This window comes from Peromyscus californicus, unplaced genomic scaffold, assembly GCF_007827085.1.
Source record: "Peromyscus californicus insignis strain IS unplaced genomic scaffold, ASM782708v3 Scaffold_3__1_contigs__length_106647218, whole genome shotgun sequence".
NCBI classification, from domain to species: domain Eukaryota; kingdom Metazoa; phylum Chordata; class Mammalia; order Rodentia; family Cricetidae; genus Peromyscus; species Peromyscus californicus.
In genome coordinates, this window is record NW_026294551.1 from 6,843,694 (window position 1) to 6,960,200 (window position 116,507).

Consider the following 116,507-nt stretch of genomic DNA (forward strand, 5'->3'; position numbering starts at 1 on the left):
TTGTATAACAAACAAACACAAAAACCCAGCCTGACCCAGGCTTGGTGACTCATGGCTGTAATCCTAGCTCTCCAGAAGCTGAGATAGAAGACTGATATTTGAGGCCAGCCCATGCTAAGTGTGATACCCTGTTTCATTAAACCAAATTTAACAGCCAGACATGTTGGCACACTCGTCTAATCTTAACGCTTGGGAGGCTAGAGAGAGGATCCACAGCTTGAGGTCAGCTTGGGCTTCCTAGCCAGAAGCTGCCTTTATGCTGTTCAAGGGGTGGTGGGGCTCTGGGCAACCTTCTTTCTTGAGACTTCCCTGCAAGTTTGGGTGGCAGAGCGGGAATCCTCTCTCTTTCTAGAATTTCCCTGGCTTGGTGTGCTTATGTTTTCAATCCAAACTTTTGTCTTGTTCCAGGAAAAAAAAAAAAAAAAGCCTCTCAGTGCTGTTGTTTGGATCTTGTGAAATTTATAAACTACCTCTAGAAGTGTGGGCAACTTCCTGAAGCTGGGTGTCCCCATCAGGGAAGCTCGGCACAGCCCCAGGGTCATGGCCTTAGGGACCATCTCAAAGTCACTCTAAAGGAGTGTTTCTTATGCTCGCAGATGCCTAATTGCTTTGTTGGACTTTTTTTTTTTTCCTATCTTTTGGGACAGGAAGCATGTAGCCCAGGCTAGCTTTGAACTCCTGATCCTCCTGCCTCAGCTCCCGATGCTGGGATTGCAGGTACATGCTGTCACACCCAGCTTTGGTATCTCCCTCTTCCCTGTGCAGCAGGTTACTGCCGTCAAATACCTTCACTGCCGCCTCATTCTTCCCTTCACTGAAACTGTGGACAGAAGTGTGCTAAGTGAGCTCCATGGTCCTGAGGAAACTGTTTAAATTGCATCAAATTCTCTGACAAAATGCAACACATTTTTTTCTCGAGAAGAGATATGAATCCTTTTTTTTTTTTTTTTTTTTTTTGTTTTTTGTTTTTTTCAAGACAAGGTTTCTCTCTATAGCTTTGCGCCTTTCCTGGAACTCACTCTGTAGACCAGGCTAGCCTCGAACTCACGGAGATCCGCCTGCCTCTGCCTCCCAAGTGCTGGGATTAAAGGCATGCACCACCACCGCCCGGCGAACTTAACCATTTTTGGCTGAGGACTCAGAACTCAGTCTGAGGATTCATGAAGACAGGATCTCACCTTCCTTTCAGCCTGAGGATTTGGTAGTGGTGAGAAGTGGCTGTGACTTATTCCTTTGTCTCTCTGATCTTTCAGCATTTACCCCAATATCTGGCTCCAGGTTTTTATTATAAGACCAGTTAGGATTCGTGCAACACATACACATAAATAAAAATTAAATAAGGGAGGATGGAGAGCTGGCTCAACTGTTAAGAGCCCCACGCTGCTCCTGCAGAGAATCTGAATTTGGTTCCCAGCATCCACATACTATTTAACACTACTGCTGGTAACTCCAGCTTCAGGGTACTTACCACACTGCATTCACATGCATAGACCCCCACCACCACCACCACTGTGCACACACATAATTAAAAAAATACCATCTGGGGGCTGGAGACATGGATCAGCAACTAAGAGCACTGACTGCTCTTGCAAAGGACCCAGGTTCAGTTCCCAGTAACCCCATGGCGGCTCACAACCACCTGTAACTCCAGCCCAAAGATTTACTTATTTTGATTTCACTTGTGTAAAATAAATCTTTAAGAAGATAGCTGACGGACTGGGGTGACAGTGCAAAGCTTACGAGCCCTGGCTGCATTTCTGGAGGATGAGGAGGAGTCAATTCCCAGGACCCACACAGAGGCTAACAACCACGTATAACTCCAGTTCCAGGGGATCTGACACCTTCTTCTGGCTCCACAGGGACCAGGCACACATGTGATACACAGACATACATGCAGGATGACAAAATAAATAAAAATATCTGGGCGTGGGCCGGGTGTAGTGGTGCACACCTTTAGTCCCAGCAAGACAGAGGCAAGTGACTCTCTGTGTGTTCGAGGACAGCTCGGTCTACATGATGAGTTCCAGGACAGCCAGAGCTACACAATAGAGAGACCCTGTCTCAAAAACAAAGAGGAAATCTGGACATGGTGGTACACACTTATAGTCCAGCCCTTGAGAAATGGAGGCAGATGAATCAAGAGTTCAAGGTCACCCTCAGCTCCACAGTGAGCTGAAGGCCCCTCTAGGTTCTATTACGTCAGACCCTGCTCAACATACACATAACATATAAAACACTTCACATTTCAACTGTTTATTCAGATTTTTTTTTTTTTTGGTTTTTCGAGACAGGGTTTCTCTGTGTAGCTTTGCGCCTTTCCTGGATCTCGCTCTGTAGACCAGGCTGGCCTCGAACTCACAGAGATCCGCCTGCCTCTGCCTCCCGAGTGCGTTTATTCAGATTTTTGTTTGACATAATACCTCACTATGTGACCAGGCTAGCCTTGAACTTGGGATCCTCCTGCCTCAGCCTCTTGAATGTAGACATACAGGACAGGCATCTTTACCCATTGAGCCATCTTATTACCTTCCAAAGATGAGAATTCAATCCCTGGAACCCATATAGTAGAAAGAGAGAAAGGATTTTGGCAGATTGTCCCCTGACTTCCACACTAGAAATAAGTTGGGTGTGGTGGTATGTGGCCCTTGAGAGGTAGAGGCAAGGGGATTAACAAAAGTTAGGAGTCAGGGCTACAGAGTGAGGCAGTGTCTCAAATAATAAATAGACAAAGTTTTTTTTATTTGCTTTGTTTGTTTGTTTTGCTTTTTTTGAGACAGGGTTTCCCTGTGTACCGTGGCTGTCCTGGAACTCACTCTGCAGACCAGGCTGGCCTCAGAAGTCACCGAGATCCACCTGCCTCTGCCTCCCGAGTGCTGGGATTAAAGGTGTGTGCCACCACTAACAGGCATAGATAAAGGGTTTTTTTCAAATCCAAGTAGATTGAGCCTGACCCTCCCCACCTCCCTACCTCCCCCCCCCCCACTCCCCCAGCTGAGTGAAGAAAGGGCACTGCCAATCAACCAGCCCTTCTGGAGCTTCCTTGCTAGACCCTGCAAGAAAGCACAGTGTGTTGCTTGGAAACGGTAACCAGGGGTGCTCTCCAGATGTGTGTACACAGCTAGAAAGCCAAGAAAAGTCCAGATGACCCAGCAGAGGTACACGGGGGAGGAGCTGACATGAGAGACTGATGGAGGGGCCAGGGAGAGAAGGTAGTTGTCTCCAGGAGAAAAATCCCTTGTTTCAGGAAGAATATGATTTCCTGATCTACTAAGCTTTCAGGAACTTCCAGGCCATGCCCTTCCCTCCTGTGTGTGTGTGCGTGTGTGTGTGTGTGCGTGTGTGTGTGTGTGTGTGTGTGTGTGTGTGTGTGTGTGTGTGTGTGTGTGATGTATGGATGCACACACACCATGGACAATGTGTGGAGGTCAGTGAGTCCTCTCAGGCGTGGACAGCAAGCACCTTTAGCAGCTGAGCCACCTCACCCTTTGAACATCTGCCCTTTCCCCGGCTAGACTTGAATGTGTTATTTGCTATGTAGCCAAAGATGACCCTGAACTTCTGATCTTCCTGTCTCTACCACCTCCCAAGTGCTAGGATTGCAAGCCTGTGCCATCAGCCCTGGTTTATGAGACCTTGGGCTCAAACCCAGGGCCTTCTGCATGCTAAGCAAGCCCTCTACCAACTAAGCTACATGCCCACCCTCTTTTCCAGGGCTCTTTTCTCCATCTCTCTATGTTCTCGAGGAGCACACCCCAAAGCAGGTCTTGAGATATGGGGGAGAAGTTGTGGAGGAAGAGGACAATGCCCCCCCTTTTCTAATGGGCAGGGCTGCACTTCCCTTCTCTCTCTGTGCGCGCAGAGTGGAGACTTGCTTCTCAAAGGCAGCAAAAACACTCCAGGGACTCAGAAATGGTGATGGGCGAGGTGCTGTTGTTACCCACAAAGGCTGATCTAGCTGAGAACCAGAAGCCAAAAAGCAGAACTCTGGGAGCTGGGACACCCTCCAGCAAGTTGGGAACCCTTCCCCACTGACCCCTTACCACTGACCCCTCTCCCACACACACCTCCTGACTTCCCTGCGGAGGTCACTGCAGGAGACCTGCTCTTGAATGTTACTAGACAGTGAATCCCCTTTATTGTTTTGTAAGTTTTCTGGGTTTTGAGCTGTGTGCTGAGTGAATCTGAAAATAACAAAAAAGGAACTGTCAGAAGCACCTCTGGTGTTGCCCTGGTGCCCCTGAGAACTTCCTCTAGAACATTCTGACAGTGTTGGTTTTTTCATGGGTTTCTCAGTAAAAAATGTCAAAGTCTGAAACAAAACAAAACGAGGGTACATAGCCATGCAAGCGCTTGTGAGTGAAGGTTTATTTATTTATTTATTTATTTTTCGAGATAGTTTCTCTGTGCAACAGCTCTGGCTGTCCTGGAACTCACTCTGTAGACCAGGCTGGCCTCGAACTCACAGACATCTGCCTGCCTCTGTCTCCCAAGGGCTGGGATTAAAGGCACCAGGCCAAGTGAAAGTTTTTCAAGACAGGGTTTCTCCTTGTAGCTTTGGAGCCTGTCCTGAACTCACTTTGTAGACCAGGCTGGCCTCGAACTCAGAGATTTGCCTGGCTCTGCCTTCCAAGTGCTGGGATTAAAGGTGTGTGCCACGACCACCCGACAACAATTAAACATTTTATATTTACATGTGTCTGTGTGCTGTAGTGCACATGTCATGTCAGAGGTCGGCTTGCAGAAGCCATTCTCTCCCTCCACTCCGTGGGTCCCTGGAATCCAACTCAGGTCATCGGGCTTGATAGCAAATAACTTTACCCTCTGAACCATCTCTTCAGCCCAGAAATTTCATTCATAAATACTGAAACCTAGAAACAACCAAGATATCCTAACATTCAACAGGTGACCGGCTACACAAACTGGGCGGGCATCCACACAAGACTTTGTTTGCCTTGGTTGGAATCCAACCTGGGATGTTGCTTGCTCAGCTCCTGAGCGATGCTCCAGCCACACAGGTGGACACTGTTCACTCCCCACAAGAAGCTGTGGTACTTAGAAGTACCTCGCTAAGTGACAGAAAGCTCCAACAGGGAGGGACCTGCTATGCCCCAGGGTCTGAAACAGTAGTGACTGTGGATCAAAACAGACCCTCAAGCAGTTATTTGGTGAACTTAAGAATGAGAGCAAGGAGCATGAAAAACAAGGCTCTCATCTCTGACTCCTAAAGAAAACAGCTAAGTGTGGTGGCTGGAGCCTGCAATCCCTGAACTCAGAAAGCAATGGCAGAAGAATTACCATAAGCCAGAGTTTAACCTGGTCTACTCAGCAAGCTCTGACTAGCCAGGACTACACAGTGAGAACCTGTCCCAAAACAAAAACAAATACAAAGTCAGAGGCCGGAGAGATAGCTCAGTGGTTAAGCCCACTGGCTGCTCTTCCACAGGTCCTGGGTTCAATTCCCAGCAACCACGTGGCAGTTCACAACAGTCTGTAACTCCAGTTCCAGAGGACCTGACACCCTCACACAGACATGCATGCAGGCAAAACATAAAATAAGAATAGTAAAATCATTAAAAAAAAAGAAAAAAGCAGCTTGCATTTCTCTTGCAGAAGACCTACATTGAGTTCTTGTAGCCTACTCTGGCAAATCACAATTTCCAGCTCCAAGACATCCAATGCCCTCTTCTGGACACTATGGGAACTGCATTCATACATGCACATACCCTCCCTGCTCCCCTAATACACCTAATTACAAATAAAACAATTCTTAAAAAAAAAAAAGTTTCCAAGTGATTCTGTATCAGCTTAGACCGACATTCATGTTTTTGGTTTTGTTTGGTTTGGTTTTCTGGGTGTTTTTGTTTTGTTTTGATTCATGGATCTACAGCTTGGATACCCTGAAGTCTACCTTCTTCATCTGGATGGATGGAGAGGCTGAAGCCAAAGATATACAGCATCCCCCTTCCACCAAGCTCTTACTGACAGCAGATTTCTGGGGCCCAGTTCCCCCGCCAAAGCAGCCCAGCTGTGAGACACCAGCCCTAATCGAGACATTTATTCCCTCTGAAGAGGCGGGGGAAGTCCAGAACTCTTAATGGGCGTGATGAGGTCACTCAGGGCTTCACTTCCCCAAGCTGACGGGAACTGTTATTTTTCTGGTTTATCTTTTCACATGACTGGATTTACTAAATATATTGAACTTAAATAACCAGATTGCAAATATGCAAAAATTAGGACTGGGTTACAGGCCCAAGAAAACTGGCACCTGTTCAGGTGTGTGCGTGTGAAGAGAGCAGAGTCAAACTGTACATACATGCAAACGACTATTTCAACAGAGGTGGAAAAGGAGGTACAGGGAGAAAAATGGACTCTTCAACAATAGCAATATTCCACATGCTGAAACAATTAACATCTAAATTCAGGGGTTGGGGCTGAACTTCAATCCATGTACATGCATTAGAAAACAGCAGGGCTGAAAGGTTTTGCCACATGGTTAGTTATATGGGCCAAATTGGAAATGGCCCTGACCTTAAGGTTCTTCTGTTTCTGAGTGCTGGGATCATAGAAAGATGGCAGCATGCCTGCTTTGGGAAAATCTTTATGAATCTTTGGCTAGGCATGATCCACTCCTCCCACCCAAGGAACGCAACTAGACTTTAATAAAATTAAAAATTTCTAGGCCAGGTATGGTGGATCAGACCGGAGGTGGAGAAAGGAAGATCAGGAGTTATGGGTCATCCATGAAAACCTATCAAAAAAAAAAAAAAATTAGGGAGGCGGTGGTGGCACATGTCGTTATTCCTAGCACTCAGGAGAAAGAGGCAAGTGGATCTGAGTTCGAGGCCAGCCTGATCTGCTGAGTAAGTTCCAGGACAACATGGACTACCCAGAGAAACCATGTCTCTTAAAACCAAGAAGGAGGAGGAGGAGGAGGAGAAGGAGGAGAAGGAGAAGGAGGAGGAGGAGGAGGAGGAGGAGGAGGAGGAGGAGGAGGAGGAGGAGGAGGAGGAGGAGGAGGAGGAGAAGAAGAAGAAGAAGAAGAAGAAGAAGAAGAAGAAGAAGAAGAAGAAGAAGAAGAAGAAGAAGAAGAAGAAGAAGAAGAAGAAAAATCATGTAAGGAAGGATACATTAACTAGTCACAACAAATGACTTAGGTCTCATTTGGGATACAATTTTTGTTTGTTTTGGGGGACAAGGTCTCACGTGGGCTGGCTTTGAACTCTGTGGCAGAGGATAACGTTGAACTCTCCATCTTCCTTCCGGTGCCCAAGCCACCTCGCCTGGCTGTGTGATAAAGGTCAGGGATACAGCCCCCACTAAAGGTTCTCATCCCAAGAACCCATCTAGAACCTCGACCCAACCCGGTTCCTCCAGGCTAATAATGCCAGGCTTCCCTCCATCTTTTCCAAATTTAGATTATATGGATTCTGAGACTACACTAATTTGAAGAAAGGTGGGTCAAGTTCAGCGAGCCCTAATTCCACATCCTCCGAGGACTCCAGAGGATCGTGTCCCTGAAAGAGACCGCCCAGAAAGTCGTAAAAGCCTGCTTTTCCATCCTCTACCTTCCGAAGTTGAGACTACGCACGCGCAGCAGGACTACATCTCCCAGGAGGCTCTTCGCTGCTTCTCTGGGGGAGGGGCTTGATAGCGGAAGACTACATTACCCAGAGATCTCTCGACGGTGACATTAGATGGTCCCTCTGACATACATCGATTGGGCCATAGGCGGCCAGAAGCTGCGCGGTGATTGGCCCAGCAGCCCATCAGTTACTGGCAAGTGCAGTTAAGTTTTGCTGTTGGGCTACACTGAGAGGAGGGAGAACTGAGCTTGTAGAGCCCTGCGGAACCTGCCGCCTCAGGTGAGTGTCCTCTGGCTTTGCTCTCCTCCTGGTACTCTGGGGAGCTGGTACCCCCGCTTCCTGAGTCGGAACACAGGGAATACGGAAGGACAGGTGTCCACGCGGGGCGGGGACGAATGCTCACGTGGTACACCTGACCCCAGGAGCATCTTCAGGGACATGGAAGGCGAATTTCCCCTCTCCGCTACACACACACACACACCACCACCACCACCACCACCACCTCAGGCAACATGGGGTTGTCCACTGCTCAGGACTCACGGAGAAGCCCTCCCCGCGGTACGCCTGGACAGTGTACCGACACGGGGCCATCTGCAGAGCTCCTCACCTGAACACGTGGGCTCTTGGTTACTCACCGAAGGATACCTGTCCACCCGACAGTGGAGTCTGACACAGTAAAGGTGCAGGGTGAAGAAATTCGCCTGCACTCCATGCACTGCCACTCAGGTCAGCAGCCGACCTGTCTCAGTCCTGGATTATTTATATTACACAATCGTTTTTTAAAATCTGTTGAGATATCACGGTTATTGGTGCTATAAGAAGGTTTTGAATAGGCAGGAGATTAATCTTTCCCTTTGTTTATTTTTGTTGTTGGTTTGGGACAGGGTAACCCAGGCTAAGCTTGAACTTGCTATGTTCTCAAGGATGACCTTGAACTCTTGCGTCTCCTGCCTCCAATTCCCAAGTGTTACAGGCTCCACCATGCTGGTTTGTGCTTCCTGTGGGGACTTTACCAACTGTAATACTTTTCAGTCCTGATTCTTGACATGTTTGCATCTTTGTGGTTTTCTTTTCTAGAAAACAAACATTTCAAAAGCTTTTCAGGTGTGTATGACTTACTTGTTTTCAAAATCTGTCACTTAATCTGATCAGCAATCTGGGCCAGGCAGGTCAAACATTATCTCCCACTTTCCACAGGTGAAAACAGTTGGTATTTTATTTAATTTCATTTTTGTGTGGATGAGCATTTGCTGCCTGTATTTCACTGCATGCATGCCTGGTGCAGGAGGAGGCCAGAAGAGTGTTTCAGATCCTCAGAGCCTGGAATTACAGACAGCTATGAGCCTTCATGTGGATACTGGGAATCAAACCTAAGTCCTCAGTAAGAGCAACAGTCAGTGCTCTTAACCACTGAGCCATGACTTCAGTTGGAATTTGAAAAGCTGCCACTGGTCTATGGGAGAGACAGAACTTGAACACAGGTTTTCTTTTATTTATATTTATTTATTTATTGTGTGTGTGTGTGTGTGTGTGTGTGTGTGTGTGTGTGTGTGTACACTCACACACATACCACAAAGAGCGTGTGGAGGTCAGAGACAATTTTCTGGGGTCGGTTCTCTCCTTCCATCATGTGGGTCCCAGGGATGGAGCTCAGGGCTTCAGGCTGGGCAACAGGTGCCCTCACCCACGAAGCCATCTCTATGGCTCCAGGCTTTTGTTTTTGGTGGTCATGAGATTTTCAACTCAGGGCTTTGTGCATACAAGGCAGGCACTCTCCCCCTGAGCCATAGAGCAAACACACCCCCTCACCCTCGTAGTGCTGGGGAATGAAGCCCAGGGTCTTGCACATGCTCAGCTAGCACTTTGTTCTTTGTCTGGGTTTCTTGGGCTGAGATCTTATGTAGCCCAGGCTGGCTCCTAATCCTCTTGCCTTTGCCTCCCACATGCTGGGATTGTAAGTGTGAACCCCAACTTTCCTTTTTTTTTTTTTTTTTTTTTTTTTGAGACAGGGTTTCTCTGTGTAGCCCTAGCTGTCCTGGAGCTAGTACTGTACTGTAGACCAGGCTGGCCTCAAACTCAGAGATCAGCCTGCCTCTGCCTCCAGAGTGCTGGGATTAAAGGTGTATGTCACCTGGCTTCCTTTTACTTTTTATGTTAAGACAGGGTCACATTATGCAGTCCAGGCAGGGCCTCACACTGTGGTCCTTCTGTGTCAGTCTCTCTAGTAGCTAGAACCCAGGTTTCTGGAGTTGTATCTAGCAATGTAGAACTGCTTATTTTTTGAAATCCAGACACAATAGCCTCTCCCACCTTCTGCTTGGTTTGAATCGTGCAGTTACAGACTGGGCTTCCAGATAGACTGGCTGTCTCCTCAGCTTCTGTGGACACCGAGCCAGGACACCTGCCACTTGGCTTTCTCCTCTTTCCCTCCTAGACTGCAAGAAACTTGAAACTGTTGAGGACTGAGAAGGCCCCATCATCCCTGACAGGGTCAGTGGCTTCGTCCTCTGCCCTTGTTTAACCCGATTCTCCCAGCCTGCTGGGAGAGGTGCCAGGGTGGAGTAGAGAGGGAAAATATTGTCAGAATGGAGGAGTGGAAGTTGTCATTGGGTGGCCAGTGGCCTCCTAGTTACTCTGCATGTTCAAGCTGTGGGGTAATTCCAGTGGCCTTTCTGAAATCATTTTATATTTAGGTGTTTTGTTTGTTTTAGGGATGTCTTAGTTAAAGTTCTTTTGCTGTGAAGAAACATCATGACCATAGCAACTCTTTGTTGTTGTTGTTTTTCAAGACAAGGTTTCTCTGTGTGGCCCTGGCTGTTCTGGAACTCACTGTGTAGACCAGGCTGGTCTTGTACTCAGAGATCCACCTACCTCTGCCTCCTGAGTGCTGGCATTAAAGGCTTGTGCCACCATCCGGCCTCACAACTGTTTTTTTGTTTGTTTGTTTGTTTGTTTGTTTGTTTGTTTTTTTTGAGACAGGTCTCTGTGTAATTTTGGTACCTCTCCTGGATCTCGCTCTGTAGACCAGGCTGGCCTCGAACTCACAGAGATCTGTATAGCTCTGCCTCCCAAGTGCTGTGCCCAGCCACAGCAATTCTTATAAAGGAAAACATTTAATTGGGGCTGGCGTATAGGTTCAGAGATGTCATCCATGGCAGCACGCAGGCAGACATGGTGCTGGAGAAGGAGCCAAGAATTCTCTATCTTTTTTTTTTCTGGTTTTTCGAGACAGGGTTTCTCTCTGTAGTTTTGGTGCCTTTCCTGGCTCTCTGTAGACCAGGATGGCCTTGAACTCACAGAGATCCGACTGGCTCTGCCTCCCGAGTGCTGGGATTAAAGGTGTGCACCACAGCTGCCTGGCAAGAATTCTGTATCTTGATTGGCAGGCAGCAGTAAGAGAGACTGACACTGGGCCTGGCTTGTGGTTCTGAAACCTCAAAGCCCAACCCCAGTGACACACTTTTTCCAAGAGACCTCACTTACTCCAACAAGGCCACACCTCCCAATAATGCCGCTCCCTAGGGACCTATAGGGGCCATTTTCATTCAGACCACCACAGGAAGGTTTGGTTTTGTGGTTTTGCTGGCCTGGAATTTGCTCTGTAGACCTGGCTGGCCTTGAATTTGCAGTGATCCTCCTGCCTCTGTCTCTGAAGTGGAAGAAAAGGCAAAGAGGGCACTGGGTAGGAATTTTGGACAGTGGTAGCTTGTTGGAGACTAGTAATATGTTTATAATTTAATTAAAATTTTTAGATGTACTTATCTCATGTGTTTAAATGTTTTGCTCACATGCATGTTTATATGCATCACCAGCATGCCTGGTGCCTATGGAGGTACAGAAGGTGTAGGATGACCCAGAATTGGAGTTACAGATAGTTGTGAGCTGCAGTGTTGGTGCTGGGAATTGAACCCAGGTCCTCTGCAAGAGTAACAAGTGTTCTTAATCTCTAGGCCATCTCTCCAGCCCTAATTTTATTTTTAATTATGAGGTTTTTTTAAATTATGAGTGTGTGTGTGTGTGTGTGTGTGTGTGTGTGTGTGTGTGTGCGCGCGCGCGCGGGGGGGGGGGGGTGTAGATGTGTGTACATGAGTGCAGGAACCCTCAGAGGACCAAAGAGGGCATTAGATCTCTTGGAACTGGAATTACAGGTATTTATGAACCATCTAATGTGTGCACTGAGATCTGGATTCCAGTGTCCATGATTAAGCAGAAAGTGCTTTTAACTCCTGAGCCATCGTCCTTGGTTTAAATTGATCTTTTTCTGTCACTGGATGTGGAAGGTATAAAGTTGAGACCAAGGCTATGTTTCCACTGGCTTGCATTCTTTTTGTTTGTTTGTTTGTTTTGTTTTTGTTTTCGAGACAGGGTTTCTGTGTGTAGTCCTGGCTGTCCTGGAACTTGATTTATAGACCAGGCTAGCCTGGAACTGAGAGATCCACCTGCCTCTGCCTCCCAAATGCTGGGACTAAAGCACCACCACGCCCGGCTCTGTGAGCCTACATTCTAATCAGCAGGACAAGAAACCATATCCTGTAGTAATAAGGCTACAAAGGCCAGTGCCTTATGCGGGCAGAGAGGGCTGCTGCAAGAAGGTGGTGTCTGAGCAGAACCCGAAGGAACTTGTCTTTACCCTGTGACTATTACACTCAGCTCGATACTCATGGACGTTGGATGGACTAGCAGCAGGGATGGTCGGCTATGATGCCAAAGCAGATGGCAGGAATAACTCCAAGTTGGAGGTGGCGGTGGCAGGATCGGTGTCTGGATTTGTCACTCGTGCCCTGATCAGCCCTTTGGACGTCATCAAGATCCGTTTCCAGGTACCTTTCCCCTCTTCTCCATGTAACGGGCCAGGGAACAAGCAGGCTTAGTCCTTGCAAAGGCGGGTCCTAAAACTTGGAATTTTGTCGAGGTGAAGGGTTCCTTTCCTTCAGTTTCCCTTTGCCACTCCCCCTCCCCCACCGTCCTGACCTTTTACACTTTAATCCCCAGCTTCAGATTGAACGCCTGTGTCCAAGTGACCCCAACGCCAAATACCACGGAATCTTCCAGGCGATCAAGCAGATTCTGCAGGAGGAGGGCCCAACGGCGTTCTGGAAAGGACACGTTCCAGCCCAGATTCTGTCCATAGGCTATGGAGCAGTCCAAGTAGGTAGCAGGGAACCCAGTCAGGTCCCTGTGGTCACACTGCTCCATGGAGCAGAGAAAGGGTGACAAGTAAGGACGTTGCCCTTGGTGGCAGTCCCCACCCTGCCCCGTTGCCTTCACGGGGAAACCTGATCTGACTGCATGAAGACATCATCAGTTAGCCACACCTCAGGCCTTCCCTCCCCACATCCTGTTCTCCTCCCCCTCTCCTGACCCCATCCCAGCTAATACTGAGGAATACCTCCATTTTTCTGTTTTAAATTTCAAATTACGTTTTGTTTATTTCTTCAGAAATAAACAAAGGGGAGATGTGCTTGCTACACAATTTCTGCCAAGGTGTCCAGGTCAGAGGTCAATTGGCAGGAGTCAGTTCTCTCCTCTGCCATGTGGGTCCTGGGGTTCACTGGGGTTTGTTTGTTTGTTTGTTTGTTTGTTTTGTTTGGAGGCAGATTCTCTCTGTGTGGCCCTGTCTGTTCTGAAACTCTCAATGTAGAACAGGTTCACCTAGAACTCACAGAGATCCACTGCTTCTGCCTCCCAAGTTCTGAGATTAAAGGCATGCGCCACTATGCTTGATTAGGGCCCAGGGATTCAAACTAGGGTCCTGAGGCTTGGCTGCAGGCACCTTTACCCACTGGCTCACCCGTTTTTGGAAACAGCACCTTCACCACAGTGCTCAGTTGGGTCTCACTGGTGCACAAGAGGAATGAGAGCAGGTGCCACCAGCGTTACAGGACAGCTGCCAGGACCTCGGGGCTGTCCACGATGGGGTGCAGACGGACACACAGGCTTCTCCCTTCTCAGCACTTCCTGCTTTAGCCCAGCACCAGTGTTTTCATGGTGTACTTGGTAAGGTTTGGCCGGAGTGACAATGTCTCAAACTGTGGGCCCGGCCCCCCACAGTCGTCCTGTGAGGTAGATCCTGTTGTCTTTCTGACTCTACAGAAGAGAAAGCTATGGCTGAGAACGCTTATGTGGTTAGTCAGCTAAGGTCATTCGTGGGAAAGTGGCAGAGGGGCAGCCAGTGTGGTGGCAGAGCGCTGGCAGAGGGGTGGCCAGTGTGGTGGCAGAGCGCTGGCAGAGGGGTGGCCAGTGTGGTGGCAGAGCGCTGGCAGAGGGGCGGCCAGTGTGCTGGCAGAGCGCTGGTAGAGGGGCGGCCAGTGTGCTGGCAGAGCGCTGGTAGAGGGGCGGCCAGTGTGCTGGCAGAGCACGGAGCACCACCTTAGCAAGCTTGTGCACGCGAAGTTCTGGCTTTGGTCCTTGTAGAGCACAAATGAGTAAATGCAAGAGAGAGCGGCAGAGCAGGATCCTCCTCATGTAGCCAGTGTCAGAGTGGTCCCTGCCTGCTCTTCCAACCCTCTCACACTCTGTGCAAGTCCAGCCCTACCAGCTTGGCATGTCTGTGTTGACCCGTGTCCTTCTCTGATACACCACTAGACATTGCACCATGTGGAGGAAATGCAGCAACGTGGGAGTCTCAGGAAATCTCAGGTAGTCTCAGGCTGGCTGGAGGTGATGAGGGAGGCTATGGGTATGAGGGAATGTGCTGTCAACAGACGTGAGTGATTCAACTGTGGTGTGGGGTCCCCTGCCACAAGTCAGATAATGGCTAGCTTTTCTTAGGTTGCAGAAAAGTAGTTAAATGAAGGGAGTTTCTGCATCTTTCAAGCCTGGCATGACACATACCTGTTTTTGTTTGTTTGTTTTTCGAGACAGGGTTTCTCTGTAGCTTTGCGCCTTTCCTGGATCTCGCTCTGTAGACCAGTCTGGCCTCGAACTCACAAAGATCTACCTGCCTTTGCCTCCCAAGTGCTGGGATTAAAGGCGTGTGCCACCACCGCCCAGCTATGACACATACCTAGCATTCAGGGACTGAAGCAGAAGGAGCATCATAAATTCAAGGCCGTCGTAGTCTATATAGCAAGTTCCAGGCTAGCCAGGCCTTCATAGTGAGGCACCAACTCAGAAAGTAATAATAAAACAAAACAGATCTCTCTGTATATGTTTATCTATCTATCTATCTATCTATCTATCTATCTATCTATCTATCTCTGTGTTTGTATGTGCATGTGTCCATCTGTGTTCATGTCTGTATGCATGTGTATATATGTAGGCCAGAGATGTGTCTTCCTTAGTCACTCCGCTGTTTTTTTTTTGAGACAGTCTCTCCCTAAACCTGGAGCTCACTAACTTGGTTAGACTGGCAGATCAGCAAGCCGTCCTTGCAAACCCCTAGCTTGGGGATTACAGGCATGCACTGTTGCACCCTGGTTTTTATGTGGGTGCTGGAGCTCAAACTCAGGTCCTGTGCTTGCACAGAAACACTTTACCAGCTAAGGTATTTCCTAGCACCTTTCTTTTTTTTCTTTTCTTAGATGATGTAGGAGATGGAACCCAGGGCCTTGTGCTAGGCTAGTGATCTCCGACTGGATCAACATCTCCAAGCCTGCTCCATATCTTTCTTTTTTTTAAAGATTTTTTTTTTTTAAAGATATTATGTATACAGTGTTCTGTCTGCATGTATGCCTGCAGGCCAGAAGAGGGCACCAGATCTCATTACAGATAGTTGTGAACCACCATGTGGTTGCTGGGATTTGAACTCAGGACCTCTGGAAGAGCAGCCAATGCTCTTAACCTCTGAGCCATCTCTCCAGCCCCCTTTTTAAAAGATTTTTAAGTTATGTGTATTTGCACATGAGTGCTGGTGCCTACAGAGGCATCAGATCCCCTGGAGCTGGAGGTACAGGCAGTGTTGAGGAGCTGCCAAATGTAGCAACTTTGAATTGAATTCTGCAAGAGCAGTTCACGCCTTCTCTTAATTACTGAGCCATCTTTCCAGCCCCTTTCTTAACTCTTTGGATACTTGGCTTGACTCAAGTGGATAGGAAATGGCATCTGGGTTATTCTTTCTTTCTACTCTGTCGGTTCCGGTAAGGCAACTGCGTACACAGAGTGACATGCTTCTTCTTCTAGGGGACCATTTCTGCAGCTTGTCCTCAGTGTCTTTCCACTTGCTTTTGCAGTTTTTGTCATTTGAAGAGCTGACTGAACTGCTCCACAGAGCCAATTTGTATGAAACTCACCAATTCTCGGCATACTTTATATGTGGTGGCCTGTCTGCTGGCACAGCTACCCTTGCTGTGCATCCTGTGGATGTCCTGCGCACTCGCCTCGCAGCTCAGGGGGAGCCCAAGGTGAGCAATCAGGGCCAGATGGGGAGCCTGGAGGAGGTGGGAGCACAGGAGTTGGGGCTCTTGTCCTGTCAGGACGCAAAGCTGGGGCGCCTTTCATTATCAGCACAATAGCCAGTTTGTAAGGCTTGGTCAGTAACCTGCACTCCTTCTGCAGTTTGGTGGTTTGTGTCCATTTCTCCCGGAGCTCGTAGACTTCCTGGGGAGACTGAGCCCAGGGGGCAAAACAGAACAAATAAGTATCCGGCAGCGGGCTGAATGAGGCAGGCATCTGGGGGAATTGGGACACAGGAACTTTTGGCCATCATATCCTGAGGGTTTCCTCCAGGAATGTGTTGAAGGAGATGGCATAGGTGAATCAGTCTCAGGAAGGACTTACAGTGGACCAAGCCTTATGGCTGAGTGACTTTTCTCCTTGCAGTGATGGGACACTTTGACAAAAGCAACTTAAGGGAGAAAGGGCCTATTTTGGCTCACAGTTGCAGCTGTAGTCAGGAAGCAGAGTGATTGCTTGTGCTCAGCTGGCTTCCTCCTTTTTGTCCAGTCCAGACACAAGCCCATGGATGGTGCCGGCTGCTTAACTAACCTGGTGATCGTGCCTCGAGGGCACACCCAGGCATGTGTCTAGGTGATTCTAGATCCATCAGATTGGTGACAAGTTTGACCTCCTGGTCCAGTCTGCTTCCTGGATGCATTTAAGGGTAGCATCATTAGAGGCTGGAGAGACGACTCAGGGGTTAAGAGCTCTTGCAGAGGACCCAGGTTTGGTTCCCAGCACCCACATCTTTATCTCTACCACTAGCTTTAACTCCAGTTCTAGAGAATCTGACACCCTCTTCTGGCCTCTGTAGGCACCAGGCAGGCATGCAGTCCACATACATACATGCAGAACAGACCCTCATACACACATAAAATAAAACTTTTTTTTAAAGCAAGAGAAAAAATATCCTGCTTTAAAAAAAAAAAAAAAACAGGCAGGCTCGAGGCCCAAGTCTATAGTCTTGGTTTCGGGGAGGTGGAGACAGGAGGATCCATGGGAGTTCAAGGCCAGCCTGGACTACAGAGTGAGATCCTGTCTCAAAAAACAAAAACCACATACCCCCAAACACATACACACTAGCAAACCCAAAACACGGCCACAAAAGGAAAAAGACAGCGGCAGCCACACACGTTGCTACAGTCCTAGTAAATGGAGGCTAAAATGGGAAGGTTGACTGAGGTCAGGGGTTCGAGGCCACCTCAGCAATGTCGTGAGAGTCTCAAAAATAAACAGAGCTGACAGGATGGCTTGGTGGGTAAAGACACTTGATGCCACCCTAATGGCCTGAGTTTCATCTCTGGAACCCACTTTTTTTTTTTTTTTTTTTTTTTTTGGTTTTTCGAGACAGAGTTTCTCTGTGTAGCTTTGCGCCTGTCCTGGAACTCACTCTGTAGCCCAGGCTGGCCTCGAACTCACAGAGATCCACCTGGCTCTGCCTCCCGAGTGCTGGATTAAAGGCGTGTGCCACCACCACCCGGCTGGAACCCACATATTAAGAGAGAACCAACTCCGGAATTTTGTCCTCTACCACATGTGCACAAAGCATGCACAGGCCCCCACACAAGAAATAAACATAAGTGATTGGAGAGATGGCTCAATGGTTAAGAGCACGGGCTGCTTTTCCAGCTGGCCTAGGTTCAATTCCCAGCACCCTCAAGGGATCTCACAACCATCTGTAACTCTAGTCTCTGGGGTTTCTGTCCTCTGCTGGTACTACATGTGAGACGTGTAAACATGCCTACAGGCAAAACACTTGTCTTCGTCAGGGGTGATGTTGCTCTGATGAAACACCGTGACCAAAAAGCAAGTTGGGGAGGAAAGGGTTCACTTGACTTACTGTTCATCATCGAAGGAAGTCAGGACAGAAACTCAAGCAGGGCAGGAGCTGATGCAGAAGCCATGGATGGGTTCTCCTTACTGGTTTGCTTCCCCTGACCTGCTCACCAGAACTCACTTGGTAGCCCAGGCTGGCCTCGAACTCACAGAGATCCTCTTGGCTCTGCCTCCCGAGTGCTGGGACTAAAGGCATGCGCCACCACCGCCCGGCTCGCCAACTTTCTTATAGAACCCAGGACCACCAGCCCAGGCATGGCACCACCCACAATGGGCTGGGCTCTCCATCAATCACTAATTAAGAAAATGCCTAACAGCTGGATCTCATGGCAGCATTTTCTCAATTGAGTTTCCCTCCTTTCAGATCTAGTTTGTGTGTCGAATAGACATAAGACTAGTCAGCACAGTATCCATACACATAAAATTAAAGATGTGAAAATTCAGCTGGGCGGTGGTGGCACATGCCTTTATCCCAGCATTTGGGAGGCAGAGCCAGGCAGATCTCTGTGAGTTCGATGCCAGCCTGGTCTACAGAACAAGTTCCAGGAAAGGCTCCAAAGCTACACAGAGAAACCCTGTCTCGAAAAAACTAAAAAAAAAAAAGTAAAAATTCTTTTAGAAACACCAGTCAGTATGTGTGTGTCTCTATCCATCCTTATGGACACATTGGTTGGGACTGGACATTTTGTTTAGGTTTTGGTTTTGCCTGGCCTTTGTGTTCCTCAGGGTGGGGAACCTGGTTGGAAAACATTCTGATGCTATTTTGGTTGCAAAGAGCAAAGTCCCGTAGGAATAGTCTGGAAGAGAAGAATGGGGCAGAAGGGTCCAGTGTGTGTGATAATTCACTGGAGAATCGGAGGCTGGGGCGACCGGCCTGGTGGAGAAGTGGGGGGTGAGGTCTCAGCAGTGTGGTGGCTCCTGGGCTAGAGGGAAGGTGGCTGGTGACAGCCCAACTTTGCCCCTGCCCTTCTGTTACCTGCCAGCCTCTGGTGAGAGAAGGAAGAAGTGGCAGCGGTGTTAAGGAAGGAGATGAGCTTTACCTCTGCCGACTGGTGCAGGAGGGCATTGTTCTGGGCTAACCTGCTCTGGCCCCGCAGAACTGAGAAACAGAGTCACTCACACAGAAGGCCCCACCTCCCAAAAGAGCGGGGACTGCAGAATTCTCCATCAGGCCTTTTTCCTTGCCCTACAGTGGACCCGCTCACAGACCTGCTGCTAGCCTCTGGGGCATTTTCTGCTCTTCACCCTCTCCCCGACTTCCTGGGAAGGAACTTTGAAATGAACCATCTACTCTGTGTTGTTGTGATTTCCTTGGGAGACCTGGGCAGAGTCTTTGTTGTTGCAAGTGGCTTTCTCTTGAGGGGGGTCCAGTGGCCTCCCAAGTAAGTTCAGGTGGCTCTTTTGCAGTCCACAGGATGTTCAGGATGTTGCTGGGAATCTTTTGGACATTTACTTTTTTTTTTTTTTTTTTGGTTTTTCGAGACAGGGTTTCTCTGTGTAGTTTTGGTGCCTGTCCTGGATCTCGCTCTGTAGGCCAGGCTGGCCTAGAACTCACAGAGATCCACCTGGCTCTGCCTCTCCCAGGTGCTGGGATTAAAGGCGTGAGCCACCACCACCCGGCCTGGACATTTACTTTAAAGATTTATTTTATGTGTATGGGTGTCTTGCCTGCATGTATATGTAAGATGAATTGCTAAACGGTCTTATTAATATAAAACCCTGTGCCAGATATTGGGGTGAATTCTGAGAGATCAGAGAGACAGAACCAGCCAACCTCACCTCGACAACTCCTTATCCAGTCGTGTTTCCACGAATTCTCAGACTGAAAGCTTCAGAGTCCTTACCTGAATGGATCTCAGCAGAACTGCTGTTAAAAGCTGAAAGTTTAAAAGCCTAAAAGCCTCTAGTTCCTGGTCCTCACGCCTTATATACCTTTCTGCTTCCTGCCATCACTTCCTGGGATTAAAGGCATGTGTCTTTCCCAAGCAAGACATATGAGGTCTCAAATTCTGGGATTAAAGAAACTGGCTCTGTTTCCAGTGTGTCTGAATTCACAGAGAACCAGAATGCTAGGATTAAGGGTGTGTGCCACCACTGTCTGGCCTCTATGTCTAATCTAGTGGGGGACACAATACATCACCACATGTATGTCTGTGTACTGTATGTATGCAGTGCCCACATACCCGGAAGAGGGCATGGGATCCTCTGGAACTGCCACTATATGGGTGCTGGGAACTGAATCTGGGTCCTTTGCAAGAACAGAACATACTCCTATTTGCTGACACAGGTCTCTAGTCCTGGGGCACAACTGTTTATATACTCAAGGAGAAATAACAATCATGGAAATTTCTAGGAAGTAAGTTGTCACAAACCACACCCTTTTGTTTGTTTTGGAGACAGGGTCTCCCTATGTTGCTCAAGCTGACCTCAAGGTTTTTTTTTTTGGAGACAAGGTCTTGTTATGTAGCTCTGGCTGTCCTGGAACTTGATATGTAGCCCAGGCTGGCCTTGAACTTGGAGAGATCTGCCTGCCTCTGTCCAGCTATGCCCAACTGGCCTCAAACTTTTTTTAAGATTTATTTGTTTTTATGTGTACAGGTGTTTTGCCTACATTTATGCCCATGCACTGTGTACATGCAGTGTTCTCGGGGGCCAGAAGAGGGTGTTGGATACCCTGGAACTGGAGTTACAGACAGTTGTTAGCTACTATGGGGATGCTGGGAACCAAACCTGGATCCTCTGGCAGAGCATTCAGTGTCTTAACCTCTGAGCCATCTCTCCAGTCCGTCCTTAAATCTTGATCCTCCTGCTAAGTGCTTGGACGATGGTGTGTGCCACCGCACCCCACTGCCCTGTTGAATTTTTATTTTGTTTAGAGATAGGGTCTCATTCACCCCAGGCTGGCCTTGAAAAGGATATGTAGTCCAGGCTGACTTTGAACTCCTGATCTTCCTGCCTCCACCTATCAAGTGCTAGGATTACATGTGTGCTACCACACCCAGCCCCCACTTACCTTTATCCTTAGTTTTCCTAGACTGAAGTGGAAAAGTTACACTCCTGGCAGCTGGGTTTTAGATGAGAAGAAAAGGATGTGTTTGGGCTGAAACCCCTCACGCAGCTCACTGATACTGTGCATGTACGTGTGCAGATCTATAACAACCTGAGAGAGGCTGTGTCAACCATGTACAGGACCGAGGGCCCCTTGGTCTTCTACAAAGGCTTGCTTCCCACCGTGATCGCCATCTTCCCCTACGCGGGCCTGCAGTTCTCTTGCTACCGGTCCTTGAAGCGTGCCTACGACTGGGTCCTCCCGCCAGATAGAAAGCAAACAGGTGAGATGCCCCCAGCCTAGCCTGGGCCACGGCTTCTGTGAGCCTTGAAGGCACTGGTTTTCCTGTCCGGAGCATCTGGCTCTGTGGTCTAGCTAGCAGAACATTCGAGTCTTGTACTTTAGAGGACACTTCCTTCGGGCTCTTACACACTCAGCCCTACACTTCTGGAAGCAAGCGTCTTTCCAGGGAATACTTCTTCCTGGTTTTCATTTTTTTGTCAGAAGCCCAACTTACAAATTGTATTTATTCATCTATCTATCTATCTATCTATCTATCTATCTATCTATCTATCTATCTATCTATCTGTTGCTTTTGTGGTTCCATTGTTTGGTGGGGAGGGGGATGCACTGTTTCCATCTAGGGACTCACAGGCTCTGTGTCTCCAGGTGAGACCAGCTGGCTAATGTGTCTGTTGTCACTCTTGCTTCAGTGGCTGTGTCTGCCTCTGGCAGTGGTCATGTTCCCTTTTGAGAAGCAAGAATTGCTCGTGGGGTTCAGGTTTGTGGTGGAGTATCGAGTCTGATGACCTTTTTTTTTTTTGGTTTTGAGACAGGTTTTCTCTGTGTAACAAACAGCCCTGGCCATCCTAGAACTTGCTCTATAGACCAGGCTGGCCTTGAACTCCCAGAGATCCACCTGCTTCTGCCTCTCGAGTGCTGGGATTAAAGGCGTGCCCAATTCTGATATTTTTATTTCATATTTTTTTAAGATTTATTTTTAAATTCTTAATTATTTTATGTATGTCTGTGTACCATGTGTATGCCTGACACCCTTGGAGATAAGAGGAGCTCATTGGATCCCCTGGAACTGGAGTTACCGGCAGTTGTGAGCCTCCATGAGGTGCTGGGAATGAAATCCAGGTCCTCTGGAAAAGCAGCGAGTACTCTTAACTGCTGAGCCATCTCTCCAGCTCTGGTTTATTATTTATGTGTCTGCATGTGTGTATGCCATGCATGTGTGTGTGTGTGTGTGTGTATGCTGTGCATGTGTGTGTGTGTGTATTTAGGGTTCTCAAGGCAGCCGAACTATTCCCTGGAGTTGTAGATCCAAGTAGTTGTGAGTGGCCTGATGTGGGTGCTGGGAACAGAACTTGGTTTTTCTGGAAGAGCAGCCAGTGCTTTAAGACACCGAACAGAACACTCTCCTGTCCTTGTCATGCCATGGACCTTCAGCTGCATTTCTCTTTCTGTGGCTCAGGGAACCTGAAAAACCTGCTTTGTGGCTGTGGGTCTGGAGTCATTAGCAAGACCCTCACATATCCGCTGGACCTCTTCAAGAAGCGCCTGCAGGTGGGAGGGTTCGAGCATGCCCGGTCTGCCTTTGGTCAGGTAAGCCATCCTGTGCAGAGCGCTCCGATCAGTGCTGTCATTGGATGTGAGCAGCCAGCAGCGGTGACCCTCCCCCTTTGTCTTCTGTAGTTTTCTTGTTTTGTTTTGTTTTGTTTGGGTTTTTTTGTTTTGTTTTTGGAGACAGGGTTTCTGTGTGGCTCTAGATATCCTGGAACTAGCTCTGTAGACCAGGCTGGCCTCGAACTCACAAAGATCCACAGAGTGCTGGGATTAAAGGCTGTGCCACCACTGTCTGCCTTCCCCCCCTCCTTTTTTTTTTTTTTTTTTTTTTTTCTCGAGACAGGGTTTCTCTGTGTAGCTTTGCGCCTCTCCTGGAACTCACTTGGTAGCCCAGGCTGGCCTCGAACTCACAGAGATCCGCCTGGCTCTGCCTCCCGAGTGCTGGGATTAAAGGCGTGCGCCACCACCGCCCGGCTCCCCCCCCTTTTTTTTTTTAAATCAGAATTAATTCACTTTTATTTTCTTGTATAAAAACCTTATGTAGGGCTGGAGAGATAGCTCAGTGGTTAAGAGCACTGGCTGTTCTTCCAGAGGTTCTGAGTTCAATTCCCAGCAACCACATGGTGGCTCACAACCACCTATAATGGGATCTGATGCCCTCTTCTGGCCTGCAGGCATACACGTGGGCAGGATACTGTATGCATAATAAATAAATAAATCTTAAAAAAAAAAAAGAAAAACACCTTATGTGGTGGCCACAGCTTAAGCCTGGGTCCCGTGAACAGAGGCTCTGCTGTGGGTTTTCACAAGATGGTCAGTGAATTCCTGATAAGGAGAGTTGGTGAACACAGTCTCTTTCCAGAGGTTGGCGGTTAGGTAGCTGTAGGTCTTGGAGATGGCATCAAAGGTGGCCTTGGCAAAGTTGCCCCGGGTGGCAGTGCAGCCCCTGGCTGATGTGTAGCAAGCAACAGTACTGGCCATTCACAGCAGCTTCCTGGGCACAGGAGCAAAGTCAGTGCCAGTGCCTCTGGGGGCAGGGATGAGACTTACCAACACAGAGCCACAGCGGCCTGTCACCCTGCACAGAACAGTATGGGGCTTGCCAGTCCTCTCCCCCAGTAGCCTCTACACAGGGACAGTGGAAAGCTTGGCCACCTCCGTGGAGCACTTAACACCAAGACCATCATGATCATGGTAATTCCCAATAGCGACAAAGCTTTGAACCTGGTCTGCTGGCCAGCCGGAGTCTGCTTCTGCACTGATCTTTAGAATCTCATCCCTTAGGGATGTGCCCAGGAAAAAAAATGAATAATCTGATTCCTTAATGGGAAGGGAGAACAGGTAGGTCTCCTCAGGGGCTTGATCTTCCTGTCTGTGACTAGGCAGTCCAGCTTGGTGACGGGTTTCAGCTCCTTGTCTTCAGCTTTGCCCCTGACAGCCCCGTGGCCTTGACCACAGCCACAGCCTCGACCCCCAGGACCACTGCGGAATCCTCCACAGAAGCAGCCCTGGCCTCCTAATCCTGGGCCCCCAGGTCCTCCAGGCCCTCCTGCCACAACAGCGTTACCCGCCATTTGGTTTTTCCCAAAGAAGAAGTGGTTTTATTTCTTTGCATTAACACAGGTGCATGTTTTAACAAAAATAAGGTTACCCAATTGTAACTGGAGTTTTCCTGCCTGGCCCACAGTCAGGGCAAATCTCTCTCACCCGCCAGTCCCAAGCCGCTCAAACCCGATCAAGTAAACACAGAGACTTATTTTGGTTACAAACTGTATGGCCGTGGCAGGCTTCTTGCTAACTGTTCTTACAGCTTAAATTAATCCATTTCTATTAATCTATACCTTGCCACGTGGCTTGTGGCTTACGGGTACTTTACATCTTCCTTGTCCTGATGGCGGCTGGCAGTGTCTCCTCTGACTCAGCCTTCCACTTCCCAGCTCTATTCTCCTCCTTGTCCTGCCTATACTTCCTGCCCGGCCACGGACCAATCAGTGATTTATTTACTGACCAATCAACAACACATTTGACATACAGACCATCCCACAGCACCCAATGCAAGGTTTTGTAACCTTTTTCCATTTGCCAACCTGTCCTGAAGAGAATGTTTGAATTTAGATGGGAGGGATGGCAAGGGCCCAGGACAGAGGCTCTCTTCCTCATGGAAACTAGTGTGCTTCTGGCTGGCTGAGGAAGGAGCTTTTGCAGAGGACCAGTTGAGCCAGATGCTGGAATCCTTGACTCCCAGACCTGGGACTTGGATAGATGCTGTCCCGTGTTGTTCTCGTCATCAGATGTTCTCGGCGCTTTGGCAGGGGAGCAGAGCAGTCAGGGCTGTGTCTTGGGAACATAGGACAAACTGACAGCGGTTTGTGGTGTCACCTGAAGGCAGGGAGGCCAGGCTGGAGGCGGACACTGGTTGGGGAGCACCAGGTGATGGCCAGATTCAGACCTGCTGCCCAAGGGGAACCCGGTGTAATGAGGTGAAGACCCCGAGATGGCCGAGGGCTGTCACTGTATCCACCAGAACCACAGGCAGGTCCCCCTCTCCAGCTCAGTTAAGCCCGACCTGTCCCATGTGCCCAAGGATGAAGAATTTCACCCCCTCGTTCATCCAGGGAGCAGTTACTGGAAGCTATGTTGAGCCAGGTGAGTCCGTTTTAATGACCATTTCCCTCAACCTACACCTTCCTCTTCCCAGGTGCGGAGCTACAGGGGCCTCGTGGACCTCGCCAAGCAGGTGCTCCACGATGAAGGCACCAAGGGCTTCTTCAAGGGCCTGTCCCCCAGCCTGCTGAAGGCTGCCCTCTCCACGGGCTTCATGTTCTTCTGGTACGAGCTCTTCTGTAACCTATTCCACTGTATGAGGATCGAAGACAGATAGCTGTGAGGTCAGGAGGGGCCTAAGGTCTGTACCGGAGGCGCCTCTCCCAACAAGACTTGTTCTGAGCTCATACTGAACAATGGCTGCTGCCTGGCTGGCCTTCTAGGCCAGCTGTCCTGAGCATGAAGGGTCATCCACAGCCGATGGCAGAAGGGCCAGGGCCTTTTCTGAAAAGAACACGGAGAAGGGAGTGCTTGGGCTACAGAGACAAGGCCACCGAGAAGGAGTCTGGCGTTGTTTCTCCTCTGTCCAGCCAGCCTCTGCTTTGTAGTCCTGTTTCTGGGGAGAACCCCCCAGTCCTAGTAAGAGCATGGCTTGAGCACAGAGGAGTAGGACTGGGCTCTTTGCAGATTTCTGACCCCCACAACTTGGTTTTGCTTCTCCTGCCAACTTATTTAATAGACATTAAAGCGGAAGGCACATTCCTCATCTCACTCTCGCAGCTCGTCTCATGAACCACGCCTAGTTGAGGGAGGGTGATGGGGGGGGCCCTTTCTGGTGTCCCTGCAGTTGCAGCCCAGGCAGCCATGCTCTTCAACTTAAGGGGGGACCCCTACCACGTGGGTAGCTTCTGAACTCCCAGGCCCAGACCTCTGTGGCTGTGAGGCTCCAGGACTGAACAGGAAGGGTACTGGGACAGAACCAGTTTCTAGGTGAAAGGCCGGAAGTGAAGGGGATGTGCTGAGCCACAGGAGTGGGCAGGTGCTGGCCCTAACCCTCAGGCTTGTCTACGGCTCCACTTCACCGGGTGCTGGGTTAGCTCTGCTGGAGTGCAGAGTTCTCAGGCCAGGTGACACCATTAGCTCAGGGTTTTGCTCTTCAGCTCAGCATGGATGCTGTGTGTGTCCTCTAATCCCAGAAGGGCCTCAGCCACAGAACAGTCCAGTGATGGGGGTGACCAGCAGGCTGGGGGGACATGGTCGGCACCTGTTAGCAGAACCAAGAATCCAGACAGATGTATCTAGACGAAGAGGAGAAACTTGTCAGGGGCACAAGAGGATAAATACAGGATGGCCATCTTTTCCATGCTCCTGCCTGGCAGTGAATCTGGCAGAGGGAAGGGAGGAAAGATCCCTTGACTCTGTGAGATTCCTGCCCCTGTGATAACCTGGATTGTAACGCCTGCTGGGAATGGCCCTGTTCGTGGAAGCTGGAACTTCTACCCCGAGTCAGCGGCCTCTCCTCCTCTTGGCCCCATTGTATCTCTCCCCTAGCTGCTGTATATTCTGTGATCCTGGCTCCAGATTCTGAAGGTCCGGGCTGCTCTTGGGAGGGCTTCTGAGGCAGGTGGGCCCTTGCCTTTCTGGGCATGGGGTTGCAGAAGTGTCATGAGATCCTAGAGACACATGAACAAATGCCTATTCCAGAGAAGGAGGATGACAGACAATGGAAAGACGCCACCTGTCTATGGGTTTTCGTTGCTGACATGAAACACCATGACCAGAAACTGCTTGGGGAGGAAAGTGTTGATTGTTTTTACTCTTTTGGAGGGCCCGCCACCCAGCTCCCAAATAAGTCACACATGGAGGCTCATTCTTAATTATAAATGCCCAGCCTTAGCTTGGCTTGTTTCTGGCTCCTTCACTTAAATTATACCATCTACCTTTTGCCTCTGGGCTTTTTCCTTTACTTACTTCTGTATATCTTGCTTTCACTCTTACTCCGAGGCTGGCTGTGTGGCTGGGTGGCTGGCCCCTAGCATCCTCTCTCCTTGTTCTCTTGCTCCTTCTTGATCTCTCTTCTAGATTTCTCCTTCTATTTATTCTCTCTGCCTGCCCACCCTGCCTATCCTTTCTTGCTGTTGGCCATTCATTTCTTTATTGGACCATCAGGTGTTTTAGACAGGCAAAGTAACACAGCTTCACAGAGTTAAACAAATACAACATAAAAGAACATAATACATCTTTTCATCATTAAACAAATGTTCCACGGCATGAACAAATGCAACACATCTTAAAATAATATTCTACAGTATTTTCCCCTTTTTGTCTAAATTAAAAGGTTTTAAATTTAACATAGTAAAACTATACACAACAAAAAGTTACAAATAAGAATTACATTTACAATATTCAGTCCATTTGTATTTAGCTTACTCAGAGAAAATACTCCATTATCTATCCTATCTTAGTGAATCCAAAGTTTTACACCTAATATATTTACTATCAAAATTAAAGAAAACTGGGCTGGAGAGATGGCTCAGCGGTTAAGAGCACTGATTGTTCTTCCAGAGGACCCGGGTTCAATTCCCAGCACCCACATGGCAGCTTACAACTGTCTGTAACTCCAGTGCAGGCAAAACACCAATGCACATGAAATACAATAAATAAATTTAAAAATAAAATAAAGAAAACTATTAACTAATTATTTAGCCTTTAACTCCATCAAATATGTAATATTAACAACAGAGACATTTGGCTGCCTGGACAGTAACCCAAAGTTCCTCTGCAATGTTGGGGCATCCATCTTCAGCCTACAGGTCCAGAATATCTGGCAAACTTTTCAGTGAAGCAGGAATTTGAAGAACTGTCCTGCCTTGTTGTGGCACAGTTCAACAGTCTTTCCTGTGGGCTCTGCATGTCCAGTCTGCACAGCACATTGTCAGCAGTCAAAGGCAAGAGCAGTTTCTTTGCCCAGTGGCTAACCTTGCCACAATGAAAACAAACTCCTATGAAGTTTCTTTTTTGTTGTTGTTGTTTTTTGTTTTTTCGAGACAGGGTTTCTCTGTGTAGCTTTGCACCTTTCCTGGAACTCACTTGGTAGCTCAGGCTGGCCTCGAACTCACAGAGATCCACCTGGCTCTGCCTCCCGAGTGCTGGGACTAAAGGCATGCGCCACCACCGCCTGGCATGTGATAAGGTTTCTTTTTTTTTTTTAATTTATTTATTTATATGTATGCAGTGTTCTTCATGCATGTATACCTGTAGGCCAGAAGAGGGCAACAGACCTCATTACAGATGGTTGTGAGCCACCATGTGGTTGCTGGGAATTGAACTCAGGACCTCTATAAGAGCAGCCAGTGCTCTTAACAGCTGAGCCATCTCTCCAGCCCCCTATGAAGTTTCTTAAGTTTCCCAGGAGCAGATGTGTCTCATTGTCATGAAAAGCCCTAAGTTAACAAAACATTTTAAATGCCATATTCTAAAGGTCTTTGAAGTATTTGAAGACCAGTGTCTAAACTATATCTCTATATAATCTTGAAAGCATACTTAACATATCTACAAATATGATGGTTAAAAATGACTACTAACCTGTTTCTTGGTTATCCTATATAGTTTGTAATAACAGCTTTCAAAAACTAGAACTCTACCTATATTTTAAATGAACTACATAGGTGCAGTACCTTAAACAAGAGTAGAAGCATATATACAATATGTTGTAAGAGAAATAACCTTAAATTTGTATCAATATACAAGAATCCTTTAAACAAGAGTAGAAACATATATACAGTACTTTATAACAAAAATGACCTTAAATTTGTATCAATATACAAAAGTCTATATAAATACAAAATATTTGTTTTTTAGTTTAAAGTAGATTTAATAATCTATCCTATTATCATTCCTATATTCCCCTAAATATAACAAACATCCATGACTCACCAGTTAACCAAAAGCCAACCACACCCCTCTTGGGAATGTGGGCAATGTGTTCTCCAAACTGCTTCTTGCTGTCTGTGGGTGAAGGCCTCTTTAGGGTCCCTGAGAACATTTTGAGATAATAGCCAAATCCTGGGAAGACCAGCAGTAACTGTTGTTGATAGATATCATATGTCAAGATTCAGGAGGTCTCCCTTGATCAAACCTGATCCATATTATTCCTGAAGGAGTCCACAACCTCTCAACGTCTGTGGGAACAAAACTTAAAAGCATTTTTTACTTCCATTTGACAAGTTTTTTACTTCTTTTTTAAAGTTAAGGCATTAAAGTATCCTGATTGGTTCAATTTGGCAGTCCAGTTCACAATCCCATGCCTCTTAACTATTTTTGCTTATCAGCATTCAAAAAATTCAAAAACAACAATACTATATAGGACCCAGACTCCCTGTGTCTTTCCCATCTTATGTGGCTTTTTTCTTTTATATTACTTTTACTGTCTCTTTAAAGACTTTACTCTTTCTAAACTATTTGTTTCTTTCTATAACTGTCCATACCCTTTTTCTTTCTTAAGCCTATGCACATTGTAAAACACACTGGAATCTGTTTTAGAGATCTTTTCTGTCTAGACCTCTTTTACTGCATATCTTTTAGCCTTTTTTGACTGCATGAGCAAACTTTAGACTGCTAAGCTATACCTAGATCCTCCACACGGCCCTCTTGGCTGGCTCTGCCTGCTTCTCGGGTCCTGAAAGACAAGCCTAAAGCTCGAAGCCCTGTCAGAGGTATTTGATCAAAAACTGCATTCCACCCTCCTAACTGTAGGAAGCTGGTATCTGCTTGCCTTTTTTTGTTTGTTTTTTAAGCACTGCCGACTGAACAGCAGTGCCTCTTAAAGGAGTAGTGTCGTTTTTCTTTTATTTCCTTTTCTCTTTTTTTCTCAGCTTTCTCAGCACCTACATGGAAATTTGGCCCACATTGGTATGCCAATATGTTGTTGGTTATTTTTTATTCTTTTTATTCTTTGGAGGGTCTACCCACCAACCCCAAATAAATCACACATGGAGGCTTATTCTTAATTATAAACGCCTGGCCTTAGGTTGGCTTGTTGATAGCCAGCTTTTTTAAAATTATCCCATCTACCGTTTGCTTCTGGGCTTTTTCCTTTTCTTCTGTATATCTTACTTTCACTCTTTCTCCCTGGCTGGGTGGTTAGGTGGCTGGTCCCTAGCATCCTCCTCTCCTTGTTCTCTTGGTCCTTTTTTTTCCTCTCAGATTTCTCCTCTTATTTATGCTCTCTGCCTGCCAGCCCCACCTATCCTTTCTCCTGCCTTGCTATTGGCCGTTCAGCTCTTTATTGGACCATCAGGTGTTTTGGACAGGCACAGTAACACAGCTTCACAGAGTTAAACAAATGTAACATAAAAAAATGCAACACATTGCTGGGCTGTGGTGGTGCACACCTTTTATCCCGCGCTCAGGAGGCAGAGGTAGGCAGATATCTGTGAGTTTGAGGCCAGCCTGGTCTACAGAGTGAGTTCCAGGACAGCCAGGGCTGTTACACAGAGAAACCCTATCTCGAAAAACAAAACAAAAAAATACAACACATTTTTGCATCATTAAACAAATGTTCCACAGCATAAACAAATGTAACACATCTTAAAATAATATTCTACAACATGAAAGGGTTTATTTGGCTTACACTTCCATCTAGCTGTTCATCATTGAAGGAAGTCAAGATAAAAACTCAAGCAGGGCAGGAACCTGGAGGCAGGAGCTGATGCAGAGGCCATGGAGGGTGCCGCTTACTGGCCTGCTCCTCATGGCTTGCTCAGCCTGCCTTCTTATAGAACCCAGGACCATCAGCCTGGGTTCACACACAATGGGCTAGGCTCTCCCCCATCAATCATTAAGAAAATGCTCTCCAGGCTTGCCCACAGCCTGATTGTATGGAGGCATTTTCTTAACTGAGGTTCCCACTTCTCACATGACTTTAGTTTGGGTCAAGTTGATATAAAATTATCTAGCACACGGGCCTGGACAGATGGCTCAACAGTTAAGGGCACTGGCTGCTCTTTCAGACGACCCAGGTTCAAATCCCAGTACCCACATGGCAACTCACAACTGTCTGTGATCCAGCTCAAAGTGATTTGACACCTTTATATAGATGTAAATGTGGACAAAACATCAATGCATACGAAATATGAATAAATCATTTAAAAAATGTCCAGCACACTACCAAAGTCCAACTTGGTGAATGAGGTTGACAGCGCAAGAAAGTTGGAAACATGGAGCACAGGAACAGCCTTCAGAGCCCGACAGACTGAAGAGCCTGCCAGGCAGCTCAGTTGGTCGAGTCTCTTCAAGTCCACTTGACCGATCTTGAGAGTATTCTGGGCAGTCCAGCTCGTCGCTGCTGCTTCCACACAGCTGTGCCGACCCAAGCCTTTTTCAGGCAGCTTGGCATGGGTGCGTCTCAGCAGTCCTCACTGCTTCTATAGCCTTAGTAGGGAGGGGCTTCCAGGAGCCTTGGAGTTGTCCTCCCTAGAACATCCGGTATCCCCTCTCCCCCAGCCCCCGCCCCGGGTGTTTCGAGCCAGGCAGGGTTTATTTCTCCTCCTCTCAGACGTCCCATCTTAACGTGGAGGCTTTAGAATAGGCTGTCTGGGTGTTTTAGTTTGCTTTTTTATGAAGTAAATTCCATGAGAACATTGCCCTGCCCTCCGGAGTATCTTTGCTGCCACAGAGGAGAGTTCTCTTTTGTACCTATTACCATGAGTGTTGTGACAACTCTTAAAACAGGCGCGAGCTTTGGCTCCTGGTCTCCTGAGGGGTAGGGAAGCCACAGTGTTGCTCCCCAATGCCCCCCAGGAAAGACCCAGGGCCCTTTCTCTCGGACTGCCCCTTTGATTTAAAACTTATTTTGCCCCAGTGGCAGAGGAGGGAGTTGCCAGGATGTGCCCCAGCCCTTACACACCCTCTGCTGTAACCAACCGAACCCCAGATGACGGTGCCCAGCCATCTGCGATTGACCCGCCCCTCCTCCCGGGCAGGCCACGCCTTCCCGAGGCTCCTCCCACCCCGCACGGCCCGAGTCTCCGACCCAGTTCACCTGAACCCCACAAGGGACATGGTGACCCTGGCGGGGGGTACGACCTGGGAAGACCAAGGGCTTCATGCTGAACCGAGAGCAAGTCCGGCCGAGCACTCGAGGGCCTCTGCGGTCAGAAACAAGGCGGAGGTACGCCCGGTGAGCAGGGGACAGGGGCTGGTGAGCGCTCGGCGCGGCGGTGTCGGTGTCGCAGATGTCGGGTGCGAATTTGTCTCCGCGCCAAGCCGGGGAGCCGCCCGGGGCGGAGGCGAAGGCAAAGGCGAGCCGTGGCCGGCAGGCGGCGCCAGCGAGCAGCTCCGGCGCCTCCCTGGCAGATGAGCTCAGCTTCCGCGCGGTACCACGGCGGGCGCGCGCTGCGCAGCCCCGGAGGAGCGAGCGCCCTCCCACGCAGGCTAGTCCGAGCCCAACGGCTGCAGGGGTGGGTTTTGTAGGCTGGAAAGGACTGGCAAAGGTTGGGGAGAAGGGCTCGAAACTCTGCTGGTGTCGGGATCTGCGGCTTGGACAACACCGGCAAAGGAACTGAGCCAGAATTCTCCATGCTGGATAATTTGGGCGAGTCTGACATTTACCTCTCCGCTACCCAGTTCAGTATATGCTCCCTTAAATTTACCCTGACACTGACTGATAACCCAGATCCTGCTGCGACCGTAGCTGAATTCCCGCTTCATTCCTCATATTTAGTAGCAGGAGGCTGGGTTTCCTTAAGCTGAGCTGCAGGTGCCTACCTGATGCTCAAGTGTCAGAAGCCAAGTTTGGTAGACGGTAACCAACCACTGCAGGCGACAGAAAGTCCTGTTACACCTGTCCCAAGCCCTGGCCTGCCCCACCCATTACCTACAGGACTAGAATCCGGAGCTCTGCAATTCTCACTTGAAGCTTCTTCTATCTCTGCTTCTCAGGTGCTGGCATTAGTTTCAGGCCAGTGAAAAGCTGCTGGGGCTAGACCGTCATGGGAGAGGCCAGTAGAGATGAGTATAAGATCCAGTCTTTTGATGCAGAAACACAGCAGCTGCTGAAGACCGCACTCAAAGGTGAGCCGACCAGCCCTTCTACTTGGGCAAGAGCTGCAGAGGGCCTGAGTCCCAGAGCCAGGCAATGCCCAGCCTTCCCGTGGCTCCTGAGAATAAGTCACAAACTAACTCTTCAACTGGAAGACAAGCTACTTCTAGGCCATTATTTTTTAGATGAATCACAGAGTCCTGTCTAAGATCATAAAGCCTTTAAGTACCCTTGAGAGAGAACACAGTCTTCCCTTTAAAGCCTTTGCATTCATTCGGTGCAGTCAGCTCCCTTGGACGTTCAGAGCTGCCTGCCTGGGGACAGAGGTGGGAGAATCAGCTTGCTAGAAGAGATATGTAATTGCCTGGCCCCATGCCCTTGCATTGTAACACTCAGGACAGAAGTCTGACTTAACAATTAGCATTGGCCGTCATGTGCCAAGCTAAACCCGTTGGGGAAGCATCTGCACAGAGCTCATGTCTGGGGCCTCTGTGTTTTGAGAACACTTGGAGCCACATGATGGTACACAACTGTAATCCAAGCAGATTACAGAGGCAAGAGGATTAGCACATATTTAAGGCCAACCTGCTCTATAGAGAGAGTGCCTGGGGGAGGAGAAATGGCCCAGCAGTTTAGAGCACTGGATGTGAGGCAGGCATGGTGGCGCACTCCTTTAATCCCAGCACTGGGGAGGCAGAGGCGGGAGGATCTCTGAGTTCCAGGCTGGTGTGGTCACTTACACAGTGAATTTCAAGATAGTCAGGGCTACATAGTGACCCAGTCACACACCAAAAACAAAACCCAAAACCTAAAGAGCACTTGCAGAGGACCCAGAGTGACTCACAATCATTGGTAACTGAGCTCCCGGGATCCGATGCCTTCTAAACTCCTCCGGTTCCAGGCAAACACGTGGTGTGCATACATATGCAGACAAAATATTCATACACATAAAATGAGTGAACCTAAAAAAATTGCATGATGAGCTGTATAGGCCAGACAGGGCTATTAAACAGCGAAATTAGACTGTCTCAAAAGACCAAAAAAAAAAAGTTGTAGAAGTCTTGGCATTCAGTATACATTCTTCAACCTACTGCCAAGAAAATAAAACATGTATCCCAAGAAACTATATTTGTACTTTGATCTTTTTTTTTTTTTTTTTTTTTTTGGTTTTTTCGAGACAGGGTTTCTCTGTGTAGCTTTGCGCCTTTCCTGGAACTCGCTTTGGAGACCAGGCTGGCCTCGAACTCACAGAGATCCGCCTGGCTCTGCCTCCTGAGTGCTGGGATTAAAGGCGTGTGCCACCAGCGCCCGGCGTACTTTGGTCTCTTAATCATTTATTTATTTTTATTTAATTCTATTATTTGGCACAGAAGCTCTCAGTGTAGCCCTGGCTAGCCTACAGCTCACTATGTAGGCCAAGGTGGCCTCAAACTCAGGTCAGCATGCCTCCTGAGTGCTAGGATTAAAGGTGAGTGCCACACCTGGCAGTATACAATTAAATTTTTTTAAGATTTAGTTTATTTATATGTATAACTACTTGTACCAACATATGCAGTGCTTGTGAAGGCAAAAGAGGGTGTCTGGTCCTCCGGAGCCGGAGTTACAGGCAGCTGTGAACAACCCAGTGTGGGAGCTGGGAATCGAACCTGGGTCCTCTGCAAAAGCAAGTTCTCTTAACTACTGAGACATGGCTTCAACTCCCCTGTTTCCTGATTGGGTAACGAGGGTCCTACGTGCGAGCTGCCCTGCGCAGGGTTACAAGCAACTTCTTGGAGACTGTTTTCATTGGTGTGGTTGCTTTGTGTCCAGCCTTTGGCTTTACACACAGTGGACAGGCAGAGTGCTCATCCCTAAATTACACCCTTTACACCTCCAACTTTGATTTTTTTTTTCTAGACGGGATCTCACTATGTAGCTCTGGCTGACCTGGAACTTGCTCTGTAGACCAGGTTGGCCTGTCTTGCCTCTCAAGCCCTAGAATTATAGGTGTTCACCACTCAACCCAGCTTTCTTTTTTTGAGAGAGGGTCTCATGTAGTTCAGGCTTTCCTGGAACTCTGCATGTAGCCAAGGGTAACCCTTACCTCTAGATCCTTCTTGTTTCTACCTCCTGAGTGCCGTCTGGCTGGTTTTCCCTTCCTCTTTTAAGCATGTGATGGGGGTGCTCTGTTGCAAACATCTCAGGTCTTTGGGTGTTGTGGTACAAGACTTTAATCCAGTACTCAGGAAGCAGAGGCAGGCAAATCTCTGTGGGTCTGAGGCCTGGTCTACATCGAGTGTTCCAGGCCAGCCAAAGCTACATGGTGAGACCCTCTCTCAAAGAAAAACAGAAGCCACCTTCAATCCTCAGCAGATGGAGGCAAGTGTGATCACGCAGGCAGCTCTAGACTCCCCTCCTGTCTCTACCCCAGATCCAGGTGCTGTGGACTTGGAGAAAGTGGCCAATGTGATTGTGGACCATTCTCTGCAGGACTGTGTGTTCAGCAAGGAAGCAGGACGGATGTGCTACGCCATCATCCAGGTTGGGGGTGCTGGCAGAGAGGGAGCTGCCTTGAGGATGGCACCTCAGGATCAGGCACAAGCTGGCCAGCAGAAGACACAGGAGTTTATAGACAAAGGCTAGGGCGGGTGGAGTGGCCAGTGCCCTGCTTACCACCTTCTCCTGGCTCACAGGCAGAGAGTAAGCAAGCAGGCCAGAGTGTCTTCCGTCGTGGGCTCCTTGACAGGCTCCAGCGGGAGTATCAGGCCCGGGAGCAGCTTCGAGCCCGCTCCCTGCAGAGCTGGGTCTGCTATGTCACCTTCATCTGCAACATCTTTGACTACTTGAGGGTGAGGCAAGGGCAGTCACCCTGTGCTGCCGTGATGGCCTGTGTCCCAAGGCCAAGGCTGGATTGCTCCCCCTGGTCACTAATGCTACCTCCCTGCACCTGTTGCTCTCCCCACAGGTGAACAACATGCCCATGATGGCCCTGGTCAACCCTGTCTATGACTGTCTCTTCCAGCTGGCCCAGCCTGAGAGTCTAAGTAGGGAAGAGGAGGTGAGTGGCCATTCAGCCACAGGCTGTGGAGGGCATGTTGGTGTGGAGTCCCGGTCCCGTCCATGGAGGCTCCTCGGGTGCCTAGTAGGGGCATTTAAGGCCTGTAGCAAGTACAAGACAAACTAGTGTCTGGAATTTATCCAGAACACACAGTAGCAAGGCTGCCCAGGAGGAACCAACCTATGCTAGGAGTGGCAAGAGCTGTGGCCAGCTGTGGGCAGCTGGCCCAGAAACCAGCTCTTGAGTCAGGCAGTGAGTAGGGTTAAGCAACATTTGGAGTCAGGCCCGAGTTCGGCCTGGTCAGGTGTTCTGGGAAAGTCTCTGTGGTAAGATGTGGGCAATACCCCATTGTCAGAATGAAGCAAGGAGCCACCACACAGGGCAAGCATGGGACTCAGCAGGTGCTGGTCCTCCTTGTGGCTGACCAGGCTTCCCACTGCCCCTGCAGGTTGACTGTCTGGTACTGCAACTGCACCGGGTTGGGGAGCAGCTGGAGAAGATGAATGGGCAGCGCATGGATGAGCTCTTTGTCCTGATCCGGGATGGCTTCCTGCTCCCAATAGGCCTCAGCTCCCTGGCCCGGCTGCTGCTGCTGGAGATCATTGAGTTCCGGGCAGCTGGCTGGAAAACCACTCCTGCTGCCCATAAGTATTATTACAGTGAGGTTTCTGACTGAGCTAGGCTCCACATGTCGATGGCTATGCACACCTTCCTGTGACCTTCCTTTCCAGTTGGCCTCGTAGACCTTTCCAGACTCACCTTCCCTCGCTCTGGAGTTGTGGAGAAATCGAACAGACCTGGTCTTCCTCCAAGTCCTTTCAGCTTCTTTCTCCCACTTCTTCCTGGGCCAGGCAGGGAAGGCAACTCCTAACAACCACTGAGCTGTGAACCACTGCTGCAATAATACCTTGGTGCCTCAGTTTCCCCATCTGTAAAATGGGCAATCACAGCCATTGGTGGGATGCTTTGGGATGTTAAGGGCAGAAAGAGTACAAATTACAAGAGAAGTAGAGTGTTTTATACATTTTGTACAAAGACTACTGTGGAGATAAGCCTGTGTACTCCAGTCAGTTTTCATGAGTGACAGTGTCTCACCAGGTTGGAGGGGTTTCTAATAAATCTTTTCTGAAACCAAACTGCTTCATTTCGTAACAGCCAAAGGTGTACCCCAAGCTAATTGGACCTGAGTTTCTTGGAGGAAATCTCTAAGGAGACATGTTCTGCCTTAATGAGGTAGTAGGGTAGGGCAACCAGTTTGATTACGGGGCAACACATGCTCCTTCTGAGACCCTGAGTCTTACTCTGTGAGGGGAGCTGCACCCTCAATTTGTACCCACCCAACTTCTAGCCACATGCAAGAATCAAGAAGGGCTTCATAGGATCTAATATTGCATTACAAAAGGCCCTCTCCATCCTTAAATCCCTTCCAGAACTTTCCAGTAACTCGAAGTCATTTATTACTTTATTAGTAGTAGTAGTATATGTACAGACATTTTCCCTGCATGTATGTCTGAGTACTATGTACATTCCTGGTGCCCACAGTGGTCAGAAAAGATGCCAAGTTCTCTGGAACCAGAGTTACAGAAGGTTAGTGAGCCACCAAGTGGGTACTGGGAATCGAACTCTGGACCTCTGGAAGAGCAGCCATCTGTCCAGCCCCTCAGGTGTCTCCCACCCCTCCGTGCCCACTACCACCAGCGGTAGTGGGCCAGGGCACGGTTGGCCTCCGCCATCTTGTGCATGTTGTGCTTCCTCTTGATCACGGGACCCCTGTTATGAAAAGCCTCCAGCAGCTCGTCTGACAGCTTCTCCGGCAGCAGCGTCCGCCGTGGCTTATTCTCTCGGCACTCTGTGATCATCCACTTCATGGCCAGGAAGCGGCGCCGGCGGTCAGTTAGAGGTACGGGGACCTGGGTGAGGAGACGGGCTCCAGCTGGGACGGGGCTGGCTGTGAGGGCCGCCACCTCCTAGAAGCTACCACGTACTGTCTTAGAGTAGTCCTGGGATGGGGCCCAAGACAGAAACCCGTCTCTTCTCGGCTTTCTCGAGTGACATCAGTGAAGAAGAAACAGTCACTTGGTGAATTCAGTCAGCACTTTCCTTCCTAAGGAAAAGTTCTGCCAAGTCGACACAAGACCAGTTGGGACAGTCCTGCTACCTGAGGCAGGCTGGCTACTTCAGACCAAGGGTGCCTAAAAACACGACCTTCTGTACAAGAACCATTTTCCTGGCTCCCAGTGCAGACCAGGTACTATGCCACACTAAAGATACAGACAGGGGGAAAAAAATCCCCGAGTCTTGGGCGTTGCTACTAAAGGAGAAAACAACCTAACGCAATAATATAAAGTAAATATGCTTTGATAGGGATGGCTAGTTCAGTTCAATAATGATGGTCAGGGGTCAAGTTCTATTCTAGATACCGGCACATAAACACTCCTTTCCCAAGTGTAGCGTAGGCTACACACAGAACACTGGATAATGGGGAGGAAGTGGGCTCCCAAAGACGTTACTGAGTTACTCTGTTCTCTGTCCTTCCACCTTCTGCCTGTGGTTTTTACACTCTGGGCCTCAGATGAGTAGATCCTGACAGTGCCCAGTCTCTAGGGGTTATTATACATGGCCCAACTCTGGGCCCTCATTCCCCGATCAGTTTCACATGTGGGCTGCCCTGCTTTTTACTGCCCACTCACCTGGTAGAAATGGCCTCCTTTGAGGATAGACATCAGCCCAATCACAGGTTCACAGTTTTTCAGTGCCTGGTGGAAGATCCTGTAGGGGTTACGTTCAATGGTGGCCTGTTCCTCTGCAGAGGCAGCACGGTACTTCTCAAACTGTTTCCTCTTCACAGCTTCCAGAGTCTGCAAAGAGAGGGAAGAGGCTGCTCAGGCCCCTAAGAATTTGGCCAGTTCAGCTGGGAGTGGTGTTGCATGCCAGCGACTGAACTTGGGAGGTGGAGGCCGGAAGACCAAGAATTCAAAGTTATCCTCAGGTATATAGCACGGTCCAGGCTAGACTGCTCCATGAGACTGTCTTTCAAAGAAACTAAAAAGAGTTTAAGCACCTGCTGCTTTGCTAGACTGACACAAAGAACAGGTGAGAACTACCCCACCCACCCCACCCCACCCCACCCCCCAGCCAGGGTTTCTCTGTGTAGTCCTGGAATTAGCTCTGTAGACCAGGCTGGCCTTGAATTCACAGAGATCTGTCTGCCTTGCCTTGTCTCTCTGCCTTTTCAGTGCTGGAATCCAAGACCTCTCCAGTAATGGGATTTAAGGTGGGCGCCTCCATTCCCAGCTCTCAGAAATAAATTTTAGTGATAAAGAAACCCATTCTCTAGTTTTGAAGCTAAGGTGAAGAAACCAGACACAGTACAAAGGCAGCCCAGGGGAAAGAGAGAAAAGCAAAGAGGATTCTAGACACTGCCTTACCTGGGCCATGAGGGATCTGGCCAGTACTTTGTTGCCGTCTTTCATTATCATGTTGGTGAATTTGCTTCAAGGAGAAAAACATATTTAGCTTTCCAAGGCTGCGTTACAGAACCTTGCACAGAAACCTTCCCTGGGGTAATCCCAGCCCATGAAGCGCGTTTCCACCTCACCTGATGACAGGGTCTGCAAACACCGAGCTGGTCGAGGTTGCGGCGGCGGCTTTGATGAGCTGGGTTCTCTTGAGCTCCTGGTCATATTTCTCCTCTTCGGTGAGTTCCACCACAGGTTTGCGGTAATATTCCTTGTCAATCAAGGGATCCCTGAATTCAGGGGCATAGCGGCTGCACCTCACCTGAATTATCCTGGGAGTGGGAAGAGGAGGAAGCAGATGAGAACTCCACAAATGAATCTGTGACTCGACAAATGAACAAGCTTGACTTAACAATGAGCCCGTCTGCCATCACGCTGACGAGGGGCAGTACCACTGGGACCGCAGGCTAAACCTCCCAGCAGCAGTTCTGACTCCCGTCCCAAGAGGTAGGAAGCCCTCTCCGGAATCGGCCATTTAAACTTCCTCCTCTGCAAACACGACTAAGCTCTCCCTCAACCGCCGAGGAAATCCCAGTTCTAAGGTCTCTAGCAGGGCCGCATTTCGGCTCGGCTTAGGATCAACCCAACCTGTCAGGCAAGGGGCAAGCCGCTGACCCCACACTGGCCCGTTGAACGCTTGACTCAACCATCTCGGGCCGCCGAGCAGTGCGCTCTCGCCCCAGGACTCAGCGCGGCTTGTCTCTGGCTCCTTTCCTTTCCCCAGGTCCTCCCGTAAAGGCCTGCGCGGCGGTGCCAGCTACCCGTTGCCGTCTCACCCTGGAAGGTTCCACACAGCAAGCCTCACGCCCAAGGCCAGCCCGGACCACCGGCGCGCTGCCTGCAGTGCGGGGGCAGCCATCTTGGCCCGCTAAAGGACCCCAGAGGACGGTCCACAGCGCGCCTGAGTGAGTGACAGAACACGGATGAGAAATTGCACAGTTTATTCAAGAGTGGGTTTTACGTCAGAGTTTCCCTCCGAGGAAGAAGCAAGAAAATACGCCCGTCCGCCCGATATTCGACACAGTCCGGCGCGCCTGTCGGCGGCAGCTCTCAACTCTCTCAGGCCCCCATGCAGGCCCCGCCCCGGACCGGCTCGCGCAGAATCTCGCGAGGTTTGAGTCCGCAGGACCGGACTGGGCGGCTGCAATATGGCGGAGGCGGAAGGGGAGAGCCTGGAGTCCTGGCTGAGTGAGTATCCGGGGCCGCTTTGCCTGACCTCCAACCGCGGGCCGCCCTCCTCCCTCACCCCGACATCCCTTCTGCGGCGGCGGCGGCGGCTTGTGGCAGTCCGCAGCCGGCCTCGCCTCGCCGCGAGCATCCCGCGTTCTCACCCCTGGGCGAGCAGGGGCCCTTCCCTGCGGCGCGTCCTCCGGCTCCCGCGCGCGACACCTGCAGCTCGAGGTCTAGCAGGCCCGGGAAAAGCGACAGCCGGGTGCTTGGGGCTGACAGGCACAGGCGCGTCGCGGAGGTGGAGGGACCTTGTACCCCAAAGCCCCAAGGATGTAAAAGCTCCGGATTGGGCCGGTCCCTCTGGGAGTGGGGAGTGGTGCCACCCGTGCATAGCTGAGAGCTCCAGCATTGTGACCATGGACTCTGTCTGCCCGTTTTCCTCAGGCACGATGCTTGAAGTGAGAATTCTTTTCCAAAGAGTGACTGCAGGGAATGGAGTACTACAAATGCATTGAAGGGACGCGCTCGCGCTCGCTCTCTCTCGCGCTCGCGCTCTCTCTCTCTCTCTCTCTCTCTCTCTCTCTCTCTCTCTCTCTCTCTCTCTCTCCCCTCTCTCTCCCACACACTCACACTTAACGAGATAACCCCCTCTGGAGCAGTGTGAAGCTGTTGTATCATTGTGTTGCTGTCATTACTAATTTACATTGCTATGAAGGAATGAGGTTTAACATTAGCAGGCAGATCATGTGTTTAGTAAGGGTTAACAAGGCTGGTTAATCACAAGGGTTAATAAGTTAACTAAGGGCTAGCCCCCGGGGAGCCTCTTAAATGGAGACGGAAATTGGGATGCCTACATAGAGCTTTGTGCCAAGGTATTTTACTGAGTACAGTCTCCAGCCTTTTGGGTGTGAAGACTTGCCTCCCAGTTGCCTGGTTGTCCTTAAGAAATACCCTTCAGGAGATTGAAATTAGGCTTGAAGGGGCGCACATCCCCAAAGGGAAGAAAAGGACGATTACATTTGCAAAGTCTGATGTTGCAGGCAGGCCACTGAACAGTTCTCCCTATATGGAACAGTTCTCCAAGGAGTGCGCAGTGCTGGATTGCAGACACTGGTTAAAATCACTTAGCCAGGGAGCTCAGTGTACAGCCAGCCTGTAGTTCCAGCTGTTCTGGGTGATGAGGAAGGGCCTGCCTGGCTGACAAGTGAGTAAAACACTAAATAAGGCAAACAGTGACACCCCGTGTCCAAAACTGAAAACACTGAGGTTAGAGTTCATTGTAGAGTATTCAGCTGTCCTAGAAGCCTCTGTGTAGACCAGGCTGGCCTCAAACTCACAGAGATCTGCCTGCCTTTGTCTCCCCAGTGCTGGAATTAAAAGTGTATGTCATGTCACCGTACCTGGCTTCCAATCCCATTCTGGTTTGTTGTTTTTTTTTTTTTTTTTTGCTTGTTTTTGTTTTTCTATATAACAGCTCTGGTTGTTCAGGAACTTGCTCCGTAGACCAGGCTGGCCTCGAACTCACAGACATCCACCTGCCTCTGCCTCCTGAGTGCTGGGATTACAGCCCCAATCACATTCTTGAAAGATGAAAATAAATAAAATGTTGACCAAGTACCCAGCTAACAAAACCAGTTCTGTAGCCACAGTTCAAACAGGACACTCTGACGGCACTCAGACTTTTCCTAAAACCTTGCAGCTGGGAGTAACCAGAGTGGAATTGGTTCAGTGCGCAGATGGTAATGAGAAAAATTGGAATAATTTAAGAGACTTAAGCTGAGCTCAGCAGGGTTGATTTACTTGTTTTCTTTTTATGAGACAGGGTTTCAGGAAGCCTGGGCTGGCCTCAAACATGCTATGAAGCTGAGATTTCAGAAGGGCACCTTCCACATTTCTCATGACTGAATGGTGTGACTTGCACCAATGCCGTGAACCAGTCCCTGCCATCTTAGTGAAGGTCCTGTCACCCATGGTTTGCCTGCCTTACTACAGCAGCCTCTCCTGGGTCCACTCTACATACTGCTTCCAGGAGAGCGGTTACCATTGGTCACCCTCCCCCTGCTTCCAAACCTGCCCCCATCCTTCCAGTCCATCTCTGGTCATTCCCTGCCTTTTCTCAGTGGCCTTCTGGTGCTTTTCCCACCAGCACACAGTGTTCTTATTAACCCCAAAGCCCTGCTCCCCTTTGCTCAATTAAATGCTTCAAACCCATCTCAGAGTCGTCTTCTCACAAACCATCTCGTGATGACTTCAACCCTGTCTCAGGCCCTGCGTGGCGCATTCACTGGTGGTTAGCAAGCCGCTGCCATGGGGAGTGTTAGGATAAGGTTGTTTTCGCCAGGCATAGTGGAACACACCTTTAGTCCTAGCACCTGTAAGGCAGAGATAGATCTGTGTGAATTTGAGGCCAGCCTGGTCTACAGAGTGAGATCCAGGACAGCCAGGGCTGTTACACAGAGAAACCCTGTCTCTGAAAACAAAACAAAAGAAAGACAACGGGAGGCAGCCCCAGAATGCTGAGTGGTGACGTATAAAGCACAGAGCAGCAGGGGTTGGCGTTGGGCGGTTAGACAGATATAGGAGTAGAGAGGAAGTTAGGCTGGGAAGTCAGGGTCAAATCCAAGGACACTGGGAATTTCTGCCTGAGGGTTGAGTGTTGACAGCTAGCAGGCTCCCATTCCTCTTAGACCTGATTGAGCTATCCTGTTAGGAGGATTGATGGCAGGCTTCACCTAGAATGATGAGAACAAGCTAGGTGTGCTGGCTTTCATCTGTTCTCCAGCACTTGGAGGCTGAGGCAGGAGGCTCTCCCCAAGTTTGAGACCAGTACCATTAAGGGTTACCGAGTGAAACCTTGTTTCCAAAACAACCCCAAAAACCAGCATTGGCAAGATGGTTCAGCGAATAAAGAGGCTTGCTGTGCAAGCCTGGCTACGCTTGGGTGCAGCCATTGGGACCATGTAAATGTGAAGGAGAGCCAACTCTGTAAAGTTGTCCTCTGGCCTCCCCATGTGTGCTGTGGTAACCATGTGCCCCAGCTCAGACGTTGTGTACGACACAGAATGTGAGAGAAGAAGGGGAGGTTCTGGAAGGAGCAAGAAGTTGGGGTAGGGAGGAGAAAGATTGTACAAAGACGTGGATTAGGAAAGCGACTCCAAGAGCCAGGAAATGGCTCCACAGGTAAGAGCACTGGCCACCAAGCTTAAACCTGAGTTTGATCCCAGGGAGCCACATAGTGGAAAGAGAGAAGCAACTCCCACCAGTTGTCATTTAACCTCACACTTGTGACATACCACACATCTCCCCTCCTACCCCCTTCCCACATACACAATAAATAAATATGTAATAAAAATTTAAAAAAGGGGGAAAAAAGCAAGATTGCCAGGATATGGGGAAGGAATGAGAAGGGATCAGCAGTAGGGTTCAGACCTGGGTGCTTTTGAATAGCAGTACTGTATATAGAAATAGGGGAAGTCAGTAAGGAGAAGTGATAGGTCCTCAGACTTATTTGTGTATCAAAGTAACGTAATTATAGACTTGTTTATGTGCCAATTTCTTCCTCATGCTCACATAGAAGCACAGCTTCCTCAAGGGCCTGCCTGTGTTTTGTACTTTACCCATAGCTCCTCCAGTGTCTTACTTTTGAGATGTGTGAAAGCTTGAATCATCTCAGACAACTTCGAGGGTTATAGCAGTTTGTTTTCCATGAGTACCTGAGAGACAAGGCAACTGGGCCTTTCTCCTTTGGTTCAGGATGCAGCGGTACAGGTTGACCTTGACCCCTTCCTTTGCTGTGCTCTTGGGTCTGCTTATTTTTGGGTCATTGCTGTGTGCAGCTTGGTTTCCTTGGAGAGGCCAAGCCATGTGGAGTTCCAAGTAGTCAAAGCTGCTTGTTTTCATCCCTATCCTCTGACGTCCTGTAGGAGTCGAGGTTAGCAGTGCTTAAGCTAAGTAGTACTTAAGGAGAGTAGGACATCTGGAGGGATGGAAGCAGCGGAGGATGAGCCTTTCACCAGAGACCCAAAAGACAAACTGTCAGCAGAGGAGGACCCATAGGGGTGGTTCAAGGCCTAGTTTGGGGAGTGGGGGGGCACGACACTCCATTGTTGGCTCTGCTAGATGAGGAGAATGTGGGGTAGGCGAAGTGAGGAGCGCTTGGAGAGCTGGAGTCATCTAGTACCACCCGCAGTAGTTTTTCTAGTTGCTGTGGGTGACAGGTTATGCCTTCTGAGCTGCAGACACTGGGAAACGGTACTGTGTTCCCTGTCCTCTGTGAGAAGAAGGTGGAGCGTTCTGGGGGGCAGCAGTGCTTGGGAAGAGAGTTTTCTTTGCGGACTTTGCAGTTTTCTTTGCCTGTTGCTTTGTAGGAGTCGTTACGTTACTCTGTTTGGAAGGTGGTTTTCCCATTGTCCACTGTGCAAGTCTTGTGTCTCTCATAGAAGCATTAGGCATGGGTCTGGCTCTCGGTGTCTTATTTTGAGTCCTGTAGCTTCTTGGTTTCATGTGAAAACTTGAAGCATCCCAAAAGATAGCGATTAGCATAGCAAAGCCACACTGACACCTGAGACACCTGGGCCAGGAGACCTTGGTGATGACTAGTATTGTCTGGTGATTGGTGTAGGCTCGACAACATTTCTTATCAAATGGACACTGCTGATTAAAATAATCCCTCTTTGTGCTTGCCATTTGGAAGGTGTTACTAATTATCTTTCAAGATTGAGAACAGCCACCTTGGCATATATCTGTAATCCCAGCACTAGGAAGCAAAGGCAGGAGCATCAGGAGTCAAGGTCATCCTTGACTACATAGTGAGTTGGAGCCTAGCCTGGGCTACATGAGACCCTGTCTCAAAATAAATAAAAAGCCCTAGCCATGTGTTTTTTCCTCTAAATATAAACTTACAAACTTGTGTATGTTACTGGGAATTGAAGCTGGGGCCTCCCATATGCTCAGCAGGATCTCTACCACCTAGTTGTTCTCAACTCTAGTTACTTCTTACTTTGAGGTAAGTGTACTTGGAATTCTTCTTCACCCTACCAAGTCCAACGTTGAGATTGCAGACTATTTTAGTGACTTTTCTATCGCCCTGGCTAAGACACCATGACCAAGGCAACTTGTAGAAGACAATGTTTAACTTGAAGCTTGCACTTTCAGAGGGTGAGTCTGTGACCATCATGGTGGGAGCATGGTGGCAAGCAGGCAGGCATGGCTCTGAAGCAGTGGCTGAGAGTTTACGTCTTGAGATACAACCATGAGGCAGAGAGAGCTAAGGAATGGTGTGGGCTTTTCAAACCTCAAAGCCTGCCCCCAGTGACACACCTCCTCGAACCAGGGTCCTACAAGGCCTATGCCATGAGGCCTCATTCTCTTTCTTTGTTTTTGGTTTTTTGAGACACGGTTTCTCTGTGTAGTTTTGGTGCCTATCCTGAATCTTGCTCTGTAGACCAGGTTGGCCTCGAACTCAGATCACCTGGCTCTGCCTCTCAAGTGCTGGGATTAAAGGCGTGCGCCACCACTGCCAGTCGAGGCCTCACTTTCTAAATTCAAACTTTGGTCACTAGCGTCTTCGTGCTGAAGCCAGACCAGAAGCCCTGTCAGGCAGAACCAGCCCCAGTCTAAGACGACCTCTGCTCAGATGCCCTGTTCTTGGTGGAAGGGTGGGTTTTTAGGTTTCAATCCTTCACCTTACTGGTGATTTGTGGGTGGGGAATACAGAATTTCTTTGTAACCCAAGCCGCCAGAAATGCCTGACCTTCCTGCTTCTGTTTTATGAGAGTTGAGATTGTAGACATCCATTGGATGCCAAGCTTACCTGGTGCTTTATGTTTGTTTATTGGTATTGGTCATTAAACCAAGAGCCTTGTACATGCTTGGAAAGTCCTCTACAACTGAGCTATATCCCCAGCCTTTTTCTGTTTTTCTATTTGCTTTTTTTGGTTTTTTTTGGTTTTTGTTTTTTTGAGACAGGGTTTCTCTGTGTAGCCCTGACTGTCCTGGATCTTGCTCTGTAGATCAGGCTGGCCTCCAACTCACAGAGATCCACCTGCCTCTGCCTCTTGAGTGCTGGGATTAAAGGCATGTACCCCTAGGCATTTTTTTCCCCTTTTTTAAAAAATTGTGAAACAAGCCAGGCAATGGTGGCACACAGCTTTGATCCCAGGGAGGCAGAGGCAGGCAGATCTCTGTTTGTTTGAGGCTAGCCTGGTCTGCAAAGCAAGTTCCAGGACAGCCAGAGCTACACAGAGAAACCTTGTCTCAAAAAAAATTGTGAGACAAGGTCCTGTTAAGTTGTCCAGGTTAACCTTAAACTTATTTTGTAGCCCAGGCTAGCCTTGAACTTTCAGGCCTCTTGCTTCAACTTCTCACGCCGTGCTCTCAGGCCTAGACCCAGTGGTGATTTTTTTTTTTTTTTTAAAGATTTATTTATTTATTATGTATACAGTGTTCTGTCTGCACATATCCCTGCAAACCAGAAGAGGGCACCAGATCTCATTACAGATGGTTGTGAGCCACCATGTGGTTGCTGGGAACTGAACTCAGGACCTTTGGAAGAGCAAGCAGTATTCTTAACCTCTGAGCCATCTCTCCAGCCCCAAGTGGTGATTTTTAAAGTTAAGAAAACACAGCTTGGTGTGGTGATGCATGCCTACAATTTTAGTACTTGAGATGCCAAGGTAGGAGGATCATTGTGAGTTCAAGACCTGCCTGGGCTGAAGTATAAGAATCTTAAAAGAGCCGGGCGGTGGTGGCGCACGCCTTTAATCCCAGCACTTGGGAGGCAGAGCCAGGCGGATCTCTGTGAGTTCGAGGCCAGCCTGGGCTACCAAGTGAGTTCCAGGAGAGGCGCAAAGCTACACAGAGAAACCCTGTCTCGAAAAACCAAAAAAAAAAAAAAAAGAATCTTAAAAGAGGGTGGTGATGGGCCGGGCGGCGGTGGTGCACGCCTTTAGTCCCAGCACTCAGGAGGCAGAGGCAGGTGGATCTTGGTGAGTTTGAGGCCAGCCTGGTCTACAGAGCGAGATCCAGGAATGGTGCAAAGCTACACAGAGAAACCCTGTCTCTAAAAACCAAAAAAAAAAAGAGGGTGGTGATGGTGGTGAGCTGGCTCAGTCAGTAAAGGTGCTTGCCACCACGTCTGAGTTTTGATTCTCACATGATAAAGGAAAACTCACATCTGGCGTTGGTGGCGCACACCTTTGATCCCAGCACTCAGGAGACAGAGGCAGGTGGATCTCTGTGAGTTTGAGGCCAACCTGTCTACTGAGCGCGTTCCAGGACAGCCTACAAAGCTACACAGAGAAACCCTGTCTTAGGGGACAAAAAAAAAACTCACATGACAGAAAGAGAGAACCAGTTCCTATAATTGTCCACCGACTTCCACATTCACAGTACTTGAGCCCCACCCATGCCTCCACCCCCCCAAGTAAATAAGTGTAAAGAAGACGAAAGCAGCCACATTTAGAACCAAAATCTAGAAACTTAGGAGGTTAGCTTGTGTAATGTTGGACGGTCTGTCACTGCAGAAGACCAAGGCTCTTGGAGAAAATGTGCGGCTCAGGCTTTCTCTTTTCTCTGGGCCTGAGGCTCTGAACACAGAGAGCAGAATTCAGATCTGCATCAGAGCCTTTCACCACCCGCAGCTGAGCCATCTTCTTTTAGCACATATGCCAAAGTAGCAGGAAGGAGGCCAAAGCAAGTGTTCTGGGCTTTACATCTAGCGCTGGAATTCTAGAATTTCTGTAGCCCTCAGAATGCTCACAGGATTTGTCTGTACTTGATCATTGAAGGCAATTTAAACAGGGTGCTGAATCTGTTTATGCAGGGAAAGACTGCACAAGATTGGTAGGTGTTTAATTAGAGCCAAATACATTTGTAGAGGGTCCTCTGCAACTTCAGAAATCTTTAAAGCATTAAGAAAGGTTAGGAGCCGGGTGGTGGTGGCGCACGCCTTTAATCCCAGCACTCGGGAGGCAGAGCCAGGCGGATCTCTGTGAGTTCGAGGCCAGCCTGGTCTCCAAAGCGAGTTCCAGGAAAGGCGCAAAGCTACACAGAGAAACCCTGTCTCAAAAAACCAAAAAAAAAAAGAAAGGTTAGGTCGGGCTGGAGAGATGACTCAGCCATTAAGAGCACTTACTGCTCTTCCAGAGGACCTGAGTTCAGTTCCCAGCACCCACATGGCAGCTCACAACTATCTGTAACTCCAGTTCCAGAGAATCTGACACCTTCACACCAGTGCACATAAAATAAATTTAAATAAAAAATATACCATTAAAAAAAAGAAAGGTTACGTCTAGAAAATGTTTGTGAAGGATCTGTAGGTTTTTCGAGACAGGGTTTCTCTGTGTATTTTTGGTGTCTGTCTTGGATCTTGCTCTGTAGACCAGGCTGTTCTCAAACTCACAGAGATCTGCCTGCCTCTGCCTTCTAAGTGCTGGGATTATAGGTGAGTGCCACCATCACCTGGCTGCTTTCTTATTTTTTTTATTGCAACTTCCAAAAATATTAGGCAGAAAGCAGGATTTATATTTGTTGTCTGGCTGAACTGTGGAAACATCCTTATGAAACAAATTTGGAAGCAAACTTACTGTGTTTAAAAATTGTGAAGACATGCCAGGTGGTGGTGGCGCACGCCTTTAATCCCAGCACTGGAAGGCAGAGGCAGGTGGATCTTTGTGAGTTCGAGGCCAGCCTGGTCTACAGAGCGAGATCCAGGAAAAGGCGCAAAGCTACACAGAGAAACCCTGTCTCAAAAAAACCCCAAAAAAAAAAAAAAAAAAAAAAAACCCAAAAAAAAATTGTGAAGACAACCTTGTGTTGTGAATTGCTCTTCTAACAGTTTTCCTCTGTTTTGTGCCCCAAGATAAAGCTACCAATCCTTCTAACCGCCAGGAAGACTGGGAATATATCATTGGCTTCTGTGATCAGATCAACAAAGAGCTTGAAGGGTGAGTGCCAGTGAGAGAGAAGGCTAAAACCTGACCAAGGAGGGCTGGCCCGATGGCCCTCCATCTGCAGACTGACTCTAGTGTGCTTGTCTACCAGGCCCCAGATCGCTGTCCGACTCCTGGCTCACAAGATCCAGTCTCCACAGGAATGGGAGGCAGTGCAGGCCCTCACGGTAGGTCTTTGCTGCCAGAGATGAAAGCAGTGGATATTCACTTGCTCAGGTCTTTCCTCACACACGCATTAGGCCATCGGTGGTAATCAGGCATGCCCAAAGTCCAGTGATACAGGTTGAGCATATCTAGAACATGTCAATCAGCTGGTCTGCAAGTACTCATGCCTCTAGACCTAGCACGGAGGCTGCACAGGTAACTGAGAGATCCCAGAGGCGGGACCTTCAGTCCAGTACAGGGCTCAGAGAGGACTTAAGTAGTCTTGACACTTAAGAGTCAATGGCTCATGGACAGAGTCAGGCAGATCTCTGTGAGATCAAGACCAGCCTGGTCTACAAAACAAGTTCAGGACACCCAGCACTGCATAGAGAAACCCTGTCTCAAAAAAGAACAAAAAAGTCAGCCAGCCGGGCTGGAGAGATGGCTCAGAGGTTAAGAGCACTGGCTGCTCTTCCAGAGGTCCTGAGTTCAATTCCCAGCAACCACATGGTGGCTCACAGCCATCTGTAATGAGATCTGGCGCCCTCTTCTGGCCTGCAGGGATACATGCAGACAGAACACTGTACACATAATAAATAAATAAATCTTTAAAAAAAAAAAAAGTCAGCCAGTCAAAGAAAAGCCTGGGAGATCCAGTTGGTGGCATACCTGAAGATGCTGTCTGTACTAGTGAAGATGTCATGCTGATAGTCAGGGCCACAAGGGCAGAGGTCAGTATTTGGTCAGGCAGTGAGGGGAACATTCAGGTGCTTCCCTGCTCCCCAGACAACAGCCAGATTTAGAGACTCTGGGTCCTTTCTGACCTTGACTTCATTTGGTTCCTGGAGACAGAAGAACAACGGTGTGTAGAGGCCCAGGTGCAGTGCTCTTTCCCTGTGGAGCCAAGACCTTTACAACAGTGATTTTCAAGGGCAGTCAACCTCCTGGTTTGGTTGATTGATTGATTTTAAGATGTCTCAATCCTTCTGTCTCCATCTCTAAAGTGTTAATACTACAGGCATGTGTCACCATGCCTGGTTTGCAAGGAGGCAGTTTTGGTCTCCTGAGGACATTTGATAGTGTGGGGTACTTTTATTGTAGAGGGTAGTGCAATAGTGCTGCTGGCTTCTAGAGTGGGGTAACCAGGGGTGCAGCTAACTATCCTGAAATGCATGGGACAGCTCCAGAGCAAAGAGGGGCTAGTCTGAAATGTCAGCCAGGCTGCAGTGGAGAAACCTTGCTTTAAAGAAACAAACCACTGGGAGCTGGGGAAGCTGGCTCAGTGGTTAGGACTACTGGCTGATCGTCAGAGGACCTGGGTTTAATTCCCAGCACCCACATGGAAACTTATAACCATCTGTAACTCGAGTTTTAGGGCATCCCATGCTCTCTTCTGGCCTCCTCTAGCACTGTACACATGTGGTGCACAGACATACAGGCAGACAAATACCTGTATACATAAAACAAAATCCTTCCCTATGTATGTGTGTTTATTTTAAAAAGAAACTACTGGACATGTTATCACATGCTTTTTGATTTATCGAGACAGGGTCTCTCTGTGTAGCTTTTAGAGCCTGTCCTGGAACTCACTTTGTAGACCAGGCTGGCCTCGAACTCACAGAGATTCACCTGCCTCTGCCTCCCCAGTGCTGGGATCAAAGGCTTGTGCCACCACCACCCCACCTATCATATGCTTTTAATCCCAGCATTTGTTATCAGACACTTAATTCCAGCACTTAGTAGACAGAGGCTGGCAGATCTCATTGAGTTCCAGACTAACCTGCCTCAAAACAGAAAAGCAGAGACAAAACCAAGGGACTAAGGGGGATGGCTCAGTTGGTAGAGTGCTTGCAAGCATGAGGACCTGAGTTCAGTCCCTGGGACCTACAGCGAACACCAGATGTAATTCTTGGTAACAAAGACAGGTGGACATTGGCCAGCCAGCCTAGACTAATTGGTAGTCCTAGGCCAGTGAGAGTTCCTGTCTCAAAACAAGGTGGACTTCATTTAAGGAAGGGTGCCTGAGGTTAACCTGGCTTATACACACATATGTTCAGACCTGAACACTGACATGTACAAGCTGCCTGAATGATGGGGCCCCAAGCAGAATAGGAACGTGCAAAAAATGGAGGCAAGGGAAATGCCCCATCATCTAAATGAAAGATGATAGATTTAAATATCTACCTCCATAAAAGGTTGGTTTTCAGAAAGGACCCTGGACCCTGAGTCAGAGGACCTTTCTCCTTAGAACTTGGTTTTCCTCCTAAGGTTCCAAGTCAGTATCTTTGTGGAAGGCCCTTGCAGGTCTGGCAGCAAACTGTCTTGGTGTCTGGGTCTCAACATTTCCTGCTCTAGCCCTTGTGTAGCATTCTCTGCAGAGCATGCCATTAGAAGGGAGGATTTGTGTTGAGTGGTTCTGTGACTTAGCCTCCATTCCCAGGGGAGAGTGCACCATTTCTCATAGTGAATCCCTTCACCTAGGTCAGGTTCCTTAATGCTGCATGGGGCAGTACTGAGCTCCTCCCCTTGCCTCATACAGTATTAAGGATCCTGCCTCAACTTCATGTGCCATGCTTTGTTCAAGGCCATGGGAGACCTGCCCCTTTCTGAATGGAGATGGAGGAGGAGTGGAAGGGGAGAAGGGGTCTAGGTGGGAATATCCTGAAGTGCATAGGACAGCTCCAGATTGGGGGAAAATGTTATTTAAATAAAATAAAATATATATTAAAAAATACTGTATGTCTCAGGTGCCATACCTCCTGTCACAGACTGCCTCTCTCTGTGTGGCTGCAGGTGCTAGAGGCATGTATGAAGAACTGTGGGAGGAGATTTCATAACGAAGTGGGGAAGTTCCGGTTTTTGAATGAATTAATCAAAGTCGTCTCTCCAAAGGTCAGTTGATAGCAGTGTCCTGTGTTCTGGGAGCTGCTTTTATGTCCCTTCCTTTTTTACTGGCTTTTCTGGTCATTTAACATCTTCACAGAGATGATGCTCTGTGTCCTGTACTTGCAAACCTAGAAATTTCTAGGGTTCCTAGAAATACCAATGACTGATCAATCTGAGGTCTGAGTAGCCTCCTGATGGACTCCCAGCATAAACATGGCTGTATGTGTCCAGGAAAAGTGTAGAAAGCTAATACTCTGGGTCTGGAGAGATGGCTCAGAGGTTAAGAGAACTGGCTGCTTTTCCAGAGGTCCTGAGTTCAATTCCCAGCAACCACATGGTGGCTCACAACCATCTGTAATGAGATCTGGTGCCCTCTTCTGGCCTGTAGGCATACACGCAGGCAGAACAGTATATACATAATAAGTAAATAAAAAAAAAAGAAAGGAAGAAAAGAAAGCTAGTACTCTGTACTCCTAGCCTACATTGGGTACAAAGTTTTGCTTATTTGCTCCAGTGGCCGGGGTCTGTTGGGTAGCTCTAGACAGAGGGAACCATATCTCACGTTGGTGGCATTCTCAGACAGTCCTTCAAGCAGATGTAGTTGTAGGGCTCTGGAGAAATGGCTCAGAGGTTAAGAGCACTAACTGCTCTTCCAGAGGTCCTGAGTTCAATTCCCAGCAACCACATGGTGGTTCACAACCATCTATACTCAGATCTGATGTTCTTTTCTGGTGTGCAGGCATACATGCAAATAGAGCACATAAAATACATAAATAAATCTTTAAAAAAAAAAAAAAGGCTGGATGGTGGTGCCAGGCACACTTTTAATCCCAGTACTTGGGAGGCAGAGGCAGGTGGACCTCTGTGAGTTCAAGGTCAACCTGGACTACAGAGTGAGTCCAGGACAGCTAGGGCTGTTACACAGAAAAACCCTGGCTCAAAAAACCAAAAAAAGAAAGAAAGAAAATGTGGTTATCAGGCTGGAGACGTGGCTCAGTGATTAAGAGCACTTGCTACTGTCCCAGAGGACTCATATTCAAATCTCAGCACCCACATTGGATGGCTCATGAATGCCTGTAATTATAGCGTCATTGGCATCTGACACCAACTTCTGACCTTTACAGGCACCAACATACTCATGGGGGAACACTCAACATACATAAAAATAAAAATAAATCTTTACTGGACTGGAAAGATGGCTCAGAGGTTAAGAGTATTGACTGTTGCTGGGGTGTGGTGGCGCATGCCTTTAATCCCAGCACTCAGGAGACAGAGCCAGGTGGATCTTTGTGAGTTCAAGGCCAGCCTGGTCTACAGAGCGAGTTCCAGGAAAGGCGCAAAGCTACACAGAGAAACCCTGTCTCGAAAAACCAAAAAAAAAAAACCAAAAAAAAAAAGAGTATTGACTGTTCTTCTAGAGGTCCTGAGTTCAATTCCCGACAACCACATGGTGGCTCACAACCATCTCTGAGATCTGGTGCCCTCTTCTGGTCTTCAGGATACATGCTGTATACATAATAAATAAATAAATCTTTTTAAAAAAAATCCTCACAAGTGTGTTCAGTTTACCTTAAAAAAAATACATAAAATAAATAAATAAATAAATCTTTACTACATTGCCCGCCTATTTCAGTGTCTCAGGCAGCTTCTGCATGGAAGCCCAGGGAGAGGGTCTTGGCCCTCTTCTGGCTACAGACTCTGTCGCTTCCATCCCTACTGTGTCACACTCTATAGAGTGCTGGGTTTGTTCAAGTAGACTTGTGAACTGGAATGGGGAACACTCTGTCAGGAAAGCAATTCTCCTCACTTCCTTTTGCCTCTAGTACTTGGGAGACAGGGTGTCTGAGAAGGTGAAGACCAAGGTCATCGAGCTGCTCTTTAGCTGGACGCTGGCCTTGCCGGAGGAAGCCAAGATCAGAGATGCCTACCATATGTTGAAGAGACAAGGTGTGTGTTTACCTCTCCATTAACCTCAGGGTGGCCCTCCCTGAGTGCTGGTCACAGCAAAGAAGACAGAGGAATGCTGGGGTTCCCAGGGTTCTGCCCTGTCTCTCCTGTAGAGAGTTGTGTGAGGGCTGAGATGAGAGCAGCCTGCTCTTTTTCTTGCTCCTCCTCATAGGGATTTGGCCCTCAATGTGTGAAGGACAAGGTGACCATTGCCTAAGTACGTACTCTGTCATTTGTGTCTCCTCAGGCATAGTGCAGTCGGACCCCCCCATCCCCATGGACAGAACGCTCATCCCCTCTCCCCCACCACGTCCCAGAAACCCTGTTTTTGATGATGAGGAGAAGTCCAAGGTAAAGTACATCTTGGACCTAGAGTCTTTAGATGACTCGTGGCAGTAGCAGGGTGAATGTGTCAGGGTGGCTTTTTATTTTTTATTTTTAGTTATTTATTTATTGTTTTTCAAGACAGGGTTTCTCTGTGTAACAGCCAAGGCTGTCCTGAACTCACTCTATAGACCAGGCTAACCTCGAACTCACAGAGATCTGCCTGCCTCTGCCTCCCAAGTGCTGGGATTAAAGGCATATGCCACCACCACCCGACCACTTTTGATTTTTTGAGACAGTATTCCACTATAGCCTAAACCAACCTTGAACTTGATATCTTTCTGCCTCAATCTCCTGAGTGGTGGCATTGTAGGCTTGAGCCATCCTACCAAACGTGAAATGGGGTCTTGCTTGGTATTGCAGGGAGCTATAGTTTCTTCTGGTCTGCCCAGTGGGGCTGGGCACACGCTCCCCTTCCTTCACTTTAGACACCTTCTCTTCCAGCTTTTAGCCAAGCTGCTGAAAAGCAAGAACCCAGATGATCTGCAGGAAGCTAACAAACTCATCAAGTCCATGGTGAAGGAAGTGAGTGGGTCCTGGTCCTCTGGGCGTGGGGCACAGAAGCATGTCACCACAGAGCAGAAATCCTTCCCCAGAGATCTTAGGCCTGTCTTGTTCACTCTGCACCAGCCCTGACCTGGAGTGAGTTTAGGAGGAGCCTTGTATTTTCTATGGGAGAAAGCAGTAGAGGAGTGGTGGAGGGGGAGGTGTCACTGTAAAAGAACGGCTCGGGGTAAGTCAGTCTGAGGGAGGCCTATAGTCTTAGGAAACAGGCTAAGCAGAGCTCTGAGACTTGGCCTCTGCCCTTGTACTGTTGGGTAACGAATGAGCCCTGCCTGGTGGTGGAAAGGCAAGCTAGGTGAACTTGTTTTTTCCTGCACCCTCTTGGCTGAGGCAGGATGAGGCTCGAATCCAGAAGGTGACCAAGCGCCTGCACACGTTGGAGGAAGTTAACAACAATGTCAAGCTGCTCCATGAGATGCTCCTTCACTACAGCCAAGAGTACTCGTCGGAGGCTGACAAAGAGCTCATGAAGGTAAGCTGCTGTGAGCTGAGAGCTTGATGCCCACATTGCTCTGCCCCAAGTGGGATCCTGGTCTGGTGAGGACATGCTTGCTTTTGGGGCTTGTTCATGGCAGCAGAGGGCAGTGTCCCTGTTTTATACAACTAACACTCCAGGTGCAAGTGCTCCAGCAGGGGAATGAAGGACAGTGCTTTTCTTTCACAGAGCTAACACTCCTGGTGCAAGTGCTTGCCCGAGACTCCAGAGTCAGTGTCTAGGTGCTCACTCCTACTCTCTGCCTTTAAGCCTTGGGCACACGTGGGTGGGAGACTTCCCTGAGACCCTGATGGTGACGTTGTAGCTTAGCTGTGTTTTCTGAGGCGCACATCTCGTCTACCATCTGAGTGACTTTGAGTTGATACAAAGACTTGGGCAACTTTGTTGAGTGAATCCTGACAGCACAAAGATGCATGCTCTGGTCCCAGTTCTGCCAGGAACTGTCTGTGGCTGAGGGGCATCCCACATTGAATCAGATAACTGCTGAGAGCTTCTGTAGTTGATTTTTATGTCCGGGTCTCTCTCAGGAGCTGTTTGATCGTTGTGAGAACAAGAGACGGACGTTATTTAAATTAGCCAGTGAGACAGAAGACAATGACAACAGTTTGGGTGAGCATAAAGAGTACTTGGCAAGGATCTGTGTGAGAGTCGTCACAGCCCTCACAGTGAGGAGTCTCTTTTGCTCTAGGGGACATCCTGCAGGCCAGTGACAACCTCTCCAGGGTCATCAGCTCTTACAAAACCATTATTGAAGGGCAGATCATCAATGGTGAGGTGACCACCTCAACCATGCCTGACTCTGAAGGTACATCCTATGATTCCCCATTCTGGGACCCTCCAGACCAGCCCCAAGTCCTGACCACTGAGCCACAAGTGGCAAGTCTTAGGGCCTGAGGGAATTCCCAACCATTTCAAGTGGTCTTTCGCTTCCCAGAGGCTAGAGGTATGCATGGAGATTGTTCTGCTTGCCTTCTCAAGCCTGGTTTTCAATTTCCCTAGAGAAATGCTACTGATTTGGGACAGAAGCTAAAAGCCTTAGCGCCTGTGTCCGGCCAGGGTCCTGCCTTCTACTACACAGGCACTACATTGACTCTGAATGTTTTTGTTCCTCTTGTGTTGACCCATCCAGGAAATGACCACTGCAGTAACCAAGGCACCCTCATCGACCTTGCTGAGTTGGACACCCCCTGCAGCTCATCCCCAGTGTTGGCCCCAGCGCCTGCCCCAGCCACTTCAGGCATCCCTATCCTCCCTCCACCCCCCCAGACCTCTGGGCCTCCACGAAGCCGGTCATCCAGCCAGGCCGAGGCTCCCCCAGGGCCTGAGAGCACGAGCAATGCCCTCTCCTTGCTAGATGAGGAGCTGCTCTGCTTGGGTACGTGCAAGGGTGGCATTAGAGGAAGGGGTCTCTAGTACGCTTTGTCAGTCAAGTTCCGGAGGCCACTGTGGATGCCAGGGTGAACATGGCTCTGGTGCAACTCAGCTCCTCTCTTCCTGGGAGGCCCTTCAGTCTCGTGTAAAGGGTGGAAGTGGATTTTCTTCCAAGTCTAGCTGTAAGGGAATACTTTCTCTGTACCCATTCATCAAGTAATGTCACTTGTCTTATCAAATGACCATTCTTCAGGGAGTTGGGGAGGTTGCTGCCTCAGCCCAGGGTCTCATCTCATTGAGTTTTCTTTTGTGTTCTTAGGCCTTACTGACCCAGCCCCCACTGCTTCCAGAGAGTCAGCTGGAAATAGTCAGTGGCACCTGTTTCAGGTAGCGGCACAGCATTGGCTACCTCACTAAAGTACACAAGGACCAGAACTCACCGGTTCCTTAGTCTGTGCCTGGCTGCACTTTGCTAGAGCCAGAGCGTCTGTATTCTCTAGAGCTCTGTCCAGTGTAGCTGGGACACGCTGCCTCCAAGGGTCGTTCCCCGACATTTAGTTCTGTGGGTCATGATGGGATGCCTCAGAAGGACCGACCTGGTGGGTTATGAACTGTGGTGTTGCTGCAGCTCCTCCTAAGCCTTTACTCACCTGCTGTTTCTGTTGTACAGAATGAACCATCATCAGACCTGGACTTCTTCAACCCCAGGCCAGTGTCTGCGGCCTGCTGCCCCTCAGATGGATCTCTGCTCCCTCCCCCAGTGTCTACCTCAAGTACGTCCCAAGCTCCACTGCCTGCTCCCTTCCCAGCTCCTGTGGTCCCAGCCAGTGCACCAGCCCCCAGCACTGGTTCCTTCATGTTCTCTTCTGGACCTGCCCCAGCCTCGGTTCCAAAGGCTGATCCCACAGCCCCAGAGTGCCACAGCTCAGCACTGGGTGACAGCAGCTCGCACCGCCTAGATGCCCTTGATCAGCTTCTGGAAGAGGCCAAAGTGTAATGGATGGGAGAAGAGAGGGTGGCTGAGGGTGGAGTGTCATGTGCAGTCAAAGGGAGGCTCCAGAGGACGGGGTATGGGGATCCCTTTTGATCCTGTTAATTGGGCTGGAAGCTGGTGGCCCTGGGTAGCTAGGGATTGGCCTTGGTTAAGGGGTTGCCCAGCAGTTCTAGCCTGCCCTCTGACTTGTCCTCTGTCCTCCTTCCTTCCCCCCAGGACCTCAGGCTTGGTGAAATCTGTTTCTTGTTTCTCCCCTGGGGCCACCTCTACCTCCCCACTGCTTCCCACCTCTACCCCAGCCAGGCCTCTCCTGCCCTTCTCAACGGGGCCTGGAAGCCCTCTCCTCCAATCACCAGCCTTCCAGTCCCAAGGCAGTCCTCTGAGGGGCCCAGAGCTCTCCCTGGCCAATGTCCATGTGCCCTTGGAATCAATCAAGCCTAGTAAGTGTTGGAGACAGGCAGCAGGCCTCACGGCCAGTGTTTACAGGTGTGTGGTCAGTGGGTTCTGACTCTGCAGGGCTCACTTCTGGTTAAGGGCCTACTTGCCTGCTGTCTTAAAATTTTTTTATTTTTTATTTATATATATTATATAATATATATATATATAATATATATATATTATATAATATATATATGTTTTGTTTTGTTTTGTTTTTCGAGACAGGGTTTCTCTGTGTAGCTTTGCGCCTTTCCTGGAACTCACTTGGTAGCCCAGGCTGGCCTCGAACTCACAGAGATCCGCCTGGCTCTGCCTCCCAAGTGCTGGGATTAAAGGTGTGTCACTGCCCGGCATTTTTTGTTTGTTTGTTTTTTGGTTTTTCTAGACAGGCTTTCTCTTTGTAACGGTCCTGGCTGTCCTGGAACCCACTTTGTAGACCTGGCTGGCCTTGAATTCACTCAGATCTGCCTGCCTCTGCCTCCTGAGTGCTGGGATTAAAGGCGTGTGCCACCACCTCCTGGCTGTCTTAAAAATTTTTTAAAGATTGTATTTTTATTATGTATGTTTGTGTGCCTCAGTCCATGCATGTGCTAGACATGTGTACAAGTTCCCACAGGGGTCAGAGAGTGTGTCAGAACTCCTGAAACTGGAGTTACAGGCAGTTGTGAGCTGCCCAGTGTGGGTGCTGGGAAGCTAGATCCTCTTCAAGAATAGCAAGTGCTCTTAACCACTAAGCCATCTCTCCAGCCTATCTCAGCTTTTTGTTTGTTTTGTTTTTCGAGGCAGGCTTTCTCTGTGAAGCCCTGGTTGTCCTGGGACTCATTCTGTAGATCAGGCTGGCCTTGAACTCACAGAGATCTACCTGCCTTTGCCTCCCTAATGTTGGGATTAAAGGTGTGCACCACCACAGCCAGCTCTACTCAACTTCCTACAGCAGTTGTATAACCTTGGGCCTCTCCAGTACTCACAGGGGAGCACTGTTCAGCCACACTTGCTTTTCTCCGTCCCACTTGGCTTCACTGAAGTACCACTGGGGCTCTGGAGTGCCTTGGGCATTCTCTCCTGTCATACTCTATGCTCACTAATGTAACACCTCCTTGCAGGCAGTGCCCTTCCGGTGACAGCCTATGATAAAAACGGCTTCCGCATCCTTTTCCACTTTGCTAAGGAGTGTCCCCCAGGACGGCCCGATGTGCTGGTGGTGGTAGTGTCCATGCTGAATACAGCTCCCTTGCCAGTCAAGAGCATTGTGCTGCAGGCCGCAGTGCCCAAGGTATCCACCTCCCTTATCTTGAACCTACTATGTTGGCCGCCATTCAGTGGCCAGCAGGTCGCAGTGGGTCTCTCTCAGACACCTGGACCATTCCCTTCAAAGGAGCTTCTTTTTTATCTTCAGTCAATGAAAGTGAAGTTGCAGCCACCCTCTGGGACAGAACTTTCTCCATTTAGTCCCATCCAGCCACCTGCAGCCATTACCCAGGTCATGCTACTGGCCAATCCAATGAAGGTAAGCATGGGAGAATCCACAATACCCACCTGGTCCTGCTGCCCCGATTAGGACACAGGAGTGCCACCTCTGCGCCTCTTGTCTGAAGTCCTGGCATGATCTGTAGCAGTAACCCCTTCCTGTCCCAGGTTAAGGGACTGAGCATGGGTAGACATGGGTGCACAAGGTCCATCCCACCAGCAGAGTCAAGAGAGTGACCCACAGAGGGAACTCCTGGACTGATTCTCACCTGCAGTCCTCTATTACAGGAGAAGGTGCGTCTTCGGTATAAGCTGAGCTTTGCTCTAGGGGAGCAGCTGAGCACAGAACTGGGTGAAGTGGACCAGTTTCCTCCTGTGGAGCAGTGGGGGAACCTATGACCCCAGCAAGTGCTGTCACCTCTCCTTGGAAGGCAGGCAACCTGAGACAGGCTCTGTCTAGTCCAGCCACTGTACACCCTGACAGTGTTTCTAGTTTGGTGTAGACCAAGGCCCTGGACATTTATCAGGTGGCAAGCCACTGCTGTGATCATCTCTTCTTGGGCCCCTAAAAGGACCAGTTTTATCTGCCTGTGTGACTTGAAGTGGCCGTACTGTGTGGGTAGGGAGGCTGGTGGCTTCACTGGCTGCCCTGGGATGGTGGACTCTGGGCCTGGAGTGGGTTTTCACTTTTTTTACTGGTATCCCTTGATACCAGGGAGAGGGCTCCGAAGAGCGCCTTTCCAACCCCTTCAAGAACTGCATCTTTACATCCTGAAGAGGCATGGCATGGGAGACTATACCTCCCACTGGTGTTCCATGCTGCTTGGCTAGCAGGCACTCCTGCTGCCTGAACCAAAGTGGGCAGCAGTGGTCCAGAGTGAGAATCTGGAATATACTATAGAGTCTTCACTCCGTTTTCTGCAGGCAGCAGCATCCTGAAGTGGCTATTGAGTGAGTGACGTGCTTTTCCTGACAGTGGCAGGTTGTGTCCTATGGACATCTCAGCAGGACAGGGAACACGGCTTAATAGCCTCAACTAGGGATAGGAAGGGAAATGGAAGAGTGCCCAATGTTTCCCTTCAGAAGCAGGTACTGTGGCTTTCTGGGAAAAGCATATCTCCTGCAGTGGGAATAGGCCATCCTACTCACTACCTCTTGCTTGGCATGAAATAAACTGCTGTGTTTCCCTTAAGCCTTTAAGGGAAGACACCTCCTGCCACTCTGCATCCTCCTGCTTTGGTGACTCCCTCTCCCCGCCACATGGAATGTAGTGTGGCACATGTGGTTGGACCCAGGAAGTCTCAGGGTCACACACATTGCACTAGACTTTGTCCTTTTGTGCTGCACCAAAACACCCCCTTTTCCCCAGCTCCAGAGGGTGCTGTCAGCGACATGTTGGGTCTGGAAGTGATGAGATGAGGGGCCATGCTTGAACTGAATTACCAGACCCTATTGCTTCCACAGTGCTCGGCCTCACCTCAGCTAGCATGACCCAGCTGCTCCAGGCCAGAGACTTCAAGCTTCGAGACAACAGGGGGCTCAGCTGTCTGTTCCTTGGGAGAAGGAGGGTGACACAACTGTACCCCTGGTCCCCTACACCTGGGAGCATCTTTACTCTGTGTCTAGAGGTCATCTGACCTACCTCCCCACCACTGTCCTTAGCTAGCAGGTTTTACAGTTTCCTTACAACAGGTCAAAAGAATCATTTTCCCCAGTAATGGAATAAATCCAGGAGCTTTCCAGAGACTGGTTTACTCCAGCCCTGGAATATCTATGGGATTACTATGTGGAGACATACTTTTATAAACCTTCAAATATTTAAATTATGAGTGTTGCTCACTAACACAGAGGTCACTCTTCGTGGTCAACAACTGTACTGGATGATGTGCCACCTTCTGCCCTTGTTTTGCTGCATGTGAAATAAAACCATTTTCACCCAGCTTGGAATCCTTCAATACAGAACACAGTTCATCCTGACGGGAAGACAGTATGCGAACTCCAGACAGGTTTTTGAAGTCTTGCTGAAGGAAGATAACCGAGGAAGTTAGGTGGAGTGTGTTCCGGGTCATTGGCTGAGTAGGGTAAGACCTCAGCAACAAACATTGCCAAACTTTCCATTTGGGCAGGAAGATGCTGCATGTGCCAGCCCTGTGGTGCTCTAAGAGACCATTCTCTAGCCATGAGCTCAGGGGCCAGGTGTAGCACACGCTACTTGACACAGCCAGCTGTGAGGTGTGGCAATATCCATCTCAAAAACAGAACAAAACACAGTTTGTTCATTTTTGCCACTAGTTCAGGATAGACAAAAACTCCTTCGTCAGACTAATAACTGGACTTGTATTTGCAAAAGAGAATTTATTCCTTTAAAATCTATTTACATCACCATACAAAGTTACTATATTGCAACTACTGTCCACGGCTTATCTCAGGAACCTTCCAGTGAGCCTTCTCTTATAATCGCCCGAGCAAGATTCCGAGCAAGAGCCAGTCTCAGCATTTCCACCTTGGTGGTCTCTATGTCGTCATCCTGAAGAGCAGAAAGGCAAGGTGAGGCACAGCAGGCATTGTTCTCTAATGCTTTCAGGGAACACAGAGCAGTCACGGTCAGCCTAAGACCAGGATGCTATGGGTGGCTCTTGCCATGGATGGCAGAAAGGATAGGAAGACTAGAACCATCCACTTGCTCTTAAAAATGGGGATGTCACAGACAGCTTAATAACTAAAAGCACATGAGTTCATAAGGGGCTAATGCTCAGGACCACAGGAGAGTGGAGGGAAATCCCCAGACAGAAACCTTTTCCTACTTGAGCATGGAACCACCTCCCCAAAGTTAAAATGACCTGGAGTCGCTGGGCATCAGGCTCACCACACCCTGGCCTCCCTGAGGCCAAGTCTTCCAGGCAGCGCATCAGCTCATATGTCTGCTCTGCTGAGAAAATCACCTAGGGGAAAGAGGCCGATTCACTTAGCTGCTCCCCAGGCAGAGCCTGTTTGGGCTAGGTCCAAATTCACAGAAGACCTTCCTTCTAAGGACTTGAGGAGAATGCTTTGCATACAGAGCCCTGGGCTGCTGCTGTGGCTCCTAGTCTCACATCCACCCCTCTAGTCAGGCTCAGCACCACTGGCAGATAGCATCACTTTGGCTTTTCTTTCATGAGTCCTATAATAATACACTTGCATGCACAGAAGTACTTGGGAGGAGGCATATATGAACCAAGCTAAGGAGGACCACCAAAGGACAGAATACATTGCTTAGAAGTGGAGCCTTACCTGTTTCTGTTCCAAAAGAGGTAGGGCATCTGTCAGCAGAGTCATCCAGAAAGAACGGGGTGCGATCTGAGAGGTCATGAGGGACAGCAGAAGAGAAGCAGCGTCACCAAAGCGCTTCTCCCCGTACAGTCTGTGGAACTCTCGGTACTTCCCTGTTGGGAGAGGCGCGAATTCACCTGAACATTCCTCTCCACTTACCTGAGACTTAGAAAAGGCACCCTGGCCTTAAACTAGAACTCCATACACTGGGATGTTTGTAGAGCAGTCGAAGTTCACAGATAAATGAAATGTAGGATTCAAAGACAGGCATTTAGGAACACCAATTCTGGGGAAATGTCAGCACTGTAATAGACTACAAGAAGTCAGAAGAAGACTGAAAAGATGGTTCCGTGGTTAATTGTATGAACTGTTCCTACAGAGTACTTGGATTCAGTGTCCAGCACCCATAGGACAGATCACAATCATCTGACTCTAGTCCCATGAGACCCCATACCCTCTTCTGGCTTTACATACATGCAGGCAGAACACCCACATACAAAACAGAAGTTTAAAAAACAGGATAAAAGGGCTGGAGAGATGGCTCAGTGGTTAAGAGCACTGGCTGCTGTTCCAAAGGTCCCGAGTTCAATTCCCATCACTTACATGGCAGCTCATAACTAACTCCAGTTCCAGAGGATCTGACACCCTCACACAGACATACATGTAGGCAAAACATCAATGCACATAACAATTTTAAAAGGAAAAAAAAAAAGATTAAAAAACTCTGAGTCCTGGTGATACACATGAAATGGAGGGAGAAGTTCATCTCTTCCTGCAGTGAACTGCCAGCTCACACAAGGGATGAGAAAATGTCTGGTGGAAGTGTGATGGGAGACTGGACATGGAAACCATTCCAGACTTTCTCTAGGCCCATAATCCCAGCCTTAAAGAAGTGAAGCAAACAGATTTCTATGTTTGGTTTGTTTTTGTTTTTGTTTTAGGATTTATTTTTTTTTTTATGCGCATTGGTGTTTTGCCTATATGTATGTATGTATGTGTGAAGGTGTCAGATCCTCTAGAACTGGAGTTACAGACAGTTATAAGTTGCCATGGGTACTAGGAATTAAACTTCGGTCCTCTGGAAGGGCAGACAGTGCTCTTAACCACCATCTCTCCAGCCCCCACATTTCCATGTTAGAGGGTAGGGTGGTCCACATAGCGATCTCCAGGACAGCCAGGGCTACACAGTGAAACCCTGTCTTAAAAACAAAAATGAGTATGAAAAGTGTCATTCCTTGTGACATTTCTACATTTCCGTAAGTTTGGAATTACTTGAAAATAAAACGTTACCAAAACTCTGCCAAGTAGGTTTCTAAGCAGATTGGAGAAATCTAGAAAGATGGTTCCCTCCTACTCAGGGAAAAGAATACAGACTCACCCAAGAATGTCAGCCGATCACTGAGCATCATGGCTGGCCCCAGGTTGTCAATGAGATCCAAGTCAGAAAAGCAGCCTCTCTCACAGTAATCCCTGAGGAATCTGCAGGACCCAGGCCAGAGGTTAGAGCAGCAGCACTAGGCCCTCCTCAAACTCCCACCTCCCAGCCAACCAGAAAACTGCACCCACCTGTCAGATACGAGCGTGGCAAAAGCAGCGTCTTTGGCACGGATGCTCCACGAGAGGGCTGAGCCCAGGCGGTTGTTGCGGACAGCCTTCATGGCCAAGATCTTACAGATGCTTCGAACTTTCAGGGGAGAAGACAAAAGGCAAAGTCTTAGACCTCATAATCTCTCCCGTGAAGAGCCCTCTGGGACAGACGCGGCCAACCTACAGCCTCTACAATCTAAAGAACTATGGGCTCAATGTACAGCTAAGTGAGAAGAACCAGAAACTTAATAGGTTAACTTCTCCCCCCCCCCCCCCCAAGATGATTTCTCTGTGTAGCCCTGGCTGTCCTGAAACTCAGTCTGTAGAGATCCACCTACCTCTGTCTACCAAGTGCTGGGACTAAAGGTGTGCACCATCACTGCCCAGCTCATAGTTTATTCTTGCTGTCTTCACTCTGCTCAGTACCAAAGATGACCCATCCACTAGACAGGCTTTCTGAGTGTTTGTGCTTGAGTGGCAAAAAAGGTCTCAGTACCCACCCCATAATAGTTCTACCATTATCTGTCCAGAGACCACAAAATCTACCTTCCTTCCTTCAGGTCTTGAACACCATGAGCTTCCAAGTGACGGTTTAAGTGTACAAGTGCTTCTTATTCAGCAGTAGTAGGAGTACAAGGACAAAGCCATGGACAGCTGTCCCTGCCGCTGTGCTCCTGCCCAGCTTCCCCACTGCTCCAGGTTTTGCTGGAGCAACCACCCACCTACAGCTACATATGACTCTCAGCTCTGACCACAGGCCACATGGAATGTGAGGATAGGTAGATCTTTTCTAAAAGGAAAAAGACTGATTTTTCTAGGTTTTAAAGGGCAACTCCAACTCTTCTGTCCCTCCCTGATGTGGCCCTGTGTCTGGGCACGTACCATACACCATCTCTACGGTGTGGCAGTGAGAGGTAAGCTGTCACAGTATTTGGGAGCTGTGCTCAGCCTAAGGATGCCCTGACAAACCAGAAGATGGGCTGGGAGGAACTGGGACTCACCTTGTTCAGTCATCTGCCGCTGCTCACAGACCCTCAGCACCTTCAGGGCTTTCTGCTCTGTGTTGAGGGGAATCCGCTCTATGTGCAGCTCCAGGGAAACGCGGCCCAGCTCTGGGCAGTGGTCAAAGTAATCCACCCCCAGCTGCCACAGGCTAAGGTCCAAGGAAGGCAGAGGTTGAGAGGCTAGATGGGCTGCCCGATGGCTCTGGGCATTGCCACCCAACGCTCATCCTCCCAACCCTTGAAACCAGTCGAGAGAGCAGTGAGACTCCACTGGCATCCACAAGGTCACTACCATTTGTGGGGCCTTCCTACCTGTGATGAGCAAAGAGTCCTGAGGCATATTCCAGCAGAAGGAATTCTCTCATGTTAGAACCAAAACTGGAAAAAAAAAAAACAACACAGGACTGCAAGCCTGCCCTCTTCAGGGCTCCAGCAACCTAACCTGCTCCTGTGCCTCCTACTGGCCCTCCCTCAAAGGCCTGGTGACATAAGGAGGGTCAATGCATCTGGCCAACTTACTAGAGGTTGTGTGACTGGAGGAGTCTGCAGTGATCCAAAAGGTCGGTGAGGTGAGCTACGAACCACCAGTTGCTCAAGGCAATGCTGCAAATCCAGACAGCAAGCAAAAAGGAAGTCAGGGAAGGGACCAGATCACATGACTGAGATGAGCAGGAAACCCACACATCCTATGCTTTAAAAAGACAAAACAATTGGGCAAAGAAATGGCTGAGGGAAAGGTCCTGATGCCAAGCATGATGATCTAATCTTAATCCCTAGGACGCACATAATAAAGAGAACCAACTCTCAAAAGCTGTCCTTGGACCTCTACTGGAAACATCAGGGCATGTATATGTGTGTATGTGCGACATGCTCAAAATTAAAAACAAAAAACAAAAAGCCTCCTGGTGGTGGAGGTGGTGCACCCCTTTAATCCCACTGCTTGGGAAGCACAGGCAAACAGACTTCTCTGAGTTTGAGGCCAGCCTGGTCTGCAATGCTGCGGAAAATCCTTTTGTACACTGTGAAGATTTGTCACTGTGGTTGGTTTAATAAAGAAGCTTACTGGCCAGTAGCTGAACAGGATAAAGTCAAGTGGGAGAGCCAAACTGAGAATGACGGGATAAAGAAGGGTAGAGTCGGGCTGGGTGATGGGGGTGGTGGTGGTGGAGGGGGTGGTGCGCACCTTTAATCCCAGGGTTTGGGAGGAAGCAGAGGGAGGCTGATTTCTGTGAGTCTGAGGCGTCAGCCTGGTCTACAAAGCAAGTTCCAGGACAGCCTAGGGCTGTTACACAGAGAAACCTTGTCTCGAAAAAAAAAAAAAGAAGGGTGGAGTCAGAGGAGTCCCCAGACAGAGATGAGTCAGACATACAAAATGAGATAGAGGTGAAGGCCACGAGCCTTGGAGCAACACAGGGATTAATAGAAATGGGTTGAGCTGTACGAACTAGTTAGTAATAAGCCTGAACTCTTGGCTGATCACTTACTTACTTATAATATTAAGCCTCTAAGTGGTTATTTGGGAATTGGTAGGCAGGACAGACAACTCTACTCCATTTACAGTACAGAGCGAGTTCCAGGACAGCCAGGCTTATACACAGAGAAACCCTGTCTCAAAAAACATGTGGTGGCACACATCTGTAATCCTCTTACCTAGTAAGTAGAGACAGGAGGATCAAGAATTCAAGGGTAATCTTAATTATGTATCAAGTTCAACTTCTGTCTGAACTACATGAACCCCTCTCCCCAAAAAATCCAACATGGTAGCAGGAGGGAAATCCTTTCCATTGCCCAGATTTAATGTAACAAATCCAGGCCAGTGAACTCAGTTCTAAGCAAGGCTATCTGCGGCCACTCCCAACTTCCTCCCTTACAAGCAGGCTGCAAATCAATTCTCAGTACAACACAAACAGCCAGATACTTATACTACATAGAGACTCCTTGAAAGTTTTCCCATTTGTTTGTTTTGTTTGAGACTGTGTAGTCCTGCCCTGGCCAGGAATTCAGAGATCCCCCTGCCTCTGCTTCCCAAATGCTAGGATCAAAGCACGAGCCCCTGCACCTAGCAAAGTTCTGGTTTCCTGAGGCAGGGTTTCCTGTAACTCAGGGATCAAATTCACTATGTAGCCAAGGTTGGACTTGACCTCCGAATCCTCTTGTATCCATTCCCAAGTAGATGATCACACCACCAGGTAGGAAGGCTGAGCTTTGATTATGTCAGATCTCCCTACTTCGGTTATGGCTCATTGCAATGAGGGACAGACTCAGGATGAGGGCTGTGAATTCCAGCCATGAGAGTCCAACAGCCCAACTCACTGAAATTAAACTGTTGGGAAGCACTCTCCTCTAAAGTGAGTGCATGTTTAGTAGGTACCTAATAATAAGTTCACTATTTCTAGATTTTTTTCTTATCTAACATTTATTTATTTGTGTTTCTATATGCAAGTACGCACCAAAAGCCACAGCATACATGTGGAGGTCAAAGGACAATTTTCTGAAGTTGGTTTTCTCTTCCCGCAATGTGGGTTACAGGAATCAAACTTTTCAGGCTTGGTGGCAAGCACCTTTTCCCTGCTAAACCATCTCTCAATCTCCTTCTAGATTTTATGTTCTTTCCTTTTTTTTTTTTTTTTTTTTTTTTTTGGTTTTTTCGAGACAGGGTTTCTCTGTGTAGCTTTGCGCCTTTCCTGGAACTCACTTTGGAGACCAGGCTGGCCTCGAACTCACAGAGATCCGCCTGGCTGCCTCCCGAGTGCTGGGATTAAAGGCGTGCGCCACCACCGCCCGGCTTTTTCCTTTCTTTTTTTAAGATAGGGTCTCATGCAGCCCATGCTATCCTTGAACTTGTCATGCAGTAGAGGCTGTTCTCTGAACTCTGCTCCTCCATTCCTTAGTCTTCCAGGTAGTAGGCTGACTATAAACTTGAGCTACAAAGCCTAGCTACTTCCTATCTATGTCATTTCCTGCAATACCATTTTGAATATTCCTACAATGGAAACAAGTATAAACAAAGCAGAGCTCAAGCTCCAGTGAAACCCCCAGTTCATCAAAAGAAGCCATTATCTGTTTGCATGTGGTCAGGCAGGAGACCTAAGCAGCCTTAGTGGCCATGAGGGCACTAAGAGATAGGGCTTCAGAGGGTGATAAGGACTCTCCTTCACAAACGAAATGCAGTCAGTTTACAAAGAACTTTTTTAGCAGGCTACGAGCCCTGCCTCCCACCTTTCACCACATGGGGGCAGGCCATTCCTCCCCTCTGGAGGATGCAGCACTCAGAAGCACTATCAGGAGCTGAGTGTGGTGGCTGGACCCCTTTCCCAGCACCTGGAAGGCTGAGGCAGCATTGCTGGTCTACTGGCTACCCAGTGAACTCCAAAACAGCCTAAGCTACTGTAAGAGACTCTCACAAAAACAACACGTGCCGTCACTGTAGCAATGCACCTGCCAGGGCCTTCACCCAGACTTCCAGCCTCTCCAACTGTGAGAAAATACATTTCGATTCTACATAAATTACCCAGGCTCAGCCGGGCAGTGGTGGCGCACGCCTTTAATCCCAGCACTCGGGAGGCAGAGGCAGGTGGATCTTTGTGAGTTCGAGGCCAGCCTGGTCTACAGAGCGAGATCCAGGAAAGGCGCAAAGCTACACAGAGAAACTCTGTCTCGGGAAGAAAAAAAAAATTACCCAGGCTCAGGCACTCCATGACAGCAAGTCTACAGAAATAAATGTAAAAAGGTTAGGTATGACAGTCCCTACCTGTAATTCTAGATTTTTTTGAAAGTTCAAGGCCAACCTGACCTACTTAGTCAGTTCCAAGGCAGCCCAAAACCACAAAACAGGCTGAGATGGCTTGGTGCATAAGAACACTTGCTCTGCTAGCATGAGGGACCCCAGTTTGAATCCTCTATACCAGGTAATAAGCCAGAGCATTGAGGAATGGGCAAAAGTAGATCCTAAAAGCTTGCCAGCCAACAGTCAGCCTAGGAGAAACATCAAGCTTCTGGCTCAGTGAGAATCCATGTCTCAAGGCAATAAAGCTGAGGCTTTCACAAGGCACATTAACCACCACACACAGAGTATACATACATACAAATATTTAAGAAAAAATATATATATAAGCCACTACACAGGAAAAAGAACAAAAACACCAGGTGGTGGTGGCACATGCCTTTAATCCCAACACTTGGGAGGCAGAGGCAGGCAGATCTCTGTGAGTTCGAGGCCAACCTGGTCTACAGAGTGAGTTCCAGGATAGCCAGGGCTACAAACAGAGACCCTGTCTCCAAAAAAGAAAGAAAGAAGGAAGGGAGGGAGGGAGGAAGGAAAAGAAAAAAAACTAGGAAAGAAAGTGAAAAAGTAGGAGGAACAAGACATTCTAGACGTGATGAAGGTGACGACTGACGCATATTTAATGCCACTGAATTGTACCCTTTAAAAGAGTTAAAACGAGAGGGTATGGTGTGCATGCCTTTAAAGGAGGCAGAGGCAATCAGATCTCTGGGAGTTCAAGGTCAGCCTGGTCTACATGGAGTTCCAGGATAACAAGAGCTACATAGAGACCCTGTCTCATAAACAAACAGTTCAATGAGGCCTCACCTGCACTCCTTGATCACCTGGTGGATGTCAAACTCAAAGGCCGCCATCAAGATGTTGTCCAGTGGCTCTGGACTGCTCTCACCTCCCAGAAACATGTCCAGGCTGGACTGTGGGAAGGTGATAGCCCACTCAATCTCCAAGATGGGAGCAGAGACTGGGGGTGGGGGTGGGGGCTGGGGCAGGACTGCCGTGTGGGCAGTCTGGAGAGGAGTTCTTCCCAAAGAACTGAAGTAAAGAGCCTTCCTGTTCCATGGAAGCCACACCAAGAATTAGGGAACCAAAGAGTCCCCCGGACACTGTCACTCACTCACCTGGGCATAGAAGTGCAGGTCAATAGGTTTCACTGTGGGGTTAGAATACAGCAGCCTAGTCACTAGGAAATGGTACCAGTTGCTCAGAAGCTCCTTGTGCTCCAACAAGGTGGCCTCGTCTCCCAGCATGATCTGAGGAGAGACGTTCTCTGAGCTCTGTCCTCAGTGAAGACTTCTTACAACTCTACTGATCTCATCTTGGGCCATGGGTTCCCTCCTTTGCAGTCAGTGACTTGACAGCCCTCTCCAAAGAGAAGCCAGTTCCTTGCTGCCTGGATGCCAGCATCCCAAGGGAAGTGTCCCGCCCCACCCCGCCCCACACCTTGCAGAGAGACTCCAGGCGGGGACTGGCTGCGAATGTGCTGTCTTGCAAGTGCCGCTCACACTCCTCACGCCAATGCTGCCACTTCAGCTCCAGCTCCGTCAGAGTCTGAGTGTTGCCAGGCTGTGGGAGAGACTGGCTGTGAGACACTAAGCTCCCAGACTTACAAGTTCCCTGATCCCTATCTCCCAAGACCGGGCAGGCAAGACGGCTCCCATGTACACTCAGAATGGGCATTGTCCTCATCAGATCCCCAAGGATGCGGCACATGCTTGCAGAAGCGGGGTTGGCATCAGCTTCCTTGGACAGCATTTGTCGTGCCTCATCCAACCGGCCCTGAAGCACCAAGACAGTCACCTGCAAAGAGATGTGGAACATGAGCCCCAGCAGAAGGCTCAGGACTGCAAAGTGCTGACTCCTCCAGGCTGCCCTTGACCCAAGTCAGCAAGAACTCCTCCCTTCTAGCAGTAACTCCCAGTCATGCCCTGTGCTGGCTGATTTTGTAGTAGTATCGTCATCGGAGGTGAGAACCTCAACTAAGAAAATGCCTCCATAGGGTCAGGCTGTGGGCAGGTGTAGAGCATTTTCTTAATTAGTGATTGATGGAGGAGGGCCCAGCCCATGGTGGGTGGTGTCATCCCTGGGCTAGTGGTCCTGGGTTCTAAGAAAGCAGGCTGAGCAAGCCATGAGGAGCAAGCCAGTAAGCAGCCCTCTGCCCCGGCCTCTGCTTCAGCTCCTCCTCCAGGTTCCTGCCTTGGCTTCTCTCAATGCACTATGACTCTGGGATAGGTAAACTAAGCCCTTACCTCCCCAGGGTGTTTCTGGTCATTGTGCTTCATCTCAAGAATAGAAACCCTGACGAAGGTATTACCCCTCTGGAAAATGTCAGTTGTAGGACAGCTGGCAACCAACTTTACATGTTTGAATCTCTGTGTGTGCATATGTGTCTACACAGCTGTGTCCCACCAGGAGGCCAGAGGACTTTATCAGGTGATTGGTTCTACTACTCTATGACTTAGTCCCTTAAGACAGGCTCTCTCACTGAACTTAGAGTCAGGCTGGTGGCCATCCTCTGCTTTCCACACCCCACATCGCTGGGATTACAGGCATCCACATCACCCAACCCTGTCTCATAAAGTCTAAAAAAAAGCTCCAGGCCAGTAAAGCTACATAGTCAGACCTTGTCTCAAAACCCAAACCAGCCCACTCAGGAGGTCGAGGTGGATCTCTGTGAGTCAAGGAGTCAAGGCCAGGCTGGTCTATAGAGTGAGTTCTAGGACAACCAGAGCAACCAGAGCGAAGAAACCCTATCTCGAGGAAAAAAAAAAAAAAAACAACCAACAAAATAACCAAAGATAATCTTTTTCTTTTTGTGGTGCTGGAGACTGGGATCTTGCAGATGCTAGGCAGCCATTCTACTAGGGAACCACCACAAGCCCCTGATCAGTGGGCCTCAACCTTCCTAATGCTGACCCTTCATACAATTCCTCATGTGGTGGTGACCCCAGTCATAAAATTACTTCATTGCTACTGCATAACTGTAATTTTGCTACTGTTGTAAACTATAAAGTAGATATCTGATATGCAGCATATCTGATACCCCACAGGTTGAGAACTACTACCCTAGAGTATCCTACCACCTCAAAGTGGCCGCTGTGCTCATCTGCACTCCATCCCCACCTTGGTCCCCATCAACCACTTTTATTATTTTATTCTCTCTTCCTCAGCTCTACAAACAAACCAAACTTCCGGTCCAACCCCAAGTTTACCAAGCGTTACTCTCCATGCTAAATTACTTTGAAACTACTCTGGAGCAGAGAAGGAAAGATGTAAAACCACCTCTACGATCATAAACTCAAAGAGCTGAGTCAAGCATGGAGCATTAGGTCATCCTATCTCCAAATGACAGCAGCAGGCCGCAGAATGCAAGGCAGAAGGAAGAAGGGGCCAGGCCACATCACACTCACCAAGTTCCAGAAGCTCTCATGTTTACTTGGGTTCTCACTGCCCAGAACATCTGCCGACAAACTGTCCACCTCACACACGTGCAGTCGGACCCAGTCAAGAAGATGAAGGAGGAGGGGGCCAGCTGAGAAGAGAGACTCATGTCACACACAAGGACCCCACCTTCATCTGCAGCAAGTTCCACTTTACCCAAAGTACAGACACTGATGTTAAAGCAGAAAAGCTAACTGCAGAGGGATTTATCTCCTGCAACTTGGAAGGAAAAAGCAAGGCGCTTACAAGCCAGTCCAGTCTCTGCAAGGCAGGACCATCTTTCACTGGATCCCAGAAGGGATGATACCTGCCTCAGACTGCTCTCAAACATCAGATTTTTGTTGTTGTTGAAACATGGTTGTGTTCTAAAGCCCAAGCTCATCGAGAACTCTAACTTCTGCTTCTGCCTCCCACGTGCTGGAGTATATGGGAGTGTCAGCACTGCAAGTGTGTGCTACCACACCCTGCCACGGCCGCGTTCTTTACAAGTATGGAAGGCTGTGTGCAGCGTCTTTGAAATGGCTACCTCATTGTTGGTATTATTAGATGGTACGTATCAATGGTGACAGATGTACTTCTCAAAATCACATGGACGGGGAGGTATCTGAACAGTAAGTTTGTATTACTGCTTTGAGTTTTTGATGTTGGGAGGGTTGTTTTTGGTTGTGTTTGGGGGTTTTGTTGTTTTTTTTTTTTTGTCCTTTTTAAAATTTATTTATATTTATTTACCTTTATTTTATGAATGTTTTGCCTGTATGCATGCAGTACCCAAAAAGCCAGAAGAGGGCAACAGCCCACCCCTGGAACTGGAGTTACACAGAGCTGTGACTCACACTGGTGTTGGGAGGCACACCTGGGTCCTCTGCAGGAGCAGCCGGTGCTCTTAAATTATGGGCCAGCCCTCCAGCCCCGTTTGTGTTTTCTTTTTTCCCCCTTCTTTTTGGAAACAGGGTCGCACTATGTACACCTGCTTGTCCTGAAATTCAGAGACCCTCCTGCTGTTGGAGTTTATGAGTATGCCACCACACCTGGCCTATGTTTTGATTTTATTAAGGTAGAAGCTTACTATGTAGCCCTGGCTGCTGTCTATGTAGAGCAAGCTGGCCTCTGCTGGGACAAACTGCTTGCATCACCACAGTGGGCTGTGTTTTGTCCTTTTTAGGCAAGATCTAGCTATGTAACCTAATGGCCTCTACCTCTCAATCCTCTGCCTTCAGCCTCCCAGTCACTTTAACAGGAGTGTGAGTGAAATGCTAGGCTGCACAGAGGTTAAGGGTATATGCAGTCATAGGAAAGAACAAGCATAAGTCATTACATTGCAAGCTAACGATAAACAAACAAGGCCAGGCGGTGGTAGTGCACTTTAGTCCCAGCACTTGGGAGGCAGAGCCAGGCTCTCTGTGAGTATGAGACCAGCCTGGTCTACAGAGCAAGATCCAGGACAGGTACCAAAACTACACAGAGAAACCTTGTCCCAAAACAACAACAACAACAAAAAAACCAACAAAGCACAGCATCTGAACAGAGAGGCCAGGGCACTGGATGAGCCACAACATAATTCAAGATCAAAGGAATAACTCCAATTAGATAGGGAGAGTGTCCCTAGCTTTGATCACCAGTCACAGCATTCTTGGACTCCCATCACCTAATCCCTTCCAAAATCCCTTACACGTAAAGCTCAGACAGTCCATACACTGGGCATCCTTTTTTATGCTAGTTGGCTATTTGTTTCTCAGTACCTTTTTTTAAACGTGTGTGTATGTTTTGCCTGCACATGTCTGTATCTGTGCACCACTTTCATGACTGATGCTAGCAGTGGCCTGAGTGAGCTCTGGATCCCCTGGAACTAGAGGTAGAGACGTTTGTGAGCCACCATGCTGGGAACTGGAAGGTCCTATGGAAGAGTGGCCAGTGCTCTCACTTGCTGAGCCATTCACTTCTGGAGCCCCACAGAGGAGTTTTGGAGCGTCATCTACCTAATGTTTTCAGTTCCTACAAGGGGTCTGACGACATGTCCGTCTCTGGGGCTGCTCTGTCCTTGTCTCTGATGGTTACACTCAGAGCAGCACAGCACCAGCCTCTGAGCAGCAATGCACTGTCAGGACACACAGCACAGACCAGAAAGGACAAGAACGACAGGGACCCAGTGACATTATGACAGTTAGCCTGGCTTAACTGGGGCTACATGAAAGAAACAAACTGAGCTCACCTGGGGCTACTTCAATAAAAAGAATCTCACACAGGTTCCAGATGAGCTCCATGGCTGACAAAATGGAGACCTAAAGAGGAAATGGAGACAATTTTAACAGGAAACATTTCTGAAATCTGAATGCAAAGAAACATGGTAGAGCCTAAGTCACAAACCAACAGTCAGTGATACAACTCCAGCAAGATTTCCCACCAGAGAGCCCAGGACCGGATTTTAGATGGGGAGAGAAAAACCTGCACAATTCAGCTCGGTGATGGTGGCACACACCTTTAATCCCAGCACTCTGGAGGAGGGGCAAGTGGATCTCTGTGAGTTCAAGGCCAGCCTGGTATACAGAGCTATAGTTCTAAGACAGTCAAGACTACACAGAGAATCCTTGTCTCGAAAAACCAAAAAAAGAAAAGAAAAAATAGAAAAAAGCCCTGCATAATTCTGACACTAGTGAATTTATTTTTATATGAAATAGAAAGGTAAACTAGCATAACACACTGATGCTCTTGACGAATTGAGGTTATAGGAGTTTTACCTGAGTAAAAGGAAGAGATAATTTTGAGAAACTTTGTCAATAAATTAAATGAATGAATGAGCAGAACAAAATTGCAAAGTCAGAGCCAGGGCAGTGGTGAATACCTATGAACTGCCACTCAGGAGACCAAGGCAGAAGTGTCACGGGTTCCATACCCACCTAGTCTGTAATCCCAGCACATGGAATGTGAGGGGAGGGGATGAGGACTTCCAAGCCAACCTGAACTATATGAGATCCTATTAAAAAAAAAAAAGAGCCGGGCGGTGGTGGCGCACGCCTTTAATCCCAGCACTCGGGAGGCAGAGCCAGGCGGATCTCTGTGAGTTCGAGGCCAGCCTGGGCTACCAAGTGAGTTCCAGGAAAGGCGCAAAGCTACACAGAGAAACCCTGTCTCGAAAAACCAAAAAAAAAAAAAAAAGAAAGAAAGAAAGAAAAGAAAAGGAGAAAAGACAGGCCCATATGCCACAGACTGCAGCTTAGGGAACAGGCTATTAAATGCTGAGTCCAGGGGCTGAAGATCTTAGAAGTGGAGGGCACTGACTGCTCTTGCAAAAGACCTTGGTTTGATTCCCAGCACTCTATGGTAGCTAACAACCACCTGAAACTCCAGCTCCAGAGGATCTGATATCTGCTTCTGACCTCTATAGGGATGGCACACACACAGTGCACAGACACAATGCAGACAAAATACCCACGCACGTAAAATAAAAAAAGATTAAAACAAAGTCCAGGGCCAGCATTCAGGAGTCAGAAAGATCAATATAAGTCCATGGCCAGCTTGAGCTATAGAGTGGGATCCTGTCTGAAAAAAACAACGGAAGGGCTGGAGAGATGGCTCCGTAGTTAAAAGAATTTGCTGTGCAAGCGTGAGGAGCAGAGTTTGGATCATAGCACACAGATTAGCTGGAGTCTGAGCACATGTGTAACCTCAACTATAAGGGGGACAGAGAAAGAAGGATCACTGGAGTTTGCTGGCTTCTAGCCTAGCCAAGAAAACACAACCCCCAGGTTCAAAGAGAAACAGAATAAGCAGAAAGTGAGAGAGGATATTCAACATCCTCTTCTGTCCTCCACATGCATGCAGAGGTGCACTTGTATGTGCATACACCCAATAAACACACACAATAAAAAAAAATGAATAAAAATTAAGGGGACATGTAGACTGAGTGACATAGCTCAGTGACAGTGTACGTGCTTAGCACACCTAGGGTACTGGGACTGAGACCCAGCACTGTAAAAATTTTAAGAGCAAAGTGGGATATAAGACCCTCCCACATAAGATAAAGGAGACCTGGACCCTGTCCTTAGGAAGACGAAGTCATGCCCCTCACCATCACCATGCTTCAGTTCAGACATTGTCACTCCTTGAACCTTGGTTCACAGGAAAACACACTGTGCCAATCTGAGACAGGGTATTATCCCTATTCATCAGTCACAAAAACACTGGGATCCCACTAAGGAAAGAGGGTTCTGTGTGTCACTTTCTAGTCCCTACTGAATTATTTTTTTTTTAAAGATGTTTATTTATTTATTATGTATACAGAAGAGGGCGCCAGATCTCATTACAGATGGTTGTGAGCCACCATGCGGTTGCTGGAAATTGAACTCACGACCTCTGGAAGAGCAGTCGGTGCTCTTAACCTCTGAGCCATCTCTCCAGCCCCCCTACTGAATTATAACCATCTGCTGCTCAGCAAAAATGTTGAGTTCCGCCGGGTGGTGGTGGTGCATGCCTTTAATCCCAGCACTCGGGAGGCAGAGCCAGGCGGATCTCTGTGAGTTCGAGGCCAGCCTGGGCTACCAAGTGAGTTCCAGGAAAGGCGCAAAGCTACACAGAGAAACCCTGTCTCGGAAAAAAAAAAAAAAAAAAAAAATGTTGAGTTCCAAACAATGGTCCCAAAAGCTCAACTCTCCACCTCAAATGACAATTCACCAACACCATGTGCTTAGACCTCATCTTTTCCACAGGAAATGAAAATGCAGCATTTATCAAGCAGATCCTTGAAGGAAACACCAGCACTTTTAAAGCCATACTTGCCACCCCAAAGAGCTGCTGGTCTACCTGGAAAGAAAACCCCCTGCAACAGTGACTACAAAGCCACCCTAGACACTAAGGACACAGAAAGACACAATGTTGCCAATACAGTGAACACAAGCCACCCCCTTACCTGGCTGCTGAACTGCCGGCCACTGGCTGGATCTTTAGCAGCAACTAGCAGAATACAAAACATCTTAAGTTGACTATATTCAATCCACTATGCCCTCCTAAGCTCAGTATGGCTCCTGTCTTTGTTTCTTTTAACACCCACCCATTTTCATTAGAAATGCTTATACATACAGCACATCCAACCAAGGCCCCACTCCAAACTATAAAGTAGCCTCCTTAAAGGCCTCTGGAAAAAACAGTACCAGATGCATACTGCAGATATACACAAGATCCTTACTTGCAACCTGGTGCATTTCTTCCATACAGGCCCGTATGACCGATCGGTAATTTTTACTCACTCGAACCAATCTACAAAGAAATGAAATAACACAAGAAGACATTAAAGGGCTGGAGAGATGGCTCAGCGGTTAAGAGCACTGGCTGCTCTTCCAGAGGTCCTGAGTTCAATTCCCAGCACCCACATGGTGGCTTAAAACCATCTATAATGAGATCTGGTGCCCTCTTCTAGCCTGCAAGGATACATGTAGATAGAACACTGTATACATAATAAAAATAAAATCTTAAAAAAAAAAAAAAAAAGAAACAAAAACAGAAAAGGCTGTGTGGTGGTGGCTCACGCCTTTAATCCCAGCTCTCAGAAGGCAGAGGCAGGTCTTGCTATGCAGCTCTGGCTAATCTGGAACTTACTATGTAGACCAGGCTGGCCACTAGCTCTTAAACATTTTCAATGTTTAATTCCGCTTAATGTTTCAATTCTGCTTACCACATTTTCAAATCTCAAAAAAATGAGATCTAATTCAAGGGCTTATTTGGACTAGCCTTCCTTTTATTTATTTGTTTTTTGGAGGGTGGGCATATACAAGGGACACATACAAATGAAGTAGGAATCCAAACAGAAAGGCTTATCCAACCAGTAAGTCTTCCAACAGTATTTACATAATCAAGAAGTCCCATCCTGAGAAAATACACGAGAGCCAGGAGTTCTGTGGCCCTCTGTCACTCACAAGGATAAGAATGCATTTTACTTCATCACGGACCAGCATCCACCAGTACCCAACTTACTGAGCTTTCCTGGATTTTCCAGTCAATTCCTCCTCAATTCTTTGCAGACCAACAAAGATTCCATGGGATTCATTAAAGAGTTTTCTCAAAATTTGAGAGTAAACATCTACATCTTTCTGTATGATATAGATAAAGGGGCAGCTCGGCACTTTCTCTGATTTGTCTGAAACAAAACAGGAAAAAATTTAATTTAAGATCTATCATTTCCCCCAAAAGAGAAACCATTCTAGTATTTCTATTTCTTTAATTACAAAAACTGGCTGAGCATGAGGGCATGTGCCTTTTATACTAAGCACTTGTAAGATTAGGACTGAATTCCATGCAAGCTAGGCCTGTTTTAAAAGAAAAAAATTTTTTTTCAGAAGCTAGGAAACGTTGAGCTGGGGTCTCACTCCATAGCCTAGAATGGTATCACAGTCTTGGCAATCCTACTGCCTAAGCCTTCCAAGTACTAGGATTACAAGCAGGCAACACAACACAGTTTCCTCTTTTTTTGGTGGTATTGATGATCTAATTAAGAGTGTTGCACATGCTAGAGAACCTTATCATTGAGCCACTGGATGATACCTATATCCTTGGTTTTTATGGTGGTTTGTTTTGTTTTGTTTTGTTTCTAGCCAGGTGAATCTCTGTGAGTTCGAGGCCAGCCTGGTCTACAGAGAGAGATTCAGGACAGGCACCAAAACTACACAGAGAAACCTTGTCTCAAAAAAACAAAAACAAGGGCTGGAGAGATGGCTCAGAGGTTAAGAGCACTGACTGCTCTTCCAGAGGTCCTGAGTTCAATTCCCAGCAACCACATGGTGGCTAATAACCATCTGTAATGAGATCTGGCACCCTCTTCTGGCCTGCAGGCATACATGCAGGCAGAATACTGTATACTTAATAAATACAATTAATAAAAAAAGAAAAGAGTCTACATTTAAGAGGAAAAAAAAAAAAACACAGGTTGCTCTTCCAGAGGACCTAGGTTCAACTCCCAACACCTCACATGGCAACTCACATAAAAATATAACTCTAGTTCCTGGAATCCAATGCCCTCTTTTGGCCTCTGCAGGCACCAAACACACAAGTGGTGCATAGATATGCATGTAGCCAAATACCCATACATAGAAAATAAATTTTAAAAATGTTAATGTCAAGTGTAGCAGTTCACACCTCAAATCCCAGCACTCTAGAAGCTGAGGGAGGAAGATGCAGAACTCAACTAAAATTAACCTGGACCACATAGCAGATTGCACAAATTCAATGTAAAACTAACCTCGACCACATGACAGACTGCACAAATTCAATGTAAAACTAACCTGGACCACATAGCAGACTGCACAAATTCAATGTAAAACTAACCTGGACCACATAGCAGACTGCACAAATTCAAGCCTACTAGAACTACACATCTCAAAATAACAAAAAACAAAGAAAGCTTCAAAAATAAAAATGTTGCCAAATAACTTCAGTTTCTGCCCCAGATAATCAACAAATGTGCCAGGACAAGGTGAACAAGAACTAACTACCTTTTTTGTTGAAGGAAGTTTCACACAGGAGCATCTCCCCAGGACCCCAGTCAAAACACATTTGCTTCTTCTTGGAATTCACGCCTGGAATCCACTAGCAAAACATAAGGCACAGAACTGTTATTCCTAGTAAGGGTTTTCTTCTCATTCAATGTGTAATCACAGAAATGCAAAGTTAGGCTGGGCAGTGGTGAGCACACCTTTAATCCCAGCACTCAGGAGGCAGCAGCAGGTGGATCTCTCAGTTTGAGGCCAGCTTGGTCTACAGAGCAAGCTCTGGGACAGCCAGAGCTACACAGAAAAACCCTGTCTCGAAAAACCAAACAAGGAAAAAAGTGTTGGGGGGGGGGGGGGGGAGACTGGAGAGATGGCTTATCAGCTAAGAGCACTGACTGTTCTTCCAGAGGACCCAGGTTCAATTCCCAGCCCCCACATGGCAGCTCACAACTGTAATTCCAGGATCCAACACCCTCACACAGACATACATACAGGCAAAACACCAATAAAAAATAAAAATAAATAAAATTTTTTTAAAAATCAATTTATGGCCGGGCAGTGGTGGCACATGCCTTTATTCCCAGCACTTGGGAGGCAGAGCCAGGCGGATCTCTGTGAGTTTGAGGCCAGCATGGTCTACAGAGCGAGATCCAGGACGGGGACGGACACACACACACACACACACGATAATTTATTCACAAGAAAAACAAGAGACAGAAGATTCAAGTCCCATTTGCTCTCACTTTTTTTTTTTTTTTGTAAATAAGGGCCCAGGTAACAAGCTGGCCTTGAACTTCTGATACTCCAGCATCCACTTCCCAAGTGCTGGGGGTTACGTTCTTGCTTTTGGAGAAAGGTCTTGCAACGCAATTACCAAGCTAGCCTTAACTGGTGAGCCCCCAGCCTCAACCTCCAAAATCCTGGGCTTAGAGGGGCATCGAAACACCTAGCTATGAATTTATCAGAGATTATCCACATTAGATAAAAAGGTGCTGGAAAGAGGGCCCAGAAGGTAAGTGCGTTTAATGTTCTTGCAAAGGACCGGAGTTCGGTTCCCAGGACCTACTTTAGGCGGCTAACTCCAGCACAGGTGGTATCCGATGCCTCTGCACATACTCAGATACATACACATAATTAAAAATATGTTCCAAGTCCAAGAGGAATAGAATACAAATCGGCAAAAACTGGTAGTCTATACTCTCCTGAGAGAATAAATGACGCATTTATCAAGCCAGCATAGCAGAGAGGTAGAAGCTAATGCGGGGTTTACGCCGAGGCACTCTAAAGCCCGAAGGGGAAAACTAGAGAAGCAGGAAGGTCAGAAAGACAAGGGATGAGCGGGATGCAGTAGGGCCTCGGCGGCCCGATGAGTAGTCACAGGAGCTGAAGCCTAGGGACCACCACCGCCCTAACCAGGTTCCCACGCAATCTGACATCCCGGACGGTGGCAACTGAGTCCAAGGAAGAAGCATGCGTCCCGCAGCCAGGGAGGCAAGCCTGTAGTGACCAAAGAAACGTAGCCCTCACTGTGCGACAAAACAAGCCTCTCTCGGGCGCCCTTACAGTTACTGCGGGCTCGCAATCGAGCTCCTCCATAGCGGGTGACCCTGCGAACGGAACCTCGCCGCGCTGCCGATGCTCTCCACTCAGGCCTCCCGCTCACAGCCAGCTGCCAAAGAGGACCCCCGGCAGGGTGGCTTCCGCAGTGCCTGCACACCTCAACGCAGCAGAGCCCTTCGTCTCAGCCACGACCCAGCCCTCTGAAGCCTTCCATTCGTGTGACACCATCCTGCCCGAGACAACAACTCAGGAAAAACAGTGCAAGGGGCCACCTGTCCTCACGGAATGCTCCCAATGAATCAGGCGGCGCCGCGGACAGTCCCACACCTGGCGAGAAGAAGGCCCCCGGAGATGGCGGGAGAGGCGGTGGCTGGGGGGGTGTGCGCATGCGTGGGTGTGGAATGGCTCATCCTCTTGGCTTCAATAATCACACTTTATCTCTTCATGGTGGTTGTGAACCCTCCCCTCCTGATCTATGTATGTTATTAGAATTTTCACTGTCCCTTTTCCGAACTCCGACAAGCATAACGCGCTTATTTGGAATTAGTCGCGGCCACCGCCACCCCCAAAGAATGAGACATCATCAACCTTTTACATACTGGCAACTTTTTTTCCTTGGGATTATTCTGAATGACCTACTTAAATTGGTGGACATATATAACTTGGAAGTAGGGAATGGTGGCACAAGCCGGGAATCACAGCACTTGGGAAGTGGACACTGGAAAATTGAGAGTTCAGGACCAGCGTTAGCTATATAGCAAGGTTTGAGCTCACACCAGGGATAAATGAGACCATGTCTCAAAAAAACAAAGAAAACCCCACAAGTTGTTAAGGAAATCTTTATTTTTCTTTAAAAATCCTTTTGCCATCAAAATTTCATCCAAATTCTTACCACTGAAATAAGCCATCCGTAACAAAATTTAGGGGGCTGGAATGTTGGGTCAGTAGTGTAGCACCTGATGCTCTTCTAGAGGACCCTGGTTCAAGTCAAAGCATTCTCATCCATGTGAAATAACAGTACCAGGAGATACGATGCCCTCTTCTGGCCTCTGTGGTCACCAGACAGACAGACAGACAGACACACACACACACACACACACACACACACACATGACACACAGACATGCAAGCCAAACACCAGCATACAAACAAATGAAATACTTTTTAAAAAATATTAAATTTACTTTAAACTTAAAATATTTTTAAAGTTGTATCTTAAAATATTTATATTTATTTTAAAACAAATTTACACAAAGTACAACTGATTTACCACATGTATCTTGCTGCCTTTCCCAGAAGTTTCACAGTGCTTTTATAATCACTGACACCAAGAGTGTATTTTTAAAGTAAAAAAAAAAATAGTTATTCTTTTGTTGTGATTGTTGTTGTTTTGTTTGTTTGTTTATTGTGACAGGGTTTCTCTGTGTAACAGTCCTGGCTGTCCTGGAACTAACTCTGTAGAACAGGCTGGCCTGGAACTCACAGAGATCCACCTGCCTCTGCCTCCTGAGTTCTGGGAGTTAAAGATATGAGCCACCACAGCCCAGCCAGTTACTTGAATTTTGCAGGGTGTGTGTGTATGTGTGTAACAAAAGAATGAGATGAAGTCAGGCAGTTGTAACATACACCTTTAGTCCTAGCACTCAGGAGGCAGAGGTAGGAGGATCTCTGAGTTCAAGACTAGCCTGATCTATAGAGCGAGATCCGAGACAGCTTGGGCTACACAGAGAAATCCTGTCTTAAAAAAACAAAACAAAAAGAATAAAGTGAACCTTTCTCAATTCTGCAGTATTGATACTTTGGACTTAATAGTTTTTGTTGTTGTTGTTGTTGTTGTTTAAGACAGGGTATCACTATATAGCTCTGGCTGGCCTAGAACTCTTTATGCTGACCATACTTGCCTAGAACTCACAAAAATCCAACTGCTTCTGCCTTCCTAGTGTTGGGATTAAGGGCACAGGCCACCAGACCCAGCTGGACTAGATAACTATATGCTGTCAGGGCTATTACAGGTTATTAAACAAAATACCCAGATTGTAGGCACTAGTTGCTCATAGTGTCCCTTGATAGTGATAACCAAAAATGTCTCCACACGCCTTTAAGCCCAGCACTGAGAGGCAGAGGCAGGCTGATCTTTGTGAGTTCGAGGCCAGCCTGGGCTACAGAATGAGTTCCAGGAAAGGCATAAAGCTACACAGAGAAACCCTGTCTTGAAAAACTAAAAAGGAAAAAAAAAAAGATATAACCCAGGTCTGCAGAGATGTGTCAGTGCTTAAGAAGGCATCCTGGGCCAGGCATGGTGGTACATGCCTTTAATACCAGCACTCCAGAAACCAAGACAGGTGGATCTCTATGCTAGGATTAAAGGCATACAACACGACTTCCAGCTAAATGTTTGTTTAGTTTTGCTTTTCTGTAACACTTAACATGTACCTTCCATCTTCATGGACTCAGAAATCACAAAGTCCCGTAAGCTAGAAGTAGTGGCTCTTGTCTGCTCAGGAGTACTCAGGAGTCTGACAGGGGGATTTCAGGAAGGAAGAGACCAGAAGAGGATACATGGTGAATTCCAGACTATCCCCCTTGCTACAGTGAAACTGTTTCTACACAAGCAAACAAAATCAGCAACAAAAGTCAACTTACAGGACTGTTTGACAAGTCCCAGCTTCTTAAACTGTGGATCATGGCCCCATATCAAGTCATATACCTGAAGGTTGGGAATCACAAAATACGTAGCAATATTAAAAGATTCCTGAACATGCAATGAACAAAAAAATAATTCAGCAGTGAGGTGGTTGCGTATGCCTTAGTCCCAACCCCGGAGAAGCAGGAAGAAAGAGGAGGCCAGCCTGGTCTACAGAGCAAGAGCCAGGACAGTCAGGGTTACACAGAGAAAGCCTGTATCAAAAAAAAAGGAGCAAAAAGTTGTCTGTGAAAGAAAGAGTTCAGACAAACTCACCACTAAACTAAGATGTCTGAGTGTTGAAAGAAGACCTACCTTTGCCTCCCAAATTCTGGGATTAAAGGTGTGGGCCATGTTGCCCAGTCTGACCTTGAACTCTGTTTTTTTGTTGTTGTTGTTGATGTTTTTTGTTTGTTTGTTGGGGGGGATGTTTTTGTTTTTTTGAAACAGGGTCTTTTAGGCTAGAGAGATGGCACAGTGGTTAAGAGCAAGTTCTGCTCTTCCTGAAGACCTGAGTTCAATCCCCAGCAGCCACAGCGGGTGGCTTACAACTGCCTGTAACCCCAGCTCCCCGGGGATCTGACACTTCAGACCTCTGTGGGTACTTGCATTCATGTGCATACACATAATTAAAATAATAAAAATAAATTTAAAAAAGAAAAGAGTAGGGTAGTGGTGGTACATGCCTTTAATCCAAGCAGGTGGGAGGCAGAAATAGGCAGAACTCTGTGAGTTGGAGGCCAGCCAGCCTGGTCTACCAAGTGAGTTCCAAGGCAGTGAGGGCTGTTACACAGAGAAGCCCTGTTTCTCATTCAACAACAAAAAGAATGAGTAAATAAAGAGTAATTTGAGGGAGAAAGGGTTTATTTCAGCTCACATTTTAAAGATTACAGCCCAACGTGATAGAGAAGTCACAGCAGCAGGAACTTGAGGAAGCTCACCACGTTACATTCCCACCCCACCAAAAACAAAAACAAAAACAAAAAAAAATAGAATGATGCTGGGCATGGTGGCACACATCCTTAAATCTCAACACTTGAGAAGTAGAGGCAGGAGAATATCTGTGAACTCAAGCTAACCAGGGATACACAGTAAGACATGGTCTCATTAATTAAAAGAAAGAAAAAAAGAAAGAAAGAAAGAAAGAAAGAAAGAAAGAAAGAAAGAAAGAAAGAAAGAAAGAAAGAAAGAAAACAGCGGGCGGTGGTGGTGCATGCCTGTAATCCCAGCACTCGGGAGGCAGAGGCAGGTGGATCTCTGTAAGTTCGAGGCCAGCCTGGTCTACAGAGCTAGTCCAGGACAGGCTCCAAAGCTACAGAGAAACCCTGTCTCGAAAAAACAAGAAGAAAGAAAGAAAGAAAGAAAGAAAGGAAGGAAGGAAGGAAGGAAGGAAGGAAGAAAACAGTGGTGAACTCTTGTACTCAACTCACTTTCTCCTATTCATACAGTCCAGTATTCTAGCCCAGGGAATGATGCCACCCACAGTGGATGGGTCTTCCAATCTTTTTTTTTTTTTTTTTTTTCCAGAGCTGAGGACCAAACCCAGGGTCTTGTGCTTGCTAGGCAAGCACTCTACCACTGAGCTAAATCTCCAACCCCGGGTCTTCCAATCTTAATTAGCTTAATCAAGTTTATTCCCCATAGCTATTCCCACAGGCTGGTCTTCAAGTCTCCAAGGTATAACTTGAAACAAGATATAACTGTAACCCTGGCATGAAACTCTATCTGTAGACCAAAGATCGGCTTGTCTCACTTTCCAGGTACTGGGATTGACAGGCAGCACCACCATGGTGGGTTTATCACAGCCCTTTTCTGACATTTTGTAATACATATTTACAAAACAATGTTTCAAGAATGGTGGCCCACACCTTTAATCTCAGCCCTGGAAGAAGTCCCGGGAGACAGAGGTAGGCAAATCTCTGTGAGTTCCAGGAAAGCCAGGACTACATAGTGAGACCCTGTCTCAAAAAAGGAAAAAAAAAGGCAAAATAAAACAAAGTTTCAGTGCTAATTAGAATAATCAAAATGTAGACACTGAGGAGATAGCTCATTTGGCACAATGTTTGCCAATTCCATGCCACTAAAAAAAACAAAACAGAAAAAAACAAAAAACAAAACAAAAACAAAACCCAAAACATATCTCCCAAAGAAACAAAACCTTATGTGGATGGATTCTATGAAATGACACCCAAAATTGTCCTCTAGTCTCTACACACACCCATTCACACATGTACACCCATCCTCACATGCTGTGGGATGTTCTGTATGGCAAATGTGTCAATAAATAAAACACTGATTGGCCATTGGCTAGGCAGGAAGTGTAGGCGGGACAAGGAGGAAAACAGAGCTGGGAAGTGGAAGGCTGAGTCAGAGAGACACTGCCAGCCGCCATGATGACAAGCCGCATGTGAAGATGCCGGTAAGCCACGAGCCATGTGACAAGGTATAGATTAATGGAAATGGATTAATTTAAGCTGTAAGAACAGTTAGCAAGAAGCCTGCCACGGCCATACAGTTTGTAACCAATATAAGTCTCTGTGTTTACTTGGTCAGGTCTGAGCGGCTGTGGGACTGGCAGGTGAGAGAGATTTGTACTGACTGTGGGCCAGGCAGGAAAACTCAAGCAACACTCACAAACATGCATACATACAGAAATCAAAACATCCACCTACCCTAGAAAATACTGAAGATGCTCTTCATCCTGCAGCATCAAATACTTAGTGAAGATTTATTTCTTTATGTTAAAAAGAAATGGGGCTGGAGAGATGGCTCAGAGGTTAAGAGCACTGACTGCTCTTCCATAGGTCCTGAGTTCAATTCCCAACACCCACATGGTGGCTCACAACCATCTGTAACGAGATCTGGCACCCTCTTCGGTGTACATAATAAATAAATAAATAAATAAATAAATAAATAAATAAATAAATAAATAAATCTAAAAACCAAAAAAAAAAAAGAAACAAGCTCATCCATCAATTAACATGCAAATTTGCTTCTCTCTTATAAATGGTAAAATTATGCGTAAACCAAAGAATTGTTTTAAAATAAAATTTTGGGTTTTTTAAAATCAGTGAATGTTTCATTTGTACATCTGTTTTACACGAATATATACCTCATTGAAAAAAACTCGAAGGCAAAGAGATAGGAAGATACCAGTTGGTAGAGTCTTTGCTTTCCAAACACAAGGACCTGAGTTCAGTCTCCAGCACTCAAATGAAAAATCTGGGTGTGTAGCTGGGCATGGTGTCACAGGGGTTTAGCTCTAGTTCTAGGGAAGCAGAGGTGAGCAGATTTCTCTGAGTTAGAGGCCATCCTGCTTTGCATAGTGAGTTCTAGGCCAGGGCTACACAGCGAGACCCTGTCTCAAAAATATATAAGCAAGGGATGGAAAGATGGGTTAGCAGTTGGGAGCACTGACTGCTCTTCCGGAGGACTCAGGTTCAATTCCAAGCACTCACATAGCAGCTCAGAACTGTCTGTAACTCCAGTTCCAGGAGATCTGATACCTTCACACCAATGTACATTACATAAAGTTAAATTATATATATATATATATATATATACAAATAATTGAAAGTTTTAATATCTGGTAATGTGCAGTGGAAAGCAGAGGCAAGTGGATCCCTGGGGCTCACTGGACAGCAAGTATAGCCATATGGTGAGCCCTAGGTCCCAATGAGAAATCCTGTCTTAAAAGTGTGTGTGCTGCTGGGGTGAAACTCATAGCCACAAGCTAGGCTGTAATCTATCACTGAGCTATACCCCCAGATCCCCCACCCCGTTCCCACTCACTGAATATTAATATACTTATTGTGCAGTGCATTTGTATTCAAGACTGTCCATATACATATTAGACAAATATAACTTGGAGCAATGCTCCTGAAACTTGCATGCAAGTGCAGAAACAGATGTGCCCATGCCTGTAGGGACCAGAGGTCAACCTCAGGCGTCATTCCTCAGAAGTCATACACCTTGTTTTGTATTCCACCCCCAGACAGGGTTTCACTGTGTAGCCCTGGTTGTCCCAGAACTCATTCTATAGACCAGCTGGCCTTGAACTCAGAGATCCACTTCTCTCTGCCTCCCAAATGCTGGGATTTTAATAGACATGCATCATCACCGTCTGGCTATCATTTATTTTCTTATATATCTCTGCATGTGTGTGCATGTGCCTTCATGTATATATGTACACCGTGAATGTAAAGGTACCTACAGACCAGCAGAGGGCATCAGACCCCCATTACAGGTTGGTTGTGACCTGCCTGATGTGAGTGCTGGGAGCTGAACCCTGGGCCTCTCTAAGAGCAACACGTGCTCTTAACCTCAGACCCATTTTTCTCCAGCTCCCAACTGTTGAATTTAAAGGATTATATACTTGGTTCTTCACAGTGACTGCTGCTAAAATCTTAGGTTTCGGGGCTGGAGAGATGGCTCAGAGGTTAAGAGCACTGGCTGCTCTTCCAAAGGTCTTGAGTTCAATTCCCAGCAACTACATCTGGCTCACTGCCATCTTGTGTGCTGGTCTGGTTTACAGGGTCTTGCTATGTTGCCTAGGCTGCCCACGACCTTGAAGTCCCTAATCAAGCCTTAGCTTTCTGAATATGTACCATCATGTCTGGCTTTCATTAATCCCTTTACTTGATTCATAAATTACATTAGCTGTTGGAAAATGACTGGCACTTATGGTACTGGTCTCATATAACCCAGGCTGGCCTCAAACTTGCTATATGACCAAGGCTGACCTTAAATTTTATTTTCTTCTGAGACAAGCTCTCACTAGGTAGCTCATGCTGGTCTGGAACTCACAGATCTGCCTGTTCCTTTCTCCCATGTTCTGGCATTAAAGGTATATGACTTGACATCATTCAGAGGTTCAAACCCGGAGTTTAGTGTATGCTAGACAAATACTCTACCAACTGAGATACATTCACAGTCTTCCTCCCTCCTTCCCTCCCTCCTTCTTTCTTCCCCTCTTTTTTTTCCTTCCTTTCTTCCTTCCTTCCTTCCTTCCTTCCTTCCTTCCTTCCTTTCTTTCTTTCTTTTTTTCTTTCTTTCTTTCTTTCTTTCTTTCTTTCTTTCTTTCTTTCTTTCTTTCTTTCCTTTTTCCTCTGTGGTCTTCTATGATAGTGAGTGAATTTACAGCCCTATGGAAATTAAGGTCTGGGGTCCGAGTCACAAGACCTGCATTCCATAAGATCTAGACCACTTCAGGGTGGTTGACAAGTTGTGCGGCCTCTCTGTGAAGATAATTATTATACAGGCTTCTTGAGGATTAAGGACTCAGCCGGTCTCCTCACTTGGTAATCACTCAGTTAATGGCTGCTGTTAGTCTCTCCTGTGTAAACTCACTGCACTTCCTTTTTCTCTAGTATTTGTTGGTTTCCTTAGAGCTGGAGTTACAGGTGGTTTTGAGTCAGGAACTAAAGTCCGGTCCTCTGCAAAAGCACCAAGCACTCTTAACCACTAATCCATCTCTATAGCCCCTAACTGTGTTTTTCCCCCCTTGTTTCTTTGCTTATATTTATTTATTTGGGCAAAACGTTTGTACATGTGCCAAATGACAACTTTTGGAAATTGGTTCTCTCTTTCCACCAGGTGGGTTCTACAGAACTTGGGCCGTCAGGCATGGTGGCAAGTGCCTTTACCAACTGAGCCATTTCTCTGGCCCTTCATGGGTATTAAAACAGAAGCTTTTCAGTATGTTATTTTACGGCGCTGGGGACTATTTCCTGGGCTAGGCAAGTGTCTACCAGAGGCACTCCTCTCCCTCCCTGGTTCCTCCTTTTCTTATCCTTTTTTTTTTTTTTTTTTTTTTGGTTTTTGGTTTTTACGAGACGAGGTTTTTCTGTGTAGCTTTGGAGCCTGTCCTGGAACTTGCTCTGTAGTCCAGGCTGGCCTTGAACTCACAGAGATCCACCTGCCTCTGCCTCCCCAGTGCTAGGATTAAAGGCGTGCATCACCGCCACCCAGCTTGGTTTTTTTTTTTTTTAATTTTCTGGGATAGGCTGTCCCTGAGCTGCCTAGATGGGCCTTAAACTCATATGTAGCCCAGGTAGGCCTCAACCATTTGATCCTCTGGCATCCTTCCAAGGAGCTGGCTTTACAAGACTTCACTGTATGCCTATGCCTTCACCTTGTGTGTGTGTATTGTTTTAAATATTTGTTTCTTTCATGTGTTTTGCCTTTATGTGTGCTGTGCACCATGTGCATACAATGTCCTCAGAGGCCAGAAGAGATTGCTGGGGTGCCCTTAACTAGGGAGCCATATATCTAGCCCTCTGTATGTGATTTCAGTAGTTCCCTAAATTCATTTTGCAGAGTTCTTGTGTGCCTTTGGAATACGTGCTGCTCACACATTTTAATAAGTATTTTATATAAATTCCTTCTTTGCCTGTGATTTTGTAACTTAGTATAACTTTGGTGGGGGTGGGTATATAATAAAGAGATTCCTGTCTCCCGGATGTTAATACTTAAATGACCTTTGTGCTATTGAAAGCCCCACATGCTAATGAGGGTGAGTTTGACAACATATTTATCTCTGCATTTCTATAAGATGGAAAGGCATGTTGTGGCAATGAAAAGTCTGAGGTTCGGTAGAGCCTCGCAGACTAGGAAAACATTATTTTCTCTGTCTCTAGTACCTGTCAGGCACCTGCCATGTTCACTCCCTGCAAGCTGTGTATTGCACAAAGTATGTAACCCTTTCAAGTCTCAGTAGCAAGTATTTGCTCCATTCACTGGGATGTTCCAGGAAAAGATGCCCGGTGGTGGTGCAGCACACACCTTGGATCCTAGCACTTGGGAAGCAGAGGTAGGCAGACCTCTGAGTTCGAGGCCAGCCTGGTCTACAGAGCCAGTTCTAGGACAGCCAGGGCTGCACAGAGAAACCCTGTCTTGAAAACCCAAAAAGAAAGGAGAAGTACCCGCCTTGGTACCTGGTCCATAGCAAGTACCAGACCCTGGAGTGTCGGGGGCCCTCGTTCTCATTTCTTCTGCACCACCCCAGCACTGTAAGTGACTAGACTAGACGGAGGGAGTTCATCTTTCTTTTGCACTCCCTTGTCTCCCAAGTGCCGCTGCAGGACCTTACACACAGGGATCGTTTCTATTCACTCACTCATTCAGAGAAACTTGGAATATCTACAATGGAGAAAAGATGGAAAAGACTTTCTTTTTAGGTTAAAAAGCTATTAACTTATTTTCATTTTTTGTAGAGAGGGTCTCATATGGCCCTAAGTCAATAGAGAGCCATGTTTTTTGGTTCTGTAGCCACGCCCAGTGGCCAAAGATGACCTTGAATTCCTGACCTTCCTGACTCTACCTCCTATGTACTGGCAAAAAAGCCATGTGCCACATGCTTAGCTCTGCTCAGCGAATTTCAGAAAATAAATTTCAATTCATTAACTAATTAATGGCTTTGAGATAGGGTCTTGTTGTAACTCTTTTTTGTTTGTTTTTTCAAGACAGGGTTTCTTTGTGTAGCCCTGGCCGTCGTGGATCTCACTCTGCAGACCACCGAGCTCTGCCTGCCTCGGTCTCCCTAGTGCTGGGATTAAAGGCAGGTGTCACCACCACCCTGCTCTCTGTGTGACTCTTGCTGACCTGGAACATAGTACATAGCCCAGGCTGGCCTCTAACTGACAGAGAGTCTCCTGCTCCTGCTTTCTGAACTCTGAGATTAAAGATAAGCATACACGTAGGCCGAGCTAAAATGAAGCATTTTAATTAATTGGGATCTACTGAGTTTGAAGTGCACCAGGGACAAATGAGCAGAGAGATGTTTCAAAGTCACAGCTTTGCGGCTGGTGAGATGGTTCCTTGACTAAAGGTGCTTGCCCGAAAGCCTGATGGGCTGAGTTCAGTCCCCAGAGCCTGCAAGGTGGAAGGAGATAATCTTCTTCCAGAAGTTGTCCTCTGAACTCCACGTGGGCACCCTGCCGTGGCGTGTGTGAACACCGGCCCTCACTACATTTTTTTTTTAAAGACACAGTCTCACTATGTAGTCTTGGCTATTGGGGAATGTACACAGATCTTTCTGTCCTGCCTCCCAAGTGGTGGGATTAAAAAGACATGTGCCACTAGTCTCTACCCAAAAGAACGATTTATTGTTGGTGTTTTTAGAGACAGGGTAACTCTGTCCTGCCAGGCTGGTCTCAATTCAGAGTGTTTGCCTCTGCCTCAAGAGTACACTGGCAAGAAATTTTTTTTAAAGGTAGAAGATCTGGACTCAAAATATAGATTTGTGAGTCATTAGAAAGCAGATGGTGCTAGGTGGTGGTGGTGCACACCTTTGATCCCAGCAAAATACCCATACCCATTTAAAAAAAAAAAAAAAAAAGCAAAGGGCAGGCCGGGCGTGGTAGCTCATGCTGTGAACCCACATTCAGGAGTCTACAACAGAAAGACCAATACAAGTCTGTGGTCAGTTTGGACTACAGAGTGAGACCCTGTCTCAAAAACAACAGAAGGGCTGGAGAGATGGCTCCGTTGTTAAGAGAATTTGCTGTGCAAGCGTGAGGAGCAGAGTTTGGATCATAGCACACAGATTTCAAGATGGAGACGTAGCTGGGCGGTGGTGGCACACGCCTTTAATCCCAGCACTCTTTCTGAGTTCCAGGCCAGCCTGGTCTACAGTGAGTTCCAAGGCTGCCAAGGCTACAGAGAAACCCTGCCTCAAGAAAAAAAAAAAAAAAAAAAGGAAGAAAGAAAAAGAAAAAAAAGAAAGTAGTGATAATGGAAGGGGTTGATGCATCCCAGTAGAGGAAATATAGTAGTAATTGAAAAAAGGCCTGTGATAAAACTCCCAGAAACAACTAAAAGAATGTTTGATGAAGAGAAAGATTTTGGTGTGACAAAGGACAGGCCTGAGGTGACAGAAAAAAAAAAAAACTTTTCTGCAAAGTCACAGGGAGTTCAATAGGCGTGAGAAACGTAACACATTACTGGGTTCGGCAAGGTGACCTTGTGGAGTTTTAGTGGAGCTATGGGGACGGCAACAGATTGCAGTGGATTCAGGAGTGAGTGGGAGTTGAGGGGGTGGAGACAGCTGGCATGGGCATTTCTTCAAGCTGTTTGGCCGAGGAGCATAATGGTGGTAATAGAGTTGAGAATTTATTTTTTTTTTCCAGTGGTAGAAGAAAATACAGGGGTACAGGAAATAATAAAACCAATGAGAGTCACGGGACGGGGCCCACAGCGCAGAGGTCAGGATCCTTCACCCGGGAGGACCCACTTCTAGTGTGTACTGGGTAAGAGGAGGGAAGGCTCGGCCTGTAAGCTTTACGTCCAGAGAGGGCCGGTGCCCTCTTGAAGTTGGGAGACACGCCCCTAGCAAGGAGTTTCTTGAGTGGATACAAGGAATTTCTCCTCAGCGAGGGGAGGGTTACCAACAGGTTGGAAGAGATGGGTGTGTTTGAGGCTGGTTGAGGGTGAAGGATGAGGGGACTGGGAAGTTCGATGTGCGGAAGGCTGCATTTGTCCTACTGAACAAGAGTTTTTCTCAGCGCCTGCTGCGGCGGCGGCGGCGGCTTTTCTGGTCGAGGCTCCCCCTTCCACGTGGAGCCGGTCGGCCTCCCCAGGCCCAGGCTCACGTCTAAGGCCACAAGCCCTCCTGTCCTCGCCGAGGACCAGCTGGAAGCCATTTTGAGTATGCTCCACCACCGAAGGAGGACAATACAGCCCCGCCCAGGGCCAGGCGCGCGCCCGCGGCGGGGCTGGTGCGCGTGTCCGCGCCTCTTCCCGCCGCTCCGGCGGGCGCCGGGCCCAGGCGGCGGAGGCGCGGGCCGCGGGGGGGCGGCAGGGGTGGTTATGTAAGCGTTGCGCGCTCCCGCGAGGCGTCGACCAATGAGAAGGCCCGGGCGCTCGTGCTCGCGCACGCAGGGTGGGGGGAGGGAGCGCACGACGTGCGCGCGCCCTCTGCCTCGTCCACCGCTGCCGCCTCCTTCTTCTGCCGCTCCGGGTGCTGCTTGTGTGCGCCTTCAGTGCGGACCCGGTGCCTCTTTTGTGAAGCGGCGGCTGAGGAGACTCCGGCGCTCGCCATGGCCGACGAGAAACCCAAGGTGAGCTCGGCGCCGCCGTCTCCGCCTCGCCGTGCGGGCCGGTGGGTGGCGCGGCCCGGGGTCCCGGCCGAAGCCCGCCGCGGGCTTCCCACTCCTGCCCTGGGCCCCCCACGGGGCCAGCCGCGGCTCGGGCCCGGCGCTCCGCGCCATTTTCCTCCCTGGCTCTCTTCCTCCCGCCCGCGCCCGAGGAGGCCCGCCGCCCTCCCCCGCCCCCAGGGCCTCGGAGCGCGCGCGGCGCGAGGCGGGCGGGCGGGCGGGCGGGCGGCGCATCGCGGGAGCCCGCGGGCCCAGCGGCCCCGCGCTGGCTCTCCGGCGGCGGCCGGCGTGCGTGAGGAGAGCGTTGGGCGCGCGGAGCCCGGGGCGGCGGCGGCGGCGGGAGTGCTGCGGGCCGGGGTTCCCCTCTGGGGCGGGGGCCGCGCGCGAATCAATGGGCCGTGCACGGGCAGCGGCGGCCGGGGGATTCCGGAGTAGGTCCCACTCGAGGCCCCAGGGCCCCGCGGGGGAGGGGCAGCGCCGCTTCGCCGGGCGCCCAGCAACCCCGACCCCGGCGGGGACCATGTGGCTTCTTGTAGTTGTGGGCTGAGGTGCGAGCGGAGACGTGATGGGCTCGAGTGGAAAACGCGCCTTCTGAGGCACCGGGAGACTCGGCTGCGGACGAGGGGACGCGCAGCCGTCACTAGGGCATCCTCCCGCCTCGACTCGACTTTAAGGCGGGGGACTCAGGCTGAAAGAACCCTTGGACATTGCCATTTGATTGGGCTGAAGTTCGGTTTGGGTCGCGGTCTGCGGGAAGACAGGCACGAAGACTGTGTATTCGATCCCTGACAGCAAAGGGAGGGGGAAATGAGGTCTGAACTAGAAATGAAGCAGACCTTAATCTGCCAACGCTAAAGAGAGTCGGGACATCCCTCATTGAGGACGTTCGTCTTTTTTTTTTTTAAGATATGTTCATTTGATATGGTCATTGAGCAGAGTTTGCTAACTTTTCTAACAAGAAGGTAGCAGTAGTTTTGAAATGCAATGAAATGGTTTTCTCTCTCTCACTCTCTCTCTCTCTCTCTCACACACACACACACACACACACACACACACACACACACACACTCTTCAGTAGTTGCACTTAAAACGCTTTGAAAAGAGAAAGGACAGCCGGGCTTATGGGCAGCACAAATTTTGGCGACGACAGGAAATATGCCGTCTTGGGAAATTCAGCCTCAAAAACATATACAGTAAATGGAAGGAGACTGTTGTAAGTGTATTGTTGCTGTTGCTAGTATCTGTTAGTGTAACAGCCTTGTAACGCTTGCTGCAGGGTGTCTCATCTTTCAGACCAGCGGCTGGGAACAGCTGTATGCTGATTGATAGAGAATGAAGGAAACCTGTTGATTCTGGAGCGTTTGGGACTGCTGCTGCTTTAAAGGTGTTTGTGTTTCACATTTTCCAAATTACACTCTCATTTTTCTTTCAACAGGAAGGAGTCAAGACTGAGAACAACGATCATATTAATTTGAAGGTGGCGGGGCAGGATGGTTCTGTGGTGCAGTTTAAGATTAAGAGGCATACACCACTTAGTAAACTAATGAAAGCCTATTGTGAACGACAGGTGAGGAATTAATATGTGAACTTCCACATAATCATTTATTTACACAACCAAATTATGTGTAGAAAATAGACTTGCATATTCATTTAGGCATTGCCCTCTTTCAAAACACCCGAGAAATCTGCGGGCCTTGATGGTGGTACATGCCTTCAATACCAGCATTCAGGAGGCAGAGGCAGGCGGATCTCAGCCTGCTCTACAGAACTAGTTCCAGGACAGCCAGGGCTACACCACAGAGAAACTCTGTCTTAGAGAGTTTTAAAACAATCTGAGTTTGGGGTATTGCAGTTTTCTGAAGTATAGAAATTACGACATTTGTGTGTGCACATATGTTGAGAATTTAAACCAGATTCACGCATGCTAAATGTACACTGTTCCATTAAGTTACCCACCCAGCACCGGAGGTTAGGAAGTTTTAACCCTTTTGAGTAAAGCATGAACACTATATGTGTGTGTTTATAATTTTGTTTGTTTTTACTTTACATGCATTGGTGTTTCACCTTCATATATGTCTGCATGAGGGAGTTGGATCCCCTGGAACTGGAATTACAGGCAGTTTTAAGCCCACATGTGGGTGCTGGGAATAGAACCTTGGTCTTTTGGAAGAGCAGCTGGTGCTCTTAACTGCTGTGCCATCTCTCCAGCCCCGAACACTTATATTATAGGGATATTTGTATACTAAATAGAAAAATAGATACATGTCAAGAGGAAATAGAAAGTTCTCCTTGTGATTTGGGTGTTGGGTTTTTGTTTTTTGGTTTGTTCTGAAACAGTCTTCCCGTGGAGTACTGGCTGACTAGACTGGCCTCAAACTCAAGCAGTCCTCTGCCCTTTCCTCCTCATTTCTGGGGTAGCAAGCCAGGCTCATTGTCTTTTTGTTTGTTTGTTTTGAGACAGGGTTTTTCTGTGTAGTCCTGGCTGTCCTGGAACTAGCGCTATAGACCAGCTGGCCTCGAACTCACAGAGATCCCGTCTCTGCCCCCCGAGTGCTGGGTGTAAGGTCGTCAGGCTCATTCTCTTGATTTGGACAGATGTTGGAAAGTCAGTGCAAGTTTTACTACAGGCGAGCTTCCCTTTGGAGTGCTAAGTCGGTAAAGCAAAGCCTGCTTTAAAGATGACAGCTCTGTTTCCCACACCAGTTCATCTGCTGTAATAACGACAAATAGGATTATTTTTTCTTGTTCTACACTGATTGTCTAAGATGTAAACGTTTGGAAATCATTTTGTTTTCAAGACAGCCAATTCATTTTGTGCCTAGATTGGCTTTGAAGTCTGCTCTAGTTTTTCAGTCACACCATTGGCAGGATTTTAGGCACGTGCCTTCATACTTCCTGTTTCATGTCTCCTTTATAACATGATAATAGAGAACTGCTTCCGGGCTTGTTTATTTTGTTCATTTCCTTTGTTAGCATTCTTACACTTGTCTGCCTGAAACTCACAAAAACCCATCTGTCTTGGCCTCCCAAGTGCTGGGATTAAAGATGTGCGCCAACACTGCCCAGCTAATTAATACATAGTGTTAATTTTTGGTGAAATCTCCCTGAAGAGTAAGTCAACAAAAAGATTTGGGAAGGGGCCTTTTGCGGTGGCTCTGCAAGCCCGATTGTGTTCAGTCCCTGAAACCCACCAGTAGACTGGTGTGAGCTGCCATGTGGGTGCTAGGAATTGAATTTGGATCCTCTTGGAAGAACAAACAGCCACTGCTCCTAACTGCTGAGCCATCTTTCTAGCCCCAGTTTAAAAAAAATTTTTTTAAGGAATTATTAGAGTTGGAAATATACATAGTGCAGTAGTAGAGCATTTGCCTACCATGGGGAGGCCCAGATTTCAGTCCCCAGTAAGAGGTGTTTGAGGGCAGGAGTTATTTGGTATCTTCTATTGAACATTCACCACCCTCAGGTTTCTGGGGAAAATCTTAATATTTTAAATAATTTTATTTTTCGAGACAAGATTTCTCTGTATAGCAGACCTGACCTGGAACTCGCTTTGTAAACCAGGCTGGTCTTGAACTCACTGAGATCCACCTCCCTCCGCCTCCTGATTACTGGGATTAAAGGCGTGCAACAACATGCCCGGCTTCTACAAGAATCTTAATTACTTGTATGTTTAAAAAAAAAAAAAGCAGGCTGGCATGGAGAGATGGCTCAGCAGTTAAGAGCATTGGCTGCTCTTCCAGAGGACCCAGCTTCAATTTCCAGCACCTACATGGCAGCTCAGAACTGTCTGTAACTCCAGTTCCGGGATACCTGACACCCTCACACAGACATACATGTAGGGAAAACACCAGTGTACATAAAAAAAAGAAAAACTAAATTTTGTTAGGTTTTTTTTGTTTGTTTTTGGTTTTTCCAGACAGGGTTTCTCTGTAGTTTTGGTGCGTGTCCTGGATCTCGCTCTGTAACCAGACTGGCCTCAAACTCACAAGAGATCCCCCTGTCTCTGCCTCCCGATTAAAGGTGTGCGCCACCACTGCCCGGCCATTCCCGGCTCTTAAGGAACACATATAACTCCCTCTTAGTTGAAATACCAAGTGAGACATCCACCATGGTGGCTAACTCAAACTAAAATTCCCATTTTCTTCAAGTTTAGAATAACTTGAATTTAGAGTGACAAGATTCCTCCTTCCCCATGTTTTTTTTTTAATCAAAAAACATTTTTTTATCCATGATTGCCTTAAAAAAAAAAAAGGGTGTCTTCTTCAAAGTATTTCTGTTTAATGGAAACTTCATTTTATAGAATCTAAACAAATATTTAAAAAAAGGCCAGAATCTAGTGTAAGTCAAGGAAATCCATTCACACTTCAGGCCCTTCTCCAGGAACCAGCATTGTTTATTTTAGTAAAATCTAATCTAATTTTGTAATCCTGATGTCTTCTAACACCGTACTGATAAAGTCATCAAATCCTAGAAGTGTACCAACGATTTATCACTCTTCACTACAATGTGAGTTCTTGATCCTATATACTTGTCCACAAGCTCCAGTGGCAGAGGGTAGGGTGGGTTTGAGTTAGCCACCATGGTGGGTGTCTCACAAGATATTTCAATTAAGAGGTAGTTACATGTGTTCCGTAAGAATTAGGATGACAGGGCTGGAGAGGTGGCTCAGCAGTTAAGAGCACTGGCTGCTCTTCCAGAGGCCTGGGTTCAGTTCTCGGCACCATATGGCAGCTCACAACTGCAACTCCAGCAGCAGGGGATTGACACTATTGCACAACCATGCAGGCAAAAAACCAAGGAACACAAAGTAATGTTAGGGATGGCACTGGAGTCTGTTGGTAGAGTTGCCTGGTATGCACAAGGCCCTGGGTTTGACCTCCAGCACTGAACAAATATGGCACAAACAGGATTAGGGAGTTAAATGTCATTCTCTATTACAAAGTGAGTTTGAGAGCTGCCTGAGACCCTGCCGTTAAAACATGAGGTAAGTGCATGCTATCAAAAGACTAATGCGTCATGTTCAAATGTACCGCCAAGAAATCCACACACAGAGTTGTAAGCCAACTTAGTCTACATATTAGGTTCCAGGCCAACCTGGGCCATATAGCGAAACTGTCTTTAAAAAAACAACAAAAAAAAAAGATGGGGAGTGGGGCCTGATGGTATACATATCGGAGTCTACATGGGGAATTCCATGGTTTTCTAGACTCTTCTCAACAACAAAAAGCAGTCAGGACTTGATGGAGCTGCGTCTCCACTGGGGGTATCAAACTTGGACACCTTTAGCCTCTGCCATCTCATTCCTCTCTCCTTGTATGTTGAATTTTGATTGTATGTGATGTGTCGGGGTTGAGGGGAAACTTGGGAGTCAGTTCTTTTTTATTGCTTGGGTTTTTTTTGAGACAGGGTTTTTCTGTGTAGACCAGGATGGCCTCAAACTCATATTCACTTGCCTCCTGCATGCTGGAACTACCACACCCCCAGCTTGAGTGAGTCAGTTATTTCCACCTGCCTTTCCAGGGGTTGAACTTGGGTTGCCAGGCTTTCATGACCAGACTTTTACCTCTAGAAATGTCTGTGGAATCCCCATTGAGTAACACTGTTGAAGTCTAAACATTGGGATCCTCGGTATTGTCAGATTCATCAGCAGATACTAATCTGTATATCCTATCTGTGTTTGTGATCATAGCCAGAAGCCACATAACACACTGATCACTTGGATTGTGACCAGTATTGAGAGGTGCTATAAAATGTGAATACCCATATTTTGAAAATTTAGTTTAAAAAATTAAATGCTTTAGTCTCCCCTTTTTTATTTCTTGTATTTTGTGTTTGAGATGGATCTCATGTAGCCCATACTGGTCTCACACTTCCTAATCCTTCCAAGTGCTGGTATTACTACAGGCATGTGTGTACCATCTTGATTTTGAAACACAGTGTCTAAGTATGAGAAACACCAAATATTTACTTACATAGAAAATGTTAGCATTTTGTTGATCATATAAATCACCTCAAAATTTTATGGTTACATATATTTGTAGTTTTATTGAAATGGAGTTTTTATCCAGCTTGGTCTACATAGTGAGTTCCAGGACAGCCAGAGCTATATAGTGAGACCCTGTTTCCAAAAAACCAAAATAGGAGTTTTTTTTATGATTATATGCTGTTTGCTTTTAATCTCTTGTTAGGGTTTGTCAATGAGGCAGATCAGATTCCGGTTTGATGGGCAACCAATCAATGAAACAGATACACCTGCACAGGTAAAAATCTCTACTATTAAGAAAATTATGTTTTATGGGTATGATTGCTTATATTTATGCATGGGTGTGTGTGTGGCCAGTGAGGACATCACCTTACTTGCTCTATTGCTCTAAGCTTTATTCCTTTGAGACTGAGTCTTCCTTGAACCTGGGGGTTGGTTGGCATTGGAATTTCACTGATCCTCCAGTCTCTGCCACCCACTGTGCTGGGGTTACAGCTGTCTTGTTTGCTCACTTGCTCCCTTAAAGGTGTGTGCCACCACCTCCTGTTGTGTTTCTTTTTGTTTGTGCATTTGTTTTGAGACAGGATTTCCTCTGTGTAGCCCTGGCTGTCCTGAAATTGACTCTGTAGCCCAGGCTGGCCTTGAAACTTGATATTTGTCTGCCTCTGCCTCCTGAGTGCTTGAGCCACCATGCCTGGCTAAAGCGATTTTTTTGTTTGTTTGTTTGTTTGTTTTTTTTTTTTTCAAGACAGGGTTCCTCTGTGTAGTTTTGGTGCCTGTTCTGGATCTCACTCTGTAGACCAGGCTGGCCTCGAACTCCCAGAGATCCACCTGGCTCTGCCTCCGAGTGCTGGGATTAAAGGCGTGCGCCACCACTGCCCAGCCTAAAGTATATTTTTCCACTGTTCTTTTGGGGATATTTTTGGTTTTCATCTATTCTTGGCTCAGTCTGCCAACTGCTCTTGTTCGCTGAGCTTGACTATGTACATGTAGGTGACTCTTTACAAGCTTGATTGGGAAAGGTAATGCTGTTATCTCCCTTAATTTTCTGACATAGCACTGCAGTTTCTGTATCTGTGCAATACATGATTTTCTCTACTGAAGCATTGTGTCCTTTTCCTCTAAAATTTAAGACTTTTCCTTAAATTTAAGACTTTAAATCACTGAACTTTTTTTAATTTTATGCGCATTGGTGTTTTGCCTGCATGTATATTTGTGTAAGGGTGTCAGGTCCTCTGGAACTGGAGTTACAGACAGTTGTGAGCTGCCATGTGGGTGTGGGAATTGAACCTGGGTCCTCTGGGATAGCAGTCAGTGCTCTTAACCGCTAAGCCATCTCTCCAGCCCCCTAAATCACTGATTTTTTGTTTGTTTGCTCATTTTTGTTTTTGAAACAGGACTTTTCTGTGTAGTTCTGACTGTTCTAGAACTTGGTCTGTACTGTAGTTGGGGCTAGCCTTGAACTCAGATCTTCCTGCCTCTGACTCCCTAATGCCAGGACTAAAGGCATGCACACCTCTCCCTGGCCTAAATCACCTAATTCTTGTGAGTAGAAATTTAAGTTGGATCCTTTGGGCTTTTCACCTTTGATTTGTTTGTTTTTGGGTTTTATAGTGATCATGCCTCTGCCTCCTGGAATTTACAGGAGCATATAACCAAGCTTGGTGTTTTTTTTTTGTTTTGTTTTTTTTTTTTTTTCTTTGAGACATAGCCTGTGCTGTTTCCTAATAAGTTGGCCTTGAAGAACATTGAGAAGGCTGCCTGGAATCACAAAGTGTGAGCCACTACCTGATTTGATTTTTCAGCTTTAATTCTCCAATACAAATTGGAGGGGAGCAGGGTATGGTGGCATATGCCTTAATTTGATCCCAGCACTCAGGAGGTAGATAAAGCAGATGGATCTCTGAGTTGGAGGCCAACCTGGTCTACATTGTGATTTCTGGGACAGCCAGAGTTAGACATTGAGACAGTTTTAGCCTACCCCCACTCCCACCCTCCCCCCAAAAAATGGAGGTGTGTAGTCTGGAGCTATGGTACAGTGGTTAAGAGCACTTGTTGCTCTTGCATGGGAGACCTGGAATTCCTTTCCAGGACCCACAGGCTCACAACCATCTGTATAACTCTAGTATGTGAATATGATGTACAAAACATACATATTGAGCTGGATGTGGTGGCGAATCCCTATCCCACTGGTTGGGAAGCAAAGGTCGGCAAATCTCTGATGCTAACCTGGTGTGCAGAGGAAATTTCAGGATACCCAGAGCTATGCAGAAGCTCTGTTTCAATTGCCTCTGAAAAGTATATACATAAAATAAATATTTTTTTATATTAAAATAGTGGAGAGGGCTAAATAGTCAGGAACATCAACATCAAGGTGTGATTTTACTAATAGACTTAAAGACTTACCTTGTCTGAGTTCTAGTTCTAGTTCTAGAGGGAAAATGTGCTGAAGAAATTCTGACTAGTGGCAGTCGTCAGTTATGTTTTGTAACCACAAGGAGGTGCTGACATTTCCTAACGTTGTAAATGTGGTATGTATGTTTTGAGGCATTTAAATTTTTACCATAAAATATTTTATCTTTTTTATTTAAAAATTTATTTTATTTATTTAAAAATTAATATGTATTCAATTAAAATTGTTACCCTGGAACATTGTAAAAATGTATTTTGTATACAGTGTTCTGCCTGCATGTATGCCTACAGGCCAGAAGAGGGCACCAGATCTCATTGCACATGGTTGTGATTCACCATGTGGTTGCTGGGAATTGAACTGAGGACCTCTGGAAGAGCAGCCGGATGATCTTTACAACCGAACCATCTCGCCATCCCCCCACTGTATCATTTTAAGATTTAAGAAAACTAGTTGGTCAGTGGTGGCTCATTCTTTTAAACCCAGCAAAGGCAGGTGGATTTCTGAGTTCCATTTAGACAGGGTCTCACTATGTAGCTCTGACTGTCCTGGAACTCCCTCTGTAGGCCAGCCTTGAACTCGGAGATCCATCTGCCTTTGCCTCCTGAAGTGCTAGGATTAGAGTCTTATGCCACCACCTTCCAGCTTTCTTTATTTACATTTGTGTGTGTGTGTGTGTTCCTATAATTAAGAAAATTTCTTTCAGCCTGGCAGTGGTGGTGCTCACCTTTAATCCCAGGCAGAGGAGCTCTGTGAGGCCAGCCTGGTCTACAGCGTGATTTCAAGGACAACCAGCTGTTAATAGAAACATTGGCGAGGAACTCTTTCTGTTGACCAGGCTAGTCTCAATTACAGAAGTGCATCACTATGCCTAGCTACTACATAATATTTAAGTTTTGATTTTGGTCTAATGCTTTCTTTTGGGGATGTTTATTTCCTAAGAGTATTGAACCTCGTTTAAAAAGTTTGTATTTATTGATGTTTAACTTAGGGTAAGTCTTAGTTTTTTTGAAGACTATCACATGTATTGTAGTCTAGGCTGGTGTCAGAATATAGAGCATTGTTTCAGTCTCTGGGTGCTAAGATTACAGGTATGTGGTATGTGAAGTCATGTGATGATGATTAGGTTCATCAAAACTGTTTCAGTCCCAACACTTGGCAGACTGAGGTAGGATTGGTGAGTGCTTAAGACCAGCCTGTGGCTGGTATCACATGCATTTCCCTTTCTTGAGCTCCATAATTCAGGGGTTTTAGACAGCTGTGTGTCACCATGCCCAGTTTTTATGAAACTGACATCTGTTAATAGAGAAGCCTGAAGTGGAAATGGGACCTGTACTTTTCTGTAAATTTAACATGAAAACTAGAATTTTAAGTTCTTCTTCACTGGTCTTAAAATTTGTTTTCTTTTCTGTGCTAGTTGGAAATGGAGGATGAAGATACGATTGATGTGTTCCAGCAGCAGACAGGAGGTGTCTACTAAAAAGGGAACCTGCTACTTTACTCCAGAATTTTGTTATAGACCAAGAATACATTCGCAATTAGAAAGCCGCAATTTGGTTCCACCACATCCTGACTACTACAGTATAGTTTTCTCTATTCTTTCATTTCCCTGTCCCCATTTCTTTATTGTACATAAAGTAACTGGTGTATGTGCACAAGCATTTGCGCTTTTTTCTTTTCTTTTTTAAACTAAATGGCCAATGTTCTGTTTTGATTGACATCAGATGGAGATGGTCTGGGGGAAAGTACTGGTTCTGTGAAAATATCCCCCTTTCTCCATTAGTGGCATGCTCATTCAGCTCTTATCTTTATATTCCAGTAAGTTATTTTGCTCTCAACGTTTTAACAAAAGAACCCAACAACAAAATCCTTGCATACCTTGTTTGATTGGAGAATTTTAATGTTTTTCATTTATCATTGTAAAACCAAGGACAATTTTATAACTTTTTTGTACGTAGCTGTTACATGTAGGGCAATCTGTCTTTAAGTAGGGGTAAATTACTCTTGAACAAAATGATCCTAGATAGTTTTCCCTTCAAGTCAAGCGTCTTGTTGTTTAAATAAACTTCTTGTTTAAAATGAGCTGTTCTTTTTATTCTGAGGAATAGTAAATAGGAAAGATGTTTAATGCCAAGTGTGTTGTCTCACACACCCTTAATCCAAGCACTGGGGAGGGAGGTCTACATAACAGGTCCTATAATAGTTCTATAATAGCCACAGCTATATAGAGAGACCCTGTCTCCAAAAAAGAAAAAAGAAAAGACAAAAACAAAAACAAAACCAAGCCTTAAGGCAAGGTCAGATGTGGTGGCACATACCTTTAGTCCCCAGCACTTGAAGCAGGGGACAGGCAGATAATGCAGAAGGAAACTACATGGCGTGTTTCAGACCAACAAGGGTGATACAGTAAGACCATCTCTTGACTTTTAAAAAGGGACAAGAAAGGGCTTAGCAGTTAAGAGCACGGTAGAGGACCCTGTTTTGATTCCCAGCCTCCATCTGGTGATTCACAACTAATTCTAGTTAGACAGATCTGATATTCTCTTCTGGCCTCTGTAGGCCAAACATCTATATGTATCAAATAAATAAAGCCAGGGATTTAGGGGGTAAATGTCATGCCTGAGGTATAGAGAAAAATTAAACTTTTGCAAGTCACAATGTAGATCAGGCTGGCTTAGAAACTCATCTGCCGGGCTGGAGAGATGGCTCAGCGCTTAAGAGCACTGATCGTTCCCAGCACCCACATGGCAGCTTACAACTGTCTGTAACTCCAGTGCAGGCAAAACACCAATGCACATGAAATACAATAAATAAAAAAAAATACTGACATTAACTCAAAAAAAAAAATCTGAGATTAATGTTAGGTACCACCACACCTGATCCATTTTTAGTTTTTTAACAAGTATACATTTGCTGGGCAGTGGTGTCGTATGCCTTTAATCCCAGCACTAGGGAGGCAGAGGCAAGCAGATTTCTTGAGTTTGAGGCCAGCCTGGTCCAGAAAGAGTTCCAGGACAGCCAGGGCTGTTACACAGAGAAACCCTGTCTTGAAAGTCTACATTTTTGTGTGTGTGCATAAGTGTGCTTGTGCCACCGTGTACTTGGGAAGTCAGAGATCCCCCTGCCTCTACTTCCTGAGTGCAGGGGGCTCAAGGTGTGCTCCACAGGCGGTATTTTGCTTTTTTAGCTTGAAGGTTGAAGGTTCCTTTGCTGCTGTGTTCCTTAAGTATTAAAATGACTTAGCTAAAGCTTTCCTGCTCACGATAGGAGCACTTGCTGGGCAACCATAAAAATGAGTTTGGATCCCAGTATCCACATAACAATCTGAGTATCTTGTAACCCCAGCATTGGAGGTAGTGGAGACTGAAGGGACATGTGGCTTTGGCAGGCTTTGCTCTTCTCCCCATTCCCTCTGCCTTGCTAAAAACCATTAAATTGTATTACTAAAGCTAGCCCCCATGGCCTATTCCCTTATTTGGCCACCTTCTGATGCTGACTACCAAAGTCCAGCTATCAAAAATGCCCTTTAGTTCACCTAATTAACATGCCCAATTAAAATTAAACTTCATCCTAATACGGAGTTTCGCCTTGTACCTTTATAAACTGCTGTTTTCGTCTGTGCTACATCTGTGTCCTCTATCCAGAGGCAGTCCTCTGTCCCTCTGGCACAAATACCTCTGCCTCCTTTCCCTTACCCTTCCCCTTCTTCCTCGTCCCAGTCCCTGTCTCCATTACCACACCATCATAGCCCATTCTAACACAGACTTCCCCTTAAATTACATCTGCAAGGTCGTTCACTGTTGTTTTCTCCATGAGTCAGAAAGCAGTTATTTTCTTTCCTGCTTAATAAAGGATCTCTGTGAAAATAGGTGTTTGGTGTAGTTTGTGCCTAATCTGGTGTCCAGGACGAGCCAGCCCCCGATGTTGGGGCAGGGGTTCTTCAGAGATAGGATCTCTGGTGCTTGCCGGCTTCTAGTTTAGCCAAGAAAATGCAAGCCCTTCCTTCAGGGAGAGGGCTTCATAAAAGAATAGGCAGAATAATAGAAGACATTTGACACTTGCACATAGTCACTAAGACAAAGGAGGCGGGAAGATGACTCAGTATATAACGGCACTTGTCACTGAACCTGATGATCTGAGTTTGATTCCTGGAGCTCACATAGTGGAAGGAAAATTGACTACTACCACAAATTGTCCTCTGAGGTCCACACATGGGCCCTGGCATGCATGTGGTACATAGGTAAACATGCCTATGAAAATCCATACACATAAGTGTTTTTTATATATATATATATATATATAAAACTTTAAAAAAATTAGTGAAAATGAGGACTGGAGAGACAGCTCAGCAGTTAAGAACACTTACTCTGCAGAAGACCTGGCCGGGTTCTCCCTACACCCATGTGGTGGGTCACAATCTTCTGTAACTACAATTCTAGGGGATTCAGTGCCTGTTCTGACCTCCATTGGCTCTTGTATGCATATGGTGCACATACATGCACTCAGGTGCACACACAAAAATTTTTTTAATTAAAAAAGTGGGCCAGGTGTAGTGGCATGTGTTTTTAGTCCTATCACCAGGGAGGCAAAGGCAGGTGGATTTCTGTGTGTTCCAGGCTGGCTTGGTCTATATAATGAGTTCCAGGACAGCCTTGTCTCAAAGAACCTAAAATAAACTGGTGGTGGCCCATACCCTTTATCCCAGCACTCAAGGCAGAGGCAGGATGATCTCTGAGTTCAAGGCCAGCCTGGTCTACAAATTGAGTTCCAGGACAGCCAGTGCTGTTACACAGAGAAATCCTGTCTAGAGGGGAAAAAAAATCACACCTAAAATAAATAATAGTAATAGCGGGGTGGTGATAACACAGCTTTAATCCCAGCACTAGGGAGGCAGAGGCAGGCAAATCTGAGTTTGAGGCCAGCCTGGTAGTTCCTCTACAGCTAGGTCTACACAGAGAAACCCTCTTTCAAAAACCAATAACAACACAAATTTTTTAGGATGTCGTTTTGTTGGTCTTAGAAACAAGGTCTCACTATGTAGACCAGAATGGCCTTGAACTCACAGAGACCTACCTACCACCTACTGCTGCCTTCCAAGTGATCCAGTGATCAAAGGCATGTGCCACACCCCTGCTTTCTTAGGTTTTATACCAATTCCTACATTGTGTGCATCTTGCTGATTCCTTGAAACTGAGAAGCCAAAGATGTATCCACAGGGTGTTTTAGCCACTGCGTGCTTTAGCTTTCTAACTGTCGAGGTGGGGTTCTAAACATTAGCGCCCTATACAGTAAGAACTGCATGTGTTGTAGTGAGACTGGTCTTCAGTGCTCCTTAGAGTGAGACATAATTAGAACACAGCAAAACAGGTTGGAATTTAATCTGTTGTTTGGAATGTGGAGTGTTATTTCCCTGTAAGCAGTGACATGGGACAATGAAGTTATTTTAGGATTTAGTATACCATTGGGGCTTTTACAAAACTTCAAAGTCCAAGAATCCTCATGTATTTTTTTCTTTATAATTCATGGTTTGAAGGTATATTTAGTAACTAACTTTGTATGTTGTAAAACTTGTGACTATGAAGGGATGGATTTCCTCAAGAGTTTCCTAGGTCAGTTGTATAACAGTTTCCTCTGAGACAGAAACATCCCATCCATCAGGGAAGCTCTTTAAACAGAAGGTAAATGAAACAACCCCAGGAAGTCCCTGAAACTGACCAGATTCACTAGGCCTCTCCAGCTTCTTTCAGACAAGCAAAGATGCAAACATGCATCTGAGTCCAGAGCAACAAGCAGAAACCAGCTGAGCATCTGGAAGAGGTTTAGATCAACTGAGACACCTGGAAAGTATTCTCTAAATTGATGATTTGCCTGTAGGCTGTGCAGTGTGCCCTGCACCAGGTTTGTGAGCTGTCACTCATGCTGGAGTGGGCTTTGGGGATGCAACTGTCAGAGTCATTTATGCTCCTGTGAGTAATCCTCCAAAAACTCATTGGTAGGTGGTGGTTGTGCACACCTTTAATCCCAGTGCTTGGGAGGCAGAGGCAGGTGGTGGATCTCTGTGAGTTTGAGACCAGCCTGGTCTACAAATCAAGTTCCAGGACAGCTAGGACTGTTACACAGAGAAACCCTATCTCAGAAAGAAAAAAAAAAGCTTTATTGGTTTACCAAGTTGGACTTTGGTGGCTTCTATACTTTGGTCTGTTGGGGTTCTCTGTCTGGAGTGAGTAGATGTGTGTTGTGTCTCCCAGGGGAAAAAAAAGTCACACAGTCACATAACATCTACCTACTTTTCTTTCTTTCTCTTTCTCTCTCTCTTTTTTTTTCTTTTTTTTCCGTTTTGTTTTTCTTTTTTTTTTTTTTTTTTTTTGGTTTTTCGAGACAGGGTTTCTCTGTGTAGCTTTGCGCCTTTCCTGGAATTCGCTTTGGAGACCAGGCTGGCCTCGAACTCACAGAGATCCGCCTGCCTCTGCCTCCCGAGTGCTGGGATTAAAGGCGTGCGCCACCACCGCCCGGCCCGTTTTGTTTTTCAAGACAGGGTTTCTCTGTGTAACAGTCCTGGCTGTCCTAGAACTCGCTTTGTAGACCAGGCTAGCCTTGAACTCACTGAGTTCTGCCTGCCTCTGCCTTCCAAGTGCTGGGATTAAAGGCATGTGCCACCACTGCCCGGCTCCCACTTTTCTATATATTTATTTGATTTTTTTTTGTTCCTTAAATTTATTTATTTTTCGGACAGGTTCTTACTATATAGCCCTAGCTGGCCTTGAACTTACTCTGTAAACCAGGCTGGCCTTGAACTCACAGAGGTCTGCCTGCCTCTGCTTCCTGGGTGCTGGAATTAAAGATCTGCACCACCATACCTGGTTACATCTTTTGACTTATTTTTGTGTGTATGAATGTGTGCCTGAGTGCAGGTATGTACACTATATGCCTTCAGGAGCCCATGGAGGTCAGAATAGACATTGGATGGATCCCTGGAATTGTAGTTACAGATTGTGAGCTATCATGTGGGTGTAGGGACAACCCAGGTCTTCTGCAAGAATAAATGTTCTTAACTGCTAAGCTGTCTCTCCAGTCTCTATTTTCATTTACTGCTCTTGCAGAGAACCTCGGTGTAGCTCCCAGCTCTCACATGGTGGCTTACAACAATCTGTAACTCCAGTTTCAGGGTATCAACCCTCTAATGATCTCCTTGGGCACCAGGCATGCATGCATTGCAGACATACTTGCAGGCACAAACACTTATACACATCAAATATATGTTCCAGTGCTTGGGAAGAGGGTGGAAACAGGAGGCTCAAGAGTCCAGGGTTCTCAGCAGCTGCAGTGTGAGCCTGTATTACATGCGACTCTGTCTCAAAAGAGAAACCCCTCTGGGCGGTGGTGGTGCATGCTTTTAACCCCAGCACTTGGGAGGCAGAGCCAGGCGGATCTCTGTGAGTTCGAGGCCAGCCTGGGCTACAGAGTGAGATCCAGGACAGCACTAAAGCTGCACAGAGAAACCCTGTCTCGAAAACACACACACACACACACACACACACACACACACACACACACACACACACAAAGAGAAACCTCATTTTTGTAATGGAGGTCGAAGAATCTGTCCATACAAAGTACAACAAGATGGGAAGAAAAGGGTTTTATTTATTTGTTTGTTTGTTTGTTTACTTTTAATGACCTTTAATGCCTGACTCTCCTGCCTCTACCTCCCAAGTACTGGGATACTACAAACACGACTATCAGTGCCTGCCCTCTGCCCTGCAGCTTTCATAGCCAGAATTTTCCTGACGACTTAAGAGGAAGTCATTTGGAAGCGGGGGCAGTATCTTAAAAACATTGATCTCTGTTTTTGATGAAGACCCAGCTAAGAAAAGGACAGACAGATGGATACTAAATTTGGCTTTAGAAGTGATGCCTGTGACGGTTTGAGGAGAGGTTAAGTTACAAGTGACATGTTCAGGAGGTCCCCTCAGTGGTTGGGATTAAGATGTAAATCGGAGTGGTTTTGAAAACAAAACAAAACCTGTAAACAGCTATCGAGGGTTCTATAAAAACCATCTCCAACCTACAAATCTAAGGAAAGAGAAGACAGAGGAAATCCAGCTATGAGGGGGAAATGACTCAGGTTGTTATTGAAGCCAACATCAAATGATTCACATGAACGGCTGAGCAGCAGTGAATTGAACCTGGTAGGAGGGGCTCAGATTCTGGCCCCAACCCTGTCCTTGATAGCTTCTTCTTCTACTGCTGTTGGCACAGTCTCCTGTTCCTTAGGAGTCTATTCCTCAACAGAAAGACATATATTTATATAAGTAAAGAAAATAACTGAAATATGAATACTGAATGATGTGTGTTGATGAATGATGTAAGGAAATATATAAAGGAATCAATAAATGTGCAAATAAGATTAAAAAAAAAAAGAGTCTATTCCTCTGGCCGGGCGGTGGTGGCACACGCCTTTAATCCCAGCACTGGGAGGCAGAGCCAGATGGATCTCTGTGAGTTCGAGGCCAGCCTGGTCTACAAAGTGAGTTTCAGGAAAGGCGCAAAACTACACAGAGAAACCCTGTCTCGAAAAGCAAAACAAAACAAACAAACAAACAAAAAACAAACAAAACAAAACAAAAAAGATTCTATTCCTCCTTCCTCCTCTTGGTGTGTGTTTCAAGGCAGGGCTTCTCTATATAACAGTCCTGGCTGTCCTGGAACTCTCTTTGTAGATCAGACTGGCCTTAAACTCACAGAGATCTGCCTGCCTCTGCCCCCAATGCTGGTTCAGAACTTGCTATGTAGACCAGGCTACCCTGGATTCAGAGATCTTGAGTTGGGGTATTAAAACTTGTGCTTGGGGCTAGCGAGGACCCATCAGTTAAAAGCACTCGCTGGAACTAGAAAATATTATCCTGAGTGAGGTAACCCAACCCCAGAAGGACAAACATGGTATATTCTCACTCATAAGTGGATACTAGATATAAAGCAAAGAACAATCAGACTGCAACCCACAGAACTAGGGAGGCTATATAGCAGGGGGGACCCTAGGATGACTGTGGCTTATAATAAGTTTTGGTTTTACTCAATTACTGGGCAAGCCTCAATGAAACATTTCACTATTAGGATAAGAATTTATACTGTATCAAGCTGATAATAGAAAAATAAATAAAAATGAAAAAAAAAGAATAAAATGGAAAAAAAAAGCACTTGCTGATTTTGCAGAGGATCTGCTGTTGACTCCTAGCCCCACAGAGCATTTAACAAAGATCTGTAATTCCCATTCCAGGGGCCTAACACTCTTCTTCGGCCTCTGCTGGTACTGCACACATGTGGTACACAGATATAGAGGCAAAACACCTATAATATAAAATATAAGTAAAAGAAAATGTGTTTGATAGCTTGTGCCACCACACCTTGTTTATGAGTCATTTTAAGAGCCAGGCCTTCACAGTACAGGAGACACAGAGGCAGGAGGAGCTCTGAGTTCAAGGCCAGCCTGGTTCACATAGTGAGTTCAAGACTAGCCTGAGCTACATAGTGAGACCCTGTCTTACACTACCAAAAAAAACAAAAAACAACAACAACAAAAAAAAAACAGGGGTGGAGGGAGGGAGGGAGGAAAGGAGGGAGAGAAAGAGAAGCAGAAGAGAGAGAGAATTCAATTTTTGGTCCTTTTCTTTTTGGTTTTTTGAGACAGGGTTTCTCTGTGTAACAGCCCTAGCTGTTCTGAAACTCGCTCCCTAACCAGGCTGGCCTCCAGCTCACAGAGATCCACCTGGATTAAAGGCGTGTGCCACCACTGCTCAGCTTTATCTGTTTTTTTAATTTATTTTATTTTATTTTTTTGTTTTTTCAAGACAGGGTTTCTCTGTGTAGCTTTGCGCCTTTCCTGGATCTTGCTCTGTAGCCCAGGCTGGCCTTGAATTCACAGAGATCCGCCTGGCTTTGCCTCCTGAGTGCTGGGATTAAAGGCATGCGCCACCACTGCCTGACTATCTGTTTTTTTAGACAGTGGTTCTCTGTGTATCTCTGGCTGTCCTGGAACTCATTTTGTGTACCAGGCTGGCATAGAACTCACAGGAATCTGCCTGCCTCTGCTTCCTGAGTGCTCCATTTACATGTATTTATTTCATGTGCATATATGAGCATGTGTACATCTATGCATGAACATACGCGTGGGTGAAGGTGTGAGAATCACCTCAGGTTCTCTCCACCATATGGTGCCTGGGGATTGAACCTGAGATCTCAGGTGTGCTCGCCTCCTGCATGACTCTGAACAACACTCTTCCTATTACTTAACAATCTCAATAATACGAAATGCTGGAAGCAGATTGGTACTTCTCTTCTCTGCTAAAAAGATGTCAAGTTGACAGGGTGGTGCACACCTATAATCCTAGCACCTGGCTGGGAGAGGCAGGACGGGAAGATTCCAGGCTCAACACGAAATATCCTTTATGCTTCTGCAATTAATACAGACATGGGTGATTGTGCTTCTAGAGAAAAAGGAATTTTGGTTTTTGTGAAAGCCTAGAGGGAGGGGAGGGTAGTTAAGCAAGATGGCCGAAAACACTAACTTCCAACTGCCTGAAGAGGGCCAAGGAAGAGGAATGTTGTTGAGTTTTGTGGAAATACTGAAGCTACAGAGGATGGGAGACATCTACTTTTAGCAGTTAGGTTTGACACGAGAAAGGGTCAGCCATCAGCTGCCTGCAAGCCTTTACCTAAGACTTTGCCTATTATGATCTTTAAACAGCCCTCCAAGTGCTGCCCGCATGTGCTGCCGGGGTAAATTTACCCAGACAGGTGGAAGAATCATGACTTAAGGGTTAGAAACAGCTGCAGCGTCTCCCGCAGCTCTGATGGTTTGGGAGATGAGGCCATCCCCTCACCAGGCATTAGCCAGCTTTAGAACATGCCTCTAAAACTAAACCATCGCTTGGGCCTATTCATATGCCATACATTAAAGAGTAATATTAAAGTTTTCTTTTGTTTTTATAAAGAAATTCCAGTCTTTTCCCGGAGTGTTGGTACAGGCTTTTAATCCCAGCACTCAGGAGGCAGAGGCAGGAGATCTCTGTGAGTTTAAAGCCAGCCTGGTCTACAGAGCAGGTTCCAGGACATCCAGGGCCACACAGACAACATTTAAAACAAACACAAACCCTATCATTTCCGCACTGTTTCTGTTGCCGACTCTTTGATAGGTGTCTCACTGTGACTCACAGTAGGTCTTAAGAAAAAGCTAGTTCATAGCAGTAATTTCCATCCTTAAGAAGAATGTCCTCGTGAAAGATCTCGTCTCTCTCCAGAGGAGTGGACAGCTGGCAGCTTATTTGGGGCACGGGGAATGCAATGTTATTTCCTAAATGTTGGTCAGGTGAAAGTGCATATTTAAAGATTTCATGGGCCATCTACCCTGCGTAGCAGTACTGTCCTGTACTACTGAGGGCCAGCCGGGAATGTTGGTGTAACCAGACACTGGGAAGGTAATAAAAGCCATAGCAGTGGGGTGTGGGATGATAAAAGCTTAGTCAGCAGACACCAGAAGGCAATTGCATGATTTTTATTTTCTGTCAGGGTGTAAATTTTACAATTTTCTTCTTAAACTGTTTATTTTTTTAGATAGGGTTTCTCTATGTAGCCCTGGCTATCCTGGAACTCACTCTATTGGGCTGGCCCTCAAATTTACAGAGATCTGTACGCCTCTGTCTCCTGAGTGCTGGGGTCAAAGGCATGTGTCACCACCAACTGGCTTCTTCTTAAACTTTTAAGAAGATTTTTAAATGTATATGAATGTTTTCCCTGAATGTGCGAGGTAAGTGCCTGGTGCTCGTGGAAGTCAGCTCCTCTGTGGGAGTTGAACCTGCTTGCTCTGGAAGAGCAGCCAGTGCTATTACCCAGTGAGCCCTCTTTCCAGCCATCCCTGCCATTTTTTTTTCTTTCAAATTTTAGTTGTTTTTTTTTTTCCTGAGATAGTCTCCCTATACATCCCTGGCTGTCCTGGAACTCACTCTGTAGACCAGGCTGGCCTTTAACTCACAAAGATCTGCCTGCTTCTGCCTCCTTAGTGCTGGGATCAAAGGTGTGCGCCATCATGTCTGGCCTCACTCCCCTACCCTCTTTTTTTTTGGCTAAGAAATCTGCTTACCTCTTTGTCCTGAGTGCTGGGATTAACGGCACTCCTGGCCTAAAAACAAACAAACAAACAAACAAACCAGTCAGGATGTAGTGGCCCATCCCTTTAATCCCAGCACCCAAGGAGGCAGAGGCAGGTGATCTCTGAGTTCTAGGCCAGCCTGATCCACAGAGTGAGTTCCAGGACAGCCAGAGATACACAGAGAAACCCTGTCTCAAAAAACAAACAAACAACAACAAAACAAACAAACACAAACTTAGAAAATTGTGGGGGGGGGGCGGGTTTGGAGACTGGGTTTCTCTGAGTAGTCCTGGCTGGCGTGGAACTTGCTCTGTAAACCAGGCTGGTCTTCAAACTCAGAGCTCGTCCTGCCTCTGCCTTCCAAGCATTGGAATTAAAGGCCTTTGCCACTGCTTGGCACAAGATTTCTTTTGTGTATATGCGAGTGCCTGCATGTAATTAGGTGTACCATGTGAGTGCAGTGCCCAGCAGATCCTCTGGAACGGGAGTTACCGTTTTTTGATCCACCCTGTGCGTTCTGGAACTGAACCTAGGTCCTCTACAATACCAGCAATTGCTGTTAACAATTCATCCCCCTTGCGAGGTAGTGGCGCACGCCTTTAATCCCAGCACTCGGGAGGCAGAGGCAGGTCTCTGTGAGCTCAAGGCCAGCCTGGTCTACAGAGTG

General features: G+C 47.3%; 6 protein-coding genes and 1 pseudogene across 16 annotated transcripts; 4 read left to right on the forward strand and 3 right to left on the reverse strand.

Moving 5' to 3' along the window:
* Nucleotides 1-7,892: 7,892 nt before the first annotated feature.
* Slc25a19 (solute carrier family 25 member 19) lies at nucleotides 7,893-25,731 on the forward strand. Its single transcript, XM_052758969.1, has 7 exons — nucleotides 7,893-8,309; nucleotides 12,234-12,403; nucleotides 12,576-12,731; nucleotides 15,755-15,925; nucleotides 20,944-21,127; nucleotides 22,325-22,455; nucleotides 25,115-25,731. The coding sequence occupies exons 1-7, from the start codon at nucleotides 8,294-8,296 to the stop codon at nucleotides 25,295-25,297; spliced, it is 1,011 nt and encodes a 336-aa protein (XP_052614929.1). The 5' UTR covers nucleotides 7,893-8,293; the 3' UTR covers nucleotides 25,298-25,731.
* Mif4gd (MIF4G domain containing) lies at nucleotides 25,133-37,174 on the forward strand. 6 transcript variants are annotated; one of them, XM_052758974.1, is made up of 6 exons: nucleotides 25,133-25,245; nucleotides 32,902-33,033; nucleotides 35,412-35,521; nucleotides 35,674-35,829; nucleotides 35,946-36,038; nucleotides 36,487-37,174. In XM_052758974.1, the coding sequence occupies exons 2-6, from the start codon at nucleotides 32,952-32,954 to the stop codon at nucleotides 36,712-36,714; spliced, it is 669 nt and encodes a 222-aa protein (XP_052614934.1). In that variant the 5' UTR covers nucleotides 25,133-25,245; nucleotides 32,902-32,951; the 3' UTR covers nucleotides 36,715-37,174. The 6 variants fall into 6 exon arrangements, with proteins under 6 accessions (XP_052614934.1, XP_052614931.1, XP_052614932.1 ...); XM_052758971.1 differs by lacking the exon at nucleotides 25,133-25,245 and adding an exon at nucleotides 32,020-32,131; XM_052758972.1 differs by lacking the exon at nucleotides 25,133-25,245 and adding an exon at nucleotides 32,029-32,140.
* A 308-nt stretch (nucleotides 37,175-37,482) lies between these two features.
* Mrps7 (mitochondrial ribosomal protein S7) lies at nucleotides 37,483-40,541 on the reverse strand. 3 transcript variants are annotated; one of them, XM_052758977.1, is made up of 5 exons: nucleotides 40,333-40,541; nucleotides 39,637-39,828; nucleotides 39,467-39,530; nucleotides 38,729-38,896; nucleotides 37,483-37,948 (listed from the first exon to the last, which is right to left on the reverse strand). In XM_052758977.1, exons 1-5 carry the CDS (start codon nucleotides 40,413-40,415, stop codon nucleotides 37,727-37,729), a joined length of 729 nt encoding a protein of 242 aa, XP_052614937.1. In that variant the 5' UTR covers nucleotides 40,416-40,541; the 3' UTR covers nucleotides 37,483-37,726. The 3 variants fall into 3 exon arrangements, with proteins under 3 accessions (XP_052614937.1, XP_052614938.1, XP_052614939.1); XM_052758978.1 differs by lacking the exon at nucleotides 40,333-40,541 and adding an exon at nucleotides 40,145-40,317; XM_052758979.1 differs by lacking the exon at nucleotides 40,333-40,541 and adding an exon at nucleotides 40,172-40,316.
* Nucleotides 40,542-40,587: 46 nt separating this feature from the next.
* Nucleotides 40,588-62,307, forward strand: Gga3 (golgi associated, gamma adaptin ear containing, ARF binding protein 3). Of its 3 annotated transcripts, XM_052758966.1 has the most exons (18): nucleotides 40,588-40,744; nucleotides 49,587-49,671; nucleotides 49,769-49,844; nucleotides 52,615-52,713; nucleotides 54,531-54,654; nucleotides 54,902-55,005; nucleotides 55,483-55,563; nucleotides 55,937-56,074; nucleotides 56,626-56,707; nucleotides 56,787-56,903; nucleotides 57,228-57,473; nucleotides 57,789-57,856; nucleotides 58,140-58,242; nucleotides 58,351-58,462; nucleotides 58,680-58,903; nucleotides 60,005-60,174; nucleotides 60,298-60,408; nucleotides 60,657-62,307. In XM_052758966.1, the coding sequence occupies exons 1-18, from the start codon at nucleotides 40,705-40,707 to the stop codon at nucleotides 60,765-60,767; spliced, it is 2,091 nt and encodes a 696-aa protein (XP_052614926.1). In that variant the 5' UTR covers nucleotides 40,588-40,704; the 3' UTR covers nucleotides 60,768-62,307. The 3 variants fall into 3 exon arrangements, with proteins under 3 accessions (XP_052614926.1, XP_052614923.1, XP_052614924.1); XM_052758963.1 differs by having other exon boundaries at nucleotides 58,140-58,462; XM_052758964.1 differs by having other exon boundaries at nucleotides 58,140-58,462; nucleotides 61,833-62,307.
* Nucleotides 62,308-62,703: 396 nt separating this feature from the next.
* Nucleotides 62,704-82,661, reverse strand: Nup85 (nucleoporin 85). Of its 2 annotated transcripts, XM_052758967.1 has the most exons (19): nucleotides 82,529-82,661; nucleotides 80,969-81,062; nucleotides 79,455-79,617; nucleotides 78,670-78,740; nucleotides 78,394-78,437; nucleotides 75,700-75,769; nucleotides 73,460-73,581; nucleotides 71,715-71,849; nucleotides 71,493-71,615; nucleotides 71,171-71,302; nucleotides 70,860-70,966; nucleotides 66,788-66,871; nucleotides 66,581-66,646; nucleotides 66,266-66,417; nucleotides 65,244-65,361; nucleotides 65,056-65,156; nucleotides 63,639-63,790; nucleotides 63,209-63,310; nucleotides 62,704-62,895 (listed from the first exon to the last, which is right to left on the reverse strand). In XM_052758967.1, the coding sequence occupies exons 1-19, from the start codon at nucleotides 82,559-82,561 to the stop codon at nucleotides 62,794-62,796; spliced, it is 1,971 nt and encodes a 656-aa protein (XP_052614927.1). In that variant the 5' UTR covers nucleotides 82,562-82,661; the 3' UTR covers nucleotides 62,704-62,793. The 2 variants fall into 2 exon arrangements, with proteins under 2 accessions (XP_052614927.1, XP_052614928.1); XM_052758968.1 differs by lacking the exons at nucleotides 78,394-78,437; nucleotides 78,670-78,740; nucleotides 79,455-79,617; nucleotides 80,969-81,062 and having other exon boundaries at nucleotides 82,529-82,576.
* Nucleotides 82,662-95,079: 12,418 nt separating this feature from the next.
* Sumo2 (small ubiquitin like modifier 2) lies at nucleotides 95,080-105,777 on the forward strand. Its single transcript, XM_052756848.1, has 4 exons — nucleotides 95,080-95,266; nucleotides 96,738-96,869; nucleotides 101,491-101,562; nucleotides 105,113-105,777. Exons 1-4 carry the CDS (start codon nucleotides 95,246-95,248, stop codon nucleotides 105,173-105,175), a joined length of 288 nt encoding a protein of 95 aa, XP_052612808.1. The 5' UTR covers nucleotides 95,080-95,245; the 3' UTR covers nucleotides 105,176-105,777.
* LOC128121824 (U6 snRNA-associated Sm-like protein LSm5) lies at nucleotides 96,876-101,484 on the reverse strand (annotated as a pseudogene).
* Nucleotides 105,778-116,507: the final 10,730 nt, after the last annotated feature.

What these genes read in the sequence shown, in the direction of transcription:
- Slc25a19 (XM_052758969.1), top strand. An exon ending in TCATCAAGATCCGTTTCCAG is followed by an intron (nt 12,404 to 12,575) that starts GTACCTTTCCCC and finishes TTTAATCCCCAG; the next exon opens with CTTCAGATTGAACGCCTGTG. An exon ending in CAGCTCAGGGGGAGCCCAAG is followed by an intron (nt 15,926 to 20,943) that starts GTGAGCAATCAG and finishes GTACGTGTGCAG; the next exon opens with ATCTATAACAACCTGAGAGA.
- Mrps7 (XM_052758977.1), bottom strand. Translation starts at nt 40,415, where the DNA reads ATGGCTGCCCCCGCACTGCAGGCAGCGCGCCGGTGGTCCGGGCTGGCC. An exon ending in CCAGATCCCTCATGGCCCAG is followed by an intron (nt 38,897 to 39,466) that starts GTAAGGCAGTGT and finishes CTCTCTTTGCAG; the next exon opens with ACTCTGGAAGCTGTGAAGAG. An exon ending in AAGGAGGCCATTTCTACCAG is followed by an intron (nt 37,949 to 38,728) that starts GTGAGTGGGCAG and finishes CTCCTCACCCAG; the next exon opens with GTCCCCGTACCTCTAACTGA.
- Sumo2 (XM_052756848.1), top strand. Translation starts at nt 95,246, where the DNA reads ATGGCCGACGAGAAACCCAAG. An exon ending in TGGCCGACGAGAAACCCAAG is followed by an intron (nt 95,267 to 96,737) that starts GTGAGCTCGGCG and finishes TTCTTTCAACAG; the next exon opens with GAAGGAGTCAAGACTGAGAA. An exon ending in AAACAGATACACCTGCACAG is followed by an intron (nt 101,563 to 105,112) that starts GTAAAAATCTCT and finishes TTTCTGTGCTAG; the next exon opens with TTGGAAATGGAGGATGAAGA.
- Gga3 (XM_052758963.1), top strand. Translation starts at nt 40,705, where the DNA reads ATGGCGGAGGCGGAAGGGGAGAGCCTGGAGTCCTGGCTGA. An exon ending in TCAAAGTCGTCTCTCCAAAG is followed by an intron (nt 52,714 to 54,530) that starts GTCAGTTGATAG and finishes TTTTGCCTCTAG; the next exon opens with TACTTGGGAGACAGGGTGTC. An exon ending in TCAAGTCCATGGTGAAGGAA is followed by an intron (nt 55,564 to 55,936) that starts GTGAGTGGGTCC and finishes TGGCTGAGGCAG; the next exon opens with GATGAGGCTCGAATCCAGAA.
- Mif4gd (XM_052758970.1), top strand. Translation starts at nt 35,156, where the DNA reads ATGGGGGTGCTCTGTTGCAAACATCTCAGGTCTTTGGGTGTTGTGGTA. An exon ending in TGTGCTACGCCATCATCCAG is followed by an intron (nt 35,522 to 35,673) that starts GTTGGGGGTGCT and finishes CCTGGCTCACAG; the next exon opens with GCAGAGAGTAAGCAAGCAGG. An exon ending in GTCTAAGTAGGGAAGAGGAG is followed by an intron (nt 36,039 to 36,486) that starts GTGAGTGGCCAT and finishes CTGCCCCTGCAG; the next exon opens with GTTGACTGTCTGGTACTGCA.
- Nup85 (XM_052758967.1), bottom strand. Translation starts at nt 82,561, where the DNA reads ATGGAGGAGCTCGATTGCGAGCCCGCAGTAACT. An exon ending in ATTGCGAGCCCGCAGTAACT is followed by an intron (nt 81,063 to 82,528) that starts GTAAGGGCGCCC and finishes ATGTTTTGCTAG; the next exon opens with TGGATTCCAGGCGTGAATTC. An exon ending in CAGGTGATCAAGGAGTGCAG is followed by an intron (nt 66,872 to 70,859) that starts GTGAGGCCTCAT and finishes CTGGATTTGCAG; the next exon opens with CATTGCCTTGAGCAACTGGT.